General features: G+C 39.4%; 1 protein-coding gene across 2 annotated transcripts; it reads right to left on the reverse strand.

Annotated features, from left to right (window-relative positions):
* Positions 1–31408: 31408 nt before the first annotated feature.
* Positions 31409–109680, reverse strand: SPTLC3 (serine palmitoyltransferase long chain base subunit 3). Of its 2 annotated transcripts, none has more exons than XM_069850135.1 (12): positions 109260–109680; positions 85664–85852; positions 83956–84110; positions 82869–83017; positions 73749–73873; positions 71522–71615; positions 60707–60812; positions 52959–53178; positions 50711–50837; positions 35984–36119; positions 34905–35034; positions 31409–32528 (listed from the first exon to the last, which is right to left on the reverse strand). In XM_069850135.1, the coding sequence occupies exons 1-12, from the start codon at positions 109371–109373 to the stop codon at positions 32421–32423; spliced, it is 1653 nt and encodes a 550-aa protein (XP_069706236.1). In that variant the 5' UTR covers positions 109374–109680; the 3' UTR covers positions 31409–32420. The 2 variants fall into 2 exon arrangements, with proteins under 2 accessions (XP_069706236.1, XP_069706235.1); XM_069850134.1 differs by having other exon boundaries at positions 31412–32528; positions 85664–85855.
* Between the last annotated feature and the right edge of the window lie 34499 nt (positions 109681–144179).

Genomic DNA, 144179 nt, shown 5'->3' on the forward strand with positions numbered 1-144179 from the left:
GACCCACTGGATCATCGAGTCCAACCGTTCCTATCAAACACTAAACCATGCCCCTCAGCGCCTCGTCCACCCGTGCCTTAAACACCTCCAGGGAAGGTGACTCAACCACCTCCCTGGGCAGCCTGTGCCAGTGCCCAATGACCCTTTCTGTGAAATTTGTTTTTGCTTTTCGCAAAACTTTCACTTGCTGTAAATCGTTGCATCTGATGTGATGGAGCTAAACCTCTTTCCGAGTGCTGAAGATCTGGCTCGGTGTAAGGAGAACATGAGCAGCTCAAATAAACTTGAAATGTAAATAAAGGTCACCTAACAAAACCCACAACACGGCAGTTTTGGAATCTTTGTTGTTGTTCTTCTGCATTTGGGAATGTTACGTGTAAAAAGGAGGGTACAAATGCTCGGGGCCTGTGCTACAGCCAGGAGACTGGGTTGGTATAAAAAAGTCTAAATGTGCAAATTGAGGAAAAAGTGTCTCCCATGCAAAACATTTTCAGTTTGAGACCGTAGTCCTCGGCAGGGATCCCATGACATAAAGGTGAGACGTGCTTACAGTGTGTGGTGCCGGATGGGGCTGAGGCGCGCCGCGGGAGCCTCTATCCGTGCTGTGTCTGCCCCAGGAAGCTGACAGATTTGGGGCATGAGGAGAGTTGGAGCTCGTGGGAGGTTTCTTTCAGGTTTCGGTGTGTCTGAAGGCTGTGGTCGCAAATGATGTCTTGTACCTTTCCAGTCAGGTTTCCCTTCCAGTGATAACAACTGTAAAAGATTAGCCAGTAGGCAGGAATGTGGTTAAAATAATTGCACTGGAGTATTGTTAAAGATGCAACCAAAAGTCACAAAGCGTTTGGATTTAAGGATTTTTAATCTGCAAACATGTTCCATGTTAGCACTGCAGTCGGAACGATCGGCACAGATGATAGCGCAGGGTAGGGATTCCCATGGATTGCCCTGAGCATGTTACAGCAGGGCACAGCCCCTCCACCTCATGGAATCACTGACTGATAAATACCCAATATCACACTGATGTTCTCAGTTACGCGACAATTCATACAGAGCTATTCAATATTACATAAAGCCATAACAGCCTGTGGGACCATCACGTGGTTTTTGAAAAATGTGTGGGTTTTTTTTTTTTTAAACCCAAACATTCCTTGGACTAATCAAAATATTGAGAAGATAAAACACTGATATATTTCAGCTGTCATTGCTCGGCCTGGGCTCTCCTTCTGCTGCCATTGCTGTGATCCTGGTGTCCCTGTGTCCCCAGGCAGGCACGCCAGAAGCAGCGAGCACGAAATGGAAAGGTTAAGGAGGCAGGTCTGGGGAGATGGGCAGCAAGGAGGCAGGAGAACTGTCCTGCGGGTTTATCAAAGCCTGACCCTACCTAGTGGCTCTCGGTGGATCCTGGCTGTTGAAGAAAAGTGGAAACTTGGCACATAAATTCTCTGTTTCAGAGCTTAATAGTACAAATTGACAGCCAGAGTGAGACTGAAGGCTTGTAATGCGAAACAGCCCAAGTGACAGCCTGGTGAAAAACACACACATGGAACTGCGGCTGAGCTCTGGGTAATGTAGGTTCTCCTTCACTTTATGAAAGAGACTGAACCAAAAGACATCTTTAATCCAGATGAGATGAGCCCATGCCGGTGCATGTTTCCTTGTGGGACATTAAGTTTTGAGCGTTAGGTTGTTGTGTAAAGACAGTGAGGGACAGAGCAATGCTACTCTTAATATTAGCAGCAAGTGCGTGCCGAAAAGCCTTTCCAACTTGAAAGAGTTGGTGTAAAAGTGGCACCTGGGTATGGCTATGCTGCCTGTGTGGCTGTGGTGGGGGCAACCGAAGAGGACAGTGTGTGCACACGTGGGCTGTTGATGCCAATTTAAACTTGCCAACGCCGTTAAATCAGCAGATGAGCTCATCAATGAATCCCGCTGGCTGAGTTGCAACCTGTAGGAGAGGTGGACTTAAAAGTAAAAGGAATAGCTCCCTTTTCCTGGCCAGGCAAACATTTGCTCCAGCAGCTACCATCTAGACCCTGGAAAATAAAGCCAGGCTTTGCCCAGGGGAGGAGATCCATTAGTAGCCTGAGGGGGTTGCTGCTCCTGGGATGTGGTCATGGGTAGCCAGCAGGGAGGTAAATCAGCTGTGCTGGGATAAGGGCGGTGTGTTCCTTCCCTGTGAAGGTTCACAGCTCACACTTTGCCTCTTCACTCCCAGCTTTTACCTTCTATTTCTCTTCCCTCCAATGATAAGGACAGCTCCTGTGCACTCTCAGCCCCTTGCCAGTGCCAGAGGAAACACGCTGAGCCCAAGGGCTTTGAAAGAGGGTTAAATTCACATGTTTTATGCAACATTTGTGATATGACTAGCACACTACATGGTCAGGTAATGTAGCTCAGCTGATGTGTGAGGAGTCAATAAGCCATGGCAGCCCATGGTCTGATATCCTGCTTCTCTTAAGCCCTGCAAAACCAGCTTTCATTATTACACGGCTTCAAAGCTGGGGTTGCAGTTGTCTGTGTCACAGACTCCTTCAGGTTGTGATGTCTCTCTCCTGGGGAAGCATTTCAGGGATGTGTTGTCTCCAGTTGTGGTGTTGCCCCACCAGGAGGTCCCATGGTCGCCTTTACACCAGCCTGCAGACAATAGTTATCTGTGGCCACCGTGCCACTTTCAGTGTTCAAGGCTGAAAAATTGTGTCCGTAGCTGAATTTGTGATGTCCTCACTAATATATCCTGCTGGCACTATTCCTGTCTCCTGCTGTGGCCATCTTGGTTGACCATTTTGTGTATTGACCCCACCACGTTGCTGTGCAGGCGCCTACTGTTGGTGTTAAGAGTCCTGGAGAGCAAATCGTTGCCTAACTGAGACATAGCACTTTGCAGAATCTGGGTGGTCCTAGAGACTGAAAGGAACAGTACGTCAATTGTACCTGCTCAAGTGCGAAAAATCCTCATTTTGGATGAGTGGCACCAGGTGACATCTTTCAAGGGCAGCATGAGAATTGCTGGAGAGGGAGGGGGGAGGAAATAACACAGTACGAGTGACTTACACAACATAAATCTCTTTACTTGTGTTATCTCAGAAGTGAGGACATAGAGCTTGGAACAACAGATTTAACCTTGGTGAGTGCCACTGGGTTTTATGTCAGAACACCATGGCTCACTCGGGTCCTGCACCCCAGTTGTCCCAGCAGTTGAAAGGTATCAGAGTTTACCTGGTTGTCCACTTTACTCCTTTTGATATTGCTCCAGGACCGTGGAGGCATCCTGTTGGGAAGCTTGATTGATTTTTTAGAGGAGCATAGCTTGTTAGAGCTCTGTCTGCCCTCCTCAGCCTGCTCCTGCCTGCACCTACTCCCAAGCTGCTGTTGTTTTATCTTTAAGCCTGGAGGTTTCTTTAAAATTGTCTGGGATTAAAATCTGGCTGCACTGAAGTAATTGGCAAAGCTCCCATTGACTTCAGAGGAGACAGGATTTCACCCTAAGACACTTTGTAGATTATCGGTGAATGGAAAGCATGCGTCTGGCTTCTTGAGGGTTATTATTGTTGGTGGTGACCTCTGCTCTGGTGAGCATTGAGCAAGGCTGGGTTGAGATGGCTAAAGCTTTCCTTGCCTCTTCCTCTGCTTCCTCACAGGGACTTCGCTTTTACGGCTCGGCTCATCATCTTGGATGCTGCTTATCAAGGAATACCTTCTGGTCACCTGCCGGTGGAATTTAATGCCTGTTTGCCCACATTCCTCTTCCCCAATGCCAGCAGATCAGCAGATAGGAGACAGAATGGCTGATTAACTTCTAGCTCCAGCCTCTTAGGTATAAGCTGCAAATGCACACACAGGGGTCTTTGCTAAAAAAAACAACCAAACCAAAATAAACAACCTAGAAATGAAAGAAAAAAAAGAGTAACTGTCCTCTGCAGATGACCTAAGTCTTTCTGCAATGCATGGTTCCTTTAGTTCAATCAAATACAACTTGAATAGTAATCATTCTTTTTCTAAAAGAACTGATGAGCTTTGAGTTCTCCATTTCCCTGCTTCTCCTAGACCAGTGCTTTCCTTCCTGTCTACATTTTTTGCCACCAGCTGGGCCTAATGGCTGGTCAAGATTTCTGAATTCTGCAGCGTCTTGTGTGACAGATTGGAAACTCACTGGCCACTTTATTAAAAATTGGAGTAAAAGTGGAAAAGTATAATGAGTAGTCTGAATTATGGAATATGGAAATGGAGAAAACAGTCCAGCCCAGTTTCCCGCCTGCTATGTATTTATTTTTTTTAATATCAAATTCTGTTTATTTTACATTCCCACACATTTTCACTTTTTAATATGCTGCACATTTCTGTACCGATGATGTGCAACTACACTGTAGCATTTGCCAGGATGCAGCAGTACGGGACTGTGGGAATCATCACGCCAGGCAACATTTTTCAGGAGTGCCCAAAGAGCCTAAATTCTGCTGACTTTCAGAAGAGCTCGCCACAGGAAAAATTTTGCCTCTTTAGAGAAATACTGTGAAACTAGCAAACCCATTTCCTCTAAATACAGTTTTATCACTGAAAAAGTGCCCAGGTTGGTTTAGCTGAGACAAATACTACAATTGGAGTAAAGGGTCAGACACCTGATTGAGTTACCTCGGTTCAGCAAGTTCAGCACATCAGCTGAGGCAAGCACTTTCCTGGTGATTTTTCTGGCTGTGGTGCCTGTCATGTGGCAGAGCTTCTCCCTTGGCTGGCAGCAGGGAGGCAGCCTTGCATTTTGGCAGCGGTGGGCCATTACATTGGCTCATCCATTAAGTTGGCTCAGCCAAATTCATCATTAAATTTAAATTACTACATACAAGAATGAATTACGCTGACTTTGTGTGCACCTATGCAGGCTGTCTGTGGGTGCTCAGCAGTGGGCACTGCACAGAAGGAGCTTTGCATGAACTGGTAGGAGCTAAGAGCAGAATGAGGAGGTGGTGTTTGCCCAGCTGATGGGTGAAAAAGTTGTAAATCACTACAAAGGATTGTGTGACTTAGGCTTCAGTTGGCTGATCACTTCTGACAAGTCTTGTCCTGTGTTTAGCTGAGTAGCAGTTGAACAGCCTTTCTGATAGTTAAAAAAATAAAGACATAGAGATAAACAGAGCAATTCACACCTTCCACACCTATAGTTTTCAATCCTTCACTTTGCCAGGGAAAATACAACATTACAATTGGCTGTTCTTGAGACTACTTTTGTTAGTCTAGGCATCAGAAACTTAAAAAACTTAAAAAAACCAGACAGCTGAGGAGCTGAAAGATAGCTCTGCAGCTAGGAAGGGAAAGGAGAATTGCACAGAAAATGTTTGGATGATGCGTGAGATGAAGAGCTGACTATCTCCTAAAAAGGGAGTTTAGTAGAGAGGCTTTCATTCCCACAGAGGAGGTAAAGAAAATAGAGCTTATTTTTCGGTGGCTTTGGGTGGTGTCACCTGGCTTCACTTAGGGGATTTAACAGGGCTGGAGCACAGCCTGTGCAAGGCAACTCAGAGTTCTGCTAGGGTGTTGCTGCACTGGCACAGGTAAGGATCTCCCTTGTCTAGTCATGTCTCCTAGGTAGGGGCTTCAGGGATTTTGTTTTATTGTTCTTACTCAATGAGTTCCTCTACTTGATTGCTGATGTTCTGGATTTCCTAGTATCTTTTTCTGCAGTGCTTTGTCAAGTCAAAATTATGATGCATCAGTGAAACATTCAGTTTTGAAACCTGCATATTCTAATTCCTGCAAGAGCAGAATGATTTACGCTGATTTTTCAGCTCAATTTTGAGATGGTAATTTAGGAGCTAAATAGAATTACTGATACATTTATTATTCTTTTCCATAAAAGTATCTCTGGCAAATGTTTCCAGATAAATACTCCACACCATGCACCGAAGCAAGCAGAAGAGCGCCACAGTCCTGTCATTACTGAGAGACTTTGTTCACAAAGGTGGCAGGAACACAAGGCTTCCCTTCACTTGGCTACAGCGGGTTTACAGCAATGGTCAGCACTTGTGAGAGCAGGAGGGAGGGAGAAGAGCTTGAACATGCAGCACTGGCACGCACAACTGAAGTAAGGGCATATTTTTTCCTTGCCATTCACCTCTTCCTCTGAGGCCCATTGGTACCCCAAATCTGAACCTGATGACATATGTTGTGCTCCTCACAGAGATGTCTGAATGATGTGCAGCAGTCTTTTCAAACATATATGTTTGCTGAGATACAGGAAAAAAAGCTCTTATAGGAAGTAAATCTCTCTTCTGTAGGGAGTGTGACAACATGCTCAGTGAAAGCATATCTGTTATGCAGCCATTTGGCGTAGTGCAAGGGAACAGTGGGAATGGGCTCATAGATATTACAGCAGGTGAGGAAATAATTTAAACTAGCACATGTGTTCCTTCTCTTAATGTTTTTTATTAAATTGCTGAGATCTCTAATTAATTTGTGCCGGACTAAGGATGGGCAGTTGGATTAGATGTTCCTTCCAACGGTGCTGAAGTGCAGGCTGGTTTTAGTGTCCTCCCTTAGTGCAGCTTTTAACATAGCAGTGCTGCTGTTTGCGATACCCTAGCACCAATAGTAACAGTCATAATAACAAATAATGACAGAGTCCCTGGGGAATGTCCCAGGCAGAAGTGGACAGGAATAATTTTAAATGTGCCTTTAAAGGAGGATGACATTATGTCAAATAAAGTAATGGAGAAAGAAAACAGAGAACCTGGGGCCTCCGATTTAAAGTATTTAATTCTAAGAAAAACGTTCCCTGCTACCCAAATTCAAGCATGCGGTCTGGCGAACAAATGTGCACATCACCGGTGCTCTCAAGTGCAGTTTGGATAGCAACAGCTTCACCTGCTGTCCACAGTGGGATGGTGAAAGTCTCAGCGGATCTGGATGAGATGGTCAGGTCACAGAGCTAAGCTGGAGGAAGGTGCTCAGGGAACCTGTGTGGCAGACCTGATGTCTGGTGTGCGCCCAGAAAAAGGGAGAGAGAGCACCCATGAGTGCCTAGGAAAAGACCTGAATGTCTCTCCTGGTCCTGCCAGAGGCAGAAGTTTTGGAGAAATTGCTCTTGTCAGCTGGAGACACAGGGCTGGGGTGGCTGGAGGTTTCCCTTCACGTGGCTACAGTGGGTTTACGGCAATGGTCAGCACTTGTGAGAGCAGGAGGGAGGGAGAAGAGCTTGAACACACAACACTGGCATGCACAACCGAAGAAATGACTAAAGATCAAAGGATGTGTTTATTCAAGGCAGCTGACCTGTCTGTAGGAGATTTTCACTCTTCCAGTACCCTGAGGACAACAGCAAGTGTGAAATTAAATGTCATGGAAAAAGCAATACCTGGAGCTCCACCTTGCTGCCTAGCAGTCATTTGCTGCTAATCAACAACTGAGATTTTTCTTCTCTGTTTATCAATAACATCCCAGTGCGGTGAGAATAGTCTTCAGGAGATGCTGTGACCCTACACCAATCCTCACGGGAGGCTTTAGAAAGATTGGTACAGGAAAGGGGCGAGTGCCACTGAATGACAATGCAGCCCCACCTGATTAACCTCAGACTTCATCCTTCCATCGCTCTGGTTATAACCATTGTTTGTTTTGTGCAGTTATATCGTGTAACTGTTTATACATTTCCAGTACATTTGCTTATGCATGATGTCATTCTCTTTTTAGAAAGTGGGATACGTGGGCTTATTGTTGCTATTGAAGCCGCTGGTGGTGGTTTTTTCTTGGGTAGTTCACCAGTTTGATTAAATGGTAGGGCATTTGGGCTAGCCTTTTGCAGTTTTAGTTCCAGAGTCACCTCTACACAAGGCTGAAAACTTTGAGGCTGTTTCTAGCACTAGCTCCGCAAAGCAGGTTGTTGATAAGATTATTGGCTCAAGAAAATAGAAAATTTGTGGCTGGGCCCACTATAAAAGGAAATTCTTTTCAATGATTTACAAACAAATGAACTTCAGTGCAGGCAAGATCAGACCCTTGTGTATGAAGAGTCTTTTTTACTGTATATGGAGACGCTAGAGATCTTTGTTAAACAAGAAATAACTTGAAACAGAATGAGAAGGGGGGGCAAATTAACCCTTTTTTGACTTCTGGCACTTAACCTCAAGTAGCTTTTTAGCAGAACCCTGAGGGAGTAAAATACTACAATTTACAAGTAGGTTTAACTACATCTTGTTGCTTTTCAACCACAGACAGACAGGAAAAGATCCAATTGACACCTGCTTCAGACCACAAGTGGAACACAAAAGATGAAACTCATTTCAAAGGATCTATTTGTTTGTCTCTTGTCATGGATTAAACCAGGGGGCCACTGTTTCAGGATGGATTCTGCTCCCATTCCAGTCAATGGAAAAAAACCTCTGTTTGTGTGAATAGTGCAATGCTGGCCCTTGGCAAGGAAGTGAGTTGGTTGTTGCTGAAGTTTTACTGACAATTCTGTAGAAAGCAAGGATATAGTACTTCTGAAATGCTCTTTTTGCAAGCCAGATGTTTGAAATATGAATATTCACACTTGCAGAACTTTAAACAAACCGATGAAAGTTTACTGAAAAACAATTGGGAATACAAGAATTTTTTAAGAATGCAAAGTACCACAGTGCTTTTTAAAAATAGGTTTTCATTTATTTGCTTCACGTCTAAGTCAATTTAGAAAATTCTTCGTGTCTAAAGCAATTTCTCTGTGTCTGTGTGTAAGAACAGAAAAATTGCTAAAAATTATGCTATTTAGAAATTCAAACCAAACAAAAAAAAAATTACCTCTTTGCCAGCAGTTTCATTAAAGGGCATAACGAGATGCAGAAGCAAACACTCCAAATCATCAGTATGCTTAAACAAAGCCCCTGCACATAAACCGTTACAGGGCTCCCCTAAACATGTGCATGGGCCCAGCAGTCATGCTCCTTGGGTGGGGGTCAGGCTGTGAGCAGCTCAGTTGCAACCCAGCTCAGCCTGCCCAAACGGGAAAAAAAACAAAACCAAAAAAAAGCCTGACATGAACATTTTTGGCAGCTCTTTGTTTCAAAGGGAACAGAACCTTGTCTACTGCTTGCTGTCCTTTGATTTTTCATGGATGGAGTTTCCAAATCCCTGTCCCCGCCAATGAGCAAGCCAGTTTTTGTGCTCAGTTACCTGCTTCTAATCTCCTGGAGTTGCAATGGGTTTGGTCCACACATAAGCTTTACCTTGTCTATTCAGTCAGTGTGGGGAGGGTGATAGTTAGAGACTGGACTGTTATTCACAGTTCTGCTCTTATGATTAATCTCACAATCACTGTTTCTTTTCCTTAAAGCCTTCCAACTTCAAGCTACAGAGCATATTAAATTAGTGGGATATTTTTTAAACTTGCATTTCTAATGCTGGCATATATATAGGAAATAATGAAGTCAAAGAGGTTCCAAAGCAGAAGACAAACCCCAGTAGATGCAGATTTTAACTAGTTTTCAGCATGCATTTACTGAAATGCTTTAAATCTGTTTTCTGTCCTTTTAACTCCCCATGGATCCTTGAAGCTAAAAGTACATAGGGTTTTTGTACCAGTTTAACTCTTCCAGTTTGAAAATGGGACGTTTAAACAATGTGGTGCAACCGCCCCCTCTTTGCAGGTAGAGATGATGCAAAACATAATTTGTTTTCATCCATCCTGTGTGTACCAATGTGCAGGGACAAGCTATAGGAGTATAAAGCACCTTTTGCTGTTAACCTTAACTTCACTAGGGCTTTCACTAATTTAACTGCTTCAATTAAAAAAAAATCATGCCCCCTGGCTGAAATAGATAGAAAATGGGTATGGGATATGAAAGGGCTGGAAGGCATGGTTGTTCCTGGCTAATTATACAGATTGAGGTATTAGATCTTAAATAGATTGATTGGATGTGTGTGCAGATTGTGCAGTTGCAGATTGTTGGTACATTAGATGGTAAAAATATTAGTGATAGTTAAGGGCGCTGAGCCTGAACCCCCATATGACAACCAAACAAACTTATATGATTGCCCAATAAACTAATTCAAACTGGACAGCTTTTAGCACCTTAAAGGACAATGAATGTGTAATTTTTTGAACTGCTCTGTTTTGTCTCCTTCTTGAGATCATCAAGCCTGCAATATCTTTTCAAATCAGTTAAGTATGGCAGCTTTAATTTTATCTCTAGAAAACACATGGCAATCTTCTTGGATGCAATTGGACTACAAACAGTTCTGGTTCATGTAGCGCAGTGTTTATATCTATAATGGCATCTACTTCTTGTAGGCATCAGTACGAAGTAAAATAGTTGATATGATCATTAAAGAAATAGAGGACTTGCAAGAATAAGAAGAGCGACATGATGCCACTCCAGGCCACTGGTGTTCTTTGACTGTTTAAGCAAAATTACAAACAAAGCCTTCTTGGCCTTGCACAAAGATGCTTACTAGAGATTATTCAATGAGCTGAATGATGACGGTTGAAAGGATGAGGTTCTACCACTGACTGAAAATTATTTAAACAGTAAATTATATTCTTTAAAAAGAATAATACACGCATATATTTGTGTGTGAATCATAGAATCATAGAATCACATAACATAACAGATACAAAAATTAGTCTTCAGTTTCAAACAAGGCTCTGGATTGCCATGCCTATTAGTGATTTGAGGAAGAAAATTGGAACTGATGTGCTAAATTTTGAAGCTAACACAAACCTGATAATTTGAAGCAAAGTTGAAGGAAAATACAAGCAAATTCCATTCCAAATAAACAATGCAATGATGAAGAAATTCAGAGTAGAAAAATGTAGCGGAAATGATATTGCAAAAATGCTTTCATGCATTGCTTCATGCTAAAGAACCCTACTAACCTAGGTGCCAGTGTAATCAATCGACAGTTGCTTGGGGAGAAGTGCTCAGAAGAAAAAGCTGTGAAGAATGTGGAGAAAGTAACGCTGAAAATATTCTCTTGCTGTCATTTCAGTTAGTGTTTTGACTGATAACTCTATATCAAAACTAGAAACCAGTAGACACACAAACACAACCCAACCAGGGTCAAGGGAACTTTCCCAGAAGAGACCTAGAAGGATCAAAAGGAAGGAAGGGAACAGACATACCAGCAGACAGAATAATGTCTAGTTAAAATCGCAACTGGCTTACACAAAGGGGGAAGACCTCTTCCATACTATTGGTCAGAGAGAATGCAGCATCATTAAATGACCTGACTTTTGAAAGCAAAAAGGAGTATGCTCTTTAATAAATGATGCCTAGCACTGTAGAAATGAGCAGTGTGATTCAGACAGGAAAGTGTTGAAGACCAAAGAATTTCTCCACAAATCTAAGCATTTTTATGAGACCAAAATCTCTTTCAAAGATAGCATAACATTAGCGAAATCAGCGGTCTTCCATCTAGTTTTTCATGTGGAATGCTGCCTTTTTTTCAGTAGATCTCTGTGCAGTTCCTGAGCCTACTGGCAATACATTTGTTTTACTCAGCTGCCTGTTGCTGCCTCAGATTCATAAGCTATGGGCTGGAAATCTCCTTTCTAACAGATTTCAACCCTTGGAGCTCAGGACACAATCACCTCAAGACCAATTAGAGAAAAACAACTAGTGATGGGAATGGAAGGATTCATCATTGGACTTAATTATCTAGGACAAGGAGAAAACATCCCTTTCATCCACGAACTGCATAATTGTTTATCGCAGGCTATGGTCTTAGTTTTAAAATGAGTGACAAAACTCATATTGAATGAAATGGAAGGATTTGAACCATGACTGTTCAGACATTTTGAAGCATCTGATCTGCTGATCACTGACAAAAAGAATCTGGGAAAATTAGTTCAGTACTTAGACAATATACTTGCAATGTCTGATAAGCCTCTGTCTCAATAAAACCCCTAAAACCAAAACCCAAACCAAACAAGAAATCTCCACTGATTCTGCCTGTATCCAGAGTATACGTGTGTATTTATAAGATACTGTAAGTTTGCCCACTGCCCGAGTGAAAGTCCAGGCTATATGGAGAAAATAAATTTTGTGTGTGATTTGGGGTTTCCCTTACACTCAGGAATGGGGGTGTGTGTGTATGTGTATGAAATAAAAGTAGAGAATAAGAAATTCATAAATAATCAGCATTCAAAAGAGTGGTCGAGTCTATCATTACAAATAAGGAACCCAGGTTAAGAGACCAGTTATAGTCTGTGTTAGGCTGACAAACTGGATTTTAAATTAATTTTTAGCTGGAATGAGTTTCTGAAGTTATTTTTAGCCTCAGCCATGTGAGAAGCACATGGCTCCATAAATACATTCCCCTCAAGAATACATTAATGAGGTTGTGGGGTGTGGAAGGAAACAACCTAAACAATTCATTTAAAGTTAATAACTGAATTAACTATTTTAGAGCTTTGTTTTTATAACATTTTTCATTAAAGTGTGATTCACTTTTGCAATAGCATGCATGCATATACCAAGACTGCATGGTGTAGTAGACTGATGGGAGGGTTCAAATGGGCCCCTGTTGGTCTATGATATCCCTGGGTCCTCCCTGGAGCTGAGTGAGAGAGGAGTTGCTCACAAGAGTGTTTTGATGTAGTGGTGGCAAATTTGACTACCAGTCAGGAGGGGACCCTCTCAAGGGTCTCCAGGACCATCCATGCCCAACAACAGCATGAAGCAGGAGCAGCTGGACCTCTGTGTTGATAAAGGGCCCAGAAGACTTAGCTGGCCTTTCCAGTTTGGGAGCATTATTTTCCAATTTTGTTGTGCTGGTAGGGAGATGTAAAATTTTTTCCCTCATTTTATATGACAGCTTTGATACATTGCATTTCCTCTAGTAGATGATCCACATAAAGGTCACTATGAAATCTGGAAAAAAGACTTCATTAGCTGAAATGGTAGATAAGAAGCTGAACCAGCAATGTGCACCTGGAGCCCAGAAAGCCAACTGTACCCTGGGCTCCATCAAAAGAAGTGTGAGCAGCGGGTTAAGGAAGGTGATTCTCTTCCTCTACTCCACTCTCATAAGACCTCACATGGAGTATTGCACCCAACTCTGGGGCCCCCAAGTTAAGAAGGACTTGTATCTGTTGGAGCGAGTCCAGTTGAGGGTCACAAAGATGATCAGAGGCCTGAAGCATCTCCCCCACAAGAACAGGTTGAGAGAGCTGGGCTTGTTTATACTAGAGAAGAGAAAGTTCCAGGGAGAACTTATAGCAGTATTCCCGTACCTAAAGGGGGCCTATAAGAAATCTGGGGAGGGACTCTTTATCAGGGAGTGCAGTGACAGGAGGAAGGGTAACAGTTTTAAATTGAAATACGTCAAATTTAGACTAGATACTAGGAAGAAACCTTTTCCTGTGAAGGTGGTGGGACACTGGAACAAGTTGCCCAGAGGAGTCATGGAAGCCCTGTCCCTGGAGGTGTTCAAGGCCAGCTTGGATGGAGCCTTGAGGAACCTGATCTAGTGGGAGGTGTCCCTACCCACAGCAGGAAGGTTGGAACTAGATGATCTTTAAGGTCCCTTCCAACCCAAACCATTCTATGATTCTATGAAATGGCAATGAATTGTATTTTTTGGCATACAGGAGTCTCAGTTTCACCTCCCAGCTGTATGTGCCCATGTGTGTATCTCTGACTATGGACTTGATTTTCTTAAACTCTACACAGAAGTTTATATTTGGCTACTTCTACTGTGCACTACTGGCAGCTTTGCCTCTTTTCAACCTACAGATCAAAGACGTTATGTAAAAACAGTGCAATTATGGCTAAAATAAACACTTTAAGCTCTGTTACTGTGATTTCATCCAGATTTTTTTTCTAGGTTTGTATTAACACTCATGTGACTCAATCAGCATTGGTAGCAATAAAATACACATGATAATCCCCTGCTGATCCATCATTTGTACCCAGAAGACTTAAGCAGTGCAGCTTGTATTTTATTTCCTTTTTCTAGCCTCTGTCAAAAGTACATGCCCTTATGAAATGTACATGTGATACTTAGAAATCAAAAGAACAGCTAATTAATTACATCCCACCTCCCCATATGGAAAATGGATCTAAACTAGCATCTAAAACACAATGTGTTTGCTTTAAATAGCTTAACGAAGAGGGACTAGAGAGATCTGTGGGGAATTTTTGGCACCATATGAAGGTTCTTTCAACCCTCGAATCCCCCACCCTTGAATTCTGTGGTGGGTTAGTAGGGAAAGGATATAAAATTGTGGAACTTTTTTAAAGGCTTTTCTCTTTGTTTTCTATTCTCCTTGGCTGCACTTTTATATTTTAATACCGTATAATAGTAAGGAACAAGGAGGGTCATTCAAAAATATTTTTTAATCTTTATTAAAAACAGAACTGGCTTTTGCTGCTGCTGGACCACATTTACCTACAAAGTCCTAAAATGGCTGAAAAGACTGCGACCACAGCTTCTACTTAGGGGTTTTGAGGGGTGCCCACACAAGTCCGAATGACTGCTGCTGGTGGAGAATACCAGTCTCTTGCTAAGCTTTTACATGGTGATGACCACTTTAGTATCAAGGCATTTCCCATGGGTCCAAAATTAGATACCAGCATTGCTTTTTTGCTTCTGAACAAAAAATGATGCTTTGCTTAGGCCTGACTTTTTCCACTTAGCCCCCCTTTCATTAAGGCATATTTAACTTTAATTCACTATGATGGGATAGTAGGATGAATTTAAGGGTTTTTGGTGAATGAGGAGGGGATTGCTCATGTATTGCTCATGCACATTACTCATGTATTAACAGCATTAAAGTGCCACAACAGCAAGAGATGGAATGAATGCTTGGTGTCGGCAGTGATGTGAGTTAGTTCTTGTGCTTCCAAAAGTATGTTTACATTTGGGCTTTTTTTATGGTTATATATGGTTATATATGGTTATATATGGTTATATAAAAGCCTGAAGAAGGGTTCTGGAAGGAATAAGAAGGGTATAGAAGGGTTTAGAAAAGAAGGTGTATCTCATGGTTTATCCCCGTCCTGGCTAAATTTTGGCAGCTAAAACAGCAGTTGGACTCCAAATTCCCTTCTCCTCTGCCTCCAGAGAAAGGGGAAAGGGAAATGAGAGGAAGAAGACTTGCAGGTTGGAAGCTAAAAATACAGCTTTAATGAAAGGATAATAATAATGATGACAAAAATAATTAGAAAGTAATAAAATATATACGAATATATAAGATTTCAGCTCCACCCCACCCCTTGATGACTATACATCACCACAAATGCTGCAGAGCAAACATGAGGGAAAGAATCTGAGGACAGTGGGGAGCTGAGCTCAGGAAGTGGATTCAGGAATGCATGGATCTGGGATCAGGAGCAATTTGACAGATGAGGTCCTCAGTGGATGTTGCCCATCCCAGAAAAGAGGTAAGACCCTAGTGATTTCTCATTTTATTCTGATTACGACATATATGGGATGAAATACTCTGTTGGTCGGTTTTGGGTCACCTGTCCTGTCCACTCCTCCTAGCAGGTGCGGCTTTTTTTTCTGCCAGCTTGAGGATGACCTTAGTTACTATAGGGGTAAGTATAAGCATTGGTCTTTTTGCTCACTATGTCCAGCGATATCACTTTCAGTGAAGAACATTGTCTCCAAAACATGCAGTTAGCTTTCAGATTATGAGGTTACTTAGAGTGACTGAGTTAAGAGTTACAAAATTGATTATAATTTAGCTCAAACAACAACATTCCACCCCTTATTCCATATTATTTATGTCATGCTCAGGTAATTACTACTTATATTTCAGAAGTGTTAAGGCTGGCCCAGCCTGTTCCAGTACAGGGGATGGAGTGCCTGTATTTTATTTTCCTTCCTCCCACATGCTGTAAAATCCCAGCATCTATTGCCATTTGCACATATCAGCAAAAAAAAAGCCCCAGATCACTGGAATTAATGATTTTCTTCCATCTTTGGTGATTTCTATTTCTTGCCCATTTTGTAAAGGATAATGCATTCTACCCCCAGCTTCCATGCCATGGACAAGACCTCACATTTCTATATAAAAGAAGACAATCTCGCTGCTGATACTTATTGAGGCTAATCAGATAATCCGTGCCCTGCTTACTCACATAGGCACAGATACTGGGAATTGAATTGCTGACATGATCGTGGAACCTATCATGGAACTATTAGGAATACTAATATAAATTAGCAGTCATATTATAAGACAAGTAAACAGGAATTAAATAAACAGAAGTTCAAAATTTGTTATTTTAAAAGGAGGAGAATTTAAATGTTTACACACAAAAAGAAAAGCAATATAAAAAGAATGGCAATTTGGCTTGTGTAATGTATGAAGATGTCTGGGCTCCTTCATTATTATCTTTCATCTTGAAAAAAATTTCTCAGAAAATTAAAGCAAAAAATCATTAAAAAGAGTAAAATGCTATGTTAAAACTGTATGAAACATTCTCATTAGAGCACACACATCCTATCTCATAGTCTTTGATGTAGTTACACTGAAATACTTTCTTTTCTCATAAAGGATGGTAAAATGACAACTTCAGTAAATACTGTGTACCTACCGAAATAAATGTATCAACAGCATGTCAGCTGAATTATCTTGGGAAAAATACCCAGCAGAAATTACAGCAACATCACAGATACGCAGACCAAGTATCTTAGATCAGTCAAAGTATCTAGTATTGCTTGTTTTTAATCTTTCTTTAAAGGGAAGCTATGTTTGACCTTTAAGGAAGGTCAACAGCTTAATTATTGTACTCAAGACAAAGCTATTCTGTGCACAGGAAATGAAAGAGAAAGAGAAGCACTTTGAAAGAAAGACATTTTACTCTCTTAAATAAATGAGACCTGCAAAATTCAATATTGTTTTCATCCTGACCGTCAGACTTCTGGATGCTAAGTGATGTTCACCAAGTAAAGACAGGAAATCCAGGAGCCTTCCTGCCTTTGCAACACAGGAGCTGTAGCAGAGCAAAGCAGCTTGGAAGACGGTAAAAGAAAAAGAGTCTGTCGAGGGAGGGCTCTCACAGCCATGCTTTGCTAGAAAGCCAAATCCACTTGCTTGAGGAAACCAGCAACTTGAGACATACTGATGGAAAACCCAATTGCTTCTTGTGCTAGGAAATGGTTAGAAGAGGATAGCTCTGTTCTTCTAGAAAGCTGCAATCTGAATAACAAGAGGCAAGAGCAGTTAGGCTCTGTGACATGCCACTTTCTGAGAGAACACTTAACGTCATAATTCATCCAAAAATTCCAAAACAGAAAAAGATAAAAATGCTTTGCCACCTTGTACCTCAATTTTAATTTAACTGCCATACATTGGAGCTATGAGAGGTCTGATTAATCTTCGAAGTCCTTTCAGTAAAAATACTGTGCTGCCATTTGGGTTTGAGATAACTGGTGCTGGTCAGGCCAGGAAGAAGAAAAGGCTGTAGCTCAGAGAAAGCAAGGAAAGGTACAGGAGGAATGTGGAGCATTAGGATTAAAGAGGGAATTCTGCTTCACCAAAAAGTGCAGAAAAGGGATACTATTCACCAGTGTTGAAAAGGCATGAAACGAACTAGGGTGGTCTGGCAAAGGGTGTAAATCACCAGCCACAGGCCTTTTCCAGGGAGGAAAAAATGCCACTTCCAGTGAATAATGCAAAGATTGCAGCCCTGCTCCAAGGGAGGGAGTGACCACTTTACCATCAATCAGATGAATGTCCAGATTACATGAGTTTGGCGTGTTCCTAGTGAGATGAACATGGGCAAGCGTGTTTGTGTGTGATACCTTTCTCTAGAGTTTAACAATACATTTTTCCAACACTAGTACCAAAGTTTGTGCCCATGAGTCACAAGTTAGCACCTCCATAGAAATCACCTGATTGTTATCAGAGCAGAGCGTTGCAGCTTCTCCTACAGTTAACAAGAATGGTCAGCAAAGGGTATTGTAGCAGCCTTGCTGCTTCTGCTGAGACCTCTGCTTATGGACAGAAGACCAAACCTCCCACCAGCCCTAATCATACCGTGGCCTGTTCCCTGTGACATGGCCAAGAAGCTCTGCTCACCATCACTGCCAGTCCTCTCTCTCTCCACTCAGGCTTTGAAATACCTCCCTGGCATTGTATTGAGAAGAGTGGGAAATACAAGAGAGTAAGGAAATCCCTTCTGGCTCCCTACCTGGGGTGTATCCCCACCTGTGGGGCTGGCTGATGCTCATTTTTGGCAGCTTACCTGCTCAGTGATGACTCAATGGGATGATGTTTTCCAAGAACACCCCAGTGATTTACAGCTCACACTGCATTTTCAGAAGTCAGATAGAACTCAGAAGCCTGTATTAAAAAGAATGCAAATGGAAAATCAACAAGGTAGGGGACCTGTGGAAAAATCAGTAGCAGTCAAGCAATGAGAAGCTATCTTAATTCCCCCTCACATGGAAAATTACTTTAGCTTGCAGAGATGAGCTTAATCCTGGCATTTCTTACCAAATTCATTCCTATGTAAAATGAACAATCATAATTGCTCAATCTTGAAGCATTTATGTGCTCCAAGAATAAAGAGTGATCTTTCCAGCCAGCATCACCAATATTTATCCAGCAGATCTTCAGCAATGTTTTCAACTCTCTAATTTCCACAGGGCCTTGTTTGGCAGTTGGCAGAGCTGCCATAGAACTAGACTCCTCTTCAGGTAATTGGTGTGATAATTGGCAATGTTCACAATTGCAGGATATCCACTGCAGCTGATAAGGCATTTCAGAGGGATACGAACTAGCTAAGTTTCAGGTTCAAAATCCAGTACTTTCTGCCTTTTTCCAGCTGTTGGGAACGTGGGTGAAAATTGTCCCAAGCAGGCAAACTTTCACAAAAGTCTGTACAATGACCGAGAACTGAATGATATGGCTAATGAGAGTGACCAGTTATATAGATTTAGCACAAACAGCTTTTAGAATGGTTGGGATTGGATTTAATCCGTCTGCATGCATTTACTGGCAAAGCCCACAGCCTGTATCTGGGCCAAGGCTTTCATAGTCGCTGCTTCCAAGATGTAAATTGTCATCCACAGTCTTTGTTCTCAAATGTATGACCTTGCATTTTGTTTTAAAACACATGCTCAGAGAAGTCTAGTTTACCAAGTGTTGCAGTGCCTCACAGACTTGACCCATCTTGTTTATTTACCACTACAGTGCATCTACAGCTTTTCCAGCAGCTAATTTATTTATTTTTTCTTTCAAATTCTTGATAACAATAATGCATACCCTAGGGGCAAGAAAAAAATTTTTGCAAAACTTTGATAAAAATACCCTCCTGATACCCTTCAGTTCTGATACGTCAGTTTACTCACTTATTATGTGCTATATTTTGAGCTGTGACATTTTAAAACAGTTTTGTACAGTTGCTGTTATTATCAAAACTATACTGACTGGTGTAATTTATGTCACCATCTCTTTAACTAGGTGATGACTATTTTGCAAACCTGATTTTCTTGCAGTTGTTTCAGAACTGAGATCAGGTTAACTGGGCTATATTTACTTGGGGAGGCTGGGAGAAAGGGATCATCTTCTTCATCGTTCTAAAATAATGAAGCATTTGTTCACTTCTAGCCTTCCGGAATTTTCCTAGTACCTTATGAAGTAAGCGGTTCCACAAGAGATGCTGAATAAAATACAAACTGCTGTAAGCAAGAGAAAAAAATATTGGCCTTGAGGCTTGGAAACAACTTTCTAACTCTTGGTTTCAACTAGGTCAGTGTGGAAATGGCTAGTATTTGTTTCTGTGGAATTGTAAGCTGTCCTGGTTTTGATTCTGAGGTATTCGGCTCACTTATAGCTGTATTCAGTTTCTGCAATTTACACTCATCTAAAATCTCCAGTGTCAAATTACTGACTCACACTGACTTCAGCAGCAGCCTGATGTGGCATTACCAGGCACTGCCTGGTTTCCACCTGTTAAAGTAAATTTCCCGCGTTCGCACTAAGCTTTACCCCAGCTTGCAAATGTCAGCCCAACTGGCCTGAATTGTAGGCTTTTATTAGACCTCCCGAAGTTGGCAGTTTTACCTGGTTTCGAGTTTCATTAGGAAGGCTTTGCATCAGCTTCAACTGTTTTTAAGGGTAGCAGGGTATCACTACAACTGTTAAAAATGGAGGTAACTATTCATCCTTAAGGAGAACATCACTGCATTGAGACATCACTAGGAGACTGTCTTTGACAGCAGACATGTTTTTTCTATTTTTTTTCTTAAACTAGTTTTAAAGGTCCAGAGAGAGTGAGTCTTTGCCTTTTCCCTACCACAGTAAATGAACTGTCTTCTCCTTCACACTTCTGTATTTTAAGGCTGTGGGTGCACAGAGCCATTTTAATGGAACAGTAGAGTTGCACTGAAGTCATAGGGTGCTCTCTGAAGTCCTGACAGACAAACAGGTGGCAAACAAAGGAAGTTCCTAGACACCAAGGGGCAGTAGTCAGTAGTTGCAGCTCTGAGGAACAGTGTGAAGTATGCCCTAAAGTACATGGAGCTATGTCCAGTTGGTATTTCTCCTACGTACCCTGGAAAGAAATTCGTTCCACTGAAAATTCTGTCTGTCTTTGACACTAAAACCATCTGACAACAGTTCCTTAACTCTGGAGCAAAAAGGATACTTAAACATTGATATCAAATTAGGAGAAATACAGCAAGAGAGATCTCTGGTTGATGATCTGTCTTTAAAAGACTCCTTGTAGATATCCAGAAAACATACAGTAGATTCAGCTGCTTTCCCGCATTCTTGATTTTCCCTTAATCAAGAATTATTGTTTTCACAGATACAGTGTTTACATGGGCACAGGATAAATCTGTGCATTTTCTTCTACTCCTACTCACAACAGAAAAAAGAGAAAATCACAGAAAATCTTTCACCACTACTTTTAGGGCTGATCCAATGTCAGCATTTCTCTTTCAAGAATAACTCCAAGTCTCAACACCACAGTTAGAACTGGTCTTTATTCTTCATTAAACATCCAGAGGGCCAGACACCCTGCTGGACTGCATTAAGGTAGTGGCCATTGAGCTTAGATAGGAACAACTCATTCTACACCATGGTTTCTTTCAGTTCTTGTGGACTCTGAAAGTTGGTTTCCCCAGATGAAGTCTCAATGCACCAGCAGAGACAAGTTCCTAAGATTGAGAGGCAGTGTCAAATCCACATAATTCATTTTCACACTATTTCTTTTAAACATATATTCAGGAAGTCAAAGTCTTAAACTATTTGATGCCTTTTTGTAAATCAAGTGCACTTCTGTTTGGCAACTGTTCCATGGCAATGTAAAATTGACTAAAATGTTTGGTCAACAAGGGTATGTGAGGAGTCCCAGTGCTTTAGAGAGGGATGGAGAGCTCCAGCTGTAGACTTTGCGCCTTACAGTTTGCTGTAAATAAATTTATGCCCTGTGAAGTTTCTTATAGTTCTTATACAGCATTTCAGGACACGTTCTATATCTACTTATGCTTTTTAACAGATGTTCCTCAAATTGATTTTTGCCTTGATTGCCTTGACCAGTGACAAAACAGTTCAACCAGACCCCTCTGGCTCTCAACATTTCTGCAAACACTTCACTCAACACAAATTTGGGAGCACTAACTGTGATACACAGCAAGTGCAGTCCACCAGTGGCCAGGCAAAGAGAGGCAGCCTCTCTCTCCAAAATGGTAGCAGTGGAATCCCAACTGCACTTTCCCTCAGGTGTGTGATTCAGATCCGGAGTAGGAACCACCTCTAATAACTGCCTAATTCAGCTTATTTTACTGTAATCACATCCCACATATCCTCTGACCTAACTGGGTGCAAGCTGTCACCTCAAACAAGCTGCCTCCCTCTTGCAAGCCTTACAGATAGTATTTAAAAAAAAAATTAGAAACCTGTTAAAAATAATGTGTCATTTATCTCCATTAATAACAAATCCAGTGTTATTTTGATGTATTTGTTGCCAGAGGAGTTTCCTTCTAAAGAATAAAAAGCCACTGAAAATCAATGTGTTTCAGTGATACAACACTGATACTACAGAACTTTAAAAGCCTTTGTCATGCTGTTACTCATGTGGAGAAAGCAGCTAACTCTGTCAGTACACACATGGACAAATGCATCAGTTTCTGTCCTTAGCTTGAGCAGCAAACAAGCACTGCAATTTATACCAGACACTGGAGAATATGAATATTTTCTTTACTACTCAGCTCCAGGAAAGGATAATTACTATAAACAAAACCAGATGAAAATCTGAGAATATTTTATGATCCACTTTCATTAAAAAAAATCACTATTAGCCTTAGAACAATGGGGCCAAATTCACACTTGGGGTAACATCACTGACATCAGTAGAATATTACAATTAATTTGGCCCATGGGATCTACTTGAAAATATAACATACTGTCATAAGCATGACAGCCAAACTCTGTGGAGAAAATCTTTCTATACCAACTAATTTGTCTTTAAAAAGGCTGCACAGCTGTACAAGCAGTATTCCAGCAGACTGGATCTTCAAGCGCAACTTTGCTTACATCAGTACAATAAAGCTCAATTATAACTACCTGAGAGTCTGGCCAAGTACCTTTTCCAGACCAAATGGGAGATCGTAGTTCAAGTATTATTCAGCACCAAAGTGATGCTTATGTGACATTCAGAAAAACAAAGGGAAAGATATTGGAAGGTAGAATTTAAGAGCAACCAGGTAGCCAAAGATTTAAATGAAATGCTGATGCCCCTTGCTAATCCTTTCTTACCCTGCCTTTTCCACTTACTAGTCTCCTGAACCACATTAAGCTGCAGGGAAAATAAGAGAAAAAAAGCAGAAGGCTCTTTTGCTGTTTCTGTTGTCATTTATTTATTTTTAAACAGAAAATTCTTGTCTGTTTCAGTGATGATGTTTTAATGAATCCATCAATCACTGCAAACTCCAAACTAGAATCCTACATGAAAAAGACCTATTTGTAATACGTGACCTAAGCCCATACCTAAAGAAATTAGTTCTCAGGGAGACAATGCAGGTCTTTCATTGCTGTCTCCATGGAATCATATATGATTAAGCTGGACAGGGCCTTGTGGCTCCTCAAATCCAATCCCTTACACCTAGCATCATTTTATCCTCATGTTGTTCCCTTGAGTACGTTATCTAATCCTTTGCTGAGTGATTGTGACCCACCTTACAACTTCTTTTCTATGGGCAATTTTCATTGTGTTGCCTAAGCAAGCTCTTGATTAACCTTACAGGTCTTCAATTCCCCTGTGTCAATAATTTTTTAGGGTGTTTGGATCCATTCTATCTCCTCTTCCCTTAGTTATTTTAAGTCTTTCCAATATTGCCTTTTGGTTTTCTTAATTCCTTGCTCATTTGCTCTGTGTTGCAGGTTCTATTTCAAGGGCAGTCCAGCCAATGCTGTATCCCACTTCTGCCACCATATTTGGCTCCACAGGACATGTTCATAGTAAAGTCTTTGATTTTTTTTGGCCATTGCCATATTGCAGTAAATTCCCCAGCCTTGCTACACCAGGATTCAATTCTTTGCTTCCCTTTTTATGCCTAGCAGATCCATTGCAATTTGCTTTCATTACCTTTGCACCATTTCTCTCAGGTTGATGTTTCAGAGTTCTCAATTTATGCCTCTGGTTTCTTACCATAGTGCTTTTCTTTGCCACTTGTCCTGTACCTACAGGATCTGAGCTTACTTCTTAAACTCAGATTGAGAGGATTACTTAACCATTTGTGTTGACAGCATTCTCCCTGCCAACTGTTCTTCCCCAGGACTGCCCCCAGTGATACCACTGAGATGTAAATCCCTAACATGATTTTTAAAATTAAATTTGACTTAGAGAAGAACCTGACTCCACACTCAAAACTTCTGAGCTCTCCACACTTCAGTGATTGCTATTGTGGTTGCTGGTGATTTAAACTTAGGTAGATGACTTAAATACATTGTGTGCTGTATCCATGGACAAATCCATGAACAAATATCCATGCAGGCTTCAGAAGTATCAAAGAAAGCAGTTGCTGCTCCCTCATGGTCATCAGCATCATCCCTGTTCTGAAAGTTACCATCAACTCCAACTTTGCTTCTGTTTACAATATTCTATCTACTCTCTGTCTACAGAGATGCTCTTATCTATGCTCTTGGTTAAGTCAAAGCAAACCAAGGTAATGAAGACTTACACTGAAACAGTTTAAATCAAACTATGTCTACAGCCTCACATGATGACTCAACAAGCTTCAGATCAGAAGATTGTTACAAACAGCAGTTTCTAAAGGAACTGGATAATCCTGAACTCAATGATTTCTCGCCATCCTTTTCTGATTTCTTTTTTACCACTTGGTAAAGTGTTTTCACTGATTACATCTCCTGTCAGTGCTGTCTGGCATGACTATGAAGCACTTTCAAAACTTAGGTGGCCCCTTGATTTTCAAAGAACAGAAACAGACCAGAACACTTATATTGTATACAATACAGAAATCAAAGCTTAGATGTTATCACACTGCTGACCTCCTCCTGTGCTCACCGTGGATGGCATCACACAATAAAGCTGCAATTATAAAGTGAATGGCAATTTCAAAACCTTTAGGAAAAATATCTTCATATATTGGGACCAGCACAGAATGAATACTTTGCTGTCAGTGTAACTTTATTCTGTTGAGGTCCATTGTCCCTCGCTATATTCACTACCAAGATATTTCTTTTCCTATCTGTTAAAACCCAGGATGAAATTAAGACAGGATTCTTGTTCTGGTTTCTCCCTGTTTTACACTTGAAAGCTGGCTTTAGTCACTGTTACCAGTTTTAGTCCTGGAAGTCTAGCATCACACGTGGCCAAGTGGAGACCACCCTCAGAGAAGAATTGGCTTTAGGTGTTTGACTCTTAGTCGTCAAACATACATAGATTTCCTTCACAGAGCTAGTTCTGAGGAAACGTAACTTTTTATTACCTTCTCATTTTCAATTGGGACCAGAAGAGTTCCATGGAAAAACTACTGGAACATCTCAATCTTAAAGCATGGTCCCCTCTCTGTTGGGATTCATTCTTGATATATTTCTACAATATCACTTTTTCTAAGTAGAAGACAATCGCTGTTTATATCAGCTTTTGTTATTTACTTTGCCACTGGTTCACATCTAACATTCATAGTTATGGAAGAGCAAGGTTTCCCTCTGCTCTTTGGCTCCATGTTGTTCTTCCCTTGTTCTAAACAGTCTAGGGACTTGTCTGCTGGCATGGACATCCGTGTCATACTAGTGTGGTGGATCTCCTCTGTTGCTCGTCTGACAATCAGTCTGTCTTTTCTTCCCTCCCTCATTCTCCCTGTGGAGTCTCAATCCTGGCTGTCTCCACTGTCTTGTCATTTTGTCTTTGCGGGGTAGTTTCTCTTCCTTTCTTCTTTGCCTCAGAACCATTTTCCTTCTCCAGTTGAAAATATTTGTTGCTCAGCTTCATCATTCCTGTGCTAGCTAAGTTCATCCTCTCTCTTGCACTTGTGAGGTGCTCTCCCATGGGTACCTCTTTCCACCTTTCTGTTTTCCAGGTCTTCTTCTTCAGAAGGTGTTGTGCTGTAGTGTTGCTTCTGCTGTCTCCTTAGGATATTCTTCAATCACAACTCTGAATTCCTATCCGAATTCCAAGTTACCTCCACTTGCCTGTTTAGCACTTGCATTGTTTCCTCCATGACTGTGGTTGTCATACTTATGAACCTTCCACCATGTGCCATACCACACTAATGTGCAACTGGGGGCTTCTGCAACCATCTGTTTTCTTTGTGAACACTTTCCTCTTTCATCCATTTCAAATTATTGTTCAGAAGAGTCTAACAGAGTTAGGTAACAAAATTCCACTGGTGCTTACTAAGTGCTAGGTGCACTGATTTCTAAGACGTGTTAGGGAAACAGCAGATAGTCACAAGCTGTTAAGCAATAAAAATCCCTGCAACATGGTCTGTTGTGGCTGGACATTTTATTGAAAAATCCTGGATAGTTATTTGCAAAAAGCTGACATGCAGGGTTTGTATTTAATCTTCACATTTCCACTCAAACTGTGGCATTGTTTGAACACAACAGCTTTGGGATCCTGGCAAAAGAGTAAAACTGTCTGAGCTATTCCAGTCTGGTTTGAATTATCTCTCTTTTTATTTATTTATTTTTAGCTTTGAAGTCTGTGTACTTTAAAAATCAATGAACATCATATTAACAAGCAGCCACTAATTGCATTTTAACAAACTGGAAAGGCTTGGCTACAAATCTTTGAAAAGATAAATTCACATTAAAAAATGCTTCCCAATCCAACTGGCATCAATAGTAGTAAGAAATTGACAAAGACTGCACAGAATGGAAATCTCAAAAGAATCTGTTTTCCAGAATTTTTTTCTATGATTTATAATTAGTCTTCGTCACTTTACTGTCTCATACACTAGGGCTGGTAAACAGAGTACTCATGACTTTTACAGGATTAATGGAGATGGTTTCAGAGGTAGAAATTAAAAGAATACTCAGATAATAGTGGCACTTAGCTCTTTTGTAGCTCTTCTTATCAGCTGAATGTAGTATTTTAGAAATAAATCAGGTTTACAGTTCTACATAGGGATAAATTTGAGGCAAAGAATGCTAACGTGTCTCATCTGCAATTACTTAGCAGAGCAGCAACAGATCACAACTGGGCCTCTCGCATCCAGTTTAGAGCTCTGGTCCACAGGTTACAGAGTTTTGCAGAGCAATTTTTAAAATATGGGTATTGGAGCATGCAGTTGGGGTCAGAGAGTTTTTATCGGGATGTTCTGCGCACTGAGAAATGCCAACAGTGTAAAGAGATGGTCCAGGGACTATGAAAATTATCATGCCTCTTCTGAGCACTTTGGCTGAGAGTAGCTGTGTCCTTGCTGTCAGGGTTTTTTGAAAAGTAGCTCCCACATGAAAGCAGGATCCCAAGCAATGTGCAAAACAGTTTCTGTACAGTGCAGAGAGCCAAGTCATCATGAGGTTTGTGTGGCAACAACAAGGGGAGAGGACACATGTAAGATAATTGTGTCAGAGCAAGCTCCAGGAAACACACATGGGAAGCTATGCTTTTGAAATGTCCCCACTGATTTCATCACTTCTGTGCTATTCCAGAACAGCTTCTGGAGAGGTCAATAGACGAGGAACCTGCTTCAAACAAGAGGCTATCTGCAGCTCTGCAAAAGCCAGCCTGTACCGAGGAACACTTACTCACTGCAATACCATGGTCCATGTAGGGTCATATCGGACCCTGATTGGCTTAGTTGTCCACTTTATGCTGTGTTCTGAGCTGTAAGATACAGTAAGTGTTGCTTCCTGTGCTGGGAGCGGAAATGAATCTCCTGAAGATAAGGGCAATGAACCTTATAGTACTTTGTGCTTTGCCATGGCATGAGAGTTGAGTTCTGTGCTCCAGCAACTGGAGGATACATACACCTTGGCCTATTCACAGGATATTAGAGTCAGCTCATGTTCATAGCAAATTCTCTGAGACAATTTCAATGGGGGTGTTAGAACAGCAAGCTTCACTGTCACCATTATTCCATGTCTCACACATGAAATTTCCTGTTACTGCAAGTACTTCACTTACTTGTGAGAAGAATTTTTCTAGATTTTCTAGTATCCTACTTTCATGACTACATCCTCTGGTTGAGCTAATTTGCTAGAAACTCATCTGCTGATGTGATCTACAGACCATGTCCTTCTGTATCTGCAAAGGAGAGGACAGACTACCATGTTCTGGAGATATGTCAGTTACACCTAACAGAGAAGCACAGGCAGTTGTCACCATACCGTAACTACCCTCAGCAGTGTCATTCCAGCAGGGATGTCCAATGAAAGCATCACAGCCACCAGTGATGCTGTGTATGGTTGTCACTAGAATGATCTCTGGGAAATTTTCAGCATCAACATTGTTCTCTGTAGATGATAGCTCAAGCATTACTGCAAACCTGGTTACCCCTGCAGCACAAGCTGTTGAACTCTGGTGTGTTAATAACAATTAATAATTGTTGGCCTTGGCACAGCATTTGGCAGAAGTGACTCTCCAAAAAGGATCTATGAAACATAATGGAGTACTGACTCAGGGACATCTGCTGTGGCCCTCTACTCTGTCTTCTTTTCATAAACAAACTGGAGTGACACACAGAGTGCAGTATCTACCTTTGCTTGTCACTATTTTGATATTAATGACCAAGTTTTCCACCTAGCTAGTCAAAAGATTTAAAAACTCCTGTAAATACTGCAGAAAAAAATTGTTTGCACACAACTGAATCTAGTCTAAATCTCCAGATCTACAACGTCTCTCTAGATCCTGTGTATCTCCATTACCCTTTTCATTTGATTACCATGTGATATAAAAGGATTTATCACTGCACTCTTATGTCACTCACCAGTGACATACTACATATGTGAAAAGAAACTCTCACCGCTTTAGTGACTGCTGAGCAAGTGGTCTGATTCAGACCCCAGATTCCTGTTCTGATCATACTGAATAATTATTTTGTGTGGTCACTTGGGTGCGTTTTTGGGACTACCCTGACAGGTCTGAAGCTCTGTTTCACTAACGGATAGAGTGAGTTTATCCTGTGACTGGCCTGCAGTGACTACAAATACTGGATGTGTGAGTAAATGAGGGAACACCTAGATAGGTTTATTGAAGGCATCTGGAGGCTTGAATGTGCAAGCTGCCAATACTGGAATGACATCTGTCATTTCTCAAGCTGGTGTTTCAATTTCTTTAAAATTTGGTCCAGGTCTGTTGAAGAACAACTAAACTTTATGCACAAATAAAAAGAAAGATCATATATTAGGGAATCTCTATTAGATTTCTAAACAGGCCAGAAAGTACATAAACACTTCTAGCACAAAATGCTTTTCTTACACCATTATTTTCTTCCCTGTATCAGCATGACAGGGAAAAATGTGATGTACCTCCAACAAAACACATTTTGGGGAAAAAAAAAAAGAAAAGAAAGGGAAATTGAAATCCTACCTTCAATAAATTCACTCCCATATCTCGGTCCCCTGTGAAGATCAGCGGCTGTGAAACAGTCCAGAAACATCAGCATTCAAGCCCCTCTGAAACAAAGGCAGGCAGCTAACCTCACACTGACAGGTTGCTCTCATGGTTGCACTAGTTTTAAACCAAAGTATTGACTTCAAAGCAAGATTTAACATGATCTACACTTGCATGAGTGATGGATTAAGCCCATTCTTGCTTCAACTGCTTGGGCAGTTCAGATTTGGTTCAGCTTAGAAACTTAGCACCATCAGTAGGAAGCTTTTATTTGAAAACCAAAGATTAAAGCCTGCAGGGAGCAGATGCGGATGCCAGGAAAAGCAGGCAGAGTGAGGCAATGACTAAAAAGCCAACTGTTACACTTCAAGTCCTCTGCAGCAGCCAGCATGCTTTCCCCGACACCCAGAGAACAGAGAAAATGCTATAAAGAGGCAGGAAAAGTGGGTTGGGGAACCACCTTGACACATTCAACAAGTTCAGGAAATGAAGGCTTTCTGAAAGATGAGGTGGAATGAAGGTACAGGAAAGGGCAAACTATTCAGATATTCTGTCAGACAGCTCTTGAGTCTTCCCATAGCATGAAGGTCAATCAAGATTTAATGTAAGATAACAAGATGCTGGAATTGCAGCTTGCCAACAAAAAGTTAGTGTATTCATACTTACATTTCCACTGGATTAAAAAATGACAACTTGAGCAATTTTTATTCATGGAAGGCAGTTCTTCTTCAAGACCTTCTAAAACAATAACAGAGAACTACATCTCCAGAAATGTGCATGCCTGAAATCTAGGAAATCTGCAATCCTTATGCTGGATGTACTAACTCCCTAATAAGTAATCCTTCAGATTTTTTCTTAAGCTAGCTAAAATAGAGTTTCTAAGTGCTGTTCAAATCTAAATCGATTGAAACTGATATAAATCTGGATAAACTCCACTGAAATTGTGCTGGTGGAAAAGCCATTGCCAGACCATAACTAAGTCTCACAGGGAAAATCGAAGTGTGCAGTTCCTGGGAGTTTTATTATTGCACCAGCGGAGCAGGGATTTCTCCCTAAATGTTCCCCAGGCCAGGGATAGTCAGCCTGTACTTTCTTTAATGTGTAAGAGATGGAAGAAATCAGAAGAGAGCACATAATAAATCAACTGCCAGCCTGAAAAATGGCTGTCCTGTCTCCTTAATATGAGAGAGAGTAATGTTCTGAGGGAAGGAGGAATTCAGCTTTAGACAGAAAACATTCCCCTATAGGGGGACAAAAAGTGATCATTCTGTAGCTTAATCAATCTCAGGCCTTCTTTGAGGGAAATAGCATGTTGCCTGCAACAGCACGTGTAATAATGTTTGCTGAAATATAAACTACAGCCATATACCCCAAGATGGAAGGTCATAAGTCAGCTGAGGATCTGGCCACAGATGTTCAGCAACAGAGATCAAAACACAATATATCAAATTCAGCACTTTTCCTTGAGGAGCAGGTTGCTCGAATTTCTCAGCCCATCTCCTTCACAGTAAGAGCACTCACCTTGCATGTAACAAAGCTGTACGTCATGAATTGCCAGGTTACTCAAAGGCAAAGTTCACATTTCCTAATTTCTCTGTCCTGCGCTTGAATATTTTAATATTTATACAGTGAGTTTGCTCTTTTCCACAAACATAGTTCCCTTGAACCTCTGCAATGTATTTCAAGTTCATCTACCAAAGTGAAGAATCATATGACAACATTAGTCCTCCCTCAGACCTTGATATATGTTTCTTAATGCTGACATTTGATATCATGGAATGTGTTGTAATCAGTTCTTAAAGCTATAGCACCACTGGATTTTTATTAACTTGCACAATGACTAAAATCCAACAAAAAATGGTCCCTTATAACCCATCAGCCTTGTTATATCCTGAAAGCCGCTTTAACAAGCAGGGAGTAATATAGGGTAATTGGTACTCCGCAATTTAATTGTTCTGTTCTTAAATCTAATATTGCAGCTGTGGGTTAAGTTTACACCACAGCTTTCAAGAGAACATGAAAGTGTGGTACATCTGTGCAACAGAAAGCTAAACATCTCTCATCTGATGTGTTTACAATGATATTTGATAGCGTGGAATGGTTTGGAGTTCATTCTTAAAGCTGCAGAACCACTTTTCAACACTGCAAAAAAGGAAAATGCCTCCAGTCTCCTTCAAAGAACTCAGCCCACATAAGTCTGACAATAATGCTGCTGCAGGCATTGCAAGGAAACTGCCGACTGTAACAATTCCTTCAAGTATCTTTGCGCATGTATGACTTAGGCAATGGAGCAGGGGACAAGGACATCTTCTCCCTCGGATGGCATTATCAATTACTTGAAAAACAAACTGCTCACAACAGTCTGCAACTAGACAAGTAAAACAACCCCTGAAGTATATAAAACAGACAAGAATATTTTAAGAAATGTTATTAAGGGGATGACTCCAGCATATTTAGACACAGAGTTTTCAATTTAACAGGTGGCAGAACTGCTTGAACTTCACATTCTGTATAAGTAACAGCTTCAGCATTATGCACTTGTTAGTGAATTTATTAAGGCCATAAGTAGTTCAAGAAACTTAGGAATGAGCCCATAAATGTCATCTGCAGTTTGTGAACTGTGAGTATCTGACTGTTTTGATCAAGGTTTTTACGGGAAAGTTAAATGGTTATTAAAATTATTTACTACCACTACATGAAAAGGGAGCAAGCCTGCTGAAGAACTTAGATTGTGATAAGATGTGAAGGGCTTTAGGTCAAATGCGTTAGCAAAAAAAGCATTTCTGTTTATGTCTAAGCCCATATTTTTGTATGTTATGAAGCTTATAGTGTATTTTAGCAACCAAGAAAGGGTCTGTGGAGAGGAGGAGGCATTTTCCCTTTCCCATAATTTGCTGGCAGAAATATATGATCTGATCAGGCTATTTGTCTCATTCGTATTAGCTGCCTTCTAACATCTTATGCCCTTGGAGAAATGCATGATGGGGCAACTTAGTTAAAGAGGTTACTTTCTGCTCATTTCTCTGTAGAAGTCCATACCTGTTTCTTGATTTATGCTCTTTAACTGATAGAAGTCAATCTCATAGATGGAACTCAGCTATATTACCATACTATACTGGGATACATAAACTTTTTAAACTTTATTTTTTCAATCACAATTAAAACTATCTGCAACCTCTTCATAAGAAGGGGCCTTAACAAAACCTGTATGTTATCAACTTGATGAATGGATGCACTCATTCTGCATCAAAAATACGGGAAGAAGGACAGATCTCCTGGAGAGGCAAATCTGTATCAATATATCAGTCTCTTGAATACAGAAATTTGATACAATAAAATGCAACACTTGAGCTTCCCTTCTTTTCAGTTAACTGAGAAACAAAAACAGTCCTTCGAAGGGAAGATATGCATTCTTATTTTTTAGTTTTCGGGTTTCCCCCAGTTCATAGCATTATAATGTTCTCTTCATGGGTGGAAAATTTAATCTTCAAGTCTAGTATCTTCATACAGTTCAGGATGAGATGCCTTGGAATACCGGGAATATTTCAGTTGTAGAAAATCACCCAATTCATCCAGGGTATTCAAAACCTGTAAGACCATTATACTGTATCAGTTCTCTTGGAAAAGAAATGAAGTTCTGGTAACCTCTACTTTACAGCAGAATGTTAAGACCATAAAAGCATCAATTAAAGAAAGTTTAAAGTGCAAATGGGCATTCTTTTCTTTCTGCAGTGAATGTTAATGCACTCATAGATGTACAACAGCATCTATGGGAACAAAATTTACTCCTTCAGGAGGTCATTGTTTATTAGTATGTATCTTAATTGAGCATAGGTGAAAAAATGACCTTTTTCTAATGCACAGGGAGGTAATAACCCAGATGAAAAGTTATCTTTGGTTATGGAAAAGGGATGTGTAAGACAATTTCACTGTTTCCCTATAGATCCCAAAGACTGGAGTTGTCAGTGCCTTTTCTTAGATGGCAGTCAACACACAGTGTTGATCAGAGTAATCATAAGTAGCCTGATAGTTTAAGATATGTTTAGTACATATCTTCTACATTCTATTATCTTCTTGTATTAATATCACAGGCATAATTTATAACACATTAATATTGTAATGCAATTTGCTGAGCTGCGTCCTTAGCTCTCAGACTGAAAATTAGCAGGGAACTCTACACCATAGGGAATCAGCTCAGTGTTTGCAGCATCTGATCCGTGTTCAAGAGCAGCCAGCCTTTTGGCACTGAAGTAGAAAACAGCAATTTTGATTTTGAGCCTGTTTTTGTTAAGCCACTAAAATGAGCTCAGGAACAAGAAGGAGTAATTTAGTAATGGTTTATACAGAGAGATAGCTTCAAGGTCATTAAGGAAGTTATTTTTGGGAGCTTGCCCTTTCATGGATCTTTTCTCTTTTTTAGTTCCAGGCTGAGATTTGAAACAAATTTTGCCAAAGGGAAAACTTCTCATTGTGCTTGTTACCTGTTGTTACACTGGGTTTAGGCATATTGACAAAGTGTTTGTCCTGAAAAATTTCCATCTGCAAGTAATTAAACTCAGGGCATTTCCATTTCCCCATACTGTAAGGACATTTAAAGAATGCCACGAGCACTACGACAATGATCCCACTTTCAAAGGCAAAAATGCAGCATGTTCAAGAACGATGGCTGAAGAGTGTTTCAGGCTTTTGCTGGTACCAGGGAGCAGCAATGTGCAGGTAGCAGAAAGTGAACATGCCGTGATGGCCCAGAAGTGTAATGGGCTTGGTATTTGGGGATGGGGGAAAAGGAAGAAAACTAAAGCAGCAACCTCAAGAGATTAATCTTTAGATGAGTTTTGTTGCTTATTACTAGCTATAGAAACCAAAGTCTACACAAACAGCAAAAGCTGACAGTAATCAATGCAAGTATGTAGCTATGGCCTGTTCTTTGCAATATTATCTTCATGGTATTATACCTTGTTAATAACTACTGCACCTTTAAAAGCTGCAGGAATTTTACACTGCACACATGCAAGGCAGATTTTTCATTGTTGCTTGAGAGGGGTCTGCACTGGCATGGGAGCTGGTGGGCTGGCCAGGGCTCTGGCCTCAATCTCCACATGAATCTCAGAATGCAAATGGAGAGCCAAAGGCTCTCTGCAGCCACAGTGGTGGCATATTTAATTTCAATGCCTTCCATGCTCATGTTTTTTTTTTTTTTTTGCTTTTTTTGCTTTTGCTTGTACAAAGAGAGGAAAATGAAAGGCTGAAATTTACAGTTAAGCCTCCGTGTTTCATGCCTCTAAGTTGGCTTATTCTGAGAATGAAAGAACATACATCAAGCCAGGCCAAAAACACCTTCGGCAAGAAATGGAGATGGAAAAATCTCAAAGAGTTTATTTTAAACACATTTCTGACTGTGTTGGAATGGAGTTTAATGATTGAAGTCTCAACATACTTGTAACAATATTTCTGATATCAGAGAAAGATACAGAACTGAAACAGACCATACAACACCACTTAAACTTCATTAGGTTCAAACAGTTCCAAATACTGTTTGCAGTTTCCACCCAAGGCTGTTCATATACTTCCACAATTCAAGAAACATGTGGAAATATGGAATGAAAATAATTGTATGGAAAACTTGGTTTTCAATTATTTCCATATCATTTCAGGTTTCCTACTCTTGATCGTTTTGACCTAGCATTTAGCTTTTGTCTTGCTGTGCTCTTCATGTAGGTCTTTATTAGTTATGACAGATTTGGTCACTATTAGAAATAGAAAAACATAACAAGTTAACTGTCCCATCATTTATTTTAAAAAATAAAATATATAAGGCTAAAATCCCTTTAAAGATGAAGTGACAAGGCCAGAAAAAAACAAATGTAAAAATGAATTATTGAGATTCAAAGTAACAGACACACAGCTTCTCCCAACTTCCTTTGCATCTGAAGTTAATTTCAGCAGGACATCTGCTGTGCTTACCGTGTCTAACATCTCCCGTGTATGCGCAGCTGACACACAAAACCGAGCCCTGGATTCTGTGATAGGAGTAGCTGGAAACCCAACCACAACAACCCCAATATTTTTTTCTAACATGCGTCTTGAAAAAACCCTAAGGAGAGAAGAAGAAGAAGAAAAACAAAAGTAAATTATCTCCAATAAACTGACCACAGAGAGAAAACATTCAAGTATAATGAAACAATGGGTAAAATCCTGTCTTCAATTGAAGTGGATGGTAATACTCCCATTGAATTCAATAACAACCAGAATTTTACCAGTAGGACTGAGATTCTTTGCTGCTTAACAGCCCATGAAGCCAAGTAGGTGTCAAATGTTAGAACTGACATAATTCATTTATGTCAATGAAAGACTTTGAGCGCAAATCAAACTGTGTGAGTATTCACATTCCCTTAGCATGGAAGAAGTAGGGATTCTGGAAGGTATGAGAGCTGGGTTCCTGCGCATCAACAGGAATAAAACAATCTGTGTGATGTTTGTTTGCTTTCACAATTACTCTACCAATTTAAGAAATTTTTGATTGGTGTGTACTAAACCCAGAGCACCAGCCACCCTAAGATACTTGCAGGTACTCCCTACAGCTCAGCCCTTACATTATGCTACTGCTTACTTCTGGTCTTCATGTCCAAGTCAATGCAGAGGTGCTGCTTGGTAGGTACTGAATGGTAAAATGTAAAGAACATTCAAAGATCAGATGGGGAAAAGGAACAGGCATCCAAAACTATTAATAAATCAAAGGCATTGGATGTCTTTTAATAACTACAATTTTTTTTTGAAAAAAAAAAATCCAAATTCAAAATGGTATCTAAAGTATTATTCCAGAGCAAGTGAAAAAAGGATAAGAGAAATTTTAAAAATTCTGAGTACTGGAACAGTCCAAATTTAAACCAGACCAGAATTAAATGATTAATTCACCTAACAGTGTATGTTTGTCCTCTAAAGTTTCTGCCACACATAAGTACATTTTCCTTAATATATAACAAATAACCTATGGACTTGAATGATGTTTGTTTTGCCAACTGCTTTTTTTTTTCAGTACTTACCCTATCTTACCAGGCATATAAAGGAGTAAGGGGACAACAGGAGAATCATCATTGCCATAAATGATGAAGCCCATTTCATGCAGTCTTCGCCTGAAGTATCTTGTGTTTTTCCCTAGCTGGCGCACTCTTTGTAGTCCTGAAAAGAGTCAGTCAGTAGAACAGGAGAACAGTGTAAATATCATAACTAGTAACAGGCAAGAAACAGGACTGTGGATAACAGTTCAAAAAAGTTTGGCTGAAATATCTATGTTGCTATTTGATTCAGAAGAAAAATATGGAATGAGCAAAATTAAACTATGCTGGTTATTATGGCATTGTGGGACAGACAACTGGTATTCCTGTTTTCACAAGGTACCTTCCCTCCAGCAGAACCACTACGTCTTCTGGGTATAGAAAGGTGAACAAAACCCTTTACTCTATGTGCTACTGAATGACACACACCTATAGAGAAGTAGTTCTGTGCCTATGTGGATAGAGGATATAGAAGTAGAGTTTGTTGTTTCTCAACATAATTCACTATAAAGGGAAACAACTACTGCATTTTGTATCAGCTCATGCTGATGCATTTGTTGCAATTCTTTTAGACAGAGGAAAAGCATATGATGAACTTTGTTATTACACAAGGTCTGATCTTCTACAGTTTCTTACCAGCATTCAAGATAACTTCAGTTGCTTTAATATATGTCTACACATGTAATCCCTTGCTGAGTTCTCCTGAGTTTCTCTTCTCTTGCTAGGAGCGTCTCACAACAGACTTCAGTTATTCAAGACTTTCAGACACAAGTTTAGTTCCCTGCATTGTCCCTGGCCTCATTCCCTCATTCAGTCATGAATCCATTTATGTGTCCCCCAGAAAAACTGTCAGGAGAGTTGAAAATTATTATTAATGAAGGAAAAAGGAATAAAGAAAAAAAAAGAGTAAAAAATGTGCTTGAAAAAAGCCCAGTCTCTTTTTTTGCAGTTTCACTAAGGAGGTGATATCTGACAAGTGTACTTGCTTCCTCACCCATGGCATTAAAAGGGAAGAACCACACTCATCATTACTGTAGGTAGGAGATATAGTATGTCCTTTCCCTGCTCTACCTGCATTATATTTTATCAGTGGGCTAATAAAATGCTCTTCCAATGCTGTAAGGTGCTGATATGGATGATGCCACCTACCCAGTATCCACAAGATGCTCTTTCACACTGCCACCCCAGAAATAGTCCTAGATTCACACTGCCACATGATGAATCAAGCCAGGCCCATCATCTGCCTCCCCTTGCCAGAAAGAAAACTGCCAAACTACAGTAGAACGGATCAGTTCTCTAAAACTAATCGCTGTGCAGCTGCTCATGCCTGCCCAGCAGAGGCAGTGGGAACCTAGGCTAAGAGTGGGACTTAGCGGGACACACCTCAGCTACACTCTTATCTTTCATTTTGTTGCCATTTGTCTCCCCATACTTTCAACACCACATTATGTCACCAAACATGAACACTGAAGCCCCCAGTACAACTCATTTCCTATATTTTCACTCTTGATTTACTTTTTCATTTTACTTTACTTTTTGTTCGCTTCATTCTTCATTTACTACTTTCTGCTGTCACTCTTCTCTGACTGGATGCCTGTTTCCTAATTTCACAGAATCACAGAATAACCAGGTTGGAAGAGACCCACCGGATCACCGAGTCCAACCGTTCCTACCAAACACTAAACCATATCCCTCAGCACCTCGTCCACCCGTGCCTTAAACACCTCCAGGGAAGGTGACTCAACCACCTCCCTGGGCAGCCTGTTCCAGTGCCCAATGACCCTTTCTGTGAAAAATTTTTTCCTAGCGTCTAGCCTAAACCTCCCCTGGCGGAGCTTGAGGCCATTCCCTCTTGTCCTGTCCCCTGTCACTTGGGAGAAGAGGCCAGCACCCTCCTCTCTACAACGTCCTTTCAGGTAGTTGTAGACAGCAATGAGGTCACCCCTCAGCCTCCTCTTCTCCAGGCTAAACAACCCCAGCTCTCTCAGCCGCTCCTCATAAGGCCTGTTCTCCAGCCCTTTCACCAGCTTTGTTGCTCTTCTCTGGACTCTCTCCAGAGCCTCAACATCCTTCTTGTGGTGAGGGGCCCAGGACTGAACACAGTATTCGAGCAGCGGTCTCACCAGTGCTGAGTACAGAGGGAGGATAACCTCCCTGGACCTGCTGGTCACGCCGTTTCTGATACAAGCCAAGATGCCATTGGCCTTCTTGGCCACCTGGGCACACTGCTGGCTCATATTCAGTCGGCTGTCAACCAACACCCCCAGGTCCCTCTCCTCCAGGCAGCTTTCTAGACAGACTTCTCCTAGTCTGTAGCACTGCATAGGGTTGTTGTGCCCCAAGTGCAGGACCCGGCATTTGGCCTTGTTAAACCTCATGCCATTGGACTCTGCCCAGCGGTCCAGCCTGTTCAGATCCCTTTGCAGAGCCTCCCGACCCTCCAGCAGATCGACACTTCCACCCAGCTTAGTGTCGTCTGCAAACTTGCTCAGGGTGCACTCGATGCCTTCATCCAGATCATTGATGAAGACATTGAACAGGGCTGGACCCAGCACTGAGCCCTGGGGAACCCCACTTGTCACTGGCCTCCAGCTGGATTTCACACCATTTACCACCACTCTCTGAGCCCGGCCATCCAACCAGTTTTCCACCCAGGAGAGTGTGCGCCTGTCCAGCCCAGAGGCTGACAGTTTCTCAAGCAGAACGCTGTGAGAAACTGTGTCAAAGGCTTTGCTGAAGTCCAGGAAGACCACATCCACAGCCTTTCCCTCATTTCCCATGATCCTCCTTGTATTTTCAGTGGCCAGTTAGGCATTTGTAGCTGCTACATACCACCTTTGTCAGATTTGTCCTCAAGATACATTCTACCCAACAACCTGTGGTGGCTCTTTTTCCTATTCCCTCTTGGCTAAGATGGGGATCACCACACCTACATAAACCTCTTTTCCATGAATCATTTCCAAGCATGCACAGGTTTAAATAAGGTCTACTGCTTCATCTGTTCTGTATCTTCCCGAGTCAAGGTTCTGTCATTGTTCTGGCTGGGAAATTTATAGGGAAACTGGGACTTGCTTCACAGTGATCAGTGTTTTGCTGAACAAATTAAAAGATCTCATAAAACCAGTGCATTTGTAACTTTATGTACAAAACTACCCATGTAGACAACCTGTTAGTTACAGTTTCAGTCATTCAGTTTAAAGCATGCAGTAGAAAAGATCTGCTGGGTTAGAAAAGGCCACAAATAGTTTAACCATCTCTCTAATGCTGCTAAAACAAAAACAGCTGTGCCAGAGCAAGGAAAACAAATGAAACACAAAAGCATCCTACTACAAAGCTTTCCAGTCACTAATAAAAACAATAGTCTGTGGTATTTCCAAAAATATTTTTGGTGTAGTAGATCTCAAAGAACCAAGAGGAAATACTGAGGAGAAGGAGGAGGAGAAATGGGGGCAGGGGAGATGGCAAGGAAAGGGAGTTAGAGAAGAACCACAAAATAATGTGTCTGAAGTCTATAGAGAGAAAGTTTTCCCCTCTTAGAATTTGTAGAGATGTTATTAGCACCTCCTGAATGGCTGAATTACAAGGAGGAGAGAGGGAGAGTAACCTGAACCCCAAGGGCAGCCCCCAAGTTAATTCCCAAACTCTCAGCCTGCAGCATTTGAAATGACTAGATTTTCAATTAGGGAAAGTTTTCATAAATGCAGATGTTCTTGGCGAGTGCAGTTTAAGATTTGCTGCTGTCCCCTTCCTATTCAGCTGTTTACCACAAAGCTGGAAAGAAGCCATGCAAGATTCCAGGCAGTGCACATGGTCCAGAGTTGATCAGTTTGTCTCTACTTATTTTAGGTACCAGAAATTTAGACTCCAAAGCAAGAGGAGGAAATTCAGCAAAGGAAACACGAGAGCTGAAATGTGAGTTTCAGGTGACCCCTCAACAGATGAACACCTCTTCCTTTTCCAGTCTTTCCTTGCTACATCTAAAACCTCACCTGGCTTGTGATGGGACTGATCCCATTTTGACAGTCCCCACAGCTCTCATTTCGAGCCAGCCAGTGCTGATGTAAAAGAGGCACTTTAATGTTTTAGCAGCATCCCAGAATAGTAATTTTATTTGCAGGGATGCATTAAAGAGCCAAATAAAAGATCAGAGCACTCACATATATCTGGAGGGAAAAAAAGCACATTAGGAGACGATTGCTACACACACTGTATTTGTGGGTGGGTGGCTGAGAGGAACCTATTTCTTTACCAAATATCAACACTTTCCTTTCTCAAGTTAAGTTTCGTGGTCAAAGACCACATACACACATAATATACACAGCCATCTTATATACTGTCCTGATAAAAGCAATAAAACCCCTGAAAGTTTGTAACTGTATTTCAACACTTTTTTCATTACTTTATGGGATCCTCAATGTCAGATAAGGAGGTAGATCTGAGAAAAATGTTTATTTTGGTCTCAGTGGCCCAATTTCCACCCACCCCCTCAACTGCAGATTAGATCAGTGCAAGAACGACAAATTCAGTTTAGAACCAGACCTTAGTCCAAGTTCACTGTGGTATGTTTAACCAAAGACATCACATTTAAAAACTATTCTGTTTGATACTTGAGACTGTGGTCTTCATCCTTTATTATTTAGTCAGTGAAAATCTGCAGAGACCCTTGAGCTAACACAATATAACTGCATCTTTGAGTGTAAGAATTTACCTGTACGGCACTAATTAGAGGATCAGGTCCTTAGACAGTAAATATATTTGTTCAAAAATTCTTAAGTTTGCAAAATCCTTGAGGATTTATGGTCTATGCAAATAGCTTATAGCACAGCATGCAGGATATCCAGATAGTTATATTCCATAAAAAGTGTGAACCACAATACAGTATATGTTCAGAGAAAACAGCCTGGACAGGGAAAACTGACCCTTAGCTAATTAAAACTAAGATCACTAATGCTCCAAAGTTTTCAGCTAAGGTTGAGCATGACCACATTAAGAGCTCTACATCTTTTTATTAGCTGAATCAAGAAGAGACAGAGAGAAAACTGAACATTAAAGGAGTCTTAAATGTCACAAATTATCTTCATGCCGCTTCGAGCATACAGTGATACACAGCCAATTTACTGGGATTTTGTTGAAATATTGGATTAATCACCTGGATAGTACAACAAAGACAGATCTGCATCTGTGATCCACCTACTGCTGGAAAATTCAGAGTTTATGTTTGTTGCACTGCTTTAAAAATATTTGGTTTACTGCAAAGTTCTAAGATGTTGGCAATTCTGGGGAAAATGCTGATTATATTTTTATTTGACACACATTATTTTATATTGCCAGTATTAGCTCAATATTTTCTGCAGACTTTTAGAAGGCTTTGTAGCTCAAAATTAATATGGTTTAGTTTAAGGAAAAATACAAACAGAAGGCAAGAGAGAGAGAAATGATAAAAGATAGTGGCTTGTTTGTTATTTCTTTGAAGCAATGAGCTTTTTAAGAGAGCCACTTGGAGTAACAGGCTTAGTAGATGCTTTGTCACACACCAAGCTATGGCTTCAGACTTGCTTTCAAAGAGAAGCTGCTCTGGAGTTTTACTACATGTCTGAGGGTCTGATCTCAGGTGTGTGTCACCTGGCACAGCTTCACGCACTTCAGTAAAGCTTTGCTATTTATGCCAGCTGAGGACCTTATCCTAGCAGAAAAAGAGTCAGATCTTTGAAACAAAAGTTTGTTTTCCTCTTCCAGAGATGTCTGCTTTTCACTCCTGCAAGATTTTAATAAGCAGAGAAGCTGTGTTTAATTCCTGCAAAAATATTCTACCTTCAAACTCTTCCTGTAGGCTTCTATTCTTGGAAATTCTGACTCAGTATATTGAAAACAGGAGTAAGCAACCTGTAGCCTTTCATATCAATATGTCAGGTGTATTTTAATTGAGGGAGAGTTATTTTTCCTGCATCTGTTCCAGGAAAGATAAGCCGATGCTGTACTTTTTTTTTGACATACAGTGGACTCTTCAAGACACAAATCCACCTGCTTTAATCTTCTCCAGCTGTTGTTTCATAGTATCTTTCTAGGTAATTAGTTACACAATCAAACTTTTACATACCAGTGTCACTGTGTCTTTTCAATCTGTGTTGATGGGATGGAGAACTCCACTCCCTGCCCTCCTCTACTAACAAATAGATAGTAAAAGGCAAAATTTCATAGGCTGAAAAAAAATTTGGAAAACAATAGCTCTTCCCCACTAAACTTTTGCAGATGGACAGATTTTCTTTTTTCCTCTGGTTCCATTGGAAGAGTAACACAAATGTACCTCCATGTGCATTAAATCACAAATAGAATGCTATAAAACTGGGGTGCCTAGAGGAAATATGTTCTCCGATAAAAAATATTTATAAAAGTATAACTTTGGTGTGAGTTGGAGAGAGGTGAAAATATTCTCTTTTACCAACTAGATGCCAACTAGAAAGCTAGTAATTTCAACTTAATTCATCTGCTTAATTCAGTCCTTAAGGGTTTATTTTGTCAGTCCAATTTTAACTATGAACTTCTGCAAAACACTTTCCAGAGCAGATTATGGGAAGAAAAAGTGGCAAATTCAAATAAAGCAGAAAGGAGAAAAATTGTAGAAATCCTGTCATTTTTATCTTTTTTTCTTGAATGAGTCAGCTATGCCTACCCAGCACCTTATCTATATTCAGATACACAATGTAAGCATAGCGTCCTGCACAAAAGCGAGGACAGAGCAGTCAGCCTTTACTGAGCCTTATTTACTCCCAGCATGGGTGATTAATCACAAAGCACATCAGTTCCCATTGCTGAAAGCTAGCCAGTGTGCAATGTGCTCCATCTGTATCACATCAGGTGTTTCTGAAAGGCCAGTGATCTAAATGCCGTTGGAAAAGGCACTCCTCTCCTTTGCGCTCCTTAGGCTGATAACAGCACTGGATTCCTTGGGCAGCAGCAAGCAGCATCTGGAGTAGAAGAGGGATCCTTACACCTTATTCCAGCATGTAAGACACCCTTAAAAGGTGACCATGTCATGGATCTGCCTGTTGCTGTCCCTGGGGAAAGTGTAGCTTTCTGTGCTGGGAGACAGGCTACAAGTCAAATATGGAAAAAGGGATTTCATATGAGGTAGAATTTGGTCATCCCTCCGAGTTCTTGCAAATCACTGCAAATGCTATTACTCCAAAGCCCCTGCTTGTTCAGATCAACTGACCCTTCATGAATGCATTTGGCTTCCTTTAGGAGGTGGACTGCATGGCAGGTTGCTCCACTGGAACAGCGCATCTCACCAATTTTGAGTAGAGATGGTAGAATTTAGCTGTTTCATCATCCATTGCTGGAAGAACATTATGTTCAGCTCAGACTAATAATAATTGTGACAGCATATTATCATTGTTAACATCTTCACCATCATAGTGACTGGGAACCCTAGTTATGGAGCCAATGCAGAGCAAATGGGGAATAAATTCACTTAAGTACTTCAAATGTAAGCACATACTTATTTTGAATATTAACTTACTTAAAATTAAGCCAGAGTTCAAACATTCTGCTTGATGAGGACCCAAGAGAAGCAATCATCTCAGAATGAAGGAACAAAACGAGAATTTGAGATGGAACAGTTAAAAGCTGTCCTTTAGTATGATGGATTCTGTAAGCCTTTTTGAATGGGTTTAAGGAGTCTCTTGCTAAGTAACTTGCAGCATGAAAGCTTACAGCTATAGTTTCATCATCAATTCAGTCTGGCACAGATTTATTTTGCCACAAAAGGCTTTGTTCCTGTCAGGTCCAGCTGCTCTTGTCCTGGCACTGGGATTCATGTAGCCGCATGGTAGATTGGCTCAGGGAGCCAGTTTGGCTGCAGGCTAACCATTCGTGGGAGGGTTGGTTACTTTTCAGCTAGATCAGTTCTCTGATTCAGTTCATTGCATGGCTGCACTAATGCTGGCATGAGAAAAACAGGAATGAATAAGGGCATAGGCAGGGTTTGAAAGACAAAAAGGAGGGCAAGACTGCCCTTCCTGCCACCGTGCTGGCTTATGCCAGGTTGTAGTGATTTGAAACCAAACTTCTTTAATTTACAGGGGACATTGACAGGCAAAGCTAATGTTTTCAAAAGACTGCTGAGCACAGATAGCAGTGGAAAATGTTGAGAACTGAGCATTTTAAGCCGGTCCTCTAGTTACACAAAAATCTGAGGCAGACGGAAATGTTTTTAAAAGGAACCTTTTAAAAACAGATCTTTTTAATGCCAAACCAAAACAGAAAGCAGTGTTCTGCAGCTTCTCATAATCTGAATAAGCTCAAATGTAAGAACCCAAAGTCTGCTAAAATAAAAAATGAAAAATAGTTGTGTCAAAAAGACAAAACAATTATCACAAATGGCAAAGTAAATTAACATTTTAAAGAAACACTTTCTATCCAAACCATCTCAGGAATTATCTTTTAACATAACAAGAAAAGCAGATTCCTGAGGATAGGGTTTTAATTTTTTCAGCATCCCATAAACACAATTGTAAAATGTCTATTGCTGTTGATGAATTACCATTTGCCATGTATTAAACAGAAAAATGATGCCTTTGCAAATGCTGTGATTTGCTTTTTATACCACTATAATTTATTATAAGTCACCAAGAAAATTGCTTTAGATTTTCTAGCAGTCTTTACTCCGTTTGCCTAGTAGTTCTACATTTTACCTATCAAATTCAAGCATAAAAGTATGCTTTGGGTATTTTCAGGCAGAAAGGGAAAGAAAAAGGTCCAAGGTCACAGCTGGAGGGGCTGTCTTGCATGCAAGTAAGCGTGCTTGAAAATTTGCACAGGTTCCAAACACTCTGAGTCAACTACAGTCTCATCATGGGGATAAAACCACTAAGGCAGCTGCTGAGTTTCCTGAGGTATCTCCAGTGGTATAATAAGAAGCCATGAGGAGAACATATAGAGAATATCTATATTATGAATTATAAAGAGTATATGCCATGGGAACTTCTGCTTCCCATATCTCCTAATAAATGAGGAGATACGCTTTGAGATGAAAAAGCCACAAAGGCTTAAGAGGGATAAAATTATATTTTTTTCATAGACTATATGAACTGAACTGTGAAACTTGCTGCCTTATGACATTACTAAAGGAAATACAGCTGCCAGAAGTTCATACGCTTTTGAACAATTGTAGGAGCTATGACATTATGTTACCAAGAATAAATGTATCTTGTTCTACAAGCTGTCGATTTTGAGAAAGTCCTGTAAAACACAGCACTGAAAAATGCCAGGACTTGTACTCTACTAAACATATGATTTTACATAAAATGGATATATACGTGCAATTTTTGTTGTCATTCTCTGTCTCTTCTGATATAAGTCACTCAAGAAACAAAGGACTCAGTCACAGTGACCCCAGCCTACCTATCTCTCCCAGACAGGAATAACTATACATATCACTTTTGAGGGAATTATCTTCTCCTAATTCAGCATTTCTTGTAGAAAACATGGCAAAACAAGGAAACTGCAATAGATGGTTGTGGGCTCTATAGTATTCTCCCAGTCACATTATCATGATATTAATATCTCACAGCCATAACAAATATTGATATGGGCCACACCCATATTTTTATGGATGATTTTTGTGGGAGATACCACATCATCTCAGTATTCTTTTACTTATGTCAACGCAAACCTCTTCAAATGAGAACTTTCCCATCCAAATTGGAATCTTCTGCTGCAAAGGAAGGTAAACACATCTTGCTAGGACACTTCCACAGCAGTTTGATGACCAGAGAAGAACAAGGAGTGTTTGAGGTATCAGCACTGTTTTGGAGGATTGTGTGTTTGTTATAGTTTCTTCCAGACACACTCGTCCTTCTTCCTCTCCTTCCCCACACCAAGCCATTTTGTCTACAGCCTTCCCAGCCTTCTCAGCATCTAACTTTGGTCCTAGTCTACATCCTTATCACCCACTTGTTATCTATTCCCAGTTGTGTCTCCTTTGCTCATCAGAGTACCTTCTCTCTTTAATTGCCCTGGTTCACTTCCCTATGTGCCTGACAGTGCAGGATGGATGCAGTTGCTCTGGGGCCCAGTCCTCTGCCTGGGCTCCAGGTGGGGAATGCTCTGTTCTGGCCCTCTGCACTGGGCTGGAAGATACTCCTTCACTCAGTGGATCTTGAGATTCGTCACTATTCATAACAAGTAGAATTTTTTTAAAGAGACCTGTAACATCACAAGACTGGGATGACAGGTCATAGACATGGCAAAAATTATAAGGTTGACTATCACAATCCAAATCTTCATCCCAAAGAAACTGGAGAAACCGAAGCTCTTCAGGAAAAAAAGGACTTTTAAAAACTATTTTTCTTTTTCTCGTCCAGCACTCCCAGATTATCAAACCCCCATATGCATACCTAGGTTTCTTCTGAGGAACAACTGAAACTTTTTTGTTGCTATGAAAAAATTGAAGCCTGAAACAGACACCAGTTGTGGATAATTTCCAGCTAAACAGTTTAGGTTTCCTAGAACTACTTTTAAACTGCTAACCTCTTCCTTCATTGTAATTAAACTGTGCTCCTTGTGTCCATATGCATTTATTCAAATACTTCAGCCCTGCATCCAGTATACTGATTTTGTCCTGGAAATGCAAACGCTGACTCCTTTTCCAAACAACCTAATTGAAAATTACTAATTGAAAATAAAGGATGAAAATAGGGGAGATCAATCATTTCGATACACACCGGGATATACACAAGCAGCATTCAGTGCATTTCTGGCCTCTGGCATTGCCCACTATGTAATTCCATCTATTCTACTCTTTCCTGGGTCAGCTGTTTAACAAATTGGTGGAAAATAACTAGCAAGAAATTGAAGGGAATGTAAAAGCATGATATCTGGGAAAAATATAAAAGAAGTTTGTGTGACGTGCTAAAAAATACAGAACAAGAGCATTCAGAGCAGCAATTTAAATGACCAAATCAAGTCTTCTTCCCTTAGTATTCTATTAATCCACTGAGGACTCAGTCATGAAGTTCAGATGTAGGAACAAGCTGGGTTAATACATATGTCATCCCATGATTTCATACTCTTTTCAAGTAGCATTCTCTGGTTAACATGAAACTTTTCAATAAACTCTAATTTCATTCTTTGCCCAAACATTCCAGTATTTTTTCCAAGGCTCTCTCCCCTACAGATATGTCCATGTAGGACAAGCTGTCAATGGAGAACTCCTTATAAAGTATTCCCCAAATCATCCTATGGGAAAAGAATGCTATTGGAAAACAAATACAAAATAAATTCCTTTTATCAGTTCATCAGGCTTCCAGAGAACAAAGGGTCTGGTCCATTGCACCTTATGGCAACTCTGGTTCACTTGAATCCTCTCTGGCATGTGTCTGTGCTACATGGCTCATGGTCTCACAGGGATGGCTCACATGCAGGATTCACCATTTTCTATGACAGCAGACCAGAAGAACTCAGCCAAGGCTGCTGCTGTCCTGGGAAACAAAAATATCTAAGAAAAGACAGTGCTTTCTCCCTTCTATTCCTTCTCCTTTCTAAGCCACCACCTTCCTTTCTCTGATGCCAAAGCAGCATTGTAGCGTGGTCCAGCAAAACATTTTTTCCTGTGTTTTGGGTTGTGTTCTTTTTTTTTTTTCTGTAGTCACAAGACAGCCTAATGAACGGAGGCCCACATGAAAGAAAAGACAATAGACTAAAATAATGAGTCTGGCTCAGAAGGACAAGAAACATTTTTTCACAGATCATAGCCAGTTTGCTAGCCTTTGTGCAATACTCTAAGCTGTGATATACGATCAATTAATTTGTTTTTCTACTCATTTGCATTTCATTTTACAAGGCAAATTTTTTAAAAAATGACAGAAGACTTATTTATTTCATAAAAGATTTGCAGAAGACTGAAAAAGTGCTTATTTTGTGCTATTAAACAACGCTGCTTCTGGAAGAGAAACCGCTGCAGACTCTTAGCTCTGCGTGTCAGACACACACATCTTAAAAGACTGCATCTTAAACCACGTTCTCCTATTAGCCTGCACTGAGCTGTATGAAGACTCACGCTAGCTGAAGATGATTTTTAAGAGGCTTTGAAGGTTTGGAAATGCTCCGCATGTTTAATATTTCACATGCTGCATCTGTGATGGGAGCACGTACGTCTTGGGGAGGTTCAGGGTCAGACCGCCCTCTGATGGCATCTCCTAGAGCCAGCGCAGGGAGCAGTGCAGCAGGACAGGCTAGAAGTATCATGTCAGTGCTGGGATTTTCTATTGAGCAGGATGTAGGCATCAGCACAAGTAACCTTGACCTTGCAGATTTCAAGTTGGAAACAGTTGTTACACTCGGAGTTCTCTGCCAACGTGGCAAAAGCATCATTTCCTCGTTGTCCACGCATTGCACTGGAGTTCTGCTGTGCTTTGCTTTAGCACTCAGGATTTGGCACCAGGATTGGATTCTCTAACCCTCCTTTTGTACACCAGGGTCTTGTAAATTCTGGCCTCACTGAAGGGCTGCGATAAACATTAGCCTCGTGCCTATCACGGCTTGAAAACGCCCTCTAGGGCACTGCAACAAAAGAGTGCAGATGAGTTATTTTACCTGCTCTCACATACTCCCTTTTCCCTTTCATTCCCACCTTACCCTGGTCATGTCTACGAGGGAGGACAAATACAGAGTTACTCTGTTAGCTTTACACATGATAAGAGAAAACAGCACAGGACTGTGCCACTGGACCAGTTTAAAAGAGAACACAATTCAGGGCAGAAGTCATACCTTCAGCTGCGTGTCACGCAATGACTCAACTCAAAGGCATTCCTGACAAAAAACTATACAAATTCAAAACCCACCAGCTTTTCTCTGAGTTGAGATTTAAGTTCTAGAACAGTGAATATTGTGGTGAGTTGGCCCAGCTGTATGCCAGGTGCCCACCAAAGCCACTCTTCACTCCCCTCCCCAGCAGGACATGGAAGAGAAAATGCAACAAAAAGTTGGAGGGCTGAGATAAGGACAGGGAGAGATCACTCAGCAGTTACTGTCATGGGCAAAAGAGACTTAACTTGGAGAAAATTAATTTAATTTATTACCAGTCAAATCAGAATAGGATAATGAGAAATAAAATCATAATCTTAAAACACCTTCCCCCTAGCCCTCCCTTCTTCATGAACTTAAGTGGATTTCTGAATTCTCTACAACCTCCTCATGAGCAGTGCAGAAGGAGAGGGAATGGGGGTTGTGGTCAGTTCATCACATGTTGTTTCTACCTCTCCTTCCTCCGAACACTCTTTCCTTGCTTCAGCATGTGATTCCTCCCACAGGAGACAGCTCTCCACAAACTCCAATATGAGTCCTTCCTACAGGCTATAGTTGGTCCCAAATTGTTGTAGTGTGGCTCCCTTCCACGGGATGCAGTCCTTCAGGAACAGACTGCTCCAGTGACTGCTCCAGTGTGGGCCCTCTGAAGGGTCCCAGGTCCTGCCAGCAAACCTGCTCCAATGTGGGCTCCTCTCTCCACAGATCCACAGGTCCTGCCAGGAGCCTTCTCCAGTGGCAGGCTTCCTATGGGGTCACAGCCTCCTTTGAGTACTCAGCCACTCTGGGCTGGGGTCCTCTATGATCTGCAGGTGGATATCTGCTCCACTGCTAACGTCCATGGGCTGCAGGAACACAGCCTTCCTCAGCATGGTCTTCACCACAGGCTGCAGGGGAATCTCTGCTTTAGCACCCGGAGCATATCCTCCTTCACAGACTCTGGGATCTGCAGAGTTGTTTCTCTCACATATACTCACTCATTTCTCCACTCCATCTGCAAATGCAGTTCCCGCCCCCCCTTCCTAACTATGTTATCCTAAAGGTGCTAGCACCATTGCTGATGGCCAGTGGCAGGTCCATCTCAGAGCCAGCTGGCGCTGATTTCATCAGACACAGGGGAAACTTCTAGCAGCTGCTCACAGAAGCCACTCCTGTAGCCCCCCTCTACCAAAACCTTGCCACACAAACCCAATACAAATAGGTATCAGTATCACTTTTAAACAGTAGCAGATAGACATGTCACATAGTTGTTTCACCGCATGCTAGATAGCGTATTGCACAGAGGGTTGGACAGTAGCTGCGTGTGCAACTTCAGGAGAGGAAAATAAATAAACCAAATTTTCTATAAAGACACCAACTAGTCAATTCTTTTGGGACAAAATGTACTTCTAGCTTCAGAACAGCACAATTAATGCCTGAGAAAGGTAAAAGTTACTATAAATGTATTCTCATACTATTTAATATACAAGACTTGTTTTGAAATTCTGCACCATTCTTAAGTTGCTTGCCATTTTTAAGGTTCATGCTTACAAAGAAGCTAAACTGACAGCATCTAGCCCAGAAATGAAGGCATGTCCTTACGAACCCCCTCCTACAATGTCAGACAGTCTGCTCAAAGGGCAATTAATTTATTTCTATTTGTTGCTGTAAAACAGGGTGTGCTGGCAACTACAGAGCCAGAACTCCAGAATATTGCCATCCCTGCTGCATGCAGATGAGTGTGGAGAAAATAAAGAGAGTTGATAGTACTTGAAAGTGTGATGATTTGGATATTAATTTTACAGTAAGAATTATTTCGTTCGCATTGCATTACCATACTACTTGGCTGCTAGATGACGTTTTGTGTGCATCTGTACACAGTCGATGCTCTGTTACTAATTGAAATAAGTGAAGTTAAAGAAAATGGCTTACCTTGTGTTGTCCCGTCTAGACCCATGAGACATTTCATTGCCCTGATGATTTGCTCTGCTACAGGTGGACACATGGATGTGGCATACACAGCGCTGTGAGAATGAGTTCGTAAAAAGTCCACAAGGTCCTTACACAAGCAAAACAAAGCATGAATGAGCTTTGAGTTGGCCAAACAGCAGATCTCCCTCTTAACTACTGCAGGAGTGAGAACATGCAAAAGGAAAAGGATATTTCACTAGTTATTGGTTTGTTTTCTTGGCTGCTGCTGTTAATACATGGTCTGAAGAAATGTCAAGCAGGGGCTAGCACTTCATCATACTAATGGGACAATTACAGCTGAAACAAGAGTTTGGAAGAGAATGATGTTTACTTCTGAGCTAAGCCTTATTATAAAGGAGCCAAAATAATTTAAAGACCAAATAACAACTGCATTTAAAATACTGCTCTGTTCCTCTCTGGGAATGCAGCAAACCCTACACGACATCAGTGTAGTTCTTCTGCCACAAGACCTAACCCAGGAAAAGCAACCTTACTGGGCTTTATCTCTGGCTATTAGCATAAAATTTTCTTTTAACTGAAACTTTGCATCAGTGTGACAGGGGCAGTCAGGTTAGAGTTGGTATAGTTGCTTTAATATTTCCTTGTATAACTAAGAACACAATTACTGCTCCTAGAAAAAGCATTGATGTACTGCAGGCATGCCTAAAGCATCAATCACTCTTCTGCATCCACAGACACTGTAGGAATTTGGTACTTGATTAAGACCATCATTATTACAACAGGTTCTACCTCCTAGTGCAAAATATCAGTGTATCTGTTACCACACTAAAAGCTGAATGCATGTTAGTGGGAAAGGGATGAGACCTACTTGAGAACTACCTTTGATAAAAAAATATGACCAGAAAAACACCTCAAAGATAGGAACACAAATTATTGCCAAAAAAAGCTCTATGAGTCTATGTGGTAACTCCAATGTTAAGGATGAAGATTTACCTAACCTTATACAAGTTGTAGATTGCTATATTGCAATTGTAATCCTAAGGATTTGATCAAATAGATGAGATGGCTTCTGAGCTCTAGCTGATGCAGAATAACCAGTATCACAGTGAATTCTGGGCTGCATAAACAAATGTAAGTGTGGTAATTGTATTGGGTGAGCAGCTGCCACCAAGGCCTGGAAGCCTGAGGCAAAACTTAATGATATACACAGGTGTGAAAAGAGTGACCCACTTTCATTTAAGAAAACTTGTGAGGATTAGATGCTTTTCACTGATTTAGGCTTCCTTAATTTCTAGATACTTTATCCATATTGTCTTTGTTAAGAGTTAAACCTTCAGATACAAATTCAGGAAGCAACAGAAACAAAATTGATTTTTGATGTATTATGGTAGTCTGATTTAACATCTCCAGGAGCAAAACCTAAAGACACAAAAAGAAATATACACTTTATGCTTTTTTAAAGCACTCTTATTCTAGTCAAGTGCTACCTTTATTAATGTTATACTGACAACAAGCATATGCGCTCTCTAAACAGGCTTCTTACTCATTCAGCAAACTACTTAAGTACATTCTGCAGGATGTGAAAAGGGTAAATAATCAGCAGCTACTTGATATCTCTGTCAAGCAACAAAACCAATTAATTTTCACAATGGTGTTGATTATGCTTTCTTTTCTTCTACACCCCCAGTTAAAACAAGCTCAATACTGCTTTTTGTTGACATCTGTTGCTGGCAAGAGGTTGTTTTGTTAATGTACACAGAGTAATAGAGGATGTGGATTTTACTATTGCAAAAGGCCCTCAATAACCCTCTTTCTTCATCCTCCTAAAAAATGCAACTATGCCAAATCCACAACTGTTTAGGAATTTTATTACCAGTGCATGAAACTATGGCATTGATCTCTCAATATTGCTCCACACACTGTTTACAAATATGAAAGAAAGTAATGAGCAATCTGCATGCAAATAAATGTAGTGAAGTATATTTAGCCAACCATATGTCTAAACACTTCCAAGAAAAACAACAATCATCTGTGTGGCACAGAAATACACAACCCTAGCAAATTACATAACATGAACAAGAGACAAAAATAAGAAAGTCTGACTGTTTCATATTATTTGGGGTGCAGACAAAAATGGTACTAATTTTAGAATAGTGCTCCTGCAAAGTGAAAAGATAATGAAATAGATGATACATAATAAGAAGGTAATTCCCACCCCAATGTTTAAATGTTTGTGCTTTCTTTTTACCTTTTTGCCAGCTATATATCCTCCAGCTGCGCCAAAGCTCTTTGTGAATGTTCCCATTAATACATCAACATCGTCAGGATTCATACCGAAGTATTCTACAACTCCTCGGCCTGTTGCACCCACTGCACCAATGCTGTGAGCTTCGTCCAAGTAGAGGTAGGCTTTGTATTTCTTCTTCAAGGAGACTATCTCTGGCAGGCGTACAATAGACCCTTCCATGCTGCAGATGGAAAGAATCATGGTTGAACAACAAATCCTGTACTCTCTTTAAGATACAGACAGAAAATAAAGGTATTAACTGCCTTATTCCATGAAAGGTCTTCTGGGACCTTGATTTGTATTTACAGTTCAAGGAAAATTGTGACACTTTCCCATTTGCAGATAAGTATAAAACAGTCAAACCACTTTAAAATTCAAACAATCAAAACATCTTGAAAAATTTACAAATTTTTAGCATGCCAGAAAAGAGAAGCAAAGGTATAAAGCAAAGGAATGTGCTTACCCAAAACAGCACATTACAATTCAGTACAAAAAAAATATTGTAATGAATTATAAGGAACCATTATTGTTCAGTGTCATCCTTGCTTACTTCATCAGCTACCGTGGCAATATTTGGGGGTAACAGCGCTAGAGCAAACTACTCTGGTGTAAGTAGTTGGGTCTAACACATGTAGGAGATAGGCCACCTGAAATGCAGACTGTGCCATAACTCAAAGCAGCCTCAGTCATCAGAGTGGGCAGAATCAGGGATTAGAAAAGGGAGCTCAGTTTCTCCACTCTTGCCAGTTGTTTCCCCCAATATATACCTTTTAGGAAAAGAAGCCTGATACCTAGTACTCAAAAGGAAAAATGTTTCTGTTCTTTTTCTTTTTACTTTCTTACAGCCACGCGGGAAACAGAAATATTCTGAACTTGCATTAAGGGTTGGAGATTTGCAGAAATAAGAAGAGATGTATTGTTGGTAATAATGTCAGTAAGTTAGAAGGCAGAGAGGAGCTGTATAGCAAAATGAAAGCCCAGGGAATGTACTCTAATCCCATAAAGATGGTGTACCAGTAGTATTGCTTTGCAGATATTTATGCCTTGAAAACCTTTATGAAATGACTGCAGCAATGGTTAGATATACTCTGATGCACTCAGTATTAATTTTGTAATGTGTTAACCATGTTCTCTTATGCTAGCTCCAGTGAGCAGGTCTTTAAGTGCTAAATACCTCCTACCAAAAATGACAGAGGGATATTTTTGGCTGTCAAGAGACTGTTGGTAAATCTCACCAACTTCTGTCTTGCCCAGCCATAGGAGAGGCAGCTGTGGGGCTGTATATCAGTGCCACAGTTTCTTGTAGCAAAGAAGGGTGAGCTTGTACTGTGAGCTCCTGACAGCTGGGCTTTCTCACTTTTCCCAAATGGCAGCTGAGGAAGAAGCAACTTTAACCATCACAGCAATTTTCCTAATGAACACAAGTGTAGAGCCTATAGTCCTCACATAACCCAGAGTCAAAGCATTAGTCAGCTAAAACTACTAACTACACTGAGCCACTGGCTGTGCTTGAGTATGCAGCATCACACGTGCTGGGGATGGCAGCTTTCGGCTGTGTGTGGCTGGCCTGCAGGCTGGCTATCTGGTCAGAGAATGGTGCCAAGGAGCACCCCTGCAGAGGGAAACAGCCATCCTATACTTTACCTTCCAGCAGTATTTGGGCAGGCCAGCTAGAATAAGATAGACAGAAGGACAGTATTAGCTTTTCCACTTTTACATGGGCATCATTAGCATCATTAAGCTTAGTGGCTTGTGGAGATTCAGATGGGAAAGACAGCATTTCTCTTCAAAAAGATAAGAGTAAAAATGCTGAATTAAAGATACAGGGCTTGATTTGCTGCTTATTTGTGGAATGGAAGCAAAGTTGTTGCTGAATCCAAGAATATACAGAGCTGGTACATGGCTGTTTGCAAGATTTAACCATTAAGAGGATTTAATGAACATTTTTCTTACTGCTATAAGTGAGAGATTTATCTTTGAACTCTAAGCTGTTTAGCAGAACAAGGCACTTGTATTCAATTTCAGTGTTGATTTACTGCTCTTGAAAGATGTTGACTAACATAAATGTTATATTAGTTGATAGAGATCCTAATGCAGCCTTGAAGTGTCCATGGACTAGATAAAGTGCTGCTGGTTTGGCGTACTTATTCGGATTTGGCATTCAAAAAGGCTTCAGCCCTCGTGATGGCAGAGATGAGAGCTGTTTTGCTGCCTACTCTGCTCTTGATTCCTCTTTTGACCCTGGGTTTTTACCCTGGTTTGTGATATGAGCACTCACTGTTTAGAATTGATACAAGATAAAGCTCGCTTCACGTAACCTATTGGGTAGCGCAGATGAAAAGTTTACCAAATCCTGATGTCGACTGAGTTTAAACCGGAGCCAGAAGTGAACTGTAATCATTCTGTCTCAGGCTGGTTATATCATTTCTACAAATCCATTGATCTGTTTCCAGGTCTGCTCAAGCAGATAGGGCACATCGAAAAAGCCATATGCAGATGAGCATGAGCTGGCTCTACCCAAGTCAGACATTCTCATTACGTGGTGTTACATCCTGTCTTGTGGCAAAAATTATTAGCTTGGTGGTAGAAATACAAAGCTTCTAGATTGCAGCTGACCCTTATCTCCTCTGTCCACCAGACAGGCACAAATCGTGCTTCAGTGCACACTCCGTTTGCATCTGCTTTCAGATGTTCAAACATCCAGAGTGAATCCAGAGGAGGGCCATGAAGATGATCAAAGGGCTGGAGCACCTCCCGTACAAGGACAGGCTGAGAGAGTTGGGCTTGTTCAGCCTGGAGAAGGGAAGGCTGTGGGGAGATCTTTATAGCAGTGACCTTCCAGTACCTGAAGGGGGCCTACAGGAAAGCTGGAGAAGGGCTCTTTATTGGGGAGTGCAGCGATAGGACAAGGAGTAATGTTTTTAAGCTGAGAGAGGGGAGATTTTAAATAAATATCAGGAAGGAATTTTTTTACTGTGAGAGTGGTGAGGCACTGGAACAGGTTACCCAGAGAAGTTGTGGATGCTCCATCCCTGGAAGTGTGCAAGGCCAGGCTGGGTGGGACTTCGAGGAACCTGATCCAATGGAAGGTGCTCCTGCCCATGTCAGGGGGCTTGGAAATAGATGATTTTCGTGGTCCCTTCCAACCCAAACCATTCTATGATTCTATGTGAGGCAATTATTCAAAATTTTTGGATGATTGAATTTTGAAGCTTGATTTGAAACCTACCAAGCCACTGTGATTCTTTCTGATGCAGGTGATAGATTGTGGAGCCTCATGCTTTGAGAGACAGGAGGTGTGCGCTTGGGCTGGTCTCTTTGCTTTGAACACAGATTAGCTCTAAACAGGATACTGACCCTGTTTCTTCATTTTATTTTGAAACTTCTCAGGAAAAGACTTTTCTACACCCTACTATAGTAACACAGTTTCAATTATTTTCTGTCAGGAAAATTAATTTACCAATACTCAATGTGCTATCTCCAACATAATGCTGGCCTCTTCTCCCAAGTGACAGGGGACAGGATGAGAGGGAATGGCCTCAAGCTCCACCAGGGGAGATTTAGGCTAGACATTAGGAAAAAATTTTTCACAGCAAGGGTCATTGGGCACTGGAACAGGCTGCCCAGGGAGGTGGTTGAGTCACCTTCCCTGGAGGTGTTTAAGGCACGGGTGGACGAGGTGCTGAGGGGCATGGTTTAGTGTTTGATAGGAATGGTTGGACCTGACGATCCAGTGGGTCTCTTCCAACCTGGTGATTCTATGATTCTAAATGTCTGCAAACAGGCCCTTTAGTACCACTACTCTTTCAAAATTTGAAAACTTATCTGTTCCCCTCGCAGGCTAGTTTGTAATTGATGAAACCCCTCTTTTCCTGACCTGTTACTCCCAGGACGTGTGTAGTCAATTTCAATGCTTATTTTAACTATCATTTTCTTACATAAACCTTGCACATTCATTCAATAATCTTCGTTTTGTAGTTTCAAACAGTAGTTTTAAGGAAACCTTCCAACCTGGTGCCCAAATGCAACACCATACACTGAAATGATAGAAAAGCTAAACTTCAATGCTGCTCCCTGGCCAAAGACATTAAATGTTACCCTATTCTTTTCTGGAAGTCCAGCCACTTAATCCCAGGAAATAAATATAATCCTGATAAATTTCCTGTGGTATTGGCATTGAATAACAAAAAACTTTTAATGCACGTGAAAAGGCACTGGACAATATCTAACTGATCAGAGAACTGTTTTCTGAGCTGGAAGGGAAAATAACCTAATTAAGTTAAAAGCAAGGCAAAACCAAAGGAAAAGCAATCTGTTTTGATCAGTTTTTGGTGCCCCATAACTACTCCCATGGACCTTGGCCTATCTGACTCCCAGGTACATTTGTGTGCAAGAGAGTCCAAGCATACCACAAATCGTGTAAGAACACAGTAACAGACTAATCCTAAACTGGAAATGGTAGAAGCCAAGGAAAACATCATCTGGAATTTAAATAATAGAAATATGATTTAGCAAGTCAGTATAACTTGTGCCCTGGACACTGCCAAAACTCGTTCATGCTTTTTTGTGCTGAAGATTGATGGCTAGATGATCTCTTTCAGTTTGGAATGCAAATGGAATATCTTTGCTCCTACGTTAGTCCAAGTTCAGAATCAGCTTTCACTAGTAGTTGCACTTACTTTTGATTCTTTTTTTTTCCTGTTTTTAAGGTAATGGAGGCATTAAAAAGCAAACAAACATGTACTTATTGCTATTTATTTGACACGAAGCTTGAGTGCTTCCCAAGACAAGGGGCCAATTCTGCCTTCTGTTGTAACCAACCAGAAACTACTGCTTATGGTTTCAGAACCAAGCCTGATTTCCAAAAATGCTCGTGTTGGCTAATAATGACCCTTTTCAAATTTTGCCAGCTGGTAAGTCTGGGCTTATGCACAATGTAAACACTTTAACATATTCCTAATGGAAATAGAAGGCAATTTTTTTTCCATGCCATCAACTTCACCATACCGAGACTATTGTGTCCCATATAACAGTATTTTTTCAAAGAAAGGAAGCTTGGTGTTTCTTTTGCATCTCTGGAAAAAGCATTTCTGTAAAATTTTGCCAAGCCAAACTTGCAAGTCAAGATGTCTTAACTTGGATAATGGCTTTGACCAAGTTATTTAAATTCTGTATTAGTTGTCCCTGAAGCCTAACGTAAGTCCTTTAAGAAAAAAAAAGGCAGTATTAGTTATAGTAAAAAGACTACATTAACAACAGCGTACCTCCTCTTAAACCCTCTAGATGAATTTCAATTTGGCATCTGGTAAATTTTCAACAAAACTAATGTTAGCCAATGTGGCATTGGAAAGTTTTAGTCTCTTTCAAAAATCGTGGGCCAAGAAAGGAAAGAAAACACAAAAAGCAAGAGTATTTCTAATATGTCTTTCTGCAGCTTTTCTTGGACATATGAAATGCTATTAGCTACTTGCTGGGTTAGACTATGCGGTATATGAGTCTGTTCTCAGCAATGGTATAAGGACAGATCAGCTGCGTGCATCTCGGGTTGGCAGCAATGGCACACAACGCCACAGGGTGTGGTGGTATTCTCACTCGAGTCAGAGCAGACTTGCTTTTCAACCAAACCCCAATCTTCAATTTCTGATCTGCTTAGACTGTGGAAACAGCTAACCAACCAACCTAGCTACTGCTAGGGCTATTTTCCAATGAGACACTGTTAGAGAGCTGAGCTTTGTTTTTCTTTTACTTTATGCCTTTCACAAGCATATACACTCAGGGCATGAGCGGTCTTAACGTTATTTAGCTCTAATGGAGCTGAAGGAACTTTATAGTTCCTTTTTGGTTAGGTTCTCTGAGGTTTAACATGTTTTATTTTGCATTCCAACAGAAAGATCTAACTTTTGAGAATGAAACATCCTTTGCAAATCAACTGCAAAACTAGAGGAAAAGAGAACTCTATATCAAATACACATCTGGGAATATAATTATAGTTATCATTGCTGCAAATATCTAACAGTGGGTTGGTCCTAGTGCTTGGACCAATCTATGCTTCTGTGTCACCAATCTACTTTCTTGCTCCCTGGTAGTCAATATCCAAGGTAAAGGATATAAAAGTGAACAAAGCTCAGCAGCTGGAGCAATTTCTGCAGGCCATGTGACTGATGGGAGTATTTGTCAGTAAAATCTTGGTGGTCCACTTAATTTCTGCATGATCAAAGTCCTTAAATCTGAGCTTTTTTCTAGTAGTGCCAAGCTATGTTTATTTGCAGTTTTGCTCTGTTTACTCTGGTTGAAAGGAGATGGTCAGCCTGCTTTGGATCAGCTGATCTGCTGCTGACCTGTTTCAGCTCTGAGTGACAGGTGTTTAGATAAAGACTGATTTGTTCTCTTTGCAGATGGAAAATGTTAGGTAAACAGAAAGCACTGACAACTATGATGTTGTGATGACATGAGATTATAAAAGATTTCTTATGAAAAAATGCAAGCAGCTCAACTATGCTAGCATTTCTCAATAAAATGGCATAAATGACTGCCATCCAGACTGTTTGTATTTCAGCAACACATCACTTGCTCCCTAAACAGAAAGTTTAATGTTGATTTCATAAACCATGAAACCATTATATCCTGTAAATGAGTGGTTCTGGTTCCTTGCGCTCTGGTGCAAGTGTTGCTACTCCTAAACCTGTCCTTCTCCTACTCTTCCTGCTTCTTTTGTCACGGTCTCAACAGCCTTGCCTACATCCCTGCAAACTCTTTTACTGTCCAGATACTGCTTCTTCAGCCCTTTCCTCATCTTCACGATCTCCACCTCTCCCTGCTCCTTGTCCACGGGTGGCTCCCTCTCCATGCCATCAACCAGCCCTGTGACTGCCTCCCAGAAATCTTCTCCTGACTTGAGTAGTTGCCAAGATCTAACTTACAACCGTGAGCCTGCCTGGTGCCTCTGCTTTGCTGCTCAACTCTGGTCGTGGTTTGTCCTTCTGGCTAAGATACATCATATTAGTGAACCAGAGCTGTCTTACTAGGATGCTCTATAATTATATGGTATTTTTGATTCTGATACTATCTGATGTATTCTCAAAGCCAGTTCTCTCATTCAAATTCCTCCAGGGAATAAGGCTACATGAAATAGCAGTATATAATTATTTGAAAGCCTGTCTTTTATCACTTTTTCCTGTTAAAATGTGAGTCCTTTAGATCCATGAGAAAAATGGTGTGATATCACTTGGCCTGTGTTTAGTTTGAGTTTTTAGATTCCAACAGCTGGGTTAGAACTGAGTATGCTGAACTTAATTGGTTCTGCATAGCTGTCTTTTGATCTGACCATGCATAACAAACAACTCTAGAATACTCAGCTTACTCACTTAGCAAAACTTCTCACCTACTGTAGCTCCACGAATTTTATCCCATCTGTAACAAAATACACCAGCTGATGCTCTGTCTTGCTCTCACAGTACATCTCCCACTCCACTGTCATTTGCCAAATCAACATTTAGAGCGATGCACAGGACCTAACTGGAGCAAGGTACACCAGCATTCAGGCTAATGTAATGGATATAAACCTATTTGTAAGATTACAGAATGTTATTCTAACTTCCACTATCATCAATATTTCTCTCAGATACATAAAGTCAATGTCCACTTCATTCACTATAACATTCTGCCTTCAGAAATGGTAGAGTATTTATTTTTCTGAAAAACATACATACCTGTAAATGCCCTCCACAAGGATGATAATTTTTCTCCATGCTCTGTGGCTTCGAGGCTGTCCATATATTATTGCATCCCTCAGCAACTTCTCAAGGCTTTGCATATCTTTATTTAAAAATAAGAAGAAAGGAGGAAGCTAAACATTAACAAAGATTTTACTAAAGAATTTTCTACTGGGAGCTTTCTTTTTCCTGTACAGAAAAAGACAACATTAAGAAAATGTGTCCTAAAGATAAACTTCCTTTCTTAGTAGGAAAGACCCAATGATTGATTTAATTTGCCTTAATGCAATCCAGTGACAAGGAGACTTACAAAAAGCTTCCAGTTATGCACTTTATCTGGGAAATTACAGAAATTCTTAGCATACATTTTTATTTCAATGCAAAAGGAAACCACTTTGCTTAAGTACTGAGGCTAATTGTCAGCAGTTCTCCATGCTACTAGTTGCTTTCCAACATCACCATGGAGTCATGAATAACATGCACTGCTTCAGCAAAGGTTTGGATCAGGCTGAGTGAAGTATGTCAGGGTGGTAGCAAGAGAAATCTTGTCCTTCTCAGGAAAGAAAGTGATTGAAAGATTGCTGATGAGAAAGGGAGAGAAGTGGATACAAGCACATGGCATGGATAAACTAATTCAGTGCCAAAATACTCAGCACTGGTGAGACTTCAATATAAGGAAGCCTGGAAAAATACTAGAAACTTAGTTGCTTTTTCAAGGAATGACTGTGGGTAATCTAATAAAATTCTTGACAGAAAGCCACTGAAGTTTTGAAAAACAGGGAAGAAGCAATAAAAAACATCACAGGAATGAGGCCCAGACCAAATATGGCTCTCAATGTAAAGTTGACATCTAACCAGCATTCTGGTGTCTGCACATGAATTAATACTCTCAAAAATTAATAATTTGTTACTTTTCAGGAATCTGGATTGGCCTCTCAAAATGTTTTCAAAGAACATCTTTGAGACTTGTAATATCCTGAGGAACACAACAAATCATCTCAAATTGTGACTTGACAAAACCAATGGCATTTTTTAACAATATATCCCCACTTTTTCAGAAACACATCTTAATGTAGTTATTATAACCTTCTAAAATAGTTATCTTCAAAATACATTCATCTCAACTGTAGAAAACACACCTTAGCTATATTAATATTGGCCTATGTCTTGATTTCCACCTTACTGGAACTGGGAAATTTGCACCATAACTGTCCATCATGAATAAGCTGTGACCTGAGAGACAGCCATGTTATGATGTGAGCCCTTTCTTCCACTCTGGTACTTGCATGATGTCACCTGAATCCTTTTTAACTAAAATAAACAGGCTCCTACTATGCTTATCACATTGTTCTTTCCTTTGCCTTGTGCTTGCCACTCTCATTTTTGTAACTGTCTATCATGAATAACTCGTGACTTGAGAGATGGCCAGGTACCTTTTGACTCTGGTACCTCACCTCTTGCTAGTACCATTTACTGATCTTTGTGAAAGTTAAATTTCTCAGAAGCACCTGTACCACTCTGCACCTTACCATCTTGACCTACTGAGACCTTGATATATCTTACAAAACACAACACATGCACAATAAGTTGCCCCTTATTTCAATGATGCAATCATCTGCACAGCTAAATGAGCTCCAAGGTGGAAATGCAGTTATGAATAATGCAATGCAGACAGCACAGTTTCCACTAGATGGCAATCAAGGAATCAAAAGTTCCTTCATGCTTTAAAAGCGGAGTTTATAGCCCAGCTGAACATTTGCAGTCACAGAATCACAGAATGTTTGGGGTTGGAAGGGATCTCTGGAGATCATCTACTCCACCCCCCTGATAAAGCAGGTTCACCTACAGCAGGTTGTATGGGAAGGCATCCGGGCAGGGTTTGAATATCTCCAGAGAAGAAAACTCCACAACCTCCCTGGGTAGCCTGTTCCAGTGTTCTGTCAGCCTGAAATATGCTGTCCATGCATATTTCATAGGAGAGAGCTGCTCACCTTCTCTTTGTTTTGAGTAGATAATATTCAGAAATCCTTTTGGGTTCTGAGCATTAGAGGACTCCCCAGGATGACAGAAAGCTCACTCAGTCACTCAAAGTAAAATCTGGGAGCCCTCTTTTCTCCAATGAATTAATTCTCGACTGATATCATTGTCATCTAAACACTTTTGGGACCTCTGAAACCCTTTTCTGAATCACACAGTGTCTTTCAATCCAGTATTTTCTCTACATGTCAGTCCAGATCAGTTCTAGACTTCAGGAAAGTCAGTTTCCCAGCCTTCTGATCTAAAAGTGTGGCTGGAAATTTCAGTTGTTCTAACATACAACCACATGAAAAGACAGAAAGGAGAGAGAATAGAGAGAAGTTAAATGGATATAACTCCGTTTAATAGAACTGTTTAAAAAATACATAGATGTGAATAGCTGATCTATCCAAACTAGCATGGAACACAAGACTGCAGATACAAAGAACCTCTCTGATGGATGAGCTTGCCTGACTTTACACATGACAGTGCTGCAGGAGTAAAGGCTAAGGCCATGTCTGTTTGAAAGATCAGGGCCCTCTCCTTTGTTTTTGATGTCTCATTCTGAAAAAAATGCATTTGTGAACCTTTCTTAGGCCTGTAACTGTTAACATGCAATTTGTTTAGGGACGAATTAATTTTCCTGACCTTTTTACTCTGTGCTTGTAGTGCCTTATGTGGAAAGGCAAAATTGGGAGGAAGAGAAAATCTTTTACCTTTAATCTTCCTGCTCCAAAAGGCTGCTTCTGTTATTCAAAGTGAAGACGTAGTGCTTTCTCTGTGTTGTATTTAGGCTTTCCAGAAAGCAAGATTTAATGAATGCCAGGAAAAACAGCACTGCAATGCCAGGTGGTTTCTGGATATCAAAATACTTGCCCATTAAATATAGTTAGACTGTGAAACACTGGGACATTCAGACGAAGAGCTGAACGAATCCAGCTTGAATAACCTGTTACCGGTGAAATAACTGTCCTTCCTTGTTTGACCATCACCAGCCCAGGCTTTTCAGTGGTAATGCCTAATGACCGTTCACCAGCCCAACAGGCAGTGTTGAGTATTTCACTTGATTAATTACCCAAGGCACAGACAAATCTATCCTTGTCTCAGTTTCCCCTTTCTCCCTATGGCATATTGTCTAGATATAGAGGATAAAGTTTCCTAAGTGAGGACAGTGGATCTCTTACATTTCTCGTAGAATTTAATATAGACCTGCATAATCCTTGTTTGGGATCCATCAGAGTTATTTCAACAGACATACCATCAGCAAAAACTGTCGTTGGGTCTAAGTGAGCCTGGACGTGGGCGGGCAGCTGTGTGTCATACTGCTTCCAGTGCAGGTGGGACGCCAGGCTCCTGGAGGGGCCTCTGCCCTCTCCCAGGAGCACTCAGTGCCTCCTTGCAGGGAGACACAGTGTCTCCACCCCTCATCCTTACATAGCAATGCTGGGGATGTCATCACCATTCCTCTGTGTGGGCTGGAAATCTCCTGCGCGATGTCAGCTGAATCCTTTTTCACTAAAATAAACAGGCTACTATTACTCATCACATTCTTCTTTCCTTTGCTATGCACTTGCCACTCTCATTTTCAGTTTATCCCATTTTGCACTCTCATATAAGTTCATGCAGACTCTGTGGCTACCTATGGCTTTTCAGCCTCTCAGGCAACCACATCTCCAGCATTCACCTCCTCCTCTCTTGCTTTCTCCCCACTGGGAACTTTTCTGGTCACTGCCCTTTGGTGGGTGACTCTAGTGGCTAGCTCCAATGCTGTCCCTCCTTGCAGATCCCTAAAGCAAGAAAGGGAAAACAACACAAGGGTTTTGTTGATCGAAACAATAACTGTAGGATTGTAGAAGGTGGTTTTCATTCTAGTGAAAGCTAATCTTTGGAAAGTTCCTGACTGCTGGCACAGCTCTGAACAGCAAAAGCATCTTTAGAGTAATTTCCCTGAAATCACAGCTTTAAGTATCGTTTAGAATGTATCAGTGGGAGTAGTCATTACTACAGCCGCAGTAACAGCCTGAGACTCCCCTCCCTGCCCTTCAATAAATACATATCGCTGTGAAAGTAAAGAGCAATCACTCAGGAAAGCTTCCTGTCCACAGTTGGCAAGTCAGACTTGGCTTTCTCAAATCAGAGAAGGCAAATGCAGACACAGCATGCTAGAAGCAAGATATACCAGTCTCCTCCCTGTGGCAGCGTCTGTATGCGTCACCGGGAAATACACACCAAACTGGATTAGGCTGTGGCCCACCTATCTGGTGCAAAAATCTTGTCTCTGATAGCATCGAGAGGCTTCAAGGAGAGTAAAACCTTAGTGGATAACATGCCTTCCATCCTGCTCTGTACTAGCTATAACACTGCCCTCCCTTCCTGAATTCAAGAGCCACTTACACCTTTGGAAAAAGAATAAATAAGAAAATATCTTGTATTAAGCCACCATAAACTCTTTGGGTTTCGCAACCAAAGAGATTTTTTGCTAATATTTACCTGTTAATTTATCCCTTTTGTTTCTCCTCTGTTTTATTTGCTTTCTGTCTTAAAGGCATGCACTTACAGTTTTCCACTTCTTTTTTCTCTTCTTTCTATTTTTTTTATTTCTGGAGAATATATCTGCACTGAAATATGAGGGATCTCTTCTGCCAAAAGTTCTGCCAGTGTTAACTACAACTCCTCTAGGTAGTTGTGTTTGTGTTTAAAGTGTCCTCATGGCACACGAATCTGAACTTCAAAGCGTTAATTTGACTGAGTAGAATGAGAAATACTAGAGCTAGATTAACACAAATTCACAACTATTGTCAAAGCAGGAAACTACATTTTGTACAAAAACCGGAACAGCTCAGACTTGCATAACACAAATTCTGTCATCAGCTACCTGATTTGTGAGAACCCCAGGAAATCCCTTGCTGCTTTCTCAACTCTCTGAAAAGGTATGTAAGGAGGAGCTAGGAATGCACTACTGCCATCCCCATTTCAGCTGTGGGGTCAAGCACCAGATTAGAGGCCAGATTTTCATGTAACCAAGGTGCTTGGCTCTGCCTTGTAACTGACTGCCCTCCTCATAGTATCACTTGTTTTGATTGCAGGTTGAAGTGTCCTCACAACAAAACAAACTGGAAATTTTTCTTCTATGTGGCCAGTTTTCTGCGTGTAGTCATAACATTTCCACAGACAGCTTATGCAATTGCAAACCTAAACTTCAAAATGTGACTACAATTGAGTTGCTTGATGCTATATAAGAAAAATGCAGTAGAGCCAGAAAGAATAAAGAAATCCTAAGACTCGTAGAGCACCTTCTTACACAAGTTGATATGAACAGAATTTGCTTGGACATAGTTAGTAGCACACTCATTTGCCCACTGAATGAACAAAGACAGGCTCTCATCAACTACCGACATAAGACCCAAAAGTGCTGCACTTGATACCAACATAAGAGCCAGATTTCTGAGACAGAACACCCTTGATAAAATCTCAAGTTGATTAATGGTTAATTATTTGCTTTGGCTTTTCAAATTTAATTGGAAGGGTCAGGCAGATTGGTACTAAGTAGCTTTTAAGATCTTGGCTATTATGTAACCAAGATAAAGGTCAGAGGTTCTGAAAGAGTGTGTTAAAATATACTATATTAATAGAAAATTGTCTTAGAAATAATAAAGAGTAGGTGATAAATCAGCCTCTTCCTAGGCCAGGAAATAAAAACATGCAAAAATATAAACCCATATAGCTGAAGGACTCCAGTGCAGGCCACTTGGGGAGAGTGAGAGAGGCTCCCTGGAGCCCAGGTTTGGTAAGGGTAACATTGGACACCTTCTGGCACAAAACTAATTAAGGCCACACCACTACTGCCACAGAGGCGACAAGATGTTTTAACGTCCCTGCTGCCTCCCACTACAAACCAGTTGTTGGACTATGTGGCTGGCTGCATTTCAAATGTAGAAATGCAGCTCTTTTCTATGTTCCTAAACAAATCACTGCCTGGGAAGTCGTAAATGAGTTGGTGCCCACACCACAGCAGCGGAGAAAAAAGCAGATGCTTTATGGGCAGGTCAGAATGATATTTGCCCACTAAAAACAGCACTACATAAACTTAAGACTACTCAAGTCATAGGGTAAAATAAAATAAAAAAATTAAAAAGATACCCCAACACACATTCACCAGAGCAGGTGCTCCAGGAAGCTGAGTTTTGCTGCTAACATTCACAAAACTACACGAATTTCTGGAACAGAAAAGTCCCTTAAAGGCCAAATACCCTATGGCATACTGGGGTGTCTTTGGTAGGGGGAAGACCAGTAATAGTGCTAGTGAGACCCCACGGAAAAGAAGGCCATATTTAGTAGTTTTTAGTTATAGGGCTGAAATGGAATATTTTCCTAAATTTTTCCGCATAGATGATCAGTGGATGTGTACCTGTGCATTTCTCTCAGCCCAGGCCTGTAAATTCCTGTCTGTTAACAAGGAAGAGTTTGTTCACTGGAAGGCAGGATGCAGCGCATATTTTTATGTCTAAATAAAAATGGACTTTTAGATCTATAGCATATTTTTGGTTTATTATTCACCTTAAGGTTTGAAAACCTTCTCATATAACTCTGCAATGTTTTTGTCAAAAAGGAGAAACATCTAGATGACTTTTACTTCACTTAGGAGAAGCATAGATGTCTAACTATTTCCCGTGTTCTAAAAAATCTATTCCAATTTTTTTGTGGAAAGTGTAATGCCTAGGATAGCTATCCACTTATTGAAATAGAATGTCATTAACTTTTGTAAGAATAAGAATTGTATTATACATAATTAAGGTAATAGGTAGAGATTACTTCTACTTGCTAATGAAATAAGCATAATTATCTACTTTTGTGTAGTGACACATAGATCCAGTATTACAGATTAATGAACTACAGCATAATCTTTAAAAGATGCTTCATTAGCAAGTTTAAAATGGCAGATTTTAAAATCTTTCCTATGAAATATTTTTATCATAGAACAAAGTTTCCTATAATTTTTCTTTTAAAAATACTTGTCTATAACAGGGAATAAAAAGGGAGAGGAGAGAGATTTACAATGCCAGGCTTGTCAGAAAGACAGGTTACTACTATACATTTGTGCACTTTTTTTGTATAATGTCCAGGAAGCAGGTTATTCAGAAAGCACACCATTGCTTCACTAAATTGTTACCTAATTATTCCTCCTCATTTTGATAACCATTTATAATGACTGCAACAAACATTCACACCTCACTCTTCTCAGAGTGTCTCTTCTACACACATGCAAACAAGGAAGTCTGAGCCAAAGTAAACATGTTCTAGGCAGTTTTGTCAAGGGTATTAAGCAGCATTTGAAAAGAAGTTGAAGTAAGTAACAAGGAGCATGGTAAAAATCCTGCTTTCTCAAGATGCATTCTAATAGCAAAAAAGGTAACCTCAAAATCGGCTGCCTGATTTGCGTGTATTTTGATTCTGCTGCACAGAAAGCACGTCTCAGGCACTAATGTTGGTACTGCCTGGCATCTCTTCTTTTGTTTTTATTGTAGAGCAATACTGGGTCAAATAGTATGTGTGTGTAACTCGGCAAATCTCCAAAGGAGATGAATCAACTCATGCCAGCACACGACTCTGTACATACAAGTCAGGATGAAATGCACATTAAGCCCTAATCCTCTTTGGGATAGGACTCAGATTTATTCTTTCTTTCTGTGTCTTGCTGGAGTATTGTTCCAACTGCTCATCAAAGGGTGCTTGCCAAGCCTTTGGCACAGTAACATCCTCTGGTTGATGGCCAGAACTGAGCTCTTTAAAAGGTCATTGATTTCCTTATATGAAACAATGTACACCAATCTCCTGTCCTTCGAAAGAAGAGGCAGGGTGTACTGCCTTTTTTTAGTGAGAATACAGGGAAGAAGAAAAGGGAAGAAAAAACACATTACTAGCTGAGGCTGAAATTAATGCTTATTAAAGATCTTCAAGTGCTAACTCAAGTTGCAAAGTTTTCCATTCATTCACAGGGTGAATATACCATAAGGAACCTTTCTTTTGCATCAAGCGTTATGACATGGATAATGTCTCAGCTCTCCTATTCATATACATGACAATGACAATGCTAACACACTTGAAAATTTGGGCATGTGTGTGCATGCATGTGTGTATGCTATATATCCACTCATTAACAAAAAAGATAATCTGGGAGCATAAGCAACACCGCGCTGATCTAACAAAACAAAAAAGCACCCATCTAACTGAAAAGAACTCCCCCCGAACAAGCTGTAAATTTTGGTTATGTGTGTCCTTAATGAATTTGCTGTACTGATGCTTATTGCACTACTCCCTGACAGATCCACAGAGAGCAAGGCTGTCTACTTATTTTTGGGTGAAACTATGCATCCTACAAAGGCAGTCCTGCTGGATTACACTTTCCACTGCTATCTGCCCCCAAATGTATTTTCTCCAAAGCAAAAGATATTTCTCCAAAGCAAAAGTCCTTATGAGGAACGGCTGAGAGAGCTGGGGTTGTTTAGCCTGGAGAAGAGGAGGCTGAGGGGAGACCTCATTGCTCTCTACAACTACCTGAAAGGAGGTTGTAGAGAGGAGGGTGCTGGCCTCTTCTCCCAAGTGACAGGGGACAGGACAAGAGGGAATGGCCTCAAGCTCCACCAAGGGAGGTTTAGGCTGGACATTGGGAAAAAAATTTTCACAGAAAGGGTCATTGGACACTGGAACAGGCTGCCCAGGGAGGTGGTTGAGTCACCTTCCCTGGAGGTGTTAAGGCACGGGTGGACGAGGCACTGAGGGGCATGGTTTAGTGTTGGATAGGAATGGTTGGACTTGATGATCCAGTGGGTCTCTTCCAACCTGGTGATTCTATGACTTATACATACATTTTGGCACATGTGATTTTAAAAGCTGTTGGTGATGAGTAACTTATGGGTATGATTAAGGAAATACTTGAAAGAAAGAACTTTTAAAATGTGGAACTAACGTACTGAAAGTCTCACAGTAGCTGAGAGGGAGAGCATGAATGTGTGAAGATGCTTCAAATAAAGTGCCCTCTAAATGCAAATTAGGTTAAGATTCAAGGCCTACAAAATCGTGAGTTCAAGAGCTGACAGTCAAATTCCAAACAGTATTTGTGTAAGTGTCCACAGTTGTATTTTGAAAATAAGTTAAGGTGATGTCTCAGAAATGGCGTAAAAGACGGACTGACAAATCGGATCTCTAATTTAGAAAGCAATGAGTTTTTCCAAAGCAAATTGGATGGGTTTCTATTGATGTTTGCTAAGACCCTTAAAGCAACCATCTACATTTTCCAGTGCTGGATTAGTGCTTTTTGGACAAATGACTATTATTTTTAGATCAATACATTATTCACAAAGGAACATAAGCACAAGCAGATGTTGGTTAGGTATCAGCTACAATTCTATGATTCTTGAGAGCAGAATGAAACATTGGGGGATGGTTAGAGACCAAATTCCTTAAAGCAAGAACAACAGCTTCAAATTGATGCCTTGCTGTTTTCCTAGCAGTTGAGAGTAATACACTCCTCAGACTAGAATGTTCTTCGAAATACTGTGAGAAGTGACACAAGCCAACTGGGCTGCAGATAGCATAGATGGTCAGAGAAACTAAGAACACTTGGCTCCAGGTAGTGAGAGGTCATCCCACAAGATGTGATGCAAACCCTTTTGAATGGGATAAGACACCAAACAAACTAAGGCAGAATTGAGAAAAGACCGGTCTAGCAACTGTATGCAGAGTTGTGGAAGCGAACCAAGTTGGGCTATGCTACAGGCTAATCTATGAATAATTACCTGTGTGAAAACATTCAATTTCAGATGAACTTCAATTCACAAATGACCTTCAGAAATTGCTTCTTACCCAAATTATGAATAGATATTAATTATAACAACACATTATATTATAATTATAGTGTGCATATCATTCCAACAAATCCTTAGGACTTTTATTGCATATGCATAACTCGGTTTTGCTCACCACAGGGCTGAACACAACACTTAATAAAGAAAAGGGACTATATTAGCTATTGACAAAGGTGATCAGACCTCTTTTCTTGTTCCTTACCACTTCTCTAGCATCTTAACCTCTGTTGCAATCACCACCTGGTGACAGCAATGAGGATGGAAATGAGAATTGTGATTGGGAATACGGGAAAAGAACAAGCTGTTCTCATCAAACCCAATCACACTTTCTCTGATAGTGACCACAGAGGCATTAAATAAATAAAAGTTAATAAGCATGAGTATTTTAAAAGATAATACATGACTGCAAAATTAATGGATGATTTCTATACTAAAATTAAACTTCCAAGAATATTTGTGATTGGTATGATCTGCACCTTTGGTATAGCCCTCTGGGAATTCAAGGTAACTGTTTCAAGGCAATGTCACATTGATGTTACTCTGGTTGCACTGAACCTGCGAGAAACAGAGGCAGGAACTATTGAGTAGGTTTTTATGAGTGCTATTTTGGCTATAAGGACAATAACAATAAAAACTTTTATGACAGCACACAGTCATTCAGCATGTCAAAAAGACAGCGAGTCTCTGGATTTTGAAATTAGGTCCAACCTGATGATTCAAATAATGCATAACAGCAATTATAGTATTACACTTAATTTTTCCCTATCAGAAAATAATATCAGAAACCACTTGTAATATTGAATGTTAATCCTTCTGCCTGGTCAAAAGTATCACCTGGGAACTGACAGAAAAGCAAGCATTGAAAGAAAGCATTCTCGCCTCTGAGGTGTGAACAACTCTGTCTCTAAATATTTCCAACTTCAATACTCACTATTATGCTTGAAGGTTCTAATAGTAGCACCTGAAAGCCTCGCACCAAGAATGAGAGAAGTGTGGTTCAACTCATCACTTAAAATGAGGCAGCCCTGTGGAGAAGGAGTACAATAAGCATCTGCATGAATTGGGAGGCTGTTGACAATTCTGCACGTGTGTGTTAGCATACGTGTCTATGATACAGCATTGCACCAATTAAGCTGTAAGTATCAAATACAAACTGGATTTTCTGCCACTTTTCTGAAGGTGCCAGGATCCACTGCAAAGGCAAGTAGAAACTACGGGATCAGATTCTCAGGCATTCCTGGGTGGTGCCAAGAGGCCAAATATTTCCTGTAAGTGGAAAGTAATGAGTAATCCTAGCAGAGATTGACTGACTGCTTTGTAGTAAAATCAAGTTATGTTGCTTCCTCTACCACCTGTCTGCAGTCTACTTTGTGTTGCAAGGAAAATGCAGTTATCACCCCATATACAGACTGCTGTATATATACAGACAGTACTGTAAGGAGGAGTAATACTGAGGCTGGACTGACATCAACACTTTGGGCTGTAGGAATGAGATGAGAACTGATTGATGCCTTATAAATCCCCCTTCCATTAAGATATGAGTGCAGCCTAGGCACCAGCCAGTCTTTCTCTGGTAAATGCACATACAGTTCACCTGTAGTTTATTTTTCATTAATTAAGCTCAGCTGAAAACTCATTTTCTTTTTAGAAACTAAAATAGAAATACAGGAGAAATAACATTCTATGTTATATGAACAGGAGCCAAGATTCACAGTTAAAATTCAAGTTGGAACCCTAATTTAGCTCTGCTTTCTATTACGCATCATGTGCTGTGGTTTCATTGCCTAAAGGACAATACAAAATTAAGTAAATAAATATTTTTGAAACACAGATTATGCATAGGCTGAGAGATACACAAATCTGCAAAAAGACTGATATGGAGAACTAACAGTAACAATGTACCATCTTGACAAGAAAATGTAGCTGCTACGCTTACTTACAGAAGAAAATTTAAAAGTAAATATCTTCAACATAGGACAATTACATTAATATTTATAATATATTATAATACTATATATTTATATATACTGAATTATTATAGTTATATTCTCTGTAATACATATAGTAATATATGTATGTGTCACTTATCTGAAAATATTCCAACTAAGGTCATATAGATCAACCAAGTGAGGGAAAACTGTTTTATAGTTGCACAAGGGACAAGTATCACATGCTGTTATGGAAGTCTGCAATTTCATAAATTTACCTTCATTAATTCTCTGTATCTATTCTCTTTGAAATTGCTATACAACTTCTCCAGTACCACTGCAGATAGAAGTGTGTGTTCGGGGCAGCTGAAGTAATTCTCCCTGCCCAAACCTTGTATACATGTATTTTAGAAGTCTCTTGCAAAAGCTAGATTCATCTTCAATAGTGAGTGAAGAAGTGACTTCACCTCTACACTTACGCTTCAGAAAAATCTTGTTCACACACCACACAGTGAGTTCATTTCGTCTCCACCAAAAGGGAAATACTGTTTCACACTTGCATGAAATAAAGAGGAGCTACCCACTTTCCCAGGTAACAGCACCACGTATCTGCTTGTTATGTCAGGAGCTGTGATGGACAGTACGATGGATTTTCCTGCTTTTGAGTTAAGTGCCCCAAATTAGAGATGAAGCCCCTTCAACACCAAATAAGAACCCAACTTTTATCATATGGTCACAACTTTAGACTTGCATTTGCTGCCAGCTCTCTTTGCAGGGCTGGCTGGAGATCTATTAATCAGGAATGCTAAACACTGTGCTTTCTCTTTGCAGAAAGTGGTGTAAAAATATCCTAACCATCATCTCTCATCACAGGCAGCGAGGCAATACCTCTGTAAGTAGCCCAAATACTTCTTCCCACAACACCTGCGACAAGGGATGCAACATTTTCTTACACTTTTGGAAGAAGTAACTTCATTAAGAGGAGTTAAATAGCCATATCACTCATCCTTAACAAGATGTTAGATGTGATGGCAACACCCAGAGCTAGAAAAAAAATGATGAAGGAGCATTTTAAGGTCACAAGGTCATCAGCTTTATGACTCATGCATTCCTGATATTAAGCTCTGTTCCTTGATCAAACCTTACCACTTAATGCATGCTCAGAATACTGCAACAACTGTTAAAACAATAAATAAACAGCTGCTCTATATTCCTTAAGGAAGTACTCACCTTCCCAACAAGGGCTGGAATATTCATTGAGTTAGTTGCAAAGCCCATGCCAAACACCATAGCATCTTCTACACCAAGGAACTTGGCCACAAGTTTCTCTAGTTCTACATGTTTGTCTAGGGTGCCTGCAGAAATAAGTAAAGTGAATTTTAAATCTCTTTAAACTGTGAAAGTCATTAATTCTAAGGACATAAAACGTACAAAAGAACAGGTTAGAAGTGTGTCATTAAGCTATAAGACATTAAGTTCTAATGAAGGTTTTCCATTTGTATCTTGTGCTTGTGAGATAATTTGAGAAAAAGCAAGGATGCAGACCAGCTGTAATTAATGCTAATAAATGCTGTTGCCGTTAAGGTAGCAAGATGGCTGCTTTGGGAAAGGTTCCTTTTTTTCCATAACAACAACTTTTGTTGCAATTCCTTGCCTTTTTCTCCTGCTTCAATGAGCGCAAAAATACTTCTTTTTTATAGGGACAAACTTCTTAGGCATTGTTGAGTTCTTTCTGGCTGTGAAAGCAAAGATGGATGACAACCCATTTCTTGGGTGCCTATGTATACGTACAAAATCCTTAAATATGATTTTACATGGGTAGACAAACAAAAATGTTCTTCATAGTTTTCTGCTTTGGAAGGTAAAAGCTATGTCATAACTCTCCTCTTTCCTACCTCTCAGCAGTCAAATGTAAATGATAAGGCAACACTAGAGAGCCTTCTTAATCCCACATTCCTTATCTATTATTAGTGCCTGGAGTCTCCAAACAAATAAGTTGCTCCAACTATTCAACAAAGGCAATATTTTTCCCACCCTGCTCACAATGGAGGATGACAAAACACAAAAGCCAACAAACAAAAAAGTGACGTTAAGGGATTGAGGTAACAAATAACTTCGAACAGTAATGAATCATCTCAACTTGCCAGCTCTCTAGTCTTTGGTTGCCTGGCTGTGCAATTCAGGTACCAAGGCAGAAGGAACTCTTACAGGTTGATCTGTGGGGAAGAAAAGAGAGTGGCCTGTGGATTCTGACAGAGCATTTCCCCTATGAATAAGGCTGTAAGCAGGGAATAGAAGAAAATATTAGGGAAGTGAATTTCACTACACAAAGTGGCGTCACAATAATATAGGCGAAGTGAATTACAATTCACGGGAACAAGAAATCCGTGTTCATTATGATGGACAAAGGGCAGAAAAAAGGAGGAAAGCAGAAGCTTAGCTAGAGTGTCTTGACAAGAACCTTGAGTCAGAAAGATGATCTTATCTTCACTATGAAGGAAAGCTCATTAAAAAAAAAATTCAAACACAAATGTCGGCAGTACAGTTTCAGCAACAGCACTAACTCAGCTAGTTACAGTGAGGTAGTGTTGTCATTATTTTTTCTCATTAAATATCCAAAGTAAGAATGGTATTTACTTGGAAGCAAAATGTGAAAAGTGTCATGCAGGCAAGTAATCCTCCAATAGCCAGAAAGATAAGGAGCAAGGATCATGTGGCTTCTGGAAAAATCTGGATTACATGGGCAGTAAAGAACAATAGTGTCATGATTTTGCACACAGACTTGCTGAGTTCTGCTAGACCTGAGTCAACTCCAGCAGAGCTTCAAGAGTTTCTCCACAATCATCGTTTGTATATACATTGAGCTGGGTTGTCTATGGTTTGTGCTCTGATAATTTAAGTAACATGAATCAGAAAATTTGGTTCTGTGGAATGTCCGGCAGATGTGAGCTGACTCTGACTAAAGCTCTTTGAGGATGACTACTTTTTGCATTTGTGGACCCTGAGATACACAACAATATGTGTTGGCTCTGCACACAGCTGCCGCCTAGTACCCATGCTCTGTGAAATGCAAAATCACATAGTGTATAAGAGTTGAGTTACTCACTGGAGACTTCTGTAAGAACCTGTGTCTTAACTTGTAAGCACAGTAAGTCTCAGGGTGTATTGCTATGGTTGTTTACATTTTCTTTTTGGAATTTTGGATCCAGTTAGTCTTCAACCTGGTTAGAACACTCAATGGCAACTGAGGGTTCCAGCATGGTCAGCTGCACTAGTGTTCCTTACAGATGTTATTTTGTCGCTTGGGGACTATCAGCACACAAAGAGAAAATGACATCTGAAATGCAAGCTTGAAGCCAACCAAACTATGATCACAGCTTGAATTAGAAGGAAGTTTGTGAAAGCATGAGAAACAAGCAGCGTGTGCTTCGCAAGGCAGGCATCTTAAGGCACAAGAAAATTGTTCCCAGCTCTTCCAGAGGTAAATCTGACACTACTCGGGTGGAGTTGAATTGTCTTTTATAATTGATCATATGTTTTCTGTTTTTACAAACAAGAAAAGCCTGACTCAATACAGATTATTCTGTTCAAGCATCTTTTAGATGAACTAGAAAGGAACAGCACGTTTATGACCTATTTTTTTTTTATTTTGTGATGGAGAAGAATAAGACATTCTGAAAGTGACCGACTCCCACTTCAGTTTACTAATCCTAACAGTGAATGTAGATGGTATTGTATATCACTATTGTCTACAAATCCTGGAATACAGACTGGAAGCACCGGGGATAGAGTCTACAAAACCAAAACCTGAATGACAAGGATCTGCAAAATGATCCCCATTTTAAATTACTTTGATTATAGTGGAAATATTGTAGACAGTAAGTGAGGTGTTACAGAAGAAATACAATGCACATCAGTACTGTCAGTGGGAGGTCCATGACAGCCGCATACATTGAGTAGAGTTGATAAAGCATGTCAGCTTGCATTTTCCCAGTTTTAAAGTAAAAGGAGTATTTATGTAATAAATTATGCAACTATTTAATCATATCAGAAGATGAATCCAGTATAGGTCAGTCCTTGGACATCATATAAACTGTACTACTTATATCTCTTCTCTCCACTGGAGGAGACAAGGGGTCAGATATGCTTTGAGGGAATGGGGCTTATCCACTAGTGTTCCCAGCTGGTCATAGCAACCACCCCAACAAGCACAAACAGCACTATGAGACGCATGCATATTTGGAACTCCCACTGGCACAAGCTGCTACATCTCAAGCTACATAATAAAGGTAGTAATTACACTGATCTTCATTAAATAAAACCTTAGCAGTGTGAAGTCAGGTTACCATGGACCTTAAAATGTCTTGTACTGTGCTGAATTCAGACCAGCATCATGAACTAGTGAATTACAAATGATATACTACACATATTTTTATTAATACACTGCATATATAGATACCTTCTATACTTGTCCTATCCATACATACTAAAGTTCTCCCCATACTCTACATGCTCTAATTTTTATGCTGCTACAGCTTGGTTTGACCTGAGAAATGATACAACTAATTAATGTACATCATCTTATTGGGAAAGATTTAAGTCAAAAAGAAAGAGAGAAAGCTACATGAAACTTTGAGAGACAAAATGGAATACTTTCTTTTGAAAGTTACTCTTTCTTGCTGAACAGTTGTATGCAATACAGTACAGCAGGTGTTACTGTGTTTCAAGATTATATGGGTGTTATGGAAAGTAAAACTGAAGAGCTTATCAGAAGTGGATTTTCACAGTGCTAGTCAGCTCCACAGATTCTCACAGTTTTGAAAGCAAATCCCCTCATTTTCAAAATGTGATGACCCAAATCCTTCTATTAACTTGTCACTGCGCTCTGGGGACAGGGAACCTGAAGTACATTGTGCTTTGACAGGCTTTCATAGGCTTCCCCATGCACTTGGATTGAAAGTTACTGTTAGTCTACTAGACACATAAAGATTGAAAATGTACTTCCAATAATCCACGCAGTTAATTATTTAGCTTTGATGCTTTCAGCTTGGACAACGCAGATTATACCACTGGTTAGTCTGCCCGATACAGTCTTTCAGGATCTTATGCACTAATGACATGTACTGGTTAAGCTGCCAACATTGGCAAGAGCATCTTTTAACAGAATTTTATGATTGGAATTCTGAAAACCAAAGAAGACAGGAAAATATCTGCTCGCTTTGAGTTAATCAAAAGCTGGAAGAATAAACTGCTAAGCAACAAGTCATTGAAAGAAAGAATAGATTCCCTTAACAGTCACTTCCACACATGACCAGCAACTGGGAATCCTATGGATCATTGATGTGACTAACCAAGCTAAATAAGAAGCATTACCGTATGAAAGTGACAGTTTTTCAGAGGTAATCTTAGGAGGGTGGGGAAAAAAAACACCTAAACTTCCCTTCACATTTGAAGCTTAAGGTCACAAACTCTGGTAAGATACTGTCAAAGATGAAAAAATAATATTGCTGAAACAAATGCACACTTTCACAAAAGCGAGATTGGATGAGTTATTCCTAGAAGGATGAAGAAACAGAAGATGTAGGAAGTGTATTATTTATTTACACCAACCAACAAGGGTGAATGTTGCAGTTGGTATCACCATCCTAAAAAGCCCACTGCAAAAGTAAGGCCTTAATTTGTAGAATGATACATATTGGTAAGAGAGAGAGGGAGGAAAGTACAGAGTAATGTTATGTAGTTGTCTAATTTAATGTTGCATATACATAAAAGAGCCCCAAAAGAAGTAGATTTTGAGGAAGCATTTGAAAGAAAGGAAATGCTCAAGCTTTCTTAATATTGCTACCAGCTGACAGAGCTTTCTTACCACAAAGATGCTGTGGGCATCAGAGGTATAATATTGTACCTGTGTAATTTACTGATTCTCAGAGAAGAGTAGATTTATTTTAACAAAACTTCCACTTTTGTTTGCTTTTTTCCTTATAAAATCATACGGCTAAAATCTACACTTTAAGTTCTGCCTCTTCATGCTAAAGCCTGGAGGGCAGCATTTGAAGTGCCTAAATATTTGCATGTACACAGATAATGGAGATATTTTAGGTTTCATACAGATCATACAACCCTTAGATACTCCTGATACCTTCAGTTCCTCCTGCTAGAAGAAGGACTGTCAAGAGCTTAATCATACTTTGCAAACATACTTTTGCAGTGATGAAATACCAGGAACAAACTTGACACTTTGATCATAAGTTGGATCAGTTATTTATGAGAGGGTAGGCAAAAAAAGGGAAAATTATGTTAATAGAAGAGGACAAATAAGGAAAATTTCTCATGTAAAGTCTTTCGTAATTTATATCATACCCTATCAGCAGCCAAGATTATGAAATATATATACACACAGGAATTCCCATTTATGTAGCCATATTTCTCCTTAAGCTCCTACTTGAAAACTATAAATTACAGGAACTTCGGTTCTTTATCTCTTTCTCCTAACTGAAAAATGGACCATTTATTTCTTTGTTTGTAGAGTATTGAGTTTAAAATGACTCCTGGTCTTAATTAAAGCTTTGAAGTGGAATTAAATAAAGAATGGCCAAATAACCATTTTTACTTTCTTGAAATGCTGATAGAAGTTCATATGAGGCCTTGAAACCTAACAGAAGGAAGTGAAAGGGATGGAGCCACTTTTCTAACTTATATGTTGACACAGGTTTTCTTATATGTTTTTTAGAAATTAGATCACAGATATAAAAAATTCTCAAACAAATAAAAAGCCCCACAACTGAGTGCAAATTGGTGTTAAAACGTAATCTCCTAACCGTGCCTTCCAGAATGAATCACCCTGCAAGCGTTCTGTACAGGCTCCGTCTTGTCTTTTGGTCTAAGACATAATCACAGGAGAAGGATTTCAAAAGACAGGAATCCGGCTTGGCTGCTTAAGTAGCGCTAATGATACCTTTGCTCCTGTTACTCACGTATATCATCTCCATAGGGAATACTGGTGAGTTGGATAAACAGAGCATTGGAACTACTAGCTGCTGCTGTGACAGCCCCATCACTGCCCTGGTGCTAAGGCTAAGAGTATTCTGTTCAGGATGTGATAATCTGCCTTATCTTAAAAGAAAAAAAATAGTGTAACATTACTAATTTTATAACCATCTGCAATTAGCAAGAAGGAAATAGTGTGAAGTAGCCATTTGCATATTTCTCCCTTAATATTGTTATGTTGCTTAGAAAAGGCCGACTACAAAGGTAAGAATGAGAGGACGGGCTCAGAGAAAAAACTTGTGACCCTCTTTTCAAGAGTAGCCAACTTCTACTCTAGCCATTAAAATACATTGATTTGCATAGGAAAAAAGGGACTTCACAATCAAGTTGTCATCCTTTTCACTGTATAGAGGGAATACTTGTTACTTCAAATTTATTTAGATTCCTCTTAGTATTGTTATTAAACCTTTTAACATTTTCAATAAAAGATTAAAATAAATAAAACATAGTATAGAGATTTTTATTGGAGGTATTTTACATTAAATACCCTAACGTTGTGCATATTTCAGTTACTTGACTAGCTGGTTTCCAGTTATTTAAATCTTTCAACATTTAAGAATGTTCAGAACCAATGTTCATTACTCTTACTTCATCCAGTTCAACCATTAGCCCAGCACCACCATGCCTACTAAACCATGTCCCTAAGTGCCATGTCTACATATTTCTCTAACACCTCCAGGGAAGGAGACTCCACCGCTTACCTGGGCAGCCTGTTCCAATGCTTGACCAGTCTTTTGGTAAAGACTTTTTCTAATATCCAATCTAAACCTCCCCTGGTGCAACTTGAGGCCATTTCCTCTCATCCTATCACTTGTTACTTGGGAGAAGAGACCAGCACCCTCCTTGCTACAACTTCCCTTCAGGTATCCCGGTTTATAATCTGAGCATAAGGACATCCTGAATCAGATAATAGTTTTGGTATTTCTAGTAATTATCAATGATCTCTCCCTCTGTATGTTGGCCAATGGCTCCTAGAGAGCAAGGGAGTGTAAAATTTTGGTATCTGCAAACCTCTTTGCAGTCAGTTCCTAGGACCTCCAATGTGGAGAGCTGCCTCCTGTGTTTAGATGGAAACCTTATATCAATATCACACAATGCTCTGCAGATCTTGTGGAAGAGACAATGAACAGCTAACCCTGATGACTCTTACATACCACACATAATTTTGAAGATTTCTATGACTTCCCTCTTTAGAATCTTCTCAGGTCAAATGACAGGCATTTCTGCCAATAGTTCTTCACCCAGAAGCTCTTTGAGGCCTTTGATAATTCTTATTGCCTTTCTCTGACACTTCCCAGTTCTGCTAAATGTGTTTGACCAGAACTCCACAGAGTACTCAAGGTGACAGCAAACCACAGCTTTGTGCAGTACCTTACTGAGGTTCTATGGTTGGCTTTCTGTTAACTTCCTAGTAATTTCTAGTATTTGATTTGCTTTCTTACTACTGAACATTAAGCCAACGCTTTCATAGAACTACCACTTATAACACCAAGATCGTACTCTTAAGGGAAAAGAGTTACGTTAGTTTTAAAAAAAGGAAAATATTTTTTTTTGAGATTGGAAGTCCCTCAAAAGCCTCAGGAATGTACCTCAAATGACACTATTGTCTTAATAAAATGATTTATTATTATTATAATTTAAAAAGAGCATGGAATTAAAAAATGGAGTGAAAAGCCTTAAATCTTTCTATGGAAAACAAATCTAGGAAGACCAGCCCTTTTTTTTCTCAGTTTCCTATGGTTTTGTGCTTAAACAAGAATGTGTACTCAACTGGCATGTGTGATACTATTTTAGAGAAAGCATGAACAGGGGTTTGTAGTTCTCACTGAAGTTAATTTCTGAACTGTTTACACACAGTCTTAAGTTACTTTTCTGGGAACGTAGAATAACTGTTTTACGTTTAGCAAGTTTTAGCTTCACTAAATTTCCTTAGTAAAACAGAGTTTTGTAACAATATAAATGATCATGTTAAAACATCCATATTAACTTATTCTGAGAGCAAACTACTTGCAACAACATTCTGATATGACAGCTTTTTTATACCCACTCCATAGTCTGCACAGTTATAAGCAGAGGAGTTTAGGTGGAAGACCACAAAGGGCGGTTTTATTATCATAAATTTTTTCAAACATCACTGTAATTGATTTGATTTGTTTCTTCTTTGTTTTCTCCTCTTTCTGAAATCTTCTCAAAGAATCCTGAAATAATCCTGCTCAAAAGGAGAAATCTATCACTACTTTGAGAGAGATCCTGGTAAAATCCTAAATGTGCCAGGCACTTAAATGCACATAAACATTCAAAGTCAATTAGCTTGAAATTACAAATACATTCAAGTGCTTCTTGGATTAGGACCCTATAGGCAATTTATAGCTTATAACTCACTGAATTTTTACATCAAACCACTTAAGCTCAGCCACACAGTAACAACAAAAGCTTTGAAATGTCATCTATCCAGGAAGGAAAACATTCTTTTCTGTTTTTCTAAGATGAAGATGTCAACTGATATTGAAAAAAGGTAAGAACTTTCATACAAATCCTTCCCTACCTCTCTCTTGAAAGTGTATGTGTATATAGAAGTTTAACTCAGAATTATTCAAATATGCTCAACCGTGAACCAGAATAGAGCTGAAAGGGCACAAGTGGTTATAAAAGAAAAAAGTGTGTCCACACTACTAATAAGAAGCTGTTTTCTATTAGGAATGCAAGGCTTTGTGTAAAAGTGAACAACTGAAGAAGATACTACATGCAGCCTACAAACAAAAGAAGCAGACATGAAGGTCATGTAAACTGAAACATTCAGATGGAGCCCTCCTGAATTTGTTCTTTAGAGGCACACTAGAAATGTCAACATTCTGCCCAAAAAATTTCGTAAAACAACAATATATTCTTAGAACATGGGATTAAAAGAATTATATAAAAGGTCATTTTACCAATCAGAACACACTGTATGTGGTAACTGATATAAATCTGTGATGCAATTAAATTTGCCCTAGAACAGTTCTTGAAATCTCAGTGTTTATTTTACTGCTCTTTAAAAGTAAGTCTTTTACTTCTATTGTTAAAAATCCCAGGTCACTATATGACACTCTTTTTTTCCTTTTCCAAAATCCAATAATTTTTCCCTTTTAAAAAAATCCTTATGTGATAATGTGATAATGAATAAAACCCAGTATCATTTTTAATAGGAAAAAAAGTAATTGTCAATATAACTAAAATTCCCTAAGTATCCAATTCCTTCAAGATATCTGTTAGAAAAAAGATACAATTACAGAAACGTTGGTGGCCATCTGGCTGTTTACTCACCCATTTCCTGTCTGGTACTGCAGATTCCTGTCCCATATTTTTGCAACTCTATGGTCACAGTTTTCAAAGCATTAACATCCGTTTCTGCAAAGCCGAGGTAGTTATAAGAACCCATATTGATTACATTCTTGATAATCCTTCCTGTAAACCTATAATTAAAGAAAATTATAAAGAAGAGTGCAACTTTCTCTCCAATCCCAAACAAAAAGAAAAGAAAAAACTTCCAAGTTATCCCACCAAATATTGCTCCACTGTCAAATTCCTCTTTGTGAACTTACAATATTCATATATATTAACATCCCAAAAGTTTTTCCAGCCTTTCTCTTTTCCTGACTAAATACTGCTTCTTGCACAGGATGTTTCCCAGATTCCAAGCTGTAGATAGCAGTATACTAGTATTAGGTGAAAGGATGCTTTTATCTATTTAAATAAACAAACCAACCAAGTACTTTATTAAGGAAAAATCTATAGACATCATGTTTTCAAGAAAATTGTCAATGGCTTTCACAAAGGCATCAATGTTCACATGCTCACAGAAATTAAACCCGAGGAAAATATTGTGGGAAACATTCTGATATATTCCAAATAAAATGAAATATAGTTAAACTATATATTGTCAATGTGGTGAATTTCCATATCTATTTAATTCAGTAACAGTTGCAATATACTGCAATCTTCAAGCTGTAAACTACTTAAAACTCACTGCCAAAGACTCATTACATAAATAACAAGGCACATTTATGCAATACAAGAAATTATGGTTTAAATCCTAACCAAGGGGCACAACCAATTTTGTTGTAATATTCTGACTAAAGGTCTGTTGTTATAAATGAAATGCAAGTTGTCTTACCGGTGTTGACACAGACAAAAAAAGCCCATTTGTGACAGTTCAGTCCCTACTATATCACATTTCCAAACAATATTCAGAAGCAAGGGGGCAGCATAGTACTGATTTCAGAAAAAAATATGCTGATGTATATTGATAGAGTATCTAGGTATGAGGCACTAGATTAAACCTTCTGTGCTTTCCAGACTTATCAGGAATATTCTTATGAAGCTTACAGCTGCAGAATATAAGATGACTCACCTAAATGTCCAGTTGTAATCATCTGTAACGCGTTCCAGGAGGTCAAACTGCGGCCCTGGGACACTGCAAATTGGACGATTCCAGTTATCTCGTATTCTCATATAGAGGTTTCTGGTGTAAAAGTTCTCAAAATCTTGATAAAGTGGCACAAAATCCTGGTTTGAAAACATGCACAGGGTTATGTTGCTAGGAAAATGTCTGCTTCTGTACCCAAGTCATTCCCATTAGGAAAACCTAATACATTAGCAAACAGAGAGCTATAACAGCCACCAGTTCATATGTCACAAACAACCCCATTCAACAAATATTTTACTCTAATTTCCTTGAAAGACAGTGCTGGCTTCTTTAGAGGTGGGGTTTTCTTGTTGTTTGTTTGGTTTTTTTTAAATGGTCAATAAGTTGCCCAAATATATAACCCAGTATTTGAAAAGTTGGAAACAGAACTATTCATGGCTCACACTAGGAGAATCCAAATGCTTCAAGTTGAGCATTTTGCTATTTGTGGAGCAAACTGCAAAAGTAGGATAAACAACTCATTATATTTCAGGAAATGCTGGATAAATTACATTAAAGCTTGTCCAATGTATTTGATCTGGGCATTACTGGCCTAGCCTGGACATGCAAGCAGTCAGTTAAGACAACTAATTTGATTGACAATTCATTTCTAGCTCTGGATTTTACTTGGAAATTAAAAGAACAATATGGAATCTAACCAAAGTTTTATATGAAACAGTAGTATGGACATAGTAGACACTGGATACAGTAAACTGATAAAATAATGTGGAATGTAGTTGCAAATGTGGGAGACTGGAGAATTAAATGAACAAGTAATTAACGGTGGGTGGCAAAAAGATTTAACCGGCGTGGTTGGAATCAAAACAGCTCAACAAACAGCCAAATCCTGAAGTGAATTGAAATGGATATTCCATGAGAATGCTCATAAAAAGATTGCACTATGATATTTCATTAATTAATGCATGCATCTTTGAAAAGGCAACTATTTTTGAACTTTATTTGTAAAAGGAACAGTAACGCTATTCACGTTTTTCCTCCATTATGCCAGATGTTATTGTAAATGATGGTTCAAGTTGCACAGAGGAGGAGGAGTCACAAAAAAATCTAAAGGAAGCCTGAAGGCAGTTGAGCTTGCTAAGTTGCAAGTTTCACTTAGAACTACATGGGATGAATTTTTTTCTAAGTCAGGACTCACAAGAATTCTGACTACATTCTCTTTGTGCACGGGGAATTATTCCTGAGTGCTCTATGACCAGCAGTTCAGCAAACAAGTCAGTCATTACAAAGATGTTAGCACTACTTATTGCTATGAAGGGCGAAGTAAGTCAGATGTGAGAAAGAAAAACTGGGGTCTAATTAAATTGAAGAGATGATATATTTAACAATAAGGCATTTATTATTTTTCTTTTTCTGTGGGTTGACTTAATACACAGAGACTGCATTTTTCTGAGAGTATTCTGACACTCTTAGAACAAGGTGAACATCTCTCTGGGTGACGATTATAATTTTACATATATATAGGTACATATTCAGTCATGTGTTTGACTATAGTACAGTGAATGTCATTCCTCTCATACCTATGCAATGTTCTTCTCTAAAACAAAAGCTGCCTGCCTTGTTTAGTAGGGTTGTAGGTAACTTGTAAGCAGGGGAAAACTCGGTTGTGGATACACAATGTCTTTTTCATACATACTTTTTGTTGTTGTCTCTCTGCAGCAATGTTACGTTTTTCTATTCCCCAGGCTCTCATAAAATCTCGCAGGTAGCCAAATACTGTTCCCACTCCAAAACCCAGGAAAGTAAGAACAGTCACATACATTGGTGCCTGTTCAAAGTGTTCAATAAATGTTTTTTTGTGCAGTGTTCCATTTGATACGCCATTCTTCTGAAAAATATAAATCAGAAACTTACAATTAATATATTTCATCTCATTAAAGCTTAGGACTTAGACCTTGAGCTAAATATTTTTCTAAAATATGCCACAAATGTGGAGAGACATTTAGACCTCATGCCGTGTGAACTGACGTAACCTATTCCCAAAGAAGTAGACCTTTAACACTGCAGTTGTTACTGAACACAAGTATCTTCCATTTTTCTCTCCCCACCATCTCTGTCCTCAGTTGCAGGTTTCTTCAACATCACTCCCTTGTCTATTTTGAAATATGAAACTTATGAAAGATTGGCAACATATGATTGTGTAATTGGACAGTTATTTCAAAGGTGATTAAATGAAAGCCACAATACTCTGTTCTTGTGAGATAAAGCTATGAAAAAGGGAAGGGTGGCATTAAAAACTCACCTACACTGGGCCTGACTCTGCTTCTGGAAGTCTTGTGTAACCCATTGCAGCAACTAACCTGTATGCAACAAATCCTGTCTAAAATAGGGCACCTTTACCATGAAGTTCGTCAGATCTTGGGAATTACTCAAACCAGCTCTGTCCTCACCCTTTTATTTCTGTTCTGATTTCACAGATGCTTTAAATATTATTTTTAGTGACTTCTTCCATGCTTTTAAGGGTATTTTTAAAGAAGAAAAGAATTTATGAAGAAAAGGTGAGGAGAGACACAAAGATATCTTCCTTGTTGGAATTACTGACTCTATTGTGAGCTACTTCTAGAAATTTACAACTGTGTGCTGACAAAATATTTTGCCTTGAAAATACTCTAAAATTTATGTTTTCAAATTAAACCAGTTACGTTTTTCAGTCGCTGTCTTCTCAAATCAACTTATATCCAGTAGGCTTATCAGATTATTCTTTGGAAGAGAGACACGTCTTTTATTTCTGCAAAATATGATGGCATTTACAGTTACTGTCTAGCAACAGAAAACCTGGCAATTAAAAAATATGAAAATGTAATCCAGAAAACAGTGCCCTCTGAAAGGAAAAAAGAAAGACACAAGACAATTTTGTGAGCCTGTTATAAAGCCAGACTGTCAATATATGAAGATCGTACGAACATATGGTCAAACTAAAGGGCAAGAAGGAAATGCATAGGCAGTAGAAGCAGGGACAGGTATCCTGTGAAGAGACTAGACACAGACTGGTTGTACACAGACAGGATCAGGAAGATTTGGAGCTGAACTTGGCATGGGATACAAAGTGCAATAGGAAGGGCTTCTACAGATATGCCAGCCAGAAAAGGAAGGTCAAAGAAAGTGTGTCTGTCCTTGATGAGTAAGACAAACTGCTGTTGGTACAACAGAGGAGAAGAAAGCTGGAGTAAACAATTTTTTTTTACAACTCACTTTTCTCTGGCAACCTCTCTTCCCACCCCTCTTGAGTAGACTGACTACAAGACAGGGACTAAGGGAATAAAGTCCCTCCCACTGTAAAAGAAGATCAGATTTGGGACCACCTGAGGAACTGAATATGTATAAGGACCTGGCGAGACGCATCCCAAAGTCCTGAAGGAATCAGCTGATGTAGTTGCCAAACCACTCTCCATGATATTTGAAAAGTCATGGCAGTTAGAAGTCCTTGGTGAGTGGAAAAAGGGAAATATTGCACATATTTATAAAAAGGGTAGAAAGGAGGAACCTGGGAACTACCGACATGTCAGCCCCACCTTTGTGTCTGGGAAAATCATGGCGCAGGTTCTCCTATAAGCTATGCTAAGGTACATGGAGGACAGGGAAGTGAACAGAGACAGTCACTATGGCTTCATCACAGGTGAGTCCTGCCTGACCAACCCAATGGCCTTCTGTGATGGAGTGACTACATCAGTGGACAAGGGAAGAGCTACGGGTGTCATCTGTCTGGACTTCTGCAAGACTTTTGGCGTGGTCCTCCACAATATTCTTCTTTCTAAATTAGAGAGAGAGGGATTTCACGAGTGGATGGTTCAGTGGATGAGCAATTGGTTGAATGCTTGCATCCAGAGGGTAGTGATCAATGGCTTGATGTCCAGATGGAGAAGTGTGACAAGTGGTGTCCCTCAGGTGTCCTTATTGGGACTAATTCGGGTTAATATCTTTACCAGTGACATAGACAGCAAGATTGAGGGTACCCTCAGCAAATTTGCGGATGACACCAAACTGAGTGGTGTGGTTGACACACTTGAGGGCCAAGATGTCATACAGAGGGACCTGGACAAGCTGAAGAAGTGGGCCCATGTGAACCTCATGAGGTTCAACAAGGCGAAGTGCAAGGCCCTGTACCTGGGTTGGGGCAATCCCTAGTATCAATACGGGCTGGGGGATGAAAACGTTGAGAGCAGTCCTGTGGAGAAGGACTTTGGGGTACTGGTGGATGAAAAACTGGACATAAGCTGGCAATGAATGCTCTCAGTCCAAAAGGCCAACTGGATCCTGGGCTGCATCAAAAGAAGTGTGGCCAGCAGGTTCAAGGGAGCTGATTCTGCCTCTCTACTCACTCTTGTGAGACTCCACCTGGAGTACTGCATCCAGCTTTGGAGCTCTCAGCACAGGAAAGACATGGACCAGTTGGAGCAGGTCCAGAGGATAGCCACAAGAGTAATCAGAGAGATGGAACACATTTTCTATGAAGAAAGACTGAGAGAGTTGGAAAGTTGGGATCAGAGAGAGCCGGAGAAGAGAAGGCTTCAGGGAGATCTTATTGTCACCTTTCAGTACCTAAAAATGACCTATAAGAAAGATAAGAACAAACATTTTAGGGGGGTCTGTTGTGATAGGACAAGGGGTAATGGTTTTAAACTAAAAAAGGGTAGGTTTAGACTAAATATAAAGAAGTAACTTTTTACAATGAGGCTGGTGAAACACTGGCACAGGTTGCCCAGAGAGGTGGCAGGTGCCCCATCTTTGGAGACATTAAAGATCAGACTGGATGGGGTTCTGAGATACCTGATTAAGTTGATGTCCCTGTTCACTGCAGGAGGGTTGGACTAGACGGTCTTTAAAGGTCCCTTCCACCAAACCATTCTATGATTCTATAAATACCATTAATATGTTGCAGCCTGCAAGATGGATGAGCTAAAAAAGAAAATTCTCTATTTATGTCATGCAGCAAGCAGAAACAGAATAATCATATTAAGAACAATTGCAAATTCACTGTACTCATCAGACTTAGAGTGTTATTGAACTGCATACTGCATTAAAATGCCTTTATCCTCAGAAGATTTTTGTTTCAGAAGTAACTTTCTGTCCAATCCTTGATTCACAATGTTTTTTGGGGAGAAAGAGGAGAAAAAAAAAAGAAAAAGTTTTGGGCACAAGATAGAATAGAAAACCCAAAAAGGAAAAAAGTTTTGGTAAAGCTGAACAGAAACACATTTAGACTTTTGCAAAACTTATTGCCCTGCTAGGGAGAATGAATGTAAGGATGGCTTTTACCATGTGGGGTCTTTGAAGCAATGCTACACATGCACTCCTCTCCCAAGATTATTGCTTTTCTAGGGCAACATATTTACCATTGAAAACATTTTATAAGGCTGAGTTAAACACATAGTTAAGTCATATTCCATATGAACCATGCCAGCTTCGTGCACACAGAGACAAGATAAAGTAAGGATTAAGCTCAGTCATATTACCTTGCATTTGCCACGGGCTAAGAGCATACTTATGGTCATCTATGGTAATTTTATTGACATTGTATTTTGTCAAGCTGTGGCAATGCGATGATTCTGTTCTATCAGTTTTATTAAAAAACACTTTAGTGTTACATACTTTACTGGTAAAGGAACAGGGAAGCTCATATCAGACCCCTACGTTGCCAGACTTTTCTGAAATGAAACTCTGCTCCTCATTTCAGCTGCTGCTGTTTTACGCAGTCAGTATGACATTTATTTAAACATGAAACCATTGTTACCTACTATCCTTATTACAAACATCTAGTAGTAAACAGCATCAATAGCAGAAAAGTGATAAGAATGCAGAGTTGGACCGTGACCCATATTCTCCCATCTATGAATGACAAAACCCAAGGGTCTTCAGACAGCCCAGGGCTAGTACAAATCTGGGAGGACAATTTTACAAAAAATAGAGTGACGTCTTAAAACTAAAGTAAGGAAAACAAAGAGCATATCAACCATCCCGAGTTCCACAAAAAAAAGCAGAGAAAGAGTCTCAGGATTGGAATAACCAAAACAACTGGATTGTTTGATTCTGGATAGTGGTAATATGGATGCTTTTGTGCAGTACTTCAAATCCAAGCATTGGGGTACAGGTGACTGACTGAACATCATGACAAGTCCAACAATTTCAGACAGTCTAAATGATCCATGGATGAACAGTTAATTGCCCCTTTGCATTATTTTTTGTTGACTTTTTATATGTTATCATAAAATTTTATTTGAGAAGAAGGAGGTGTAATTGGAGACTGTGCATTTAAAGCACTTAGTGAAGACGCATGTAATAAAGCTGTTGCTGGTACCAAAATCAGATACAGCAGATCTACAAATGCCTGAAATGATTCAGAGTTCACCAGTTACACTAGTTACACACTGGGTGCTCTGCTGAATTGTACACTCACAAGAATATTATTATCTGCAATAACACCCATAGTAGGCAGCACCTTTTCTACCTCCACGCCTCCACTGCAACAATCCTAAGTAGCAGATGATTAACCCAAGATTCTGGAAACAAATATAGACAACATAAATACATAAACAAAAATATGCTTTCCTCAGTATATTCTCCCAGCTTACAGCAATTAGTGGCTTGGAGATTTCATGAACCCGAGAAATGTGATCTCATGTTTAATAGTCACCAGGGGATAACTATGAATTTCTCTATCACTTTAGAAACCATAAATACTATAGAAATGAATTGTGGATTTTGAGAATTGATTTATTCTGTGAAAAGAAAAGTTTTTTTAAAAATTATAAATTTTCATTTGACAGTTTACTTTATGACCACTGTGGTCTATTCAGCTTTCCTACTGAACCAATTACATCACGCATCATTTTCTGTACTTAAGTGAATTCCGGCTCTCCATTTGTCTCTTCTCAAGCTGAAAAATCTTAATATATTTAATTCCAGCCATCCTATCCTTATACAGATTTAAAAATTAAAATAAGAAGAAATATATATTTTAATGCCTAACTTTCTCTTCACTCTGCCTAGTTCAATAGTAGCTTTTTGAGATACAGAGGAAGGGAATTAAAATTGCATAAAACACTTAAGGGCATAGCATAGACTTAAGACATCTGCAAATTATATTTTGTCTTGTTTCTTGGTACTTTTTCAAAGATTGCTAGCATTCTATTTGTCTTCTTGGCACAGTTCACAGTTTCAGAAGTATTCCTTTTGATTACAAGATGCCTTTCCTTAGCTGCAATAAATACTTAATGTAGAACATATTGCTATTTATGCACTCTTGGGATCGTTTCCCCCTCCAAATCATTAATTGTTTTTTATTTAGTGACCTGCATTTTTTCCTACTGTTTTATCAGCATTACACACTATGAATGAGAACTTTGTGCAATGCTTGTTTTTCCCAAAGCTAATTTTTCACAACTCTGATGAATTCAGCATTGTCAATACATATTTTCACCTATTTCTCCTCACCCATTTTTTCCACAAAAAAAGGTAAAAGTGTAAGAGGACACAGGTTCAGTAAGATATCCCTAGAAAACCCCATTCCCTGCATCTCCTCGTTTACCTTTTTCCACCTAAAATTCTATAGAAACAGTAACATCCTTCCCTAGGTGTTTTTTTTTTGTTTGGAAAATATCAAGAAAATATGGTTTCAATCTGTTATGATTAACTAATGCCCACCTATATACCTATGAGGAACTCACAGGTGGATTTGTCCAGGATCCCAGAGGTGGAATAACAGTTTTGCCTTCTGGCTGTCTCTTCCCATCAATTTCAATTTCTGCTTTGTACAACTGGAAAATATGGTCTGGGTGTTGATGACTTATTGATATGTATTTAATTGTAATGGTATTCATTAACCATTATTAAATGGGAAAATTTAATCTTAGAACTCAAACCAAAATAATTGCATTCTACTATAACTGCTTGAACATTAATAAAAAAATAATATAGTAATAAATCGTTACCTGATTTTTTTTGTACATCATACATTAAAATACTCTTTATAAGTTGTTCCAATAATTATGCAGGTCATAACACTGAAGATGAGAATGGCTGACTTTCTCTCATTTGAACCAGCCTTCTGTAACTATCAGGTTTGCTGAAACGACCCTTAAATAAATGTTCTCCTCAAGTTTTATTGCAATCTACATACAGACAAGAAGGGAAGTTCTTTCTCAATCATGAACTAAATTTTTGCAGTAGATTCATATTCACCTAGAGGCAAACACCTAGATACTGTGGTTCTTGACTGAAAAGACAAGGATTAGGTAACAGAAGCACACAAGACATTCATGAGACAGAAATTAGGTGTGAGAATACTGAGGGAAATGAGTGACTGAAGCACATTTTAATGGTTCAGCAAAAGAAACCTTTTGAAATGCATACCAAGAAGCAAAAAGTTAGTTGACTTAGCCTTTGGATTTGAATAGTTTTAACCAATTTTCTAAGAAAATGTCTTACGCCCACATGTCAACCCTCTGTCTGCAAGTATTCCTCTAGTAGCTTTTGAGCTCACAGACTGATTTTAATGACATCTAATGGAAGAACAGAGGTCTTCAAGATACAAACTTCCCTGAAGCTTCAGGAAAATCTGACCTTGATATTGCAAGATATCTAAATGCACACATTAAATGACAGATAACAATAACTTGACTCTTTAGCCATTCTTAGAGTGAATTGCACAAGCAGAAGCATAATGACCCATGAGCCAGCATCGACAAAGCTTTGAACAAGGTTCAGCACATTCTGTCTCTTGCCCATATATAAGGCTATGCTGTGTTAGGCAAGCTGGGATGTTCCAGTGTGGTATATGATGCTGGACACATAACAAGATGAAACAGGCTTCATTAGACCTATTGCTCATGGAAAAAACCAGTTGTGGACATTTCACAAGCCTTTGTCTTACCTCCGATATTATTTCTTCCCATATTTCTGCAGGGCAAATTTAAAAACAATACTCAAAACATTGCTGCATGTTGGAAGTAGCTTAAGTAGACATGAGGGTATCTTAACTCAAAGTTTTCATTTATACTGATCATAAAATGATAGAAATCAAGGGACCTAGGAAAAGCAGGAAATGGAACAGCAGAATATGAGGTTTCAAGAGAGCAGAACTGCATTTAGAAATAGCAGGCAACTCCATAGGAAGCAAAATTAAAGCTAAAAAGAGTTAGAAAAAAACCAGCCATCTCTTAAGAAAATAAGGTTAAGGGCAATAGGACAAACCACTCTAGTGCTACCAAGTCTTATGCAGGTCCTCGCTGAAATTTTCTATCCAGGTGTAGGCAATGCTTTTTGAGAAAGGAGAGGGCAATCAACTGGAGAGAGCTGGGAAGAGAGACATAAAGGCTGGTCAAGTAAGTTATGAGGAAAAAATGAAAGAATTTGAATTGTCTATGGTCTAAAGAGGAGAGAAAACCCTAATGACTGGCATACTAAGAGTCTTGGATATTTAAGAAGTAACTACAAGAGGAAAAGAATAATCTATGCTTTCGAAAGCATCAACATGCTTAGATCATAGCCAAGGTGATCTTAATCTGACATTAGGAAGAATTTCTACTGATAAAAACAATTAAATACAAAGCTAGAGCATAAGGGTGTTTAAGATGGGTATAAACAAACTTCTGCCAGGAACATTTTATGTATAGTCAAAGTTAATACTGTCTAACAAAAGGAGGCGGTGCTCTCAGTTGCTTAACAAAATCCCAAAACAGAGTGGCATAACTCGTTGTCTAAGAGGCTCTAGAATACCCTTCAAGATATTCTAGCATAAAACTAGCTCTGGATGAAATCAAGTCTGCCTTGCTGTATAGAAATGGATGAGATGACTCAAAATAATGTTAAGCCTTATTATCTATGTTTCCCATTTACCTTACTTTCAGAAACCTCACCATAACATGAAATGTGGAACCGTAAAGATCAAGCACTCCAAAAAATAGCTGATACAAATTTTGCACAGAGAGAAATGCAAGCAGACAGAATCTCTGAGCCATGGGTGTTGGAAGAAGGAAATAGATACACAGAGTTTGTGTTTAAAATGAAAATAAAATCAATATGATTCTGGCTTTTGGAATCTGTCCATATTTAAAGAATTTGAATTTGTTCAGCACACTTTACAAATTAGTGAACAGCATTCTGACTAACAAAAACTGTATAGACTTTCTTTCCCATTTATTTTTGGCCATACAAACCCCCCTATTATCTCTATCTCATTAACATCTTTACATAGCACTATTCTAGTATACCAGTCCTCTGAGAGATATAATAAAGTTTCTCTAGTTTTTCCATTAGTATAACCCTCCTGTTCACTCACCTGTGCCTGTGCTCCTAAATTTGGAAAGTATTGAGACCGCCTAACAGTAGCTAGCAAATCAAAGAGTAGGCAGGACCAGCTAGAAGGGACGTGCTGAAGCTCTGATCAACCATATTCTCCCCTGAGCTACACGACACATTTCAGGATTGACAGAAGATGTCCATACAGTTTATTTCTCAAATGTGACCATTGCCAAAGAAACCCAAAAGGAAGGTGCTCTTTCCCTCAGAAAAGAACACAGTTTTAAAGCTCACTAAAGTGCAAAGATCTTGAATAGTGTCATATCTTTGAGAAAAGGTTGTTTTAAGTTAGACCTGATAAGCAGTTCCCATAAAAGATAAAATATCCCCCAAACTTTAGTTCATCCAGTCACTACTGTGACAGGGTAAATTACATATTTACATCCTACTACCTAGCAGAGAAAAGTATAATTTATTTCTTAGGAATGTCTGCATACTCAAAGTAATATGGTCTCACTACATGTCCTGTGGTACAAATCAATTGATAAAGAATTATAAAGCTCAGTTAAAGTGGGAGGAAAAAAAAAACCCAAACAATTATTTGAGGTCTCATGTACATAAACGCCTCACAAAATCTGTCTAAGGAGACACTCCTGTAAGTAAATATTTCCATGTTTCAGACATAATGCTTCAGAATAAATTCTGAAACAATACTACTATACTCTGTGTAACTCCTTAACTTACATTCTTTCCCATTCCACAGGGGATCTCCCCCAGAGAATTCCAGTGGAGGCTCTGCACTTCCCTCATTCTCATATAAGAAATTAATCATCCTAAACTGAGTTAAGAAATTTTATGTGCCCATCCTGACAGCTCTCTTGTGGACTAATGGAATAACTTTCACCTATGTAAAAAATCAGTTGATACAAAATCAAGAAGGACATGCAGAAAACCCATCATAATTTAAGAATGCCCCCCTTTGGGGACCAAATTCGTACCAGACAGTATGGTTGTCTCTTCCTCCCAGCTTTTTTCTTCACTTTCATAGATAGAAAGCTGAAGAAAGTGGAAGCTCTTAAAACAAAACTCAGGTAAAGCTGCCCAATAGCATAGGCTCATAAGGGGAATCCAGGGCCTGTCAGTGAGGGGATACTGCTAAGGCAGCATAAGATTCAAAGAAACCACGGCTCAGTACTCAGGAAACAAAGCTATGAGCACCAGCACCAGGTCCTAGAGAAAATTCTAAAAAAGACTAGTCTTGGTTCCAGAAAAACAGAACTGTCAGCTGCAGAGGCTAAGCTATGTAATTAGCTTAAGTTACCTGTTTAAATAATTTCTTGAATTATGGGAGGACCTGATGTTTCTTACTCTTCTCTTTAACCAGCAGTTCTTTCTCTCTAGGCTGGCAGGAGATCACACATAATGCTCTCTGCTGCCAAGCTACACTCCTTATTTTGCAGTAAGGTAGTCCATGTGGCAGGTGATTTCTGCAATGCCTGAAGGCAAGGTCTTGCCTCAGTGACATGCAGGGGCTCCTTGTTCACAGCTTGAACAGACGCTGGCCGACTTGCCAACTGCTTCCTGATGCTGAGTTTTACAAAAGCAACATATTTTGGCAGTACCTTCCCTCTGCAAGAGGTAGAGACTCTGGAAGAGGACTCAGCTCAATTAGACCAGTGGTCTGGCTTGAGTCTTGCCTATATCCACGAAGAAAGAGAGGGCAGATCTCACCCTTATCCAGTTCTAGAGTCTAATCCCCAAAATATACTATGATCTCTAGCTTGAATGCAAGTTAGAAGAGAAATAAATAAGAGTTTTTCCTTTTGGATGAAAGGAAGGTGAAGGCAGTTCAGACTACGCTATGGGCTCAGTATAGTTGTGTCCATTGGAGCTGTGTTGTGGCAATGATTTAGGAATGTGCAATGAAAGGCACTGGCTTCCCTGAGGGACGCTGAAAAAAAACAACAAAAAGTAATGACCCTTTCAGAAGAGTCAGAGAAAAGTGAGCAGAGAGTTTATATCACTTCATGTCAAATACTCTAAAACATAAATTGTGCGTTCAGGTATTTTACTTACAGGTTTGCCTTACAAAATGCGTTGCTGCTTCATTCTCACATAATCACTATAAGCCAAAGCACGGGGGAAAAGAATCAGTATCACCTGTTATTTGTTAGTGACCATACCAGATTTTTTTTTTGTGGAAAAAAACCCCAATCAGACAACAAATCTTGAACAATGGAAGAGTATCCAGACTGGGATTCTACAGCATACAGATTATTCAAAAGGATATGCTTGGCTAGATCTGTCCACTGTATGCCAAAATTGTTTGAGAACATCCAAGTAATAAGACTGGGTCATACACCATGCCTAGAGAACTGAATATGCAACTGTCAGACAGTACAGTTACAAGTGCATATATACAGGAAGGTTTAGAGAAAAAAAAATTATGCCCAGTGTTCAGATTATCACTTAGGTCTTGACTGGAAAGGAGTGTCAAATCTTTAAAGTACCATCACTCAGGTGTGTAATACCACGTAGATTATTCACATTAATATAGAACATAACCTTTAAGGGAGCACATTCATGGCAAGAATGGAAAATATTTGACATGGGCATTCCTTCATTGCCAGGAGAAAGGATCACAGACCACAGAACTTTGGAAGATTTTTATTTTCTCTGGGAAATACTTCAAAAATCTGAATGCTTAGTTTGCAAAGCAGAGTTGAATTAGTTTGAAGTTCCACATATGTCCCTGTGTCTCTGTAGTGAATGAGACCTAAGTGTTACCAACTTTCTGCTGTGTTACAAAACTTAATAGAATAACGTGGAAGGCTGACATTCCTACACAAAACCCCTGCAACTCTATCCTCATTTCCTAAGATCTATTTCAGTCCCACAGAGAGCCGCACCCCACCCCCTAGATGTGCTTGTGGTATCTTAAGAGATGTACTGCAGAGGACACCACATTTTCCCAGAAACACTACAACCCAATTTTAGATTTGGAAAGAAAACTGTATATTTGAAGAATGTATGGCAAAATGGATTAAACCACTTTTACTAGCTCAGATGAACAGAACAAGGGTGTTGCAAACAGTTAGAAAAAAAGCGATGCTGTAATTCTCCTAATGGGAGTATGGTAAAAAAGCCATCAGTAGCAGCCATGTGTTAGTCAATACAAATGTAGCTGTGAAATGATTCATGCTTCTGTGACTATGCACTTGCCAGTCCAAGGGAAGGGGGGAAAAATCAGCTCCTTCCTTTGAGATTTCAGCTGCTTACAGATCTGTATCTTTCCCTCCTTGCACTACTCTTCCCGTCAGTTCCTTGCCTTCATCCTGGCCGAGATCACCTTTCACCTCCTCTTGGCTTTCCCTCTCTAGCCTCTGGCTATGCCGGCACTCCCCTGACCTAGTTCTCACAGAGCATTTTGATCCCTCCGGCAGCTCCGCCTGACTCCACCCCAGCACCACCACAGTGCTGAACACAGCTCACTCCTCAGGACGACCAAGCAAGCCAGACACTCCGGTTCAACCAGTGCTTTATCTCACTCACTCATTTCCACTCTGACCAGGCAATTGCCACTTTGAGTAAGCGCGCTCTTTGTCTCTTCTGTTGACTGACATGGATTTTACTGACCTTGTCTTTAGAGTGAGAAGGAGATACAAAAGTTCAGCTTTGACTCCTTGCCCCTAATATTGCCACTTGAATAATGAGAAATTATGCCAGGCAGGTGTGTCTTATTCACAAGTAGGCTTTTCTCATAACCTATGTGAAAGTGGGACCTGAAGCAAACTACTTACATGCTTGGCTTATGACATACAGGGCTTTGTATCTAGCTGATGAGTAACATGCAATGATCTGCCAGAACATATGAATAGATAAACCACATGTTTTAACCATGGCTAACAAAGAAGCAAGGCTCCAGCAGTTGTTTCAAGTTAAGAAAAAGGTTCTTTGTCCAATAGCACAGAAAGTAATACTGGTTCATTTGCGTTTACCAATAGTTTCAAGAAATTGCGCCAGAAGGCTTATCATCAGACATGGTAACTGTGTTTATCATCATGATCTCATAGGTAAAGCTGTTTCCTATTCCAGGAAGGTACAGTTGGCAAATATGATTGCCTATACAGGATCAATATCCATCTCTCATACTGCTGCTGAAATACTGCATCGCAAACCCTGTGTGAGTCCTGAGAAAAATGGCTGGGTTTTTGGCCACACAGCTAAGTGGGCGTGTAGTGCAGCCAAGAATACAACACCCTGTGCAACAGTGGCTAATTGTAACCTTGAAATGTTAGCCATAAACCAGGAAGATATGCATGGTGGGAAAAAAGGAAGATCAGAATAAGCATCAAACAGTAAACTCTGCAAACAAGTTACTGCCAGTCAACCATGGTGGTTACTTACTCAGAAGTGCCAGGGTGCAGAGATATTTCGATTAGCTTCCCCAGCAAAACATTGCTCAAAATATCTAGAAAACTAAAGAACTTTCAAGCTGTTCTCTGCCTATTTTTTTAGAATACATTTTGAAGTTAAAAGACATTCTTGGATATCTAGTTAAAAGCTCTTTAGCAGGCTTTCCACATTATTCTATGGGTAGCCTGAAAAACAAAATATTCTAATTACGATCACCAAAATCTTAAGGAAGAAGTAGTCATAGTCTAAAATGCCTAACCATCAACTCTCAGTCCAAGCTTACAGAAACTACCTACCACAGAATGAGATGTTTGCATCTGTTCCATTTCTGTCTTTATGCTGATGTCCCAAAATACAGCTCCTGCTAGAATGCCATTGCTGAGTAGGTGAGATACTGGATCAACAGAAAGTGAACTGAAATCATGCAGCCTTTGTGAAATGGGTAAACACCAGCCAGATAAAAATGGTGAGTTTGAATCTGCTCACCTTTGTAACAACAAGTCCTCTGCTAGGTTTCTACACCTAGCACTGGTGACCAAGGGACATAACTTTGCAGCCCTTGTTGATCCTGAGTATCTCTGGTTAAAGACAGTCATCTTTGAGGAATTCCATTTCTTTAGTTGTCACTGGTAAGAACAAGGGATGTGAGGCCAATTAATTCCCTCGCAGTGACGCAATAAATTACAACTCTTCTGGGATAAAAGGTATAACCCAAGGTGAACTTGAATTTTATTAAGGCTGCTCCTCAGTTCCCAAAGCATGCCTCCTGTATCAGGACACAAATTTACTTATGATTATTTTGCCATGTCTTACCAGTACACACAGCCTGTCCAACATCTTACAGGGTTGCACATAAACTTAACACTTCCATTAATATACATGGGATAATAAAGACCGATTACAGAATTTATAAGCTTTCTGTGCCTTGAAAGCTTGTAGATTTTAAGGGCAAGTGATTAGACAGCATATATCAGCAGCACAGATTTTGGCAAACATTTTTGTTTTGGAATCTGTACTTGTTCCTACTTTGTTATGGGTAAGAATTAAGGTTAAGAAACGAAGGTTCTAAGTTGAACTTGAAGACGCACTGCTAAAAAATGTATTGGAAGATAAAATTACTAATAGATGCGCTCCACCCATGTGGGTTTCTTCCCAGATTATTTGATATAGTGATTCTGTATTTCTTAACCTGATATGAAACTGCAATGTACATACACAGAGAGCGGAATCTATTATGCTGTGTAGCACCTCTTCTGTAAAGTCGAAGCTGATGGCCCATAGGTGAAGGATGATTATGATAAGAAGAGAGGAAAAGGGGGGGGAGATTGCATCAAAACAGTTTGAACAGGTTTTGTTTCCTTTGTGAACAAAACAAAACAACAAAAATCCAAGATTTCCCCTTTCAGGATTAACACACCCAGCTACCTGCTAGAACCTCCCAATCTTAACCACCCACATATGCAAACAAAAAAGCTGTTTATGTAACAATGATGCAAGAGAAAAATTACACAGGAGACCAATGTGTAGTATAAAGAAGATATAGCATCAAGAGACACACAGATACAATTTTTGTGCCAGAGACAAAGTAAAATGTTTCCTTTTGTCATGCCTGATGCCAAGACATTGCTGGAAGTTCAAAAGCTCAGACTTATGAACTTGCATGGATACGATCTTAAAAAGCTGAGAAAATATATTGATTTTTCAAATGCTTTCTGGGACCATGAAATGCCTTCTACAAAAGCTTGCTCATTTTGAATTGTTTCACTATTTGATGTTGGTATTGGCGTACCACCTGAAACTGTGAGGCTGATGAGCAGGTGATCCAAACAGGAGATTCATTTGATCAGATCACAAGTCTGGGATTCCTTCAAGGAACTGCTGACAGTAAGGTACAACATAACAAGCACTGGTGGTGTTAGATTTATTTCTCCAGTTACATTCCTTGGCCTTCAAAGTTCCCATCTAAATCACGGCAGCCACTGTCACATGGCTGCCAGGATTGTGTGGAAACACCTGTATCCTGCTCTCTCCAGGCAGCAGCTTGGATGATCTTTACAGATCTCTCTCTTTACAGTGAGCACAAATGCCTGATCGCAGCTACCTTTACATTTGGGAAGTGCATCCTGGGGACCACGCAGGAAGAAATGTTCATTTCAGAAGACAAACACAAAGTTTTGTGGAGACACAAGGTTATTGAGGTTATTGAGATATAGGGACAGACTGAGGCACTCTGTTGCAGAACAGCCCTAAGAAACTCAAGAATGTAAAAATGGCTGCTGTGATCCCAATGTGCAGGCTGACAGCTTCGTGACTTTGAGAAGATTAGCCACATTGAAGTCTCTGAAAGCTATATGTGAGTCATAGAGAGGGATGTATAGCACCTCCTCATACCACATCAATCATCAGCAGTGACAGGGAATCAGAAAATCCAACGGAAGTTCCCGGAGGAAGCACAGAGTAGCATGATGGCAGCTGAAATGCCCACAAGTCTTAGCTTCTCACCTCAAATTTATCTTTCCATGTTCCTGTTGCTAAGTGAATAAATCCTCACTTCTTGGTAGGCTGAGGGGGAAAACCAGGTTTTTTTGGAAGAGAAGGAAATGACAGAGCACATGCTAAAGCCTGTGCTTGACAAAATGAACCAAAGAAAGGATATAGGTGAATAATTTCCAAAAAGACTGAGATGATCAGAAGAACAGACAAGGCTTTTCTGTGTTACACCTACACTGGATGTTCTCCCAGAAATTCAAAATACTTTGGGAGGGAGAAAGTCATCTAGCCAGAAGAGGTTGAATATTACCTTGTGCTGAAGACATGGGTGTACAAAGATGGTATCTGCACTGAAAATTTAGATCTTCACATTTTTGTGATAGAAGTATCTCTCTGAATACTCTAGCTATCTGGCTGAACTAGTATATCCTAAATTACAAAACAATGCAGCTCCTCTTCTGTCAGGCACACAATACTGCTGATTCCTGCTGCCTGCTCTTCTCCTTAAATAACATTTTTCTTTCCAGTTCAATATCCATCCCACAATGACAACTCTCTCAGACAATAGTCTCACAAAACTTCTGGCCTAGTTGCTTTCTAAAAGTGTGTTCTGTGGAAAAATTAGTTGCCAGGAATAACAAATTCTCTGGCTGAACCACTGGCCATTGTAGGGAAACTTAGCTTCCCATTTTGCTGTTTAACGCCACAGTCCTAGTCCCAACAAAAGTTAATTTTCTTTAAAAGTAAATTAGAAAATAATCCATGAGAGACTTCATACATCTGTTAGCAGCAGAAACAGATCTGTGCATCATGATAAATTAAGGGCTCTTTATGGTTATCCACTACCCTGTGAAATAGGATTTGAACCACCACTGCACGCTTGCAAATGGGAAGCTGTGAAATGCAGCATGATGATAGCATTTATTCTGGGAAAAAGTTAGGTTTTACGGAGACCATGGGAAAATGATGGAAGTCTGGAAAGGAGGATTATAATCAGGCTCAAGAGATCTGTACCTGAGGTGTAGAAAAATATGTATCATACTAATTGCTGTTTAGCCTTGAGTGTTGAACAGGTAAAACATCTGTGTTTCGATAACATAGGCCTGTGATAGACTCAGAGGCACCCCATTGAAAGCGCTTGGCATTCCTGCCCTGCTGTGGGAAAGATCAAAGCACAGTGATAAAGCTACACCTTTGCCAATCCCTGAAATACAGGCTAAAAGAGCAGGTTCAGTGATCAGGTAGTATTGTCCAAGCTCTGTGATGCCTGCATGCCTGCTTGTGCACCTCTGCTAGGGTGCTGCTTTGGGGATCTCTTAGCCGATGAGGTAACAAAAATAAATTTACTCTTTACATTTAATCCATGGGTTTGTGCCTGTTCCTGTGTGCTGCATGTGTCAGCTCACACAGAGAGCCAGTCAGTCCTTAAGCAGCCATTTTCTTATCAATCTGCCTATTCTATTAATGAACTTGATTCTGCAACGGAATACAGCCAGCTACATCCCTCGTCAACATAGCAGGTAGAAAATGCATATTACCTTACCTATTTCTGAAAGCTAGACTGCCACTTCTAGCTTGCAAAGGTAATTAATTCTTGTGCTGAAGGGGCATAAGTAGACAGGCAATAGGATGAGCCAATTCATGGCTTGCTTTTACTAGTTACCTCTATTGAGCAATATGCTGCTTGCCAGGTAATTACCTGCCCCACTGGGTTTCTGCATCAATTCTGACCATTTTTATATGACTGCAGCTGACCTCTCACCAGAGAGATGCTGCCTCCTTACACTGAAGAGTTACAGACTGGATGGGCCCTCTGCTAGTCTCTGGTTCATCTTTGTGTTTAAAGGCAGGTCAACACCAAATTCCCATCAGGGTGCTCAGGGTTTTCCCCAGCTGAGTCTTGAAAGCCTCCATGATGGTGGCTCCAGAGCAACATGTCCCTGTGTTGCTATTTGCATCTTGATCCCCCCACCACACATGAAACCTCTCCAGCCTCCAGGCAAAGTATAAACCATTAACCACTACCCTTTAAGATCAACAATCCAGCCAGCTATTAACCTGTATTGTAGTCAGCCCATAGAGACCATAATGTCCCCAGTGGCATATAAGGACTGTGTTGCTAAAGTCAAGGCAGATAACATCCATCACTCTCCCTTCATTCACAAATCTAGTCACTTCATCATAAGACAACAACCAGTCAGTCAAACACCCTTTATCTTTGGTACATCCATGCTTGCTACTCCAAATCACCTTCTTCTCTATACTCCCAGAAACAGCCTTTGCTAGAAATGTCTATCTTTTGAAGACAGAACATTTGCTTTTCTTGAGTTATTGGGTGTCTTCTTTGATATCCATGACGTTTCAAAGATGAAAGTGTGTGATATCACTATGACATCAGCCAGCACACTTCTAGTCCGTTGCATTTGCATGGGTTGACATTTGTTCAGAGATCCATGACTCAATTCTCTTCCGCTACTGGTAGTTTGACAACACAGAGGTTGGAGGATTTTGTTGATAAATGATGAGGAAAAGAAAGCACAGAATACTTCAGCCTTACCTACAGCTGCAATTACTAAGTCACTCACCCCATTCAGTAATGGGATGCATTTTCTATATTTATTACTAATGTAGCAGTAAAAGCTCTTCCTGCTTCACTTGATGTTCCTTGTAAATGTCAACTCCAGGTGAGCTTTGGCTTTTCTAACACCATCCCTACATACTAAAAATAGGCAGGACTTAAACTTACAATATTTAATTACCTGAATTTAGAGATTTTCAAGTGTTAACATGGTAGTGACTCTAGCCCTACCGGAACATGCTATGTGAAAAATCTCTAGCTTTGCATGTAAGGTTTCATGTAACACACTTAACATATTGATACAAGAGTCATTGACTGTTACATGTTCCCACACACAGGTAATATCCCAGTCTGCAGAAAGACATCTTCAACATTTCCTGCTTCCAATGCATTGAGCTCATCACATAGCAGAGTAGATGACAGAAACAAGGGTGTGGATCTGAGACCTATGATTATTAGCTGAGAGTGCTGGTAGTGCTGGTGCAAAGCAATGAATTTCTGGGGCTTGAAACCAAGGAGAAGAGAAAGCAGGAACTGAGGATGAGGATCTGTCATGTCTGTGGTGTAGCTGAAGCAACAGGCATAGTAATTGGTAGAGAATTCTGACTGGAAAACAATTCTTAATATCTTCCTGTTGTCACTAGAGCTATGAAAGGTGGAGAGCTTATGAAGATTGCACAATGGAACAAGTCCAAAAGGCTTAGGTGCTGCAAGTGAAACAGGCTGAAGCCAATTAATTCCCCTTTCAGTTTGTTTTTACCCAAAGCAACACCAAAAAATGAAGATATTTCAGAAAAAAAAATGATTCTGTTGGTAGGTCATTACAGTTGTATAGCTGAAGCTGCAAACATTTGAAAAGGCTATAGTTTTATCAGCTTTAACTATCCCTCTTGTCTCTTCTCTTATTAATAAGCTTTATCATATGACTCTTATTGCAGGAACTAGCTTACTTTTTCCCTGCAGGACATTTATATTAAGTTTGCATCCAAAATGCCCCAGTTACACTAACTAGTGCAGAAGCATATGAAGTAATGCTATCTATATATGAGAGGAGAAAGCATAAATATATTACAGGGGATATTTACCACATACAAGAAAATTATTCCTGTGAGAACAGTTCCATGGCATATTCCTTTCATGACAATCTTTAAATTATGGAAAGTTTCTTTAACATCTTCACTGGGGATTAAGTGATATTGTAATGCAAAAAGGAAAGGAAGAAAAGCAGGTAAGACAAAAACATGGAAGGGACTGAGAATGGCTGCTAGAGTATTGAATCAACATTGGAGTAGAACAGTTAGGAGGAGGTCCAGATGACGCAGAACAGAGCGTAAATATAATCAGCTTCTCAATTTTAGAGCCCCTAGGTGGCAGAGGCTATCATGCTTTTGGGTCATCTAATAATTGGCAGACATTACTGGGTTTGATCTCATCCTGGGCTGTGTTTTGCTTTCAGAAAGGAGCTTGACAACCCTGGAAAAGTCTGTAGTCTTGTTCACTGCAAGTTTTTTTCCAAGCTACTGCCATGCTCAATGTAGAATAGAAAAAAAAAACAAAACTAAAAGAATTTGCAATAATTTTATATTGTCTTGGAGTCTTGCACTGGGTCTGGCTGAGACTGAGTAAATTTACTCCATAGAGGTCCTCATAGTCCTGTGCTTTGTATTGATAACTAGAAAGGTGTTGATAGCACACCAGGGATTCAGCTACTGCTTAGCAGCACTCACACAGCATCAAGACTGTCCCTCCAACATCCCCCCCCTCACCAGTAGGCTGGGGATGGGCAATATCTTGGGAGGGGACATAGCCAGGACAGCTGACACAAACTGACCAAAGGGATATTCCACACCATATATCTGCTCAGCAATAAAATCTAAGAGAAAGGAGGAGAAGGGGGCATATTTACTCCTATATTTGTCTTTCAGAGCAACTGCTAGATATACTGAAGCCATACTTGCTGGGGAATGGCAGGACATTGCCTACAGATGGAAAGTAAAGGACAAATCTTTTGCCTTCCTTTGCTCCCATGGGTGGCTTTTGCTTTATTAAACTGTGTATATCTTAACCCACAAAGTTTTTTCCATCTTTTCTTCCCTCCTTGTCCTGCTGAGAAAGGGTGTGATATAGCAGCTTGGTGGGAAGCTGGCATTCAGCCAAGGTCAACCCACCACAAGGGTCTCAAAGGAAATTATCTACCAAAGAAATAAAATTGTTTCATGTGTACTGCAGGAAAAAAATGTTTCCACTGGACAAATGTATTTATTGGTTTAAAAAAACAAACCAGCGTTCCCTACAATTGGCAACAAATCAACAGTATTATAACAGCAAAAGAAATCATTGCTAGGAAAATACCTGCTCCTGGCTATTGAGGTTACATAGATTAATAGATTAGCTATTGAATTTTTGGATAAAGGCAAGTCCAGGCTACAGGTTCTGAAAGAATACAGAGCATCTGCCCGTGTTATAAGCACTAACGAAGTGGAAGGCGTGGTCAATGCCCCACCTCCCAAAGCTTAGGTCTTACTGTGGCTCAACTTCCAATGCATGCGGGGGTGCAGCATGGTTGTAGGTACGTTGTTAGGCCTGGTGTCCATTACTACATGGGCAGCTAGAAGTGAGTAAGAAAGACTTAAAATAATGACTGAAGCTATTCAAACAAGCAGTCCCACCCCATAGTGATGTATCTCTGGCCCAAAAGCAACAGCTTCTCTTCTGATAGGATGCTTCACTGCTTCTTTATCACTCAGCTACCACCTCTCCTTTCCTTGGTATACCGCAGATTGCTAGAAGCAAACAAAGCCTCCCTACTCCCCCACATTTGATCATCCCTAATTATCTTCCCCAAACAATTAAACAAAATCCTTTCTTTGCAAACCCTGGGCTTTTGCTGTATCAGAATTTATTCTCTGATTCTGTCATGCACACACAGCCACAGAAACTGTTTTTACACCATTAAGATGCAAAACATTGTTCCTGAGTTAGTGTTTTCAAAAGCAGTGTTCCCAAAGCCAACATTTCCTGAAGCCAGTGCTTCCTGCTGTCTCCCTAGAAAAAAGGGTTTATGGAGCTGATTTCTGAAAACCCTGATGTTCCAGTCAGTCAATTGTGTGCAACTATCGTAGCATATTATAGGCTCAGAGCCCTTCACTGTGCCATGCTCTTGCTGCAGCCTCTGCACCACTGGTTGCCTCTCTCAAACCAGAACATGTCAGCTCCCTCCCCTCCTTGCAAAATAACACACTTGTAACAACCCTAAGACTTTCAGAACTGCAAGGAGTCTCACATGCTAGAATCAGCATCGTCAGTCACATCCTCTGAATATCCTGTATTTCCCCTGCTATGTAAGGTGTTTAGTGGTGAATTAATTCACTGCATAAGGCAGTAAATATATATATGTGTCTCAGTGTTAGGGGAAATGGGTAAGATGGAGAAAGATTAAAACAGGAGGAAGGGTGGAGGATGACTGGAATTCATGACAAACTTGGGTCTCGTTCCTGCACGGGCTTCCTTATGCACCCAGCTGCCGTATTACTTTGCTCTTCAGATTCCAGCTGTAAAGTGGGAAGCACTCCTCTGTGAGGTGTTGTAAATATAAACACACTGGAAGATTGTGTGAGTATTTTAACAGATCAGGCACGGAGGAACAGTATCTGTTCCTGTAAAATAGGATAAAGCATAAGTACCAAACAGGGTGAGGCAGCTGGGGTGGGGAAACAGACCAGACAGGAATGGGGAGATTCCTGCCAAGAATGAGATTCCTGGTTCATGCAGGACTCCTAGGTGTTATTGTTTCCTTCTTTCCCAATCTGTGTTTGAAGTAGGAAGAGAGGGGAAATGGTACGTAATTCAGAACACAGTGCTAGACCCAGAGTTACCCAATCTGCCTTTGATAAGCCTCCTGAATTTCTAAGGCTTCACTTCCTCAGCCACGGATGGTATTTCCTAGTGGTTCAGCACTTTCACGCATCGCATCGCATGGTAGGGTTAAACTCCTTCTCCTCCAACCATATGGTGCTTGTAAGTCTTCACTAATCTAACAAGTATATCTACTAACTTTAACTGCATTTCTTTCCCACCCCTTTCGGGCCAATCTTTTCTTCTTTTTTTTTAATCCTCAGTAATATTTTACTTTAAATTTCTAGCCATGTCTTTCCTATTTAAGGAGAAATAATCCCCCCCACCCCCCTTAATTAATCCCCCCCTCCCCCGAGAGTTCGCTGCTTTTAAAACTGCTCATTTGCAACATTCTAACAAGAACTCAATGGCAAGGCTTAGTCCTTGAAATTTGCCTCTCAAACTGAAAGTAAAGATTTCAGACATCACTGTGGCAAATAGCTAATATATAAAATAATGCTAGATTAGGTTTCTGGAAGCAAACCTAGAGAAAGCCCATCGCACAAGATTCTTTCCTCTCCCTCGTCCTACACAAACCAATGATTGGGAAACACCCATACCAAGGGAGACACCTAAAGCCAGACAACTATTAAGCGTGACACTGGGCGTGCCTTCATTAGAGTGCTAAGTGTGTGAAAGCCCCACGTAGAGAAAGATATAAGATAGCAGTTTGTTTGTAAAACTGTGGAGCCCTTGCCACAGTTGTTGTCTAAAGCTTTCAACAAAAATCGTCTGGTGAGCACTCAAGGCTCCAAAAGCAGCCCTCTTCATCTCCCTCTCATCATCACACCATGCCGTAAAGCCAGACTTTTTCTGGTCACTACAATCCTTTCTACTAATTAGCATGTTAAGACCCAGATTTAGAACACTTCACAATGACCAGTGCGTTCCCAGTCAGAACAGGTGTTACTAACGGACAACTTTTAAGATTTGGGTTTTTTTCTGGCAAAAGAACACCTTTGGCTTTGTGGTTCATTCTTTAGGATGCTACGTGCCAACCATTCTACAAAACCTTCACGTAAATGAGAAGCACTGGTTTTAAAGAGCAGCTTGAGAAAATAGTAAATAAACTGACTTAGATTTTTAGCAGTACAAAGCTGAAGAGGAGGCATCAATGAAGTGTAAGCATTACTTAAACCAATCTTGCAGTACTGTAAACATCAAGAAAATAAAGCTTCACCTGCCTAAATTTTTTTCTGTTATGCTCATACAGCAAGAAATCTCACTTTAAAAACCACTCTACACACACTTCAAGTTGATAAAACAGCCTTCCACTAGTAGCGAATACATCGCGAGGACGCCTCTACCATCTGTTGAGCTTTAGAAGGAAACTACTACATTTCAGCATGCATGTGTTTGTTGCGTTTGATATGAGCTAGAGGCTATCCATTTGATCAACAGCATGTAGCATGAGAATTCACAACTCTCACTGCATTTTAGGAATATATTAAAAAAACAATGTCAGGTTCCAAGATTAAAAAACTTAACACACAAGCCTAATCCATACAACCTGTTCAATGGAGACTAAGACAGCCATAAAACTAACTTAATAAGTAATGTTGCAACTACCTGTTTGTTTTCAATATTGAGGCAATTAGGCAAAATAATTCATCCTTACCTTAATTCCTTTCGTAATTCCATTTTTCTTATGGATTCCACTTTTTAAGAGGTTATTCTGTTTTTGATGATGATGATGTAGATGTCCATTGCAGACAGCACTGGGATTAGCCATCTGTTTAAATTAGTCAGAATCTCAGTTCTTAAGGATGTATCAGGCCTTTCTAATGCAAAAAAATACAGTGGGACGAACAGATAAAGTTCTTGGTTAAGGCCTGAAAGGTATCCAACTGGTCTGTCAGGATTTTCCAGGATGAGAGGAGGAACTATCTTTTGCAATATCTCAGAAACTTAAAACTTTTTCTTTCATACTCCAGCAAGCTACAACGTGAAATAAATAGCAGGAGATGTGCTCTTAAAATCTCTGAAAAATACTGCTCATTGCCTGCTATTGTATGAACACAGCTTCTATGAGTCAACAAGACTGCAAAAGCTATCAAGAAGTGGGTGGACTCAGAGGCGGAGACACTTAAAGATACATTACCTCTTAAATATCTCGCAGTGAGGAACATTACATTTTTCTCCTACTTACATTCAAAGCAGACCTATGTTACTCCATTAAGAGCAGAAGAGAAAATTTGTTTTTTTTTTAAATTAGAACAGAATAATCTTTAAAATTAGATGGCTCATAGTGCTAAAAGTATGTTGGCTGAAAAATGTAGTATTGTGCTGAGTAGAACAGAACAACTTTTTTATTTTAAAAAATCTCTTATATAGGTGCAGAATAGACACAATGTTAACCCTGCAAGGAAACAGAAAGCATATTAGTATTAAAATAAAATTTTATCTACAGCTAGAAACAATTTATTTGGTCCTATCCTACAGAAGTGTGCACAGGTGTGTACGAGAGTGAATTGTTTCTTTAAACTCAGTTTCACCAGTAATAGGATAAATGACATGCTTTTATAATTAATAAGAAATCAACTTTTATAAATTTGATTTAGTTTTAAAACAAGTCATGCTTTAATCATGTGTGAAAATACTAAGCAGGAATAACATACATCCTTGCTTTTAAGGCAAGAGTTTATTGATTGTGGAAATACATCACACATACAAACTGAACCAAATTTTTCTGAACCAAATTTTCATGTTTCAGATTATATGGCAAACCATGAAAGTATACAAATCTCTGGCAGCTTTTGGTAGGATCCCTTCCTCCCCAAGCAATTTAAATTAGTGTGGAGACAGATAAAAGGAAACCTGAAATATAAAATCCATTCTGAAAAACAGTAAGGATGAAAGTGGGGAGAATAAAAACACTTGGAGTGTTTTAATCAGAAAAAAATTACTATGTCATGTCATCTTGGCAATAAAATGTTAGTGATATACACAAAAAAAGCAGCCTATAACTTGAGTATGTGGAATGCAGGAGATTAAATGTCAAATGAAGAACTGTGGAACTATACGGGGAAAAAAACTGCATTGGTTTTCAAAAATTGTCTTAGACATGTATTTTCTCCTTTGAATTATTTGCAAAGTGGGATATCTTCAATGTTTGGTCTCTACCTAAGAGAGATCTAAACTGAACTGTGTTTAAAAGAAATATCTGTGCATCTTTCCTTTTACATTTCATCTCATATCATTCCATCTAGTGGTTTGCAGAGACTTACATAAAGATCTGTAGAAAACCTCCATGACACAATATAGATTAATTGTGAACGTGTAGTGATAAGATAATTGTTGGTCACGATAAGCTGCTAGGAGTTCATATTTACAAGAAGGCTGAGATGAGGACAATCCAGAAGAAAGCAGAAAGAATGGTCAATATCCTGCATACCTGTCATCAACGATACCATGAGAAATAGAACAAGATAAAGTAGAGCATGCTCTGTGCACCTGGTAATGCCTTCCCACCAAGAAGCATTCTTCATTTATGAATTGTTTCCTTGATTTTCACAGCAAATGAGACATCTGTAAAACATGCCATCTGCTTGTTTGCTCAGTCAGTTACTGATCATCTTGACTCTGTTTTGACAAAGGCAAGACAAGAAAATGTACCAGAGTAGCATTCTTTCCCTTAACAGCTTCCACTGTCTCAGCTAATGCCTCTGCCATATATGCTTCCCAACAGACTCAGCACCTTCCAAGGCACAAAGTGATACAATTACCATTTTTTTTATTTTTCATTTAGGCTTATGGCGGATTTATGTGAAACTCTGATTAGATAACAGTTCAGATGTTACAAATTCTGTCTCTAGCCCCAGGCTTTAAGTCTATACTTGTTATCTATTTCAAGGCCCATGAAATACCAGCGCCCTTATATGAATAAAACAGCGAATTAAACGACAGATTAATTTTAGTTTTTAATATCTCTAACATTTAAGATCACAAAGAAGCAGCATGTAGAAAAATTAGAGACTACATTTAAATATGAATTTAAATGAGCCATTTTGCAAAACTCAGAGCTGTCCTTTTGGATTTCTTTTATCCTCACACTAAAAGCCAAAGCTCACAAACCAAATTCCACTAGGAGCTGAGTAAAATTGCTGCCCTGATTCCATTAAAAAAAAAAGATTTATAGAATGTATGAGTCTAGCCAAATATACGTAGATGATCTGTAAACAGGATGTGGTATTTCTCCTACATAAAAGAAGAATACGTTGAATTGTGTCCTTCAGAACTCCATCTTACTCAAAGCCATATGTTACTTGGGCTTATATATCCATATCTATCAAGCTACTGATAAGGTGCACCTGAATCTATTACTCTACACTGCCTGGATGCTATAGGAAGGACCCAATAACTGTGTACTTTGCAACACCAAAACCACCAGCAGCAGGACCCTGTCTCTTTTAACCAACCTGGGAAGTGGGCAGAGAAAAATTGCTGTTCTGACTGTACAAGAACTGTGTGTATTTATCTGCATAGGACCCCAATCCTATTAAGATCATATGTGTGATTCACTTCAGAGGTTTGAGTGGTTCAGAAGTAACAAAGTTGCCCTTCATAAATTGGCAAGAAGACCATGAATTTCTAAAGATTACTAGCAGGCCACACACCATGTTCTACACAATGTAGTAAAGTCTGGGAGATGTGGCTACAATACTATAAAACTATAGGAAAATCACCAATGAATTCCTAGGATCTAAGATTCATTCTTTGCTTTGTCATTATTGTTTTGATGCCATTGGGTCTTTGCTGATCTACCTCTTGAAATCAGCATAAAAGTGCTTCAATCCTTTGTAGGTGCTCTGAGATGAATTGAAGAAGAGTAGGGTGCAAAAACGAAGTAAAATATATACAGTTACTTAGCTGAGGTTTAACAACAGAACAGAGAGAAAAGGAAAGGGTAGGGCTTTTGAAGAAAATCACTTTTCTTCTCTGTACTACCATTGTTACACAGGATAGGTTAAAAGGTTGACCTCTGCTTATGAACTCAAGAAGTGAGGACAAAAACATTAGACTTTTGGCCCAGTCAGACCATTAACGCCATTAAAGTGGCCACAGGACCTCCATATCTAATAGCGCTACTGGCTTAACTGCCAATATAAAAGTACACATTGCAAGAAAGTGTGAGAGATGATCCCTAGAAAACTTTATTAGTCATAAGCCAGGAAGATATCTACAGGATTCCTCTTCATCCCAGGGACCATTTAGTAATGTCATAGTTATGAAATGGTCTTGCAATCTAGTTGCAAGATCTCGAGAATTTCAGTTCGTGACAGATGTGGATTTACATGCCACATGAAACAATAAAGGTCTACACAAAGACATCTGTTAGCTTCACGCTTATTTTCACTGGACAGACACCAATGTCAAACAGAAGCTGGAAAAACTGGGAACTTAACTCTGTTCCTTTGTTAAAAGTGGTGGTTAACATCATTAGATATTTAAATTATCTGCAGAACATGTCTCAGTACTGGAGTACACAGTGAAAAAGCCTTGTTGCTCTCCTGATCACTACTCTTAAAACAAAAGTCCTCCTTATGAATTCTGTGTACCATTGATGACTTATTTTCTAATTAGGATCTCAGTATGTTTGGTACCTGTGGACATGTGGATATCAGAAACAATTCCTGCCTCAGTTATATAAATAACTTAAGACAGCAACACCAGTGAGGCTGAAATAAACAAACAAATAGGGGCACACTGTAACAACAAAGCAACATAAGCAACAGCAAACACCAGCTTGGCAGTCATCTCCCTGAGTATCTTTCCAGATTCATCCGGATTTCACCAGCACTGTGTGAAGGCTAAACTTCCAAAATGGTCACATGGAAGAATGCCCAACTCACATTTGCTTCTAGCCAATATATATGTGAGAATGAGTAGGGATATCATCCTACACCTGGGTGTAAAACTGAACACCAACACTGACGGATACCCTCAAGTTTCCTTACGCAACTGTCCCTGGAAGGATATAAAAAATGCTTTGAAATTGCCCATGAAATAATCCTATAGAATCTCACAAACAAGACTCACAGCACAGGTGGTTGCACACAACCTGCACTGCAAAAGGGAAGACATAGTACAACAGGTACAGCTCCTCCAACTCTGACATGTTAATATATCATCTGCAGAGCCCCAGCAGTGGCATTGATTCCTTTTTTTTCAGTCTGGGAGGTGAAGGGTAGAGAAGGGCACAAACAGGCTCCCCAGGGTGAATTAGAGTGGGGTAAATACTCTGCTTTGAATCACATGAGATATTAGTGTCTGGTAGGATGAACCCCAGAGAAAAATTGCACATTTTACGGCTTTGCGGGGTTGTGTGAGATTCTAGAGGAGAGGTTGTGAGATCTCCAGAACAGGAAGGTCTCATCAAGAAGGTAGTCCTGCACCACTCAAAAAATAAATTTCCTTGAATTCATTGCAAAAATGCTCACACACTGGCACAGCTCATACACAGGCGCAAGAAATTATGCCCAGCTATGAAAGCAGAGCTAGCCCTAGGAATCTAGAGCCAAGGGAGCAAGTAAGGACCTGGAGGCTGCAGTCTGACATGCTTACAGCTGCTGTATTGCAGCCTGTTGTTGGACCCGATGTTGAACAGATAGATTAGACTTACGCAGTCACTTGATTGCTCATTATAAAAATGATTCTGGGTGAAGAGAGAATACTAGTTTGGCAATTTTATTCTGTCAGCATATACAAGCCACTACTGTGTGCCAGGTAGCAACTATTTTTTTTTCCCCCATATTTACATAAATGTCTTTAACTTTTGCTCTACAAGTGCATATCAAGTCTTGATGAGTTTTCCTCAACATTATTCCTGTTGTAGGGGACATGGAGGTTGCCATTCTGGTGGCAGAGATCCCTTCTCCACGCTTCGGACTGCAAGTAAATCTTAAAAAGGATGGAGGTCTCCTTAAGTGCTAGTGGAGAAGTGTTGCTTCATAGCTCAACACATGGCTCCAGGGTCTTGAACTGCATTGGTTTTCCCCAGGAGATTTTTAGAAGACGTTCTGGCTTGTGAACTACCAGAGTGCAAGAACTTCTTAGAGATCATGCATACATGTATCTAAGTAAAGAAAGCCTATTGTGCAAACTTGCAGTCTTCAAATATGTATTTACACATTTGAGGGGTCTACAATAGATTGAAAATTTCATCTGATACACTATGAAGGTACAGCACATCATGCAACTGTCTTGCTTTTGAAAAAACATTAACTGATTTTTTTTAATTTTCCCCAAATGGGTCTCGGAAATTAGTTGTGATTTAGAAGAGCAACAGCTTAGATGAATTTGCCGATTTTTAGTCACAGAGGTAAGACTTTATCAACCTACTTTCAGGCTCATACCACACGCAGTGGCACAATGGCATGATTCTCTGAGAAGTCACATGCACACAGGTACATGAAGAGAGCACTTACACAAAGAAAATACAAAATTCCACATTTTTTTTTCAAGCAGTTGGCATTTCTGCCCTCTCCTCCTAATATGATCCCCTGTCTGTGAAAGGAAAAAAAAAGTCTATAAGCCCCTCAAAATCCAGCTCTTCAGAACAGGTGTCACCTTTGAAACTTGACACTGCTAATCCTCTCCAGTCCTTTCTTTGATGGATGGGCTAAGGGAAGCTATTGGGAAACAGCATGAAGCAGGCACAGACTTGATAGTTCGCGTTTTCCCTCTGAATTTCACTTGCATTGCCTTATCATTGCAGTTTGTTGTTGCTTTCTTCCCTTGCTTTCAACTGATCTTTGTGATTTGCTCTCTGTAATGCACAGAGAACTTCTGGCCTTCATCTCTCCTTCTTGCCCACAAAATCATCAGTAGGCTCAGAAAAAAACCCACAAATACACACAGTACAGCCACTTAATATTTTAAGAATTCATATTGGATGGCACTAATAAACAAACGTTTGTGTGGTATAAGGAAGGGAAGAGATTTCCAGTTATGTTCACAACCTAACAGCAAAGCAGTGATATATAGGAGTATTTATTGGAAATCAAAGGTTTACTTTGATGTCAATAAAGTCATTGAACTGGTCAGCGTGAAAACTACTTTAACTTTACATAATGGAGATCAAATCATACCTGCAAGTGCTAATATAACACTGGAAATAAATTTTCTTGAAATATAAAATAAACTACAACAGAGAATTTTGCTGTTTGATAGTGCAATCAGAACAAGTTGTGTGTGCTAGTGAAGTTACTTCAAAGCAGACAGCACTGCGTGAATTGCCAGACCATTATTGATAACCTAAGTATCCTCAACCAAATTGGACATGTCTAAAAAGCCTAAATAAATATACATAACATTTCTCATTTTAACGTTGCACTCTATTAAACCCTCCCTGAATGCACTTAGTGTTAATGTTCCAGTGCTACAGGGAGATGTGTTGGAAATTTAATGTACATTTCTCTGAGTGAAAACAGTGGCTAAAAGGAGATGCATTAACTAAGTGCAGCTGTTTTAATAATTTGAGTCATGCAGGACACTATTGTATGTCTGAATACTAGATCATATGATTGTTGTGGAGCAAGGTCTTTGCTTAGGTGTCTTGTTTCCGTCATTTTTGCTTTGACCACTTTAATATATAGCTGTTAAAAAGACAAATAGAACATCTTTCTTCCTACCCACAGATGTCATTCCCTCCTCAATTAAGGCTGCAGTTTAATTCTATTCTTGCACTATAATAATACGTTATTTAAGTCAATATACATCAGTGGAGTAACAGTAAGTGTGACTATGTTACCAATTGTGGCAGACGTCTTCAATTTCCAACAACTTCTTAACACTAACATTTGTCAACACTCTGTCAGCAACTAGCATAAGTTTTGGTGGATGTTTGAAAAACACTGTAGATAGTAAATAATAAACTATCTGTGGATCTAATAATCTGGCATATTATAACCTGATCTATGCTTCACCTATCAGCATACACACATAACTTTGAACTATATATAAAGAAAAAAAATTTTCAAAACTTCAGTTTATATTCCAGAGCCATTAATTATGAAATCTACTATTCATGTCCAGGGGTTAGATAAAATCAATAAACAATTCTCTGTTTTTTTTCCACTTTATTATTGGAAGTACAAATACTAAATATCCTAGACTTGCATTAGCTCAGTTATGCAAATAAAAGAGGTTGTAAGTCCTGAGTAGAAAAAAGCAACACCTGTATACCCGGAAGCCTAATCAGTTTCATTATGTTATGAAGGAAAAGCATAATGGTTCAGGATAACTCAGTTACCAGGATCAGATTTCTACATCTGCTTGTTCTTTCATGATGTACAACAAGATGACAAGAAAATGCCTACAAGTCATAAGTGTATAAATACACTGTCCCTCTGCTTTCTTAAGCAATGTTACTAGAATTTGTTCTCTAAGAATATTCAGACGTCAATCAGTTGTGAGTACTCATGACACTAGGAAATAATTAGGATTTTTGATGTATGGTACACATACCTGGTTAAGAATCTGCACCAAACTCCAAGACATTTGTGGCACCTGAAGCTTTAGTATCCTTGCAAGGATTAAGGCTCCGTAAACTGCACAGCTGATATTGTTCTGTCCCTGTCACATGATACACAAATAAAAAATATATGACTGGAATGTCATGGTCAGGCAAAACCCAGGAGTAATACAGATTACATTAGATTTAGACAAAAGAATAACAGTACAGCAACTAAGAGCCTGTTGCAATAGTACAGCAGGAAGCACATGTAAGTCTAGTATACCTTCTTGCTCTAACTTCAACTTGCAAGTATGCCACTGCTACATTCTTGTTTAATATTTGATCATAGAGTAGAATCTTCAAGTCTTACTCCTTAAATGAAAAACTTCTTCATGTAGCTAGACATGATGATGCTTAACTGGGCAGACTAATATTAGCATTACTAATAAAACTGAACCAAAAGACATAGCTTTAACCTATGTTTAATGATGAAATTCCAGTCTCTGTACAGGAAATGAAGAAGTTATTTCACACAAAGCTTAAACGTTATTGCTCATTGTTTTTGCAATGTAATTGTCTCGTGCTTCTGGAAGTGTGAGATATGTATAGGCCCAGATGTGCACCAGTAATGCTACCGAATTTAAAAAAGCATTGCAAAACACCCAAAATACATTTTTTTAGTCTAACAAATAGCAATTTGTTTTGCAATACTTACTCAATCAATGAAGGCTTTCATGTGATTAGACCCTGTGAGGTCAATAGCTCTACTTATCCAAGTAGTAGTTATGCCTCAACACCTTTTTATTAGCATTACTAAACTTAGTGACATGATACAGTAGATTATTTGCCTTCCCCATTGCTGGTGAGCAAATAATTTGAAGATGAGAGACAGAATTAGATCATTGTGTTATATGTGACTCCTTACATGGGCTATCTATAGTCCCACCTCTTGTTGTCATTGCCTATAGTTTTGTTATTCATTGTTTTAGTCATGTCCATCCTATCTCTTAGGTTGAAAAAAAAAAATCTGTATTTATTACCAGGTATTATGGCAAAGAGCTGGTAGCTGGGTTGCCTCAGAAAAACCTAAAAATTTTTCATGGAGTTGCCTCATGATACTTCATTATGGTTCACATTAGTTATTTTTACCCTACATTATCAAACAGTTGAAAGCAACCAAACTGTTATCCGCTTCATCTACTTCGTGTAATTTTTCAAAAGGTTTTCCAGGTCCATTTTTTGTCCATTTTCACTTAGGCAGAATTTCTTTTGAACGTTAATAGGTTTGTTTCACCTATGGCTTCACAGACCTAGTTGCAATTCTGTTATAAGCATTCTTAGCTGCAATTCTTTCTCAATTTCATGTGTCACTGAAGTTAATGGAGCTCTGATAAGGTATCCAGAGTCAAACTGGAGGATGAAAATTTAAAAATTCATCCTAAAAATTGGTCCTAAATGCAGGAATAAAAACATTACAAAAGGATTTTTAAAGGATTTTTAAAATCCACCAAGCTCTGAGACAAATGTTTATTTGAAGTTGGATTAAACCTTGTATTTAATTGTGGTATATAAATTTATCAGCCAAGAAAGTGATGTTTTTTCTTACTTGGGATTAATTGTATTGAAGTTTTAGTGTACAAGTCAGAAACACCCTGCATTTATTACAGAAGCTTTAGAAACACTGCTATTCTGAAAAACACTGCCATGTTTCAGGAGCTAGGACTCCAAGAGTTCAGCTCAAAGGTGATACATATACCATATTCTATATACCAGAGAATATAGTCATCTGAAGGTTTCCCAGAGCAGCAGGTTCTACTTCATCACACTAGTCTCAGTCACAAGATTTTCATTAAACACACTCACAGGAAGACAGTTTATGATCAGAGTCTTCCAACAGTCATGTCAAAACATGGAAAAACGGAAAGTTCTTTCTATGGTCTTAATTTGTTTTTATATTCCACATAATCTTTAATTTTACTATAAGGCAAGGTAAGTTTGACAGACCCCAGTAAACACTGGAATCAAGGGTTGCTTTTTTCCCAGACTCTATAGATCTCTTTTGAAACGAATTCCTATGTCAAAGAAAGCAGCATATTTTGCATCACTGGAAAAGACTAGGCAAACTGAGCCTTAGAGTACTTTTAGGCAGACCTCATTCCATTCTCCAGCTCTGTGCATTCATCCCTTACCCTAGAAGGTGACTATTCCAGGTATAGTTAGCAGCCTACTGCTTGCAGTGGGTTTCAAAGCAACTTTTCCTACTCATGAGACTGTAATCCAGGATAGAGGTCTTGTGCTGCTTTTCAGTACTGCTAAAAGTTTAAGCTATTAAGTGATCTGTTAGAACTTGCTCTGAGACTAGTGCATATCTTTCAGTTTCAGCAGTCTCACTGTAGCTAACAGACAAATAAAATAGTCCAGTGCCTTCAGTAGTTTTTATCCTTACCTGCTATTCACTATGCTCGCAATCAGCAGCTGAAACCATTGATTTACTGCAGCATTAATGCAGTTTCTTTACACAAGTGTTCCTTCTCTTCCTGTTCTTTGCCGGAGGAAAGCATGCTGAAAATAAAACAGAGGTGACTCCAGACTTCTGACTGGGCCAGGCAAAAAGTGAAAACTCAGCACAGTATAGCAGTGAGGGTGGGAGGAAGCTTAATCCACTCTGCTTTCATTGAAAACAGGTGTGTAGAGGAAAGGAGTGGAACACGGATGGGAACTGTTGAGAGAAATTCTGGAGACTGAGGTTTACTTCAGTACTTCTGTGAAAGAAATATAAGGAAAAAGGCCTTACACCTTCTTTCCTCCTAACAGCAGCTGCCATGCCTAACACCAACTTTCCCTTGTCAGCTCTAGCAGTAAGTTTAGCTCCTAGGATTTCTGGTCTTGGTAATGGAGACAGCTGAGCCATGGCCATTTTTCTGTCCTACCTGCCAGCTGCCCTAGATGACAGCCTCTTTTGCATTATACTTAATAGGGTCATTAAACGGATCCGGCAGAAGCACTTGTTTTTGGAGGCCAGTTGCTACAGCCCTATGAAAACAATGGAATTACATTAACAGCATCAGTAGAGTATGTGCTACTCATTGTCATGCAAGAATTTCAGAATTCTGATACTATTTCCAACCCTTTTAAAGCAGGGTGAAGGTTACATCTTTATCACCAGATTTCTGAGGCCAGGAGACACCACTAGTCTTCAATCACTAGCTTCAAGTTCATTACAGTTTTACTTGGACAGCCTAGTGCTATATTAGTGATCTGGGTTTGACTACAGGTTGTCTAAAGAAAATTCTCTGATTTAATCTGAATTCCTCAACAATGGAAAATGTAATACTTCAGCAGCATGTTCAGGACTACACAGGTCTGAATTTTGAAGTTTAAAACAAAGACACAAACACACACATAAAATAAGTAGTTCCATGTCAAACCAAAATCTAGAGGGGAAAAATCAATCTTGTCATAACTCTGCAATGAGTCACAGCCCTCACCCTAAGAAGACACATGTACTTCTACAGAGCACTGTTGACTCTAGGGACTCTGTCCAGATTAAAATTTACACTCAGACAGACTTGGACCAGAGTCAATCTAGGCCTAGTTTAATATTGCTAGTATTCTTACTAGCTTAAGTCACCATCTCTTACTGAAACTTCCAAGAAAGTTAGATATCCACAATACTTTAATTTTCAGGAAGCAGAATAATTAAAGATAAATCCCAGATTTCATATAGTATATAACAACAAGCAAATCACCCACATATCCTGACTTACGTTGCCACATCAGCTAGTGTTAACCCAGAAGTCTTTGCTTTTTACTGGTGTTAACTTGGTGATAATTAGCTATCTTGTACCATTACAAGACAGCAAAACAATTCTGCCAGTTTCATAACGAATTCTCAGCCCTTTCCCGTAGCAGAGACTTAATCCACCAGATTCACTTTCTTCCACTCTCCCACACTAGAGCCAAATAAAATTTTATTCACATTCCTCTTAAGGAAAACTTTTAGTGAAACAGAAGTAAGTATTGGTTAAGGAAAATAAGTTCACAACTACCTGGACTTTCTATTCCTCAATGGTTTGTTATATTTCTCATTTTTAGCAGTTTATCATGTTTTTTTGAAATGAATAGAACATATTGTAAAATCAGATACAAGTCCACAGAATGTAGCCTTCAAAACATCATCTATTTAACTGAAAATTCTTTAGGTGTTTTTTTTTAGAGGGCAATTCACTGTGGTCTATTAAGATCGGACTCAAATCAGCCAACGAAATCACACATTGCAAGGTGTTAGCTCTTTGCTGTAGCTGTCCTGGTGCTTAGTCTTAGCAGCTTAAGCTTCATAACCTGTAGAATTTATGTCAAACAACTCTCGACAAGGCACAAGCATTAACCAAAATCTGGAAGAGCATTTGTCTAACTATTCCACTCATTTGGCAATTGCCAAGCAATATTAGCAAAACCAGAACAAACACTTAGTGAAACCTTTTCTGGCACATTATATGGCATCAGGGCATTAGCAGTAGCATATATTTTGTGTTCATTAGATTTTTACAGTTCCCAAGAATCTTTTTATCCAGTAAGATGTCACAGACATGAAGGCTCATTTTCATCTTAATCAAAACCAGTTGTGTAAAACTGGAGAAATAAAGGACTTAAAAATTGCTCAGATGAATGTGCTTGTGCTGACATCTGATGGCTGTGAATGTGTATGAAACATAGTCCTGCAATTATTTGTGCTTCCTTAGGAGCTACAGTGCTGTGCTCTAGTTAGAATAATGTTGATGTGTCAAGAAAAAAACTCTTTTGAGATAGAAATCAAATTAATTATAAGGGAAATCTGGGATTATTTTTGCTTTGCACTGTCGTTTTCTTTTGAAAGGAGGGTGAAAATGTGTACAAGCCAAGTGCTTGCAGAAAAAGTTATTTCCAATGGAAAGTTTCGTTTTCTATCTTTAAGTTGTTTGAAAATGTCAGTAAAATTTTTATTAGATCACCTGTCCCCCTTATTAATTTTTTTTAATAAATGATTTTTTTTTTGTTTAAAGCGCAGAAAACACATGAAACATGAAAAAATAAAATGCCAAAATTTTCATGGTGGTTTAGTTCACAATACACCACATAAAAACCCCAATTCCAAGCACTTTAAAGGTGGGAGGAACTCATGAACTTAAATCACCGTCACTGTGGTAGAAACTGTATCGTGGTCTTTGGAATGGGCCCACCTGAGCCACCAAAAAGGTGTGTATGTGGGAGTAGGGGGAGGTGGAGAGAAGCTGTCTACTGGCGACATTTCCTCTCAAGGTTGTCCCTGAGGCAGACTCAGAATTTCTAGAGCTTTATTCAGGAGTCTTATCAGCAGCAACAATAAAAAATCCAAACCCAACACATGGGTCTTAAAAGGATAGCCTAAACAAGTGTCAAAAGCTCGATAAAAGAGCTACAGGAATGAAAGAAACAAGTGCCCAGAATCTCTATCTGGAGAAAGGAGCTCAGAACCGAAGAGCTATCCGAGTATCTACCAAAGGATGTAGAAAAGAAACCTCCTACATTTTAAGTCAGTCCAAAGGGATCACATCTCACAAAAGTGCAATGTCAGAAGTAGAATCCAGTGAATACCATCAAAATTTATTGCGCTTTTTTTCAACAATGTACCACTAAGTTTTTAAGAAAGCAGTCTGCTTATCAGCGTATGGTTCCCTTCTACAAAACTACTCTGTAAAAGTGCCATCTGCTCCCTCTATATGTCCAGAGTCACAACTGCTGAATTGAGTGACATGAGGTATAATTTAAAAAGTGAGGTTTGATGCTCTATGCTCATCTTGAATGGCTGTGGAATAAGGGGCTTTATTTCCTTTTGGTTCACCAAGTTGTGTAAAGCAAAGCAGAACTGAAGAAACAGCAGCCCCCAGACTTTACAGCTAAGGATGGGGATGAGAGAAACACTTCATATATGATAATTTCTTATCACTTCTACATGTGTTACCTTGAATAGCCAGAGAGGTTCATGCAAGTGTAAGAGAAGAGGTGATCTGGCCGCTTGTCCTGAAGTAATTCTGGTGGCATCAAGAACTTGTTAGAATGCTCAGAACCAACCGTGAACCACTTGAAGCAGCATACTTGAATACTGATCAGTGTCACTTCTGTGCTTCATATCAACTCCATATTCAACACCCAAATACAGGCTCCCTCAGGGAATATGTTTGATACCTTGAGAAAAAAAACCCCAACAGTCTTCATAAAATATTTAAAATATTTAATTGATTATAATCTTAATATTTATATTTATGAAACATTATTTCTGAACATTCAACATCACAGTGTTTGCAGAGGTCCAGATTTAAGGCATTGGAGCCAAGTAATTGTTCATAGCCATTTCCCTAAACTAATCCTCTGGCATAGTTGGGATTCAGTGTAGAAACTAGGAGCCCTCTTATTTTCTCATGCTGAGTTAAATGTGGATGTTCAGTGCACATTTCCTCCTGTCAGCTGGGTTTCCTTAGAAGATAAAACCAGGAATATTTAAAATTAAAAGAGAAAGAAAAAAATCCCTTTGGCCTCTATAATCAGTTTGAAAATTCTTTGGTGTTAAAATCCAAAGTAATTCAATTTGAGAGAAAGATTCCCATTTGTTTTGATGGGCACTGAATTAGGTCCTTGGAGCTCAAAAGCACAGATGGTGAGATGAAACCAGCTACAGAATTTCCGTCTTGTTGGATAGATTGGCTCTTCAAGATTTTTTGTCATAACTTTGGAGGAAAATTCATAATCATGAAATACTAAACAGAGCAGGAATTCTGAAATGCCTTTAATAATTTGATATTAAACTTACTTCTTGTGATAAAGCAAGACCATTAAAAGACTGTTGCAATGTTTGGTTTAAATTAGACGAGCTTAATTACTGCACTTCATTACTTCATCTGAGTGTATATGAAGACAGAGACTTTAAAGGCTGAACTTGCCAGATGGGTTCTGAAACCTTCCAAAAAGCTCTTGGTAATCACCGCTAGCTGGAACCAGATACTAAATAAAGCATCTTAATCCTAAAGTGGTCATTGAGAAAAGAAGAATCTTTGGAGGAAAAACTCCCAGCAAATTCACAGCATCCTCTCTGCACCTATTTCTACTTTCTTCAAGCCTTTTTATGCTCCATAAAATCAGGCTTTGGCAAAACAAAGATCCTTGCTTGTGTGAGTTACTTCAGACTTTTGTTGCATGCTGAAATATCACTGCTTCTGAACTTTAAATACAAGGAGGTGTGATTTTTTGTAAGAAAGGACAGAGCAAGTGTTCATGAAAGAACATGCTTTTAGCTTACGCTAAGATGTTTGACAGGTAGGGCAGATCATATGTGCGATTACTTGAGTGAGAAAATATAGCTGGCTTAATACAGGACAGCACTTGAGTGAAGTCTAAAATGAAAAGGAAAGGTAGCCATTTATGGGTGAAGAAACAGAATATCATGAGTTACTCAAATCGCAATTCTTTTTGCCAGGGAATTGTAGAAAAGTGCAGACCTGCAGCTGCACAGACAAGCATCAGTATCTATCAAGCCTCTGAACTATAGTCTTCTCTCATGTAGATACATTTCAATACCCAAAAATATATCCAGTTAATTTCTTATTTTAAAAATAATGGCATGTTAAATCTTCGTGAAAATAAGTGGATAACATACAAATATGAAAACACACTTCAAAATTAAATGACAACATATGTGCGCACAAATAGATCTACATCATCTGTGTTGGTTTTAATTTCTTCCTTCATTTGGATTGTGCCAGGCAGATGATGGGTTAACGTGAAGCATAATGACTTAAGACTAGAAATTCATATATCTGTCTTCAATTACTGGAGCATCCTTAATACTGAAAATGATTTGTACAATCTAAAAAATTAATAAACATCTTGGGTCAAATAATTGCCTATTCAAATTACTTTTACAGCAAAGTGTCACAAATGTATTATAGAACCCACAATTCACAGTTCATTTTCCAAGATAATTACATAACCACCAAGAAAATTGGTCAATTTATCAAAAATTTGATTATGTTTGTGAGCATTATGTTAAATCTGGCTTCTGTTCACTTGAACTTTGCTTTCTGAACTGCCACTGTAAGCAGAGATTAATGCCATTGCAAGAGTTGCTCTGGCCAAATCTATACCTAAGACTTTTTGAAAGAATATGATAAATTTTGTTTTATTATTAAGTGGAGAAAATAAAACTGAATTTACCCTTAACAGAAGATTTTTCAGACTGGCAAGACAGTAAGGTTTTCTAGTCTACATTGGAAAGGACTGGACACTCACCAACCTCTTCACCCTCTTTAGAAGACAGAATTATCTTGCTACTAATGTATTTTCTAAAGTATTCTAGCTGAAACACTGCAGGCACTTTGTTGACCTTAAAGTTATGATCAGCCTTTGTGTCATTATAAAGTGAGACGATGTGCTAGAAAGCCCTTCATAATTCTGTGGCTCCCTTCAGGGCACTTGATGCAACTTAAATGGAATGTGGGTTGTTAGGAGATATTTCAAGTGAGGAGTGGGTAGATTAATGAACTGTTAGGAAAACAGATGAGAGATGTTTTCAAGTCAGGGCAGCATAAAACACTAAGAGATATCAATGAGTATTAGCAGTTAAAATAACCCAGTATAACTTCTTTAATAGTACAGTCAGGAAATACTGAGCAGTGGGAATGGAAGGAAAATTAAGTTATTTGCAATGATATACAGACTTATCGCCATTACAGAGTGGAATGAACAAGTTCAGTGGCACAGGAATAGGGTCAGAATCCTGACCTACTGATTCACATTTGACAGAGAATAAAAAAAATAAATAAGAATCACAGGAAAATGGTTTTGCTTATTTAAATACAGAGAAGTCAGAAAATCTCAGGCTGCCACTCTGGGGTGGAATGGCGAATTGCACAGAAATATCAAGTACTGTTGCTAATTATACCTGTTCCAGTGGAGAGCAGATGACAGCAGCGCAAGAAGCCCACAGCTGGATAAGCACATCAAAAGTAGCTAAATCTGAGCAGGTACATCTGGTAAGGAGAACAGCAGAAATACTACATACCAGTGAATCAAATTGAAATATACAATTGAGTAATGAAGCAAGAGAAGGAGGAAGTTTGCTTGCCTGTGGGAAAAGATAACTCACTTCCAAGATAAGTATTGTGCCATCAGCACTGTGATCTCTATACTAGCATAACTGAGGGATGCTGCAGTTATTCATTCATTGCTCAAGATGCGCTGTGTTTTAGCTGTAGTAATTAGCTCACACAAGGTCATGTGAGGCTTCAAAAACAGAAGTGCAAAAAAGACAGTGATGTCAGAGTACTTCAGTTTTACTGTGAGGTAAAATTTGCTATGCCAGCCTTAGGCAGATTTATAGCACTGATCTTGTAAACCGAAGTGTCTCTCCTTCACTACGTTTTACCTCAGGAAAGCCAACGTGTATTAGTTACCCGGGGGTTAAAAGGGATAAGAAAAAGCTACTTCAGCCACAGTGAAGACAAGCAGTCAGTTTAATTTATTGTAAGGAGGCAGAAAGGTTGTCGTAGATAAGAATATAGTACTGGCCTTCCATACTTAGCTAGAGGTAAGCACCTGAAGTGTCACCTTCCCCTCCAGTATTTGTAGTGACATAATCCATATTTGTTATCTTGCTCTAACAAATTCATCTGTTTTGAGTAACAAAGGAAGAAAGTTCTACTTTAGTTTTGGGGTCAAAGGCAAAGTTTGGAAAAGGTTATTGACAGAATCAAACATATTTGGAATTGCTGGGAAACCATTCTATTATATTTACAGAACTGGTTTTGTTTTAGTCCCAGTTTTCTAAGGGTTTTTCTTTTGCTTTCAGTAAACATAATGTAGCTATTATATTCTGTTGAAGCTCTTTTACCTTTCCCATGCACACAAACTGATACATCAATTCCTGTATCCCATTCCAGATCGTGTCTGAGAATGAAGTTATTTATGCAGGATAAAACTTGTACCTTCTTCAAATCCTCTTCCCCAGGAGTCTCTCGAAGTGAATAACCCCAAACAGGAGCAGTCAGCAATTGCAAATCTGGGTCATTTAAGTTAAAGTGAAAAATCCAGGCTTTACAGATTAAAATGGAAGCAAGGCAATGAAATTCATATTAAATATAACAATATCAGAACCAGACTTTTTTTTGTTATAATTTGCTGACTAAGCAAGAATAAAACCTTACAGTGCAGAAAGGCCAGCTTCTTTTAAAAACAGCACCCAGTTTGCCAAGCATCTCTCCTGAAGCTGTATAACCTCATTCTTCTGTTATTTTAGAGGGCTTGTGTTCAAGGAAGAAGACTTTTTGTATTATCATCAAATGGGGCATAAGGATTACTCCTGTTCTAATAGTTGCATATAAAGAGACTGGAATGCGTTTCCAACTGAATTGTTCATTGAATATGGACTGAGACCACAATATTTTCTTTCTATATATATTGCAAACATGGTTGTGTATCAAGGGTGTGTGGTCACATCAAAGAGTAATTCTGATCGTCTGCCAGGGGCTATAGATTTCATAATTAATGTTTTCTGACTATGCAGTTTTAAAACTCTCAGAAAGTTATAACCTGAGTGACTAGAATTCAGCTCAGAGTAAGATTTGTTGGGATGTTAACAAGGTGTTAACTTGCCTTTCCAGCTGTCTCAGCTGAACCTTATTTAGAACATAATATTAATCTGCTGGTGATAACATATGGGATAAACACATCACAATCAGAAGCTCTCACAGTCTAAGCTAAATCACCAGGGGAAAAAAACAGTGCAGGAACTCAGAATATGAGATTTATGATTATACCATGGAATGCAGTGGTCAGATCCTCAGAGTTTGCAAACCACTTGAATACTTCTACCAAAGCAATCACTTGTCAAATATTCATGATGAATGTCTGCCACAAAACAGGGCAAGTAAATCATTAGTGGAGATTAATCAGTAAAGATTTCTGCTCCATTCTTTAGCATAACAAGTTATTTGGATAACTTTTTTGTGTTTCAGACACCCTGTTCCTCTCTCACTGACTGTTATCCACTCTTGTGATGTCACTGACCTACAAAAGAACGTGTGACACAATTTAAAGACAGAGAAAGAAAGAAAATTAATTTACAACCATTTTAAATTACATTAGAATTAACAAGTGACCTTTTAATTCACTCTAATTTTTAATTGTAATTCAATCTACTTGTACTCAGAGGAACGTGTAGGGTGTGATCTTTCAACACTGGCTCAATTTTTTTCTGGCTTTAAGTGTAACTGGCCTGAGCAGGGACAAAAAAGAAGACAAGCCAGGGAGCTCTCAAAACTGCAGTTTGGGCCAGATAACACTGTTAGTATTTCCATTGAATTCACTGTGATTTGGGGCTTAGTCCTGAGTACTGGCATGCAGCTGTGTTGGCTAATGACAGCAGCAAAATGTAAGAGGCTTTCAAAATCCCTATCCAAGCATCCGGTACCATTGTATAATATCAAGAGTTCTTTGTGTTATTGTCACCTAGAAGCAAGATAAAGTGCTCAAGCATTACACTGAAGACTATGGTAAAAGGGGAAGCCAGTATATCTACTATTTTATCTCTATCTACTAAAAAGATCTGGAGACAGACAGCCGAGTGAAGTTGTTTCCTCTATATTGGGAACTACATCTATCTAAATGGCCCTAAGAAAGGAACAAAATCAGTTCAAAATAGAAGCTTGGCAGAGTAGCTCAAATGGGAAAGAAGATATACTGGCTCAGATCCTCAGCATGAATGGCAGTGATGTGCAACTAGGTTAATTTATCAAATTGTATGTCTTGATCAGTAGATCTGGGACAATTAAAGGTGCAGTTATTGACTGTATCACTTACAGAATCACAGAATCACAGAATAACCAGGTTGGAAGAGACCCACCGGATCACCGAGTCCAACCGTTCCTATCAAACACTAAACCATATCCCTCAGCACCTCATCCACCCGTGCCTTAAACACCTCCAGGGAAGGTGAATCAACCACCTCCCTGGGCAGCCTGTTCCAGTGCCCAAGGACCCTTTCTGTAAAGAATTTTTTCCTAATGTCCAGCCTAAACCTCCCCTGGTGGAGCTTGAGGCCATTCCCTCTTGTCCTGTCCCCTGTCACTTGGGAGAAGAGGCCAGCACCCTCCTCCCTACAACCACCTTTCAGGTAGTTGTAGAGAGCAATGAGGTCTCCCCTCAGCCTCCTCTTCTCCAGGCTAAACAACCCCAGCTCTCTCAGCCGCTCCTCATAAGGCCTGTTCTCCAGCCCCTTCATCAGCTTTGTTGCTCTTCTCTGGACTCGTTCCAGAGCCTCAACATCCTTCTTGTGGTGAGGGGCCCAGAACTGAACACAGGATTTGAGGAGCGGTCTCACCAGTGCTGAGTACAGAGGGAGGAAAACCTCCCTGGACCTGCTGGTCACGCCGTTTCTGATACAAGCCAAGATGCCATTGGCCTTCTTGGCCACCTGGGCACACTGCTGGCTCATATTCAGTCGGTTGTCAACCAACACCCCCAGGTCCCTCTCCTCCAGGCAGCTTTCTAGCCAGACTTCTCCTAGTCTGTAGCACTGCATAGGGTTGTTGTGCCCCAAGTGCGGGACCCGGCATTTGGCCTTGTTAAACCTCGTGCCATTTGACTCAGCCCAGCGGTCCAGCCTGTCCAGATCTCTTTGCAGAGCTTCTCTACCCTCCAGCAGATTGACACTTCCACCCAGCTTAGTGTCGTCCGCAAACTTGCTAAGGGTGCAATGACTGATATGATGAAAACTATTTTTAATAAAAGCCAATAATATACAAAATATAAGAATCCAAGATATCTAGCCCAAATCTTACACTAAACCTACCTTTTATAAATATGACTGTGATCTTCACTGGTATATTCTTAACAATATATACTTGAAGGTGTCATGCAGGTCCAGGGACAAGCCTTCTGTTCTACACGAACACGCGTATTGAGATCAGCTGCATGTTTGCTCTTGCCAAGCAGTGAATCACTGCTGGATCTATCATTTCTGATAGCAGGTGGCCACATAGTCCTGCAGCATAGAATTGTTACTTGTGAAAAGATGCAGAAAACCTCCATACAACCAGTAACATGCTGGTGACAAAGGCCTGCCTTCATTCCACATCTGCAACACTCGTAGGATCCATTTTAACCTGCGTACATTACCTTTTTAGTGGACTTTATGCCTTGATTGAATTTAAACTGTCCACAAATACCACCTGCCCTTGCAATGAGTACTATACTTGTTTCCTTTCTGGGCTACTGGCAGTCCATTCTGGGACCTGGAAACCAAGCATGTTACTCTGCAATCCAACAGATGGCTGTCTTGCATTTCTTTCCATTAACAATCATCTTTACTATAGAGAAACAAATGTAACTGTTCTCTGGATGTATTTCCCTTCATGATTCTAAATAATTTTTCAAAAAGAAATAATGAGAAATTCCCTAAAACATTACACCTTGTATATGGAGGAAATTTTAACTATGACTTGACAGCTGCACTGTTTAAATACAAGACTGCTATGCTAACCATCCATTTTTTTTTCATTAGTCCTCATTAAATACATTACCAGATACTTCTCCACTTTTATTTAAACCTCTTCAGTCTATCTACATTCAGCAAAATTAAAACACTAAATGTGCACAGACAGAATCATCATCTCGCATTACTACGTAAGACTACCTGGTCTACACTACCTAGAAGATAAGAAAAAACAATCCAATAGTTCTACCTGGCCTTCAGAATCTGTAAACCTGGAACTATTTATAGATCCTAAGTAGACTTGGTTAAATACCACAAAAATGAATGAATAGTTTTGTCATAAGCTCTTTCAGTTAGTATTTGTGGCGTATCGTTAATAACTGCATTTGCTTATCTATATGACAAATGTTTTCAGCCCCAAAGATGTTTATGAATCCTAAATACTTCACAAATAGCCAGTGAATAATTATTCATGGTGAAAAGTAATAAGGCAAGTCATTATCAGTTAGATGGTTTTGATTATTTTCTCATTTCAACAGACTAAATCATCTAACTCTAGTGTAGAAACAGATTTCCTTAAGCAGACAAATAAAATGCCTGAAGAAGTATTAGGTTCTTAAAGAAGTAGTAGCAGGGGATAGTTCATAAAACCCCTTTGTAATATCTTTTTTTTAAGTGGCAAGAATTAGAAGAAGTTTTGAGCAATTAACACTTTCACAGAAAATCTGATCAGTTCAGGAACAGGATGAAAAAAAGATTAAGCAGTTCAATAGCTCATCAAGAATAATTTTGAACATCTCTAGGCCATAATGGACTTAAAGATTTTCAATTAATCACCATTGTCAGAGTAAAATACCCCTTATTATTTAGGATTTAAAATAAACTAGACTGCATTCAGGAAAACTCTGTTGTTCAACAGACATAATAAACACAACTTGAGACCGTGTTTACTTCAGGTTAGTGGACAGAAGAGCTGAGGACAAGCTGAAAGATACTGCTTACAGAAATTTGCATGGATATCAGTTTTAATTCAATTTTGAGTGTATTCACATTTGCAGTTGGCATTCTGCAGAGACTATGCGTATCAGGCATATACCAGCAAATATTTCTGTAGTGATCATTAGAAAACATATCAACATTTGTTCTTCATCACTGTCTCTCCACAGAAAACTTTGTGGGAGAATCCTCCTGGCCCCATTCTAAATACTTCAGTCAAAAGCAATAATATTTTGGATTTGAAGTACATTCTTGGAGCTTCCTGGAATTTGCAGTCTACTATACTGGAGTCAAACAGTAGTATACTTTGTCCTCTTAGGAAATAGATGGAATGTAATATGAAATGTCAACTTTAGGAAGAGAATCCAGCGAGAAAAATAAGGACGTAGGACAATATGATAGCATTTTGTCATTAGAATGCTTATATTTTGGCCAGATTATTTGACTAAAACTGAAAACCAGTTAGGGATTGTAATTCCATTTTCTGTTAAGTATGATTTTTTTTAAACAAACTTATACTTCCTCAGACAGTAGACTATCTATATTAAAATTACTTTTAAAATAAAAATTCCTGATGGAAAACAAAGCAACCAATCTGCATAGAAAAATATTTTCAAATTCACTATTCTAGGATAAAAACTAGAATCCTCATTAAAATTTTTATGGCTCAGCCATTAGAAGAACAGAAACATTATCACGTGACTAACATGTCAAATCAGAGCAAATATTACCTCCTCTGAGCAGATGCCAAAAGAAATTTATAGCTCAAAGTTTCTGAAGTAATAATTCTAAGCAACAAATGTTTGGAAAAAAGCACTACCAATTTCGAAACAGAAAGGAAAAATAAACTTTATAAAACATAGTTTCTGCTGCTACTTGCTTACCATAACACACCATTCTTTGGTATGCAGTTTCTGGGCTTACAAAACTGTGCTAGCAGATGAAAGAAAATGATGATGATAAAGCAATACATAAAAGGCTTGATTTTTTTCTATCGTTAACAGAGAAAAGCATCTATTATTACTTACTCTGGGAAGAATTCACATGGTATTAATTCCTTGTCTTGCCTTTTCGCTCTCTCTTGGTAGGGGAACTTTTTGACATTGTAGAGGCCAAACATGAACATGAGACCAGTTAGATGAGGTCACAGAGAGGAAGCAGCAAGTGATTATTTTGTAGAATGTCTTTCCTTGGGGTCTTTCACCAGAGTCCAGTCTCCCCAAGTTACCTAAAACTGTGAGATGATGGTGATGAAGAGCATGTAACTCAACAGCCCACCAGGATGGCCAATGACTCAGAAGTCATCTGCTGCTTGCAGTACATTCACATACAAGGTGAACAAGAATAGGCAGAAGACCAGGGATGTACCACTGATTGCAGTCATGATATCACTGAGGTCCTTGTCCCATGTACCCTGATACTTCATCCTACAACAATATTCGGAAACAAGAAAGTGAATAATGAGCTCATGGGTTGAACCAGCATAGCTATTTTTATAATCTTAGGCTCCCCTAAGTGGAACTCTCATTTCTTCCATAGATGGGAAGAAGACAATCTTGACTTTACCATGATGCCTGTGTGCATTTTTTTGAAAGCGTATGCTGCTGGTTTTTCATCTGCAGTAACCAATGGCCAAATACTTTGGTGTAGCACTAGAAAGAAATCACAGGCCAGTTTTTACTGGAAAAATATCTAGCCCACATTTATATGACAGCAGAATATATTAAAAGACAGTATATTTGTGAAATGAAACAATCCCAAGTAAATTGTTTCTGGTCCAGTAGCTGACACAGCTTGTATTCTGAGGGAAAGATTTCTAGGTTACATAAGTCCTTTTACACCAGGGACTCACAAAACAAACTCCAACACAATCTTTGCTGTGAACCAATCTCTTTTCAGACACTCAGCAGCTCTTAAAATCCACGTTCTCATTACCGCACATACAGCAGATTTCTTTCCTATATGACTTTATTTATTTATTTATTTAATCAGAAGGCTGTTTTCTAGTGCCAAGATACTGGGAATTGTCCAGACTGCTGTGTTCTGCTGAAGCTGCATGACCTTATCACAGGCACTCATCTCCATATCTGGCTGACACAGCAGCTGATAGTCAGTCTTTCATCACTAGCATACCATCACCCACAGATGATTGATCACAGCCAGGTCTCCTTAACATACTCCAAGGTTACCTTGGCATCTAGACAAAACTTGAAATCCCTAGCATTAAAGTACTTCTGCAACTGGCTGTGGAGAGGAGTGACATTCTCTAAGTCTTCTCTGCAAGTGCATTGAAGAGGGCACTGTGGAGAGGAGAATTATGGAACGTTATCAGATCAACTATCAATACGAGCACTTATTTATTCCAGTCTTGATGGATGTTACCAATAGCTCTTTCTACATGGACTGCATTTCATGTTTAAATGCGTAGTCATAATGGAGTTACCAAAACTTTTATTGTTACTTCTATTTACTTTCACATCTCTTTGGCTAAAACTTGAGATTTTCCCTGCAGCCTTCATCCCTTCTTTTACCAAATTCCTTCTTGCTTCAGAATATTTTAACTTTCTATGTTTCTTGGTTGAAGCTAGTGAGACCTACTGATGTGGCAAGTGAACAGACTAGCACTGCATTTCTAGATATGGACAGAACAAGTCATGTTATGGCAAAGTCTTCAAGAGCATGCCTCTCACTCCCAGAGCTCTTGAGTTTTTGCAGCCCTGCCTAGGAATTAGCTTTCCTATTAGAAAATTCTTCGCAGTTGTTAATGCTGAGAATGGTAGGCAGACTGAATTCCTTGAAGTCCTCATCAAGATGTAGCAGCTTCAGCAGGCCAGTGTTACTGAAGCTGATTAAAAAAGATACAGGAGAGATAATTATGATTTACCTGCACATTTATCTCTCTGCTCATTTTAAGAATGTTGTTAATATTAGGTTGCTATTAATAGGGATTTTTTTCTGCCTTACATGTACATATGATTGATATTTCAGACTAACTAGCAAACCACCAGAATCCCATTTCTAGATACAATATGGTCTTGGAAGATTCTCACGGTGTCCACAATCCAGTAGGTCTTCAGCAATATCTAAATGGATGAAGACTGCATGGGTTATTTCAGAAATCAGGTAGCAAAGAGGGTCTGTCTGAAAGAGTTACTGTTAACTATTGCCACAGAAAAGAAGTAGTTTATCTGTAGTTTATCTCTCTTTCTGTACAGGAGCAGGAAGATCAGAGAGATCTACATCCAGCTAGGTTCCCATCATAAAACCCTTATACTTTCTTAAACAGGGTAACAATTCTGGATCTCCGATTCCATACTCTTTTGCAGAAGAAAAGATTTACCCTGTAGTAATCACTGGACAGCAGAAGTAACAAGTGTAAATACAGTCAGAGTAAATATCCTATGTTTTTCTAAGTGGAGTATGTTCATAAAAGTATCTTTAAGTAAGCCATAATTTATAGAACGATGTTGGTATAAAAAAGCCCTAGCTTTCACAGATTGGAAAAAAGATGGGAGAAAAATGGTATGGGAAGAAAAAATATCACACACATGAGAAAAATATCTACGATTATGTTGAGGTCAATAGCAATAATCATCATCATAATTTTCTACTTCCCCTACATTAAATCTGTCATTTTTGACTATCATGCGCTTACTAACCCCCCTATTTGACCAGCACATATGAAGAGCATGTGGGCCATCTTCTTCTTTGAGGATTTTGTCATAAATGGTTAGGAAAAGTGATTATTAAAAACTCACTAGAGGTTCTTTCATTTAAGGCTATGAAAAATAAGAAATTATCTGTGATTGTGGAGATACATGCTTCATTGCTATGACAGATTCACTTTAAATGTTAATTATTCCCAGTCTTCTAACAGAGCATGCATGCATGCAGCTCTGATGGGAGCCTGCTCTCCTACCATTCAGTTCGTTTCCACATACACCGATTAATTTCTAAAAATATTATCTTACATAAGCCATGTTCCCTCATGTATTTTGCTCCTGCAAATGTAGCATCTCCTCATTTGCAGTCCTGCTGTGATGTTTATCAAGCTTAACTTGATAAAACAATCTTCAGAGTAGTTTCAGACTGGAGACTAGGATAGTTTATTGACATTGTTGTTATTAAGATGAACAATAAAAGGAGGGATGGTAGCACTGTGTTATAAAAATGATTTGATATTCTTTACTTATGACCTTGGATTTTGTTGCTGAGGTCAGGATATGTTCAAAAAACAAAATTATAGAAATAAAGTATGGCAACTGTCTTAAAAAAATATTATGAATATCTTTATCCATACAGCCACTGACTGGAACAGGTTATGAAAGAATATTCTCAGTTTCCTGACTGAGTCAGGTGACTGACAAGGAAGCACAGGTCCTTGAATCTATGAGGTGCTGATTCCTGTTCAGCCTAAGAATGTCAAGGGTCAAAATTATCCCCATAGAAGAACTGTTCATATTAAATGAACTTGCAGAGCTAGATGATGTTTCTAGTAGGCAGAAAAGCCGTGCTTTTTATCACAACTGGCACCCTATAATTCCTTTTAGAAGAGATCTTATTAAAATTAAATCTATCCCCATCTAGAAGCTGAGACACACTGCTAGAGAATCTTATTGCGTAGATCAATATAAAATTAGCAATTTCTCAGTTTCTAATGGTTGAGTGTACACTCTATTTTTTCCAAAGTCAATGATAAAGTACATATTGACTACAATGGAGCAGAGCTAACTGGACTAAAGCATTGCACTTTAGCAAATACCACTGATGTAGTAAGGCACATAGGACAATTTCACAGCTCAGATCTGGACTAGGACACAGAAGATCTAGATTCATCTCCTAGCTATACCTAAAAGTTCCTGTGTAACTGAAAAAAAGCCATGTTGTCTGCCTGTATCAGAGTTGCCAGATCAAAATCAGAGCAAAGGAGTCTTCCATCCCTTGACTTCTTGTCTTTGTCTAAATGGGATAAAGAAAACTGTCCCCACCTCCTATCTTCCTGAACACCATACTTGAAGGAACATAGTGTAATCGTGAAATGCTCTTGTATGCACTGAGCCCCACGGGCCCAGCCTAAAGTTAGTAAGACCAATACTAAGTAAAGGGCTGTCAGATCTCATGCTAACAGGGCAGCTATCAGACGTGTTGCTCTGGGAGCCATGTTATTCTGTACATTTGCACAGAAACTCCCAATTTAAACACCTACGAAGCAGAAGCAGCTGAGCTGCAACAGCAGAAAACTTCGAACACACTGATGTAGCTTTCTAAGAAACCAACTCTCGTATCTCCCCTCTGTGCCACAGGACTGACATATCTTTTGTTAAAGACAGAACATCATTCATCTCTCTTTCTCCAAGCACAAATGTCTTACAAGTCAGTTCTGTGGTCAATGCAAGCTGATAAAAGGAGGTTTATATACTATACAACATTACCCACTGCCGCGCCACTCAAAGAGAAGATACTTCAAGGGCAGCCCGCTCGTATGTGACACAACTACTGCTTTGCCAAATGGAACAGGTGACTTGCAGAGTTATCTCTGTTTGCTGCTTTAAGACCCTAAGCTAGAGCTTAACTTCTACCTTGTGGCACATTTGAAAAATAACCTGTACCTTAGTCTGCAGTGGTCCAGCTAATTTGAACACAAACACGCTCTGTGGAGAGCAGAGAGCCTGAAGGAGGTGGGAGGGGAAAGCTGGTGGGCTCTGAAGGAAGTGCAGCCTGTTAATATTTGCAGAAACTGAACAAGAAATAGATAAAACTAAATTAAAGATCTATTTAAAAGAAATTAATGGCATCTGTAAATGAAATTGAAAGATAAACACTCTAACAGTAGGGTTGCTGGTGAGCATTAATTTTTTTTCCTTATATTTGATGAAAGCATCTATTAATTAAAAATATTTATGCAAGGCGGAGGCTTGACAGGAATACTTTGTGCAGCCATTCTTAAGGGAGATGCATCTTTTAATCAGCTATTTTAGAAGAAAATGCCTCTATACAATGAAGGCAAGATTGTACTTCAATAAATTTTGTTTAAGGCCTTTGCTTTCTAAAAAGCACCTGTGGCTAGAACCGGATAGAGTAGGCTGCTTTCTACAGAGGATATAACACACTTTCCTCCCATTGTTTAGGTAGCCTGTACTGAAAAAAACTTTCATCTTAACCTCACCTCCCTTTTACATCTCTTTTGTTGTTAACCTTTTATTGAATTGTTGAACATCCAAGTACAAAAGCAGATGATCTGATAAGGCTGATGTATTGTACAAATGAGGAGGACAAAGCTAAACACACATTCAATAGTGGGTAGGAAAATATAATCGGACTTTGAGGCAGTGACAAACCAAGACTGTGTGTCATTAATGAGACTATTTAAAGTAATTTTGATGAAGTTATGATTCTATTGTCACCTGATGCTGAGAAGGGAATGCTTATCATTTGAAAAGGGAATCGTTAATCATAACACAGCTCTCTGGGGCACTAACTCTTTCAGGATTTTCCTCTTTGGTGTTTTTAAATTCTTTTTCTGCCCTCATCTTATCAACACAAACAGTGCTATGAAAACAGAGAGGATTAGAAGTTGTCCCTGATGTATTTCATTGTAAGGTGGTTGTTTTTGTCTTTCGGCATTTATTAGCTTAAATTCTGTATGAGGTACCTGTTGGCTGTTGAGAATAAATCAACATGAAGGTCACAAATGGGTTTGTGTTGTGTGCTTGTCTTTTTTAGCCTGTTGGGAACTCACTGCTTTGCTATAAAGGAATAAATGCTGGAAAGACGGTTAATCATGGCTGTTTATTTCATTATGAACTGTATGTGAATAATGTAGGCTCCTTGAAAAAAAGTTAATTTTAAAATCCTGTTGCTAATATTGTCGTAATTAACTCAGGCTGGCAAAGGCAGCAGTGTCAGTTCATGGTATCAGTTAAGTAAGCAATAGTTAAACTTATCTACTATAGCTATTGCTGTATTGCATGGAGAGAAATAAGCATTGTAAAAGGGCACTTAGAGAAATGAACAGGGAAGGTGATGTATGGATGCAGCTTTCTGAAAGCTCTGATGAAAAGGCCTGGCTGTGCAGTTCATCATGCTTGGTAAGTCAAGGATGGGTGGCATAAAAGCAACAGTGATGAATGTGTTAAATTGCTAAAAAGTGGAACAGGATGACAGCCTAGGAGAAGTGGCTTTGACTTAATGATTTCTTTTGATTACTCTATTGCTATGATATAACACTGTTGCTGGCCTTGTGGGAACAACAGAATAAATTCAGTGAGCCCTCTCCCTTTTTTATCCAGCTGCAATGCAGCCAAAGGACATAACGAAGCTAGAGTGGACTCTGGAGTCAGGAACATTTTAAAGAAAGGGGACTAAAACAAAATACATTTTAACACATGACTTAACACAGATTATGGCTCATGAGAATGTCTACTTCTGCATGCCATGGAAAAACTACAGCCCGTGCTTTAATCTAATGAGATCTGTTTCTCAGCAATATTGCTCATTTCTTTGACACTGCAGCATATACATAAGACTTTGCCTGGGGAATGGAACACAAACTCAATAAGCAACTTGGATGGGGAGTGGGAGGGATGTAAACCTCCCTAATATGAAAGCCTCTCTCACCTGGCAGCAGGCCTTGCAGGCAGTCACTGCCTCTCCCTTAGAAAATGTGTCACTCTTACGAAAGAAGAATTCGGCACTGATGATGCCAGAAAGAGGGAGCAAGGGGTATTGCACTCTAGTCCCTGTTCTGCATCTTATGCAGTTTCATTGAGTGTAGTTAACTATTTAGGACTCTCCATACCCTCTGAATTGCCCAGATAAAAATATTTCTTCTCCCTTTCCTCTGTATGACCTCTAGAATATTGAATTATTATTATTTTTTTAAAGATACATGCTATGCATATGTTCACAACATTTCATTCATAAAAATACATTTACAGTTACCTCTGTATTGTTTTCATTAGATTGGGTTTTTGATTAACTATTTCTTTTCCTCAAACTATTTTGTTCAACCATCCCTGCAACTTGGAACTGCAGCCAATACCGAAGTTGAAGCACATCAAGAACATCCTTTCTTGCGCAAAGTGAACTCATTAAGAGTTGTGAGTGAAATCCATTCCATACTGACATGGCAAAGCTCCTACAAGCACCAGTAAATGTAAGACTTTTCCCAGTAATTTTAATGGGTGAAAAAGCAGATGTTACAATTCAATATACCTTAATTTTAATTAACTTTAAGGAACATTAAATTGTAAGCAATTATAAATGTTAGGCAAACCCCCTTAGTTTCTTATGGATAAGGATTGTTTCAAATGTTGGTCAATCAAGTTCTTTTTTTAATAAGGAGAGTGACTTTCCCATTCCAAGTTTACAGATGCTGTATGTACTGGTAAGGTAGGAATAAATATCTTGCTGTTTCAAGAGATTCTTCCAATAATAATCAAAAAAGAACTTCTAAACTTTAGCATTTGCCCATCATTAACATAGTATGAATTGGCCTATTCCCCAGACACTTCATTCAGCAGTAAATTCTGATGATATTGACATATTGAGCAGCAAACCAAAATAGACAATAGAAAAAAAAACCTCACAACTATCAATCTGTCTCTAAGTGTCAGTGGACTGGCATTATTAATTTTTTTTAAGTTACATTGACGGGCACCATGCTGCAAGTAACATGCAGTGCCAGCTGCCCAACTCATGTAATTTGTCATCTTTCTGATGAAGTTAATGGATCTATGCAAGTTCTATGCAAGATTTATGCAAGAATCTGACTCAACATTGAGACATGGCTTTTTTTTTTTTTTTCTTTGATAAACTTGCAGTGTAAGGATGATGGTAACGTAAAAGGCAAAAGCCTTGATGCAAAGGCAGAAACAGAGGCAACTGTAGTCTGTCAGCACAGGTGAAAGTAGAGGAGCTGAAGAACAGAATAATAGTGATAAGAACCAGAATTTAATTGCATTAACCAGAGAAAATAGAGGCTTTTTTGCTGGCCATTTTACAATTCTCTTACTTGACTTGTTTACTGATGGAAATGTTTGCCAAGGAACTTTGGAAAAATAGTGACATATGAACAATCTGTTGCGGCATATTGTAGTGGTGTTGTTTGTGCTGCTATAGTTACTAAGCTTTTAGCATTTTTGTAATTTTTCTTGAAAAAGCTGGAACTTGGCATAAAGTTTTTGGGTGCCTCTATTTTCAAGTCAGATGGTTTTCATTTTTTTTTTTTTTTTACATTTCTGTAGATGATTTTTTCTCTGTGAAGAAAAACCTGAAGATATGCTGTGTCAAAGAAAAGAAAAAAAGTGTGCTCAGTTGAAGGAAGAAGCAGAAGGTGGGAAAAGCCCCAAACGTATTGCAAGATGAGGAGAAACAGGTGCAAACTTCTTTTCAAGGGGAGAAGAGTGTTTACAGGATACTCACAGGTCTTACATAACTGCAAAAATTCATCAGGCTATGCAAAGAATGCCCTGAGATTTTTATTTTCTTTTGGTTTTGGATCTTACAATGAGGATTTTCTTCAACGCTAGTTTTTCATACAGGACATTAAGGTTGACTCAAATACCTGGGTTCCAGTGTTTTCATTAAACGGATTTAAATGATAAAGGTCAAAATCAGCAAACTGAGGGAAGTGTGAGCTTCCTGTATTTTAGCTGTGGACACAAAATGAGTACAAGCAAATGCAAAGACGAAGAGCTGTACAAGCAAGTTAAGAGAGAATGAACTAGGCCATCAGCGACACCACCAAAAATACCAAACAAAAAAAATACAAGACTCCTGCTTCTGTCTGAGCAGGATGCCTTAGCTCTGCTGGTCTAACACTGACTAGTAAGATACATTTCCACTGCATGATAAGTCTAGACCAGAACCTCCGGTTCAAGTACTTGAACTGGCTCTACTGTGGTGGGACAGAGAACTCCCTTCCAGAAACATGGACTGTGCAAGCAGAGCAGACATCTGTTGAAAAGAAGTCCAGATAGAAACTCAGGATTCAGAGAGAGAGAAAAAGGGAACAAATACCAAACAAGATTAGTGGTGAGTAATCCAACAATAAGGAGAAGAAAATACTATATGAAAATTGGCTGTGTGGGATGATAGGAAGTAATAAGTGTGCCCAATGTACTGGTGGATGTTATTCCATTTGGGAATTGTTCACAGAATCACAGAATCACAGAATAACCAGGTTGGAAGAGACCCACCGGATCATCAAGTCCAACTGTTCCTATCAAACACTAAACCATATCCCTCAGCACCTCGTCCACCCGTGCCTTAAACACCTCCAGGGAAGGTGACTCAACCACCTCCCTGGGCAGCCTGTTCCAGTGTTCTCTGCTTATGAGTAGTTTCCACTACTGCTAAATGCATATGAAATATTAAGTTTCTGTCAGAGGAATAAGATGTCAACCTCCTTCCTGAACCAGAGTCCCTGCATAACATCCTATACTCCTGCCAGGCATCATCCTAAATTCTGGAAAATGTTATTCAACACATGTAAGATTAATAAGGCATTTTGCTAGTGTTATAGAAGTCTTCACTGCTCAAACATCCTGTCTTATCACAATTCTACAACAATTTTCTTGACAGCCTGAACTTTTGATTGGTTTTTCTGAGGGAGTTTGAGTCTGAAAGAGGAGTATTACACTGCTGTTCATGAGCCTGTTAACAATAATGCTTGTTCTGTGCAACTTGGGGCAGAAAATATATAGGTAATTCTGTTGGCTTTTGATGTTTTGCCTTTCATAGTTGTTTAACAGGGATGCGTAGCAAAGTTCATTACAGCAGCTTAAAAACTAGTCAAAAATAACTGAAAAAGGATACGGTATATGCTTAATCAACAGAATTGATCAATTCAAGGTAATGTAGCTAGAGGTGTGGTGTGTTTAAGTGGGATAAGCCATGTCTATGTATCATGAGAAACACTTATCAAGGTTTGTATGGAGTAAGTAATACCCTTTGTTATATTAGCTGAAATATATATATACACATACATATTTATAGATAGATTATAATGAGATACTGATGCATGTACTAGAAACAATTATTAATCAAAAGAGCAATGGCTAGCCTTGACCTCACTAAAGGCTACTGACAATTCCCCGTCTGGGAAGTTTATACCACAATATATCTCCTGCTTTTTAGGAGCTCACAACAGCCACTGTTGCATGCCAGATACCTACTTATGGACCTCTTGCACCACCCTATGAAATGACATCTATGTTCTGATGTTCACCCTATCAGTCCCTGTCCTGCTGTCTCATACCACGAAACACAAATTGCCCATAAAAATGATAATTCCTTTATTAGTTTTAAAGGTCAAATCAAATTATGTGGAAAATATGCAGTGGTGTGACACATAATTAACATAATTACCACAAAACCACTGCACTAAAGCTGTGTGAAAAAAAAAAATCATGCTTCACTCTGAGGAAAAACCCATCAGTCAGATTTGCAGTGAGAGTGAAGTGGGGCTGCACCACTGGCCTATGAGAAACACTAGCAATCCAATGGTCCCCATCACATTCAAATATGAATTTACCCTCCTGTTTTTCCTATGACTTCCCTGCAAATACACACACATACTGAGAAACAGGAAACAAAATATATTTCCCACCAATCTTATGTTTTAAACCAGTTTGTTTCTAGATTTGGAATGTAACCTTCAAGGTCATTATATAATTGCAACTACTCTTGAGTGAGGGGGCGGGCATGATGATGACATTGTCAGTCCTACCTGATTCCCAGATGGCATTGAGCATTGGAGCTAATGAGGTGTGAGCAGAGTCAGCACTAGAGGCTGCCAGTCCCCTTTGCAGATGTTGCCTTTCCTTGACTAGGAACTCAAGACAAGCAGATAAAGGACTTCTTTTGGCTTCTGTATGAGGGTACTACCAGCACTGCCCTTCTCCTCCAGAGCCTACAATTGTTGGCATGTTCTGTAGATCCTGCTTCCCCCCAGGACACAATTAATGTGAGGATAAGAAGGAGCTTCAAATACATAGGGTGCAACAACACAGACCCCAATGGAGGGCTCATGGAAAGCTGAAGTGTCAGGCAATATGCTCTTTTAGGGAGGAAAGAAACTTAGCTTGTAGCTTAATAGTGATTTTGTAAAAGCCCTCACTTACAGCAGATAGACCCAGGACAAACATAGTTTGAATCCATTAAAGAAAAATGAAAACCAAACCCACCACAAATAAAACAAAATCTCTGATTAAGTTTTCTGCTAATGTCCTGATGCTGCCTGCTTAAATGGGCTAACATGATGGTTGCATTGGCTGATGATTTTAGAAGCATTATATACAGGAATTGGATAACTCACAAAACCAGTAATAAGATTGTTATCTGCTCACCTTTCTTAAAGGATGCATCCCTCTCTTCTATCTGTCTAGCATACCAGTCATGATGACGGGCTTTCTGCTTGGTTCATCTGACAGCTTACACAGTGATGCTTGTTTCTGAGAAGACAGCAAGTTATCCCTGTTTATGCTAATGAAGTACTAACTCCAACTGTATCATTGGTTAATATGACTCAGTTTTTAGCAAAGAATCACAGAAACATTAATGTTGGAAAAAACATCTAGAAT

Source organism: Phaenicophaeus curvirostris, chromosome 2 (genome assembly GCF_032191515.1).
Source record: "Phaenicophaeus curvirostris isolate KB17595 chromosome 2, BPBGC_Pcur_1.0, whole genome shotgun sequence".
NCBI lineage: Eukaryota > Metazoa > Chordata > Aves > Cuculiformes > Cuculidae > Phaenicophaeus > Phaenicophaeus curvirostris.

What these genes read in the sequence shown, in the direction of transcription:
- SPTLC3 (XM_069850134.1), bottom strand. Translation starts at nt 109,373, where the DNA reads ATGGCTAATCCCAGTGCTGTCTGCAATGGACATCTACATCATCATCAT. An exon ending in CAGAGAGACAACAACAAAAA is followed by an intron (nt 84,111 to 85,663) that starts GTATGTATGAAA and finishes TTTTCAAACCAG; the next exon opens with GATTTTGTGCCACTTTATCA. An exon ending in GATATATAGCTGGCAAAAAG is followed by an intron (nt 50,838 to 52,958) that starts GTAAAAAGAAAG and finishes TGCTTGTGTAAG; the next exon opens with GACCTTGTGGACTTTTTACG.